Consider the following 130,314-nt stretch of genomic DNA (forward strand, 5'->3'; position numbering starts at 1 on the left):
TACCAATTCAAGTAGCCACACCCCACGTCAGGTAGCCACACCCCGTGTCAAGCAGCCATGTCATGCCAGGTAGCCAATGTCCCATGTCACATTAGCCATGTACCATCCCAAGTAGCCACCTATCGTGCCAGGTAGCCACACGCTGTTCCACAGGCCCACGCACCAGCCACCCACGGCAGCTCCGGGTGCCACTCGGGCCCACGGCAGTGCTGGCCACTGGCGTCGCCGTGCCCACGTCCCACGGGATTCCCACCCCTGCCCAGCCCTTCCCGGCAGCTCCCGGTGCCACCGGGATGGGTGACACGGGGACTGTGGCGGTACAGAGACGGCAGCGACTCGGGATGGCCTCGGGCGGGGGGTGACAAGGGTCCTGGAGGGGCCCGGCACAGCTCCAGGGGTCTCGTGTCCCCGAGTGGTGGGACATGGAGGGCCCCGGGGGGGGGTCTGGCTGGGGGGGGCTGCGCAGGTGACACCCGGGGGACATCCCGGCCGCACCCCCGGCCCGGACACAGCACCGGGGCCGCCCCCACCCGTGACTCAGGGAGGGCAGGGCCGGGCAGGGAGGGGCAGGGGCGGGAGGAAGAGGAGGAGGAGGAGGAGGAAAAGGAGGAGGAGGAGAGGAGGAGGAAGAGGAGGAGGAAGGCACCACCCCCGCCCCGCCCCGCTGCCCAGTGTGTGTCCGTCCGTCCGTCCCCGCTGCCCGTTCGCAGGGGCGGAGTGATGGGATGGTGATGGGGGGGGTCCCCACCTCGCAGGTTCCCGATACCCTTCCCGATCCCCCACCGGACCCCCCGAGCCCCTGCCCTGACACCCCCGGGCTGCTGGGGCACGGTTGAGGCCCCCCCCATCCCTCTGCCAGTTCCCTACCAGGGATTGGGGCCCCCGGGTAGCGCAACAGCCCCACACCCCTCCCTGCATGGAAACCAGGAGGGGCTCCCCCCACCAGCACCCCGACACCCTCCTGACCCCGACCTTGACCCCCACCCCAAGACCCTGCCTGACCCCCCCAGGCGTGTGGGGCACAGCTGAATCCCCCCCTCCTTCCACTCTGCCAGCCCCCCACCAGTGCTGTGGACTGGGGGCTCCCCCCGGCATCCCAGCACCCCCATTTTCCTCCTGGCAAGGGTGTTGGATGGAAATCGGGGGGACACCCACGCGGAGGGGTCACCCACCCCATCCCGCTGCGGGGCCCCGGCCCAGAGGGGTTGTCCCGAGCGTGTCCGGTCTCGGCAGCCCTCGGTGGGGAGGGGTCTGGCTGTCCCCGGGCCGGGGGGACGCAGGGACACGCTGTGCCTGTGGGACAGCGCCCAGGCCCCCCCCCCCCGAGGGGAACCTGACCCCGCCGGGGGGGCGAGGGGGGGCCGCGATGTATAAATGCCGCTCCCGGCTGCGCTGCCGGGCAGGTGCCGGCGGGCACCCACCGAGAGCCACGCGGGCACGCCGCCACCCACGGCCCCCCCCCCAGGACCCTGACCCACTTATTCCCCCCGCTCCGTGGCCCGAAAGCCGACCCGGCTCCGTTTCGGGGGTCAGTTACAGCGGCCGGGCGGTCGCGGCTCGGGTGTCGCTGCTCGGGGGGCCTCGGCACCCCCCGGCGCGGGCAGAGCCAGCCCGGCATGAAAAAGTCATGAGCAACCAAAGCTGGGGCTGTGTGCGGGAACAATAACCGGGCACCGGGCTGACACCGGAGCCGCGGGGCCGGGGGGATGGCGGCGGGAGCCGGCGCGGCATCGCCGCGGCACGGCCGGACCCCGGCACCGGGGGTCGGGGCACTTCGGGGGGCCCGCTGGTGACAGAGCCCGTCCCCGCCTGTCCCCAGGTGCCCCCAGAGGAGCGTGGCCGAGGCCGGGGGTCCCAGTGCCTGTGCCTGCCCCGGCAGGGTGGTTCCCAGGGTGGGAGTGGGGACTGTCCCCTACACCGCTGTCCCCTCCTGCCCCCCACGTCCCTGTCCCCCGCCAAGGGGCCGAACCCTCAGCTCTGTCGTGAGTTCCAGGCGGGCTCGGCCGCGAAGGAGCCCACGCCCAGGGGGTTGGCTCCGGGGGCCTGGGGTCGTCCGTGACCCCGATCCACAGCTGCAGGAGGGATTTGGGGCCACAGGACAGATGGAGGCCAAGGGCCCCAAAGCAGGATAAAAGGTTTACACTAATCAAAATGCCTGGCTAATTGGAAAAGGCGCTTAGGGGCTGGCCGGGAGGCGGCGCGGCTGGAGGTGACCCGCTGCTGAATCAGAGGGGCCGGTAACCTTAACCCGCCGGGATCGGAACGGATACGCCGGCCCGGATCGGGTTCCCACCCAAGTTTTCCACCCGCGGCTCCGCCACAGCAGGACGGGGCCGCGGCGAGGGACGGTGGCGTGGCCGGGGGCTGCCGCGGTGCCCCCTCGCCCGGGCGCCCCCGGTGCCCATCGCAGCCCGGCCGGTCTGTAATCCCACCTGCGGGTAATCGAACGGGTCGCAGCCCCCCGGGCCCCCGTCCCGCTCCGTGGGTCCGGGGCAGCGCAGCCGCCCCTGCCGCGGGCGCGCTCCGTCCGGCCCCGCCGCGACGCCCGGGCTCGGCAGCGCCGGGGAGCCCCCGCCGGCCCCCGGGGGCCGCCCCGCCTCGGCGGAAGATGCCAACGAATGGGATCCACCAGGTGCTGAAGATCCAGTTCGGGTTGATCAACTGCGAGAGCCGGTACCTGACGGCCGAGAGCTTCGGCTACAAGGTGAACGCCTCGGCGCCCAGCCTCAAGCGCAAGCAGATCTGGACGCTGGAGCAGGATGAAGCCGACAGCTCCATCGTCTTCCTCAAGAGCCACCTGGGCCGGTACCTGGGCGCCGACAAGGACGGGAAGGTGCGCTGCGAGGCGGAGCAGCCGGGCCGGGACGAAGGCTTCAGCATCATCACGCAGTCGGACGGGCGCTGGGCGCTGCAGTCGGCCCCGCACCGGCGCTTCTTCGGGGGCCGCGAGGACCGGCTGTCCTGCTTCGCCCCCAGCGTGACAGAGGGTGAGCTCTGGACCGTGCACCTGGCCATGCACCCCCAGGCCAACCTGCTGAGCGTCAGCCGCCGCCGCTACGCCCACCTGAGCGCCCACGAGGACGAGATCGCCACCGACAGCAACCTGCCCTGGGGGGTGGACGCGCTCATCACCCTCTGCTTCCAGGACAAGAAGTACAGCCTGCGCACGGCCGACGAGCGCTACCTGCGCTGCGATGGCACCTTGGTGCCCGAGCCCGGCGCTGGCACCGGCTACACCCTCGAGTTCAAGGCCGGCAAGTTGGCGTTCAAAGACTGCGACGGGAAATACCTGGCGCCCACCGGACCCACCGGCACCCTCAAATCCGGCCGCAGCTCCAAGCCGGGCAAAGATGAACTCTTTGACCTGGAGGAGAGTCACCCCCAGGTGGTGTTCACGGCGGCCAACGGCAGATATGTCTCCATCCGGCAGGGTAAGAGCTCTCCACGCCCCCAGCCCGCTCCCTGCCCACCCAGGGACCCCCGCGCACCCACAGCTCCGTGGGAGCACCCCTGGAACCCCCAGCCCGGGGCAGACCCCACAGTAGCAACCCCACAGCGCTGTGCCTGCCTTGGGGGGATCCTACAGCCACATCCTGGGGACAAGGGGGACCCCAACCTGGCTGCTGGAGAGGGACACGGGGGGTCCTGTCCGCCTGGGGGGGCTGAGGTCAGTGAGGATGGAGTGGGAGCAGCTGTGGGGTGGGCAGGGCTGGGGGGGAAGGCGTTGGTGCGTGTGTACACACGTGTGTGCATGTGCAGGGCTCTGTGGGCGTGCACAGGGCTGTGTGTGTGAACACGTGCAGGGCTGTGGGTGTGCACAGGTGTGTACGTGCACACACACACACACACACACAGGTGTGCCACGCTCCCGTGCAGCGTCCACAGGTGCACACGTGTGCCTGTGCACAGCACACACGATGCCATGTGTGCACACACGTGTGTAGAGCCAGCGGACGTGACCACAGGTGAGCAGAACCCCTTGTTCGAGACCCAAGGGACCCCACTCGCCCCCAGGTGCCCCCCAGGGACGGTGCCACCCCTGTGCCAAGCAGCTTAGTGCCGGGTGACGAGGGGGACCAGCTATAAATAGGGGTTTGTGACCAGATGGACGCGGCGGTGACAAGCTGATTAACCAGCCCAATTAGCACAATTGTTCGCAGGAGGATTTGGGGGGAGGGGGGCCGTGGGGCAGCAGAGGTGAGGGTTGGGGCGGGACAATGGCTGGAATGGGATTGGTCCCGATGGCCAGAGCAGGATCGCTGCCAATGGCCACAGCAGGATCAGTGACCATGGACGGAGTGGTTTTGGTGACAATGGCCAACAGAGTGGAACCGATACCCATGGCTGCAATAGGATGGGTGCCAGTGGCTGGAATGGGACAGTGACAGTGGGCTGGACTGGAATTGGTCCTGATGGCCCGAGTATGACTGCTGACAATGGCTGTAGTGGGATCGGTGCCTGTGGCTGGACTGGGATTGGTGACAATGGCCAGAGTGGGGTCACTCAGGATGACTGGAGTAGGACTAGTGCCAAAGTGGGATCAGCGACCGTGGCCAGACTGAGGCTGCTGCCCAGGGCCAGGACAGGACCAGTGCCAGCTGCTGGACCAGGAGTGGCGCTGATGGCTGGAGTGTGAGCAGTGCTCATGCCCAGAGCAGGACCAGCACCAACATCCACTCTCCCCCCAGGTGTGAACGTGTCAGCAAACCAGGACGAGGAACTGAACCACGAGACCTTCCAGCTGCAGATCGACCGCGACACCAACAAGTGCAGCCTCCACACCAACACCGGCAGCTACTGGACCCTGGTGGCCCACGGGGGCATCCAGGCCGTGGCCACCGAAATGTGAGTGAGGCTGCAGTGTGGGCTGGAGAGATGGTTTGGGGAGGACACAGGCACCCCCAATTCACCGTGTGTCTCTGTCACCAGCGCTGCCAACACCATGTTTGACATCGAGTGGCGCGGGCGGCGCGTGGCCCTGCGCGCCAGCAACGGCCGCTACGTCTGCACCAAGAGGAACGGGCAGCTGGCGGCCGTCAGCGACACCGTGGGTGAGTGCTGGGGGGGACAGGGGGGCCGGGGGGCTCGCCGGGGTGCTGAGGGCCGCGTGCTGCGCAGGGGAGGACGAGGAGTTCACTCTGAAGCTGATCAACCGCCCGATGCTGGTGCTGCGGGGGGAGCACGGCTTCGTCTGCTACCACCGGGGCTCCAACCTGCTCGACTCCAACCGCTCCGTCTACGACGTCTTCCACATCAGCTTCAGCGACGGCGCCTACCAGATCCAAGGTGGGCAGGGATGGGCTATGGAGGGGGTGGCCCTGGGGGTCTGTCCAGCCTGCACTGACACTGACACCCCCCGGGGCTCCCTGCAGGCCAGGGGGGCAAGTACTGGTACGTGGCGAGCAGCGGGTCGGTGTGCAGCGACGGGGACCTGTCCGAGGATTTCTTCTTCGAGTTCCGGGAGCGGGGCCGCGTGGCCATCAAAGGGAAGAACGGGCGGTACCTGCGCGGGGACCCCGCGGGGACCCTGCGCGCCGACAGCGAGTCCGTGCTGAGGGCCACGCTCTGGGAGTACTGAGCCACGGAGCCCCCCCCCTCTCCGTGGCCACCTCCGCCCACGGGCACCCGCCTGTCCCTGGCAAAGCAGGGAGCAGGGGGGTGGCAGCTGTGCCCCCGCCCCCGCGACTCATGGCATTAAAGTCACCTGGATCACACCCGGGCCAGCGCCGCCTCCTCCTTCCCATCGAGATCCAGCCCTGGTTCCCTCCCAGGAGCGCCCAGTCCCCATGAAAAAGGCTGATCCGGGGGCCAGTGGGATGCAGGGACCCCCAAGGGTGCCACACGGGATTGGGGGGGGGGGCAGCAAAGCAAAGCCACTGCAGGCAGGAGCCCGAGGGGGTTGCTCCTCTGCCAGGCAGTGGGAGACCCCCACCCCAAGAGCTGCCAGGACCCTCGGGGAGGGTGGAAAGGAACAGAGCCAGGCACGGGGTGAGCAACAGGATCGTTTTCATGGCAGACGACAGAGTTACAGACAGTGGAGAGGTGCGGGAGGGGCCGGGGCCGGACCACGCCGCACCAGCATGGAGATACGAGATCATTTATAGAAAGAACGGGGGAGCGGAGACCCCCTCCCCTGCCCAGCAGAAAACGGGGCTCCCCCGGGCACAGCACCCTGTTTGTCCTGATCCTGAAGGCGGCTCGGGGGGGCTCAGCCCGCGGCCGGCCCGGCTCGGCACGGCCACTACACTACCACGGATCCACAAGACAGCGCAGCCCCGGGGGGCTGCCCCGGCCTGGCCGGGCTGGGGGGCGGCGGGGCAGGGCTGGGCCAGCCCAGGAGCCCCCGCTCCGCCACCGGAGCCCCGAGACCCCCCCCCGGTGCTGCCGACAACACGACCACGAAACACGCACAGACACACCCCCCCGCCCAGACCGCCGCCGGCCCAGCTCCTGCTCTGCTGGGGTGGGGTGGGGGGCTCTCCCGTGGGCCCCCACCCCGGCCGGCGGGGTTCGGGGCGGGCTGGCCGCCCCCCGCTCACAGCAGGACCAGGCTGGGGTTCCGCAGCTGCCGGTAGATGCTCAGGAGCTTCTCGGCCGTGGCAGAGCCCTCAGCCCCCTCCTCACCCAGGGGCGGCTGGTCCCGGAGGGTCTGCGCCTCCTTCAGCAGCATCTGCGGGAGGGGGGGGCGGGGGTGAGGGACGGGCTGGTGGTGGGGTCCCCACGGGGAGGGGGTCGGGGGGCTCACCTCGTGGTTGGCCTGGATCTGACGCAGGTACTGCATGCGCAGGTCGGGGGGCCCCGAGCCCTGCGCCGCCTGCTCCAGCACCAGCGCCTGTGCGAGGGAGGGGGAGGGAGGGAGGGTGCTGGGGGAGCTGGCAGCATCCAGCCCCAGGGACCCCAATCCCAGGAGCCCCAGCCCCAAGGACCCCCAGCTCTGGGAGTCCCAGCCTTGGGAGCCACAGCTCCAGCAGCCCCCAGATCCTGGCAGCCCCAACCTTGGGAATTCCCAATCTCAGGGAGTCTGAGCCCTGGGGAGTCCCAGCCACAGGGAACCCCCTGAGCCCTGGGGAGCCCAAATCTCAGGGCAGCCCAAGCCCCCAACCTGGGGCCCCCAGGTCTGGGGACCCCCAGCCCCAGTGGTGCTGGTCTGTCACACCACGGTGCCACAGAAACGCTCCCCACTGCACCCAGGCTCCATTCCAGGGGGTCTGGGGTCATTTTGGGGTGCCCCTGCCCCGGGGGGGTACCTGTATGCGCCGGATGACGGCGTGGTGTGTCCTGCACATGTGGGCCAGGGACGGGCTCTCCATCAGGATCTCCACAGCCTGGATGGGACCCGCAGGGCTCAGGTCATTCATGGCCACCTGGACAGCAAGAGCAGTGTCACTGCCACCCTCGATGGCAGCGGGGGGCCAGAACCCCTCCCCACAGGCACCAGGTTGCTCAGAAGGGTCCAGACACCCCCACTCCCTCCCACTCCTCCCAGGAGCAGCTGCCCCCAGCCCGGTGCTCCCAGGTGAGCTCTGGCAGAATTAACACTGTCACTCATCACCCTGGGGACATCTGAGCTCTCAAATGCAAATCCACCTGTGCCAGGTACCTGGGGGCCCCTCAGGTGGGGTCAGGCAGGAGAGCTGGGCAGAAATCCCTGTTTTCCCTGTGCCTTTAGAGGGGAATTTTGCATGGGGTGGATTTACAACGCAAATCCAAGCGCATTTTCTAGAACCAAAGAAATGGGAAGGTGTGGAGAGGGAGGGAAATGACCACAGCCTTTGGGAAGCCCAGGACTGGGAGAATGGACTGGGAATGCTGCCTGTCCAGCCCAGAAGAGGGGGTCAGAATGGCGTGGCCATGCACCCACTCGTCTCCCTGGCTCCAGGAAGGAGCTGGCTTTGTGGGACAGGGAGCTTCCCTGCAGGCTGACCCATTCCTTGGCTCAGGGCTAACCCATTGCTTGCCTCTCGGACGAGCAGCTGGACGAGGCCACCGTCGGGTGCCACGCCACACACCGATGCCACCTCCGTGCTGCTCAGCGCCTCGGCCCCGGGGTTCTCAGCCAGCAGCCAGCGCAGGGTGGCACAGCAAAGTGGGACATCTGGGGACCAAAGGACAGAGCAGAGATGTGACACTGCTGGCAGCGTGTGCCCGAGGCAGCCCCTGAGGGGGCAGGGGTAGCACGGGCTGGACCCACCCCCCTCTCCACTGGGACATGCTGAGCTCAGTCATGCCACTGCCACGTGTGCCAAGGCTGTAGTGGGGGCACACAGCCCTCCTCGCCCAAGGGAGGGGCTGTGACAGTGCCACCCTTGCCCCAGGAGCCTCTCTGTCACTCCTGGGATCCTCCTCTCCAGGGACCCACCTGTTTCCGAGGTTTTGAGAGCGTTTTTCAGCAGCTCCGAGGACACCCGGATGGATGCTGCCGAGGGGGGCAGGTTCTCCTCTGCCAGGGTTTTCCCCTCCTCGGGTTCAGTCTGTTCCCGGGACACTTTGAGGAAGGTCTCCACAGGGTCTGAGGGGGCAGGGGGGGCGTTGGGCCCGGGGGGGCTGCTCCCGAAACGGAGACACTGGAGCATGTCAATGGTGCATTGGCTGAGGGGCAGGCAGATCCCCTCTCTGTCCGGGGACAGCAGGGGCGAGTCGTCGGGCAGGAAGTCATCCAGGTCCTCGGAGGAGTCGGAGCCGCTGCCCAAAATATCCCGTAAACTGTAGTAGAGGGCACAGGAGATGGTCAGAGGCAGGTCCAGCTTGGTGTCCGCAGCGGGGCCGAGGGGCAGCGTCAGCTCCCGCTTGTTCCCAGGGAGCAGCTGGTCAATGGGGAAGGTGAAGGTGGTGGCCGAATCCATGGATTCCTCCTCTAAGGCACAGGGGCTGGCCAGGAGCTGGACACAGAGGGTCCAGCCCTCCTCCAGGCTGTACTCGCTGCAGTTCTCCAGCAAGCAGGAGATGGTGACGGTGTCCTGGAGCAGGAGGCAGCTCCAGTTGGCAGTGACGGTGCAGGCGATGGGCTTGTGGCCCTCCTGGCTGGAGAGCAGCGCTGCGCTCACGTTCATCACCTGGTTCAGGCTGGCCAGGGCTCGGTTCCTCTGGTCCACGGCCTTCTTCAGGAAGGACACTCTGCAAGGACGATGTGACAGGGATGAAACAACGGGAGGGACGCCAGGATGCTGCCAAGCTGAGCTGCTCCTGGCATGATCCCACCACAGGAAACCCCCAGCTTCTCTGCCGTGGCAGCCACAGATCCATGTTCCCATCAGAGCTGACCCTGTGGAGCGGCTCTGGACAGCCAGACCTCAGGAATCCCCCTGTGGATGGAGGGGGGGGGGCTCACTCACAGCCCCTCCCCACACAGAGGCAGGAGGATGGAGGCATGCGCCTGCCCTGCCTGTTACTGCCGGCTTGGCACGCGTGGCAGGCGCCTGGCACCCTGCCTGTGCCACCTTCTGCTGCCATGGCTGCCGCTGCCAGCCCGCCCACAGCGCTGGGGGTGGCTGTGCCAGGGGAGGGGGCTGCCCTCAAACACTGGTTTTATATTATCGAGGTTGGGGGTGCTTCCCAGCCAGGAAAGGTAAACGCTGGAGCAGTTTTCCAAGAGAAAAGCTCGAGGAGAGATGGGGGTGTTCAGCCTGGAGAAAACAAAGGCTCCAGAGAGCCTAAAGGGGCTCCAAGGGAGCTGGAGAGGTACTTTGGACAAGGGCCTGGAGGGAAGGATAAAGAGGAACGGCTTCCCACTGCCAGAGAGCAGGGTTAGATGGGATTTTGGGAAGGAATTGTTCCCTGTGAGGGTGGGGAGGCCCTGGCACAGGGTGCCCAGAGAAGCTGTGGCTGCCCCTGAATCCCTGGGGGTGTCCAAGGCCAGGCTGGATGGGGCTTGGAGCAGCCTGGGACAGTGGAAGGTGTCCCTGCCCATGGGGGTCTCTCTTATCCAAACCGTTCTGTGATTCCATAGTTAATTACTGGCAATGACCTGCACAACCCCCAGCTTTGGTGCCACCTTTACCTCTCTGAGGTGTCCCCTATCCCCGACAGCAGCTCCTTGATCCTCCGGCCGATCTCAGCAGGGGTCAGCTCCACGTCTGGCTCCTCAGGGCTGCACAGGCCACAGGACACGAGGCGGCCCTTGGCCGACAGGGCCAAGAGCTCCGACTCCCCTGCAGGCACAGACAGGGTGGGTCAGGGGCCAGGAAGGGAGCAGGGGCTTCCTGGATGGCTGAGGTGTGGGGGGGACAGGGAGCAGGATGGCACTGCCTCCCCAAGGCAGTGGGGTATGATGGAGACAGACATGGATCACCACAGCACACCCTGCTCATGCACAGACCCCTGAGAGGGGACAGCACCCTGTGCCTGCCACTCCCCAGCCAAGGCCAGCAGCACCCAGCTGTCACACAGGGGACCTGCTGGTGGCACAGGCAGCCCCGCGGGCAGCCAGTCTAGAGGAACATTGAACACCCCCTCTTTGGAGAGAGCCCACAGCTGGCCAGTTCCTGCTATGCCAAGTTGAGGGACTGGGAACGGGCAGGGAAGAGCAGGAATCACAATGGACAGCAACAACTTACAAAACCAAGGGGGAGCCAAGAAGGATGAAAGCTGGAGCCCCACCCAACCCACACGGCGCTGCGGAGAGAGGAGAGGCAGGACCCCACCCCGCCGCCCCCAGTACCTTCCGAGGCCCGAGAGGACAAGGAAAGAGCCACGACGCTACAGATACTCAGGCTGGCCGGGGACAGCACGGGGGGCAGCACGCCGGCGCCGCTCTCCGCGTCCTCGGGGTCCGAGGAGTCGCCCGCCCAGTCCAGGTCGACGGCGGAGATGTCCGAGTGGGTGCTGTAGTACATGCGGGAGCCGCTGCCGCAGGCCGCGCACAGGATGGGCCCCCGCAGGTAATATTCCCTGAGCTCCGGCACCGTGGCCTCCTCCCGCTGATCCGCCTTCACGGCCACCATCTTCCCGTAGTGGCCCACGGCCACCACGCAGTCACAGCCGGGCTCGCCCGCGGGCGGCTCGCCGTCGCCGTCGTCGGCCGCGCGGCGCTCGGTGCGCAGCGCCCCGATGAACACGATGGGCTCCTCCAGGTGGTGCAGGATCTTGACGGGCGGCGCCGGGGTGGACACGTCGCGGCAGCCGTCGGCGGCTGGCGAGGAGCTGAGGGCTTTGAGGGGCACGGAGCAGAGCTGCCCGTCCGGGAAGCCGCACAGGATCATGGGCGACTCCAGCATGGCCACGTCGATGCCGAAGAGGAGGCTGAAGAGGGGCTCCTCCAGCACGAAGCCCCCCGAGCACCAGAGCCCCTGGGTGCCGGGCGCGGCCGCGCAGCACAGCACGGGCAGGAAGCAGGAGGGCGGCGCGTCCCCCGCGTCCCCGGGCGGGCTGCCGGGGCAGAATTCCACCTGGCTGACCTGCCGGTACGGGGGCCCGTCCTGCTCCGGGCGCGGCAGCTCGTGCAGCCGCATCCACCACTTGCCCTCGTCCTGGGCCAGCGTGATGACGAAGGTGCTGAGCAGGGTGAACATGCTCAGGCTGGCGTCGGGGAAGATGCAGGCGTCCGCTTCCACCGGGAAGACGCCGGAAGGGCCGTTGCTTTCTTGGCCGTCGCCGTCCGTCTGCTCCATTAACCTTTGGGAAAACAGGGAAGAGCTCTGAGCCAAGCCGTGGGGAGAAGCCAGCGTGTCCCTTGGCCGCCTCTTTGCCTGGCCCTGGGAAGTGAACTCCTGCAGGAGAGCTTTTAGCACCGGCAGAGATGGATCCGGAGCCTCGCGTTTCCCACGGCAGGCGGGGCAGCCCTGGGATGGGGGGGTGGGGGAGTCACCCCTGCTCACCTGCTCTGCTGCTCCAGGGACACGCAGTAGATCCCGCTGTGGGCGCACAGGATGTAGAGCTGCCGGGGCTGGGGCAGCAGCTCCACGTGCCACACCTGGTCGGGGCAGCGGAACACAGCCTGGCAGGGGGGACACAAGCAAATGTCACCTCCCGCGGCACCCGCGGGGGCGGCAGGGACAAGGTGGCTCCCTGCAGAGGGGGATCCAAAGCCATTTCCAGGGACAAACGGATGCCTGGGCAGCACCCAGCTGGGTGTTCCCGGGCGGGAGGGGTGGGAGAGGGGCTGAGGCAGCCTGTCGTTCCCGCTCCCTGAGGGGAAGGAAAACAGGGAGCAGGGTACGTGCTCTACTTTGCCGAGCGGGAGCGCAGTGTGGGAGGCAGATCCCGCTCTTACAGCGGTGGATTTCTTAGAAATGATAATCAGAACAAATTAACAAAGGCAGCAGCGTGTCAGTCAGGGCGCTGTGACAGCGGGGACAGCAGCCAGGCCTGGGGGGAGAGGGGAGACAAGCCCCTGTGCTGGGGGGAACGAGCCCGTGGAGTCTGATCTGTGTGTCCCACTGGATTGGGAGAGGGGCCAGCTGGCAGCACCCCCAAACCCCAACAGACCCCAAAGCAAAGGGTGCTGCTTGTAGGGTTTGTTTGTTGGATGCTGACGGAGGGAATCCAGGGACAGGCAACGGGGACATGTCTAGGAGGGTGTCCCGATGGGATGGGGGGGGGGCACGGTGAACCCCCCACCCCGCCAAGCCCCTCACCTTGAGCACTTTGCCCTCCTGGTCGTACACGTAGACGAACTCGGTGCCGTTGGAGAGGTAGATCTCGTTCTCGTGGCACAGCACCCGCGGCTTGCCCGCCACCAGCCCCCCCACCGGGCAGCAGAATCCGGCCAGGTAATCCACCCTGTGCCCCACCTGTGCCATGGTGCCGGCCTGGGGACGTGGGCAGGGGGCACCGAGGCTGTGAGGGGCTGAGCCGGGACCCCCGAGCGGTGGGCAGTGTGTGGTGATGCAGCCCTGCAGACCCCTGTGCCCCACAGCCCCTTCCCCCCTGAATGAGACCCTCAGCTCCAGCCCCACAAGCAGCCCCCTCCCAAGCATCAACCTCAGCCCCTCCATTCCCACCCCCATAGCCCCCAGACCCTCCTACATCACAGGGCTTGTACCCCAGACCCTCCAGACCCACCCCCGACCCCCCCACACCACAGTCCTTGTACCCCAGACCCTCCAGACCCACCCCCGAGCCCCCCACACCACAGTCCTTGTACCCCAGACCCTCCAGACCCACCCCCGACCCCCCCACCACAGTCCTTGTACCCCAGACCCTGTCCCACAGCCCCCCCCCATACTGAGACCCCTCAGGCCCCCCCAAGCTCAGCTCCACTAGCAGCCCCCACCCCAGACCCACCCCGGCTCAGCCCACAGCCCCCCACCCAAGCCCCCGCCCCTCTCCCCCCCATCCCGCCCCCCCCGAATCCCTCCCGGAGGGGCCGCGGGTACCGGGCGGGGGGCGCGGGCGGCTCCGCTTTACGGCTGCGCGGCGGCCGCCGCAATGGGCGGGGGGGAGTTTACGACAGGCCGTAAAGCGGCGCGGGGCGGGGGGCGGCTCCCGGAGGTCGGTACCGGGAGGGGAGGAGCCCCCCGCCCCAGGAGTGACCCCCCCATCCCGGCACGGGGGGAGAAAGGAGAGGCGGTGCTGGCGGCAGCGGCTTTATTGACAGAGAGAGGGGCCGGGTGCGACCCCCGAGGGGGGCAGAGACCCCCCGAGCTGCCCCTGACCCACGGGGATGGACCCCCAAAAGTCTGGCGGAGACCCCCAAGTGATGACCCTGAGACCCCCGGCTTGAGACCCCCAAGTGATGACCCTGAGACCCCCAAATGATGACCCTGAGCCCCCCACGTTTGAGACAAGTGACGACCCTGAGCCCCCCGGCTTGAGACCCCCAAGTGATGACCCTGAGCCCCCGCCTTGAGACCCCAAGTGATGACCCTGAGACCCCCAAATGATGACCCTGAGCCCCCCACGTTTGAGACCCCCAAGTGACGACCCTGAGCCCCCCGGCTTGAGACCCCCAAGTGATGGCCCAAGTGACCCTGAGACCCCCAAGTGATGACCCTGAGACCCTCAAGTGACGACCCTGAGCTCCCCGGTTTGAGACCCCCAGGTGATGACCCTAAACCCCCAAATGATGACCCTGAGCCCCCCGGCTTGAGACCCCAAGTGATGACCCTGAGACCCCCAAATGAGGACCCTGAGCCCCCCACGTTTGAGACCCCCAAGTGATGACCCTAAACCCCCAAATGATGACCCTGAGCCCCCCACGTTTGAGACCCCCAAGTGACGACCCTGAGCCCCCCGGCTTGAGACCCCAAGTGATGACCCTGAGACCCTCAAGTGACGACCCTGAGCTCCCCGGTTTGAGACCCCCAGGTGATGACCCTAAACCCCCAAATGATGACCCTGAGCCCCCCGGCTTGAGACCCCAAGTGATGACCCTGAGACCCCCAAATGAGGACCCTGAGCCCCCCACGTTTGAGACCCCCAAGTGATGACCCTAAACCCCCAAATGATGACCCTGAGCCCCCCACGTTTGAGACCCTCAAGTGACGACCCTGAGCCCCCTGGCTTGAGACCCCCAAGTGATGACCCTGAGACCCTCAAGTGACGACCCTGAGCTCCCCGGTTTGAGACCCCCAGGTGATGACCCTAAACCCCCAAATGATGACCCTGAGCCCCCCACGTTTGAGACCCCCAAGTGACGACCCTGAGCCCCCCGGCTTGAGACCCCCAAGTGATGACCCTGAGCCCCCCAAGTGATGTCCCTACGCCCCCAGCCTGAGCCTCTTCCAGCCTTTCCGAAGCCCCCCAGGTGATGCCTCTGCCGCCCCCAGCCCGAGCCCCCCAAGCCTTGCCCCCGTCCCCCCAGCCTGGCGGAGCCCCCCGGCCGCCGCCCCCGCCCCGGGCCCGGGCGAGGCTCGCTCACTGCGGGCTCCCGGGGGCCCTGCGGGGGCTCTGGGGGATCCCTGCCCGGCGCGGGGGGGCTGCAGCGCCCCGGGCCCGGCTCAGCTGCTCCACGGAGGCTTCGAGGTGGGCGAAGCGATCCGAGAGCCGGCCCAGCTGCTCCTTCAGGCCGCGGAAATCCCGGTACAGCTCGTCCAGGGCCCCCGACAGCGCCGGGATCCTGCGGGCGCCGCGCCGTGAGGGCAGGGACCCCCAGATATCCCCCGAGGGCCCCCAAATATCCCCTCCCCAGGGACCCCCGGGCCCTCACCGGCCGTAGTCGGGCAGCACGGTCTGGTGGTCCGACAGCAGCAGGTTCCGCAGCTGGGACGTGATGGCGAATTTCCAGTTGTCCAGGACCAGCGTCAGGTTGGCGCAGCCCCTCGCCGGGGGTCTCTGGGCTGGAGGGGCCGGGCTGGCTCACCACGAGCAGCCTCACCTGGGACCCCCCGCCCCGGCCCCAGCCCCAGCTGCCCGGTCAGTGCGCACGCCGCGGCGGGAAGGGGTCCCGAGGGTGGGAATTACCGTCCGCTCCATCGTCCCCCGCCGCCGGCCGCCGGCCCGGCCTGGCCGCGCAGCCCAGGGCGGCGAGCAGCAGGAGGGGCAGCAGCCGGGCCATGTCCCCGTGTCCCCACGGATTGTTGTCCCGCAGGGCCGGGCAGGGCAGGTGCCGCCTCCCCAGTCCCGCGGCCGCTCGCCGGGCTGCGCTCCCTGGCTCTGGCTCCCGCCGCTCCCGCTCCCCCTTTTCCAGGCTGGGGCTGGCACCCGGCCCGGCCGCACGCGGCTCCGGGGCTGATTGCAAACAGACCGCGGACACGAGCCCGGACACACGGTCCCGCCGGGGCATGCGGAGCGGTCCCGGCCCGTCGCGGGGATGGAGGGCAGGTGGCACGGCCCCGGGGAGCAGGGTCCCGCGGTTCCCGCTGGGAATGCGGAGCGTCCCGGCAGGTGACAAAGCACGGGAGGCGCGGTGCTGTGTCCCCCTGTTCCAGCTGGGAACACGGAGCATCCTGGTCCCATCCTGGCACAGATGACAGAGCAGAGGTGGCACCGTGCTGAGGCACGGCGTCCCCCCCATTCCCATCGGGAACACAGAGCATCCCAGCCCCGCCCGAGGTGACAGAGTGCACGAGACACAGGGTCCCCCAAATTCCACTGGGAACACAGAGTACCCCAGCCCCATCCTGGCCCAGGTGAGGGAGGCAAACACTGGAGTGCAGCGTTCCCCCATTCCGGTTGGGGACAGGTGACAGAGTGCAGGAGGCTCCGGTTTGAGGTGTTTTTATTCCACGTTACTTGCAGCCCCCGTGCCTGGGTCAGCCCAGCCCGGCCCGGGCGCTCCCAGCGCTACAGCCCCAAACCCCAGCACACCCAGGGGAAAAGCAACCGCAGCCCGGAGCCGGGCCATGGGACGAAGCCTTTGGAAAGCCCCGGCGAGGGGCAGGGGGTCCCTGCCCCACCGGGGTCTGGGCAGTGCTGTCCTGGAGCAGGACAGGCCCTCTGGACCCCTCCCACGAGGGGACACGGGGCAGTGCTGGAACTGGTGCCCCTGGGATTGAACCAGAGCCGGCAGAGCCAGGGCTGGGAGCTCCAGGATGGGCCTGGGGGTCAGAGGCCCTGGGAGAGGAGGGCTCAGCCCCTCCAGCATCCGCCTGCCCCTCTCCCCTGCCCAGCGGTGCCCGGGGCAGCCCCAGCTGGGGGCTGAAGGGAGGCTGAGGGACAAGACCCCCGAGCCCCAGCTCCGTCCAGGACACGCTCCGGAGGGATGGGAAGGCACCAACTGAAGGACTGGCTCCCAGGGCACGATGGAGGCGAGGTGGGTGCCCGAGTTACGTGGCTGCCCCGCAACCCTTCCCTGGGAGCCCAACCATGCACACTGGGGGGGACACGGCACCTCCCGGAGGTGGGAGGGGGCGCCCCTCCCGCAGCCCCCACGGGGTGCCAAAGCTCGCCAAGCAGCGCCAAGCCGCGAGCTGGCACGTGCCCACCCCGTGCTCGGTGTCCAGGGGTGCCTGTCCTGCTCTGGGAACGTCACAGCCACCTGCCCGTGCCGCCGGGGCCGGTCAGCGCCGGAGCTGTCGGGATCCAGGCACTCAGGCGGGCAGGGAACGAGAGCAAAGCTGTGGGCAGGGAGCTGCCAAAGCCTCCCTCTCCCCTTGGGTAGGAAGCGGGCACGGGCAGCTCCCTAAGCCCCCCAGCTCCCCCAGGGCAGCAGCTGAGGGTGGTGGGGGGCCAGCCCAGGCATGGGTTGAGGAAAGCGTTGGTTCTCCGGGCTGGGAGCCCCCAAAAGGGAGCGAGGAGTAACCGGGGGGCTGGAGCCACCCGTGCCTGGCTCCGCAGCCCGGGCTGGAAGCTGAAGGGAGGAGAGGGAAAGGACGGGCGCCGCGCCGGCTGCTCCGGGCAGGAGCGGGGCTAGGAACGGGGCAGGCTGCACATCTCGCAGTGGTCCGTGCCCGGCTGGTTCATGAAGGTGCAGTGCTGGCAGGGCCACATGGCCGCGGCCACGGCGTGCGACGAGCCCCCCATGGCGCCGTATTCCTGCAGTCCCGGGAGCGGGACACCCACCGTGCCTGCGGGAGAGAGCCCGGGGCAGTGCTGGGACCCCGCTGCACATCCCACCCTGCTGCCCCCTCACCAGCCCTGCCCCAGCCCTGGAAGTGCTCCAGGCCAGCTTGGATGGGGCTTGGAGCAACCTGGTCTGGTGGAAGATGGCAGAGGGGTGGGACGAGCTTCAAGATCCCTTCCGACCCAAACTATTCCAGGATCCTGTGACCAAGGAACAGCCTCCTCCCCATGAGCCTCCAGTAGCCTCTGTGGCAGCTTGGGAGCAGCTCAGCCAAGGGACACCCCACCCTGAGGGACACCCTGCCCCAGGGACTTCCCCCCTCTTACTGCAGAGCTGCTCGATGGTCGCCCACTGCTCCGATTTTTTCCAGGTCTGTGCAAGCTCCTCATTTTTAGTCCTCACGGCTTCCAGCAACAAGCTGATGCTGTCCTGGAAGTCACAGGTGGGCAATGAGCACTGGGGACCCCTCCAGTGCAAGGCAGGACCCTGAATCTGAGCGGTTCCCCCTTTCCCAACATCCTTGGGGTGCCCCAGTTTATCCCTCTGCTCCCCAGCATTCAGACAGATCCCAACACCCCAAAAGCTTTCCTCTGCTTCCAGGAGGTCTTCCCTACCCCTGTGGGCCAGTGTCGTGGCGCTGCGGGCCAGTCCCAACTTCCAGAGGTGCAATCCCTCCGTGCTGGAGCACTCCAGCCCCCAGGCCTGTTCCCATCCTGATCTCCAGCTGCCCACGGTCATCCCGGCTGCCTCGCACATGCGCAGCCTCTGGCAAACACGGCCCAGCTGGATCTCACCGGGAAAGCTCCGGCGGTGCCGCGGCAGCCGCCAGGCCCCCGGTGCCCGGCCAAGGGCAGCAGAGCTGCACAGCCAGGACCTCGCTGGCCTTGAGTTCTGGGGGGCTCTGATCTCCTTATTGTTCCCACCGAATTCCTGATTCTGAGATAATTTTTTAAAACATTTCCAGCTCTGGGAGCTGCAGCCAAGTTGGCTCTGGGATCATGTGGACAACCACCCCCCTCAGTGCTCCCAGCAGATCAGGGGCTTTGTGTTTAGAGTTTAAAAAAGCTTTTTAAACTCTTCAAACCTTCTCCCAACAGCTTGGTTGGGAAGAGCCAGCACAAGGCCTTGCACAGGGTCATGGGATGGCAGGAACGGACACCTCCACCCTCTTGAGGGACCCCTGGAGGGGCTGGGGGCCCTGGGATGGGGGGGATGGTGTGGGGACAGGACCCTCCCAGCCCCGTTACGTACCCGCAGAGGCATGACCTCGTTTGTGACCAGGAAGAGGAGCAGATGGAAATCAGAAATGATGTCTAAGAAAATGGAGGAAGTATTTTGGGACAGGTATGTGGCCAAACTGTGGAAGTCCTGGGGAGAGGGGACAGTAATGAAGAGAAGTCAGTTCCTATTTGGATCCACTAACAGATATTCCTGTCCCTCTGGATAATGTCTGCAATTGTCTGCAGGGACATTCCCAAAATCAGGTCCCTGCCTGGCTGACTGTATCCCAGCTAACAACTTCCAGGGAAAAAGATCTGTGGGCCCACAGGAGCTCCTCTTGTCCAACTCCAGCACCCACAGAGCTGATCTCAGATCCTAGAGGTGCTGAGGGGGAACCAGACAACTCCAGCCTTGTTCCTACAGAAAAGAGGGAGAAGAGGACATCCCATCCCATCCCATCCTCTGCCTTGGCCTCATGCAGGAACCGCTTTCTGTGCTTAAAGATTCCATCCAGGAAGAGAAGACAGCACTCTGGGAGCAGGAACAGACCCCAGTCTCAGCAGGTTTGTGCTGTCACCATGGGGCTGGAGCCCCCTGGCCCCTCTGGAGCTGCCTGGCAGGCACAGGGAGCCCTGATCCCATGGTGGATGTGGCAGGAGCTCAGCACCGGCCGGCAGTCGGCATTGGCATGCAGACACTGCTCCGTGCAGGAAGGACCTTGGCAGGCTGAGCTGGGAAGGGGTGACTTGAGGGCACAGCTGTCCCTCTGCAGATGTCAGTGAGCACGAGGGAGGCAGAGCCCAGCCCCAGGGAACCCAGCTCCGTCAGGAATTGCCCCTCACCTGAGTTTCACCCAGCACATCGCGGTTCTCGATGGGGAATGGGTTTTGAGAAATAGAAAAAGTGTAGACTGGATCCTTGGGGAAAGTTGTAGTAATCTAAAAAAAAAAAAAAAAAGAAAAAATTCAAGGAAGGATGATCAGAGACCAGTGGGATAAGGGAAGCAAGTCCAGATAGCTGAGAACAGCCATGGCTATGATCCCAGCTCAGCCAAACAGTGAGGCATCCTGCAGGGATCTGATGGCTTTTAATTTAATTTGAAGTGATATTCATCACCACACCCCTTGGCTCCCTTTCTAAGGAAGCTGGAGAGACATGGAGAGCATCCCTCTCTGCACAGGCCACTGCAACACAGCAATCCTGGCACAGCTGTGCCCTGTGCCAGGCAGCTGCTGCTGGAGGGAGGTCCTGGGGAGATCCTAATGCACGTCCCACCCCTCTGTTTTCATCCCAGTCACACCCCAGGTATCCCAGGAACAGGTGCCTTCACTCCTGCAGGAATTCCTGTGCTCTGGCACTGCCTATGCCAGGGGCAGCTGGACCTGAGAGGCTGCTCCAGGTGGATCTAATGGTTGTTGGCACCACCTCCAACTCCAGCAATATCATCTGGCATCCCAATTACTTGCTTTCCTGCCTTCCACGCCGTAACTTTGTTTCCCAGCCCTGGGGCTGAGCTGTGCCGTGCCTGGCAGCGGCTCTGCTCTGGCCAAGCCGTGCCAGAGAGCAAACTCCCTCCTCCAAGAAAAGGCATTTCTGGACAACCTGCTGAGTCACTCAAAGGAGATGGATCCCTAATTGCTGCTCTGAGTTTCCTCATTAGGCAGTGCCCGGGACATGGGTCCGTGGGGCTGCTGCTTCCTGGCCACGTGGCTCTGGGCCAGCTCAGAGCCCTGATAAGGCACCAGGCAGTGCTTTCCTGGAAAACAAATGTGTTCCTGGCACCACACCGACCCCACGGAGCAGGGCAGCCACCTCCCTGCTAGGAATGCTTTGCAGCAGCAGGCAGAGGAGGATCATCTGTCTCAGGAATCCCCTCCACTGGGAATTTCAGAGGTGGGTTAGGAGTTTGCTCCCCTGTGGCCATCTCCTGTGGGAAGCAAACACGTGCAGGGAATACTCACGTCTATGATGAGGTACTCGACTGGGAGCGGGCGAGCCAGCTGAGTGATCTCGTTCCCAAACTTGTCTATGTCCTGAAAGAAAAAGAGTTGGATTATTCCTGAGCATGGAAGTGGTGTGAAGCCCAAGGGATCCGGCCCTGGAGATGCTCATGCAGAATCCTGTGCTCTGGCACATCACTGAGGGTGTGGAAAAGAACCTGCATGGGTGGTGCAGGGCTGCCAAATTCCCTGCTGCTCCCTGGGGCTGGAGGCCTCTGTAACTCCAGCATCTCTGGAATCAGGATCTCTGTCTCCTTGTGAGCCAAGAGAGTGTGGAGTCACAAACCACCTGGGGCTTGTTTCCCACTACAGAGAGGCTTGGAATTATCCATGGAGTGTAAAGGTGGGATTCTTGGGGTTGTTGGACTCCATGATCCTTGTGCATCCCTTCCAACTGCAGATATCCTACAATTCCATGATTTTAAATGCCATTTAGGTGCCAGATCCATCTTCAAAAGAGGGACAGGCCACCTCTGCCTCCTGAGCCCAGGCAAACCTGCCTTTCTGCAAATCCAGGAGTGCCTCAACCAACTCTTCATCTTGGAATTGGGAATCCGGGCCCTTTCTCACACCCAGACCCTTGGAACCAGCACACCCCATGGCGTAAACTTGTTTTGCTTTGCCAGACGAAGGGAACATAAAGTTTAATTAGGCAGACAAACGGCCGGCATATGTTCATTAATCATAACCTGACAATTAGACGTGATTGATGTCAAACACGCCGAGTTCAAACGCCGCTTCGGAAATAAATCCCGGAGAACTGACACTTTTCATTAAAGATTCCGTACGAGGGGGTTGTGTTTTCTCCCTAAATCATCACTTAACGTGGCATAAATCATTCATGGAGCCCCACATAAATCATACGCCCATAATTCCCAGTCAGGGACGTTGTTCTGGACGATCCACGGGCTCTCAGTGGTGGAAGCTCAGTGGTGATCCGGAGCTGTCACCCCCCTAAAGGTGACAAAGCCCTGCTCTTCCCGTGTGGGATGGGAGCAGCATTCCATGGGCTGAGCCAGGGAGCACCATGCAGGGCTCTGCTGCCCCTGGCTGACTCCAGGACTCCCTCCCCTTTCTCCCAGCCGTGTTTTCTCCCGGAGAGCACCACTCCCCCGCTCTCCCTGGTGTTTACACAGCACAGCTATGCGGGGCAGCAGCCAGCACCATGCCTCTCCCAGTCAGACCTCGCCCCAGCAGGCTCCAGCATGCTGCTCCCCTCCAGGCACAGCCCCCCTTCCCGACCCCCTCCCCAAGCACCTCCTGTCCCCAGGAACTGTTCCCTCTGTAAGAAAATCTCCCTTCCAGTCTTTGAAGCGCCTTTGAAAGGCAATCCTGATAAGGATCTTTGCTCCTCGCACATGACAGGTTGTGGCCTCAGATCTCTCCGGCTCCGACAGGAACTGGAGGAGCTGTGGAGCCTTTTTTTGGGAGATCACAGGACCCCAGAGCCAACCTGCTTCTAGATCTCAGTGATACCACAAGAGACAGGAATCAGATCCAATCAGCTTCCCAAACACAATCCTGCCCCTGCATGAAGGGACCTGCAACAACTCACGCATAATTAGCCCATCTGGAATTTATTTTCCAATCTAATTAAGTTCTAATATGCAGAAACATTTTTCCAGCACCTGTTGGCTTTAATCTGCCCCTCTGGGGATTTCCATGTTAAATGCCTGCTTTTTCATGGCATGCTGCTGAGGCCTCCAAGACATCCACAGACTGGAACCTCGCTCCCCCCGCGCCGAGGACATGTCCTGATCCTGACAGGACAGTCCCCCCCAAACCCCAACATCCCTCTCCCACCACCACGATTATTTAATTATGTTTTAAAGGCCTTAATGAACATCAAGTTGGGATTGTTGAGAGAAAGATGCTTCTCCTGAGCTTGGCATCACCAGGACTCTCCCAGCATCCCGTTATTGCTGCAGCGTGAGACCCTCAAAGCCCAGTGGCATCAGCTCCAAAGAGGCCAGGAAGGGGTTAATGGAGCGAGGATCATTTGGTTTCAGGACAAAAATCCAGCAGCAAGGCCTGGAGGGTCTGGACAATGCATCATCCCAGTGGAGATTGCATCAAGGCTGGGATTAGAGCCTTTCAACCCACTGTTTGGAGGTAGGAGCTGCTCAGGGATGAGGGAGAACGGGAAAAGGGTGGGAACCCAGACACCTCGGCAGGATGAAAAACATCTGGGTGGCCTCAGGATTATCCACGGAGGGTGAGGGGAGCAGCCAAGTGAGGAGCCCGGGGAGCTGCCAGCCAGGAGGGAGGCTCGGGATCCGCGTCCCAGGACAGCCGTGAGCATCCCACGCTGCCACCATCCCACGCCGTGAGCATCCCGCATCCCACGCCGTTATTCCCGACCTGCTCCCTCTGCTGAAGGCACGGCGGAGCTCGGCAGCCATCTGTCCTTCCCATGTGTGAGTAAATCCCAGCTTTGCTCTTCCCTCTGCTGAATCCAGGTGCCTTCCCGGGCAGCCCTGGCCCTCGCACCGGCGGCGCGGCTGAGGCGCAGAAACGAAACGACTTCTCCAAGAGCAAGTGACAGGTCAGGGAGAGTTGAAACCCTTCCCAGGAGACTCCTGCTGAGCTAATCCAGCATCCTCCTCCCCAGAGCAGCTGGGACATTTGAGGCTAAGGCGGCTCATGAGCTGGTGGGAGGGCAGCCAGGGAAGTCCTTCCCCGTCAGTGAACACTCCCTGCAGCCTGGCTCTCCCTGGGAAGAGCATTTCCAATGCCATGGTAGGACAGCCTGCCTCAGAGGTCCTGCTGGGCTCTAATAAAAGCAGGGCCCTGGCTTGGGCTGTCCCAGGGAGGGATGGGACACGTGTCACTGGTGCCAGGCCAGGGCTCAGCCATGGCTCAGCTGCAGGAGAGCTCAGAGCACATGTAGGACTCGAGGGCAAAGGGCTCTTGCACAACACTTGTAAAGGGCTTTTGTCTTAGACCATCCCAAAGAAACTCTGGGGCAATGTTAAACCATCCCAAAGAAACGCTGGTGGCACATTAAACCATCCCAAAGAAACTCTGGGGGGATCTTTAGGCAGCTGGAAAATGCAATTCACTGCGAGGATGACAATGACATCTGTTTGTGATGAGCTGTCACAAATACCTGTGATAAGAGACAAAGCCAGCCAGCCCCCAAATCCAATTATCCAGGAGTTTTAAAGCGTCTGTAAAACATCAGGAATCTCTTCCCACAGTTGATGAAGTTAATGGTGGAGCAGTTCAGCACTGCAGAGTTCCAGTGGACTGGGAGGAGGTGACAGCTGGGATGTGGTGCAGCAGCCCAGGGAGGGATCTCTCAGCTGCACCCTGAGCACTCCCTGTGTTGAATGTCAACCCAAGGTACACTCTCAATGAAATCCAAATCAATCCAGCTGTTTCCTAAAACCAGATGGACGGAGGAGGCTGCTCAAGGACAGAAGACAGGATGGAAAATCGTGTGGAGTATTCAGCCGGGCTCACCCTCATCCAGCTCAGAAACTGGGTGAAGTGGCTGCTGCAACATCATCATCTTCACTCACAGGGTCTTTATCCCAGCCTGTGTCTGTGTCTGCACATCATGGACTCCTTCCTGAGCTCCGTGTGCTGAGCTAACCAAGCAGCACGTGCTGCTTATGCCCCGCTCCAGCTGGAACCAGTGCTGGGCCCTGATGCTTCCCAGACACCCCTGCAGGCCGGCAGGGACCCGTTTTTCCTCCTGGCTAATCTTACCTGGGGGGAGGCACCTCAGAGCAAAAGAACTTGTTCTCACAGTCCCCAAACCCCTCGAGTTCCCCACTGGAGCAGAGTTCTCCCTTCCTGAGCCAGGACAGCAACGGCTGCATGTCCAAAACCAATTCCATGGGGGTGGCTCCTCGGAGCAGCAGGCCAGGGGCCAACATAAAGGGAATGGTAAAGAAATACAGAAACCACCCAGCTGCAGGCTCAGGAAAAGCACAGGACAATGCCAGTGCCATCAGCTTTCCCATTTCCATGGAAGAAAAGCAGCCCTTTTTCCCATTCACAAGCCAGAGGTGAATCCACTGCACTGCCCTCGGACAGATCCAAGTTCCACAGATCCTGCCTCACATCTGGCTGTTCTATAAATACATCCACACTCCACAAACATCAGCCTCCTGGTCCTCATCCAATTAGAATTAATTTGTAGAGCTCCTTTCATCCTAAAGGGCTTTTCAGATGAATATTTGGATATTGTATGGGGACGCACATGGACTTTTCTCTGCACAGTCCCAAAGAAAACAGCAACTACTCCAAAGTGCAGCTTTCTCCCCAAAACTTGCTGCTGGGGGGGGGGCAGCACAGAGGGGAACCCCACATCACAGACTGGGGACAAAGGGAGAGCAAGGTACTGGACCCCAAAGATTCCACCCTCTGCCACCAGATTCCTGCTCCTCCTGGAGATCACCGGGGCTCGGACATGGCTGTTGTCACCATCCCAGGATGAGGTAGTGTCTCTGATCTCAAGCCTTGCACATTTAATGGGACCCCAAAGGTTTCCCAAGCCAGGAGTGACTAAGCTTTCCACAGATTTAAGAACATTCAAAAATAATTGAAGGATCCTAGAGCCAAATCTGCTGGAGGCTGAGGGAGAATCCCACCCGGCGGGGCCGTCCTCGAGCACTCCGTGAAAAGGGCAATCAGGGAGAGAAGCTCTGAAACACGAAATCAGCTGCAGCCCGTCCCAGTGAATCAGTGGATGATGGAAATTTCCACGGAAGGCTGGAGCCATCCATTCCCATTTTGTTTATCTCCCTGCTTTAGATTAGAGATGGGAGTGAAGCCCTTCTGGGAACACCCACCGGCTTCCTGCTGCTCCCAGCACCCCGGGTGGGCCACATGTGGGCCACAGAGCTGCGGGACCTCCTGCGAGGCTGCCCGAGCGTGGCACGGCCTGGGCTGCTCCAGAGCAGGATCAGGGCATGCAGGAGATGATCTCACCCTCTTCAGGTTCAGGGCCAACCTTTGCACACCCAGCTCTGCTCGGTTGTGATCAGCCCTGGCTTATCAGCTCCTAGGAGGAAGCTGCCTGCTCCAGAGAGAGCAGGATTCCATCTGCTCTCCCTCTCCAGCACTGGATTCAGCCCAGAGGTGTTCCCTGTTTCCAGGTGGGGTCAAGGCAAGTCTGGCACTAAGGGGTGGAAGGCTCAGAGGGAAAGCAGCACTTCCCAGTCCCACGTTCAGGGCATGCAGGAACACCCTGATCAGCTCTATTCCCATTGCTGGAGCACAGTCCCCTCATTCCACTCCTCCCAAACAAAGGCACTTTCCTTGTCCTGTGCTCCTTAAAGGACAGCGTTACCACGGGCAGCAGGAGCAGACAGGACAGGAAGGAGATAACTAACGGGGTGATGGATGGCTAATTAGCCAGCCAGAAGTGCCATTAATTAACTCCTCTGTCCCTGCTCATGGGGCACCAGGAGCCCTGGGCTGGAGCAGCAGTGCTATCGGCATCCGCAAGGAGCCTGATCCAGAGCTCCCAACTCGGCCATGCAGGCACAGGAGGGGCTGAAGGGCTCCAGGAACAACTGGCAAGAGAATAACAACATCCCATCCATCACCAACAACCCCCAAGTGCAGCAGGCAGGGACAGCAGTGACACCTCATGCCCTTCCAAGACCCCTCCTGCAGAGCTGTCTCCAGGTCTGGGCTCCTCAGCACATGGAGCTGCTGGAGTGCAGAGGAGGGGGTATTCACCTGGAGATATTTACTTGGAGAAGTCTCCAGGGAGACCTGAGAGTCCCTTCCAGTGCCTGAAGGGGCTCCAAGAAATCTGGAGAGGGACTTGGGACAAGGGGTGGAGTGACAGGACAAGGGCAATGCCTTCCCACTGCCAGAGGGCAGGGTTAGATGGGAAATTGTGAAGAAATTCTTCCCTGTAAGAGGGATGAGGCCCTGGCAGTTCACCCAGAGAAACTGTGACTGCCCCATCCCTGGAAGTGTCCAAGGCCAGGTTGGATGGGGCTTGGAGCAGCCTGGGATAGTGGAAGGTGTCCATGCCCATGGCAGGGGGTGGAACGGGATGAGCTCTAAGGTCCCTGCCAACCCAAACCATTCCACGACTCGAGGACATCGAGTATTTTGGACCCGCTCTGGATGCACATTCTCTCCCTGCTGCTCCTCAGGATCAGTGCTTGGATCCAGGAGCTGGCCAGGCCCTCAGCCCTCACCTTGTAGAAGACATCAGGCACGTACTGCTCGCTGCTGGACTCCTTGGCGTAGCCCAGCTCCGGCGCGTCCCGGCAGGGCAGCAGGCACTCGTCCCGCACCAGGGCCATGCACTGGTTCGACACCTGGTACCCCTCAAAGTGCACCTGGTTGTCAGGACCACCTGGAGGAGGACAGGATGGTTAAAGATCCCAGGATCACCGAGGTTGGAAAACAGCTCCAAGATTGATGTGTGACTGATGCGCACACTGTCACCCAGGCCAACATCCTTGGGCACCTCCAGGGGTGGGGACTCCATCTCACAACCCTTCCCCTGAAGAAATTCTTCCTGCAAATCCTGCACAGGGGTGATGTCCCTGGTGTAACTCCAACAGAAACAACGGGAAGAGCAGCACAGAAGTTGGACTCGAAGATTTTGGAGCTCTTTTCCAACCTTAACAATTCCAAGAGTCCATGCTTAAACACAAGGCTAACAGTGATGAGTACTGAGATGAAGCTGCTGGTGCTGCTGCATGGCAAGAATCTTAGGCAAGAATTCCCTCTAAACTCTGTATTTTTATAGCCACACACGTTTCCACAACTATCCCAAGAGCACAGAGCCCAGGGAGCAGCAGGGAAGCTCTGCCAGGAGCTCCAAAGAAGAGGAGCTGCCCTTTTGGGGGCTCTGACAGCACCACCCCCCACTACCCTGCAGGTATCTCCTCCTTTTCCAAACAAAACTCAGGCACGCAGCTCCTGTGGCCCTGTTTCACTCCCAAGGATCCCTGAGCTGCAGATCACCTGGTCATGCCAGGCCTGAACAGTGTTTTCTCAGCCTGTACTGGATGGTTTGGTGGAAATCTGACATGGAAAGTGGGAATTAAGAGCCTGGCTCATGGAAGGATCACATGCTTGGCGCTTTCATTTGGATAATGTAAGCAACATCAGGTCATGTGTCACTGGAATACAACTGGAAAGAGAGGAGGGAGGCAGATGGTAGGAAAACGTTACTATTTCCAAAGCTAGGAATTCAGGAGGGAATAGGAATTAATCCATGTGGAGGACTTAAAGGCAAAGTTGAGGCAAACCATCCAAATACATTTCTGCAGCACAAAAAGAGGGACTCGAGTGTTTAAATAGAACCTGCTGGGCTGATTGAACAGAGGAGAATGAAATTAGCTGGAACAGCAAAGAGGAAATATTCCTTTTCTACCCTTTGATCTGTAACCTCAATCACTCACTGCTCCAGAACAAACACTCCTAGAAATTAAACATAGGCCAGGACGGGGGAAGGCCTGAACGTAGTGTGTTTGCTCAGTAAAACACCTTGTTTTTTTTTTTTTTTTAAATAAATAAATATATAAAAAAGAGAGATACAGATCTATATTTAATGAGAGATGGATGTGTTTAGCAGTCTGGAACGTACAGGCACGGGCCTGTTAACTAAAAAAAGAACTTTTTTCACTGAAAAAAGGCCCTGGGAACCCTTACAAAGCCAGGCTCAGGGCAGGCAACGTCCCATCCCACTTTCACTTTTCACTCTGGATGTTATTTGGAAGTCATGAGGGCTTTTTCATTGTGTTAAACAGAGCCAGAACCAGCGATTCTGCTCCAGGGAAGGTTTAAATGAAGACATGTGTCATCCCGTGGAGAAGAACAGAGTGAACTGGGAACACTCCAGCCCTCCCAGCACATGCCAGTGTCCCCCCTCCCAGCCCAGCCCATCTAGAGTGCCTCTGGAGACTCCCTGAAAACAGCTAAAACCAGAGGATTTAACCATAAGCACTCTGCAGGAGCTTCTGTTTTACTCAGCCAAAAAAATGTTTCCAAACACTTTTTTTTCCCCCCCCCGACAGATTTTTTTTTTCCCTGTCAGGTTTCCCTGACAGCGACATGAGGGAGGTAAAGATCCCTCCTGAAGGAGGAACTCTGGAGTGTTGTGGTTCTGCACTGCTGCTTCCAGGCAACAGAATTTGGAGCTTAAGGACTTGAAATAAAGAGTGAGCAACAGTTGTTGCCCTGGCTGCAGGAAGAGAGTGATTTCTGGGTCAGAGAGGTGGGGCTGAGCCTCAAATAAGTCTCTTTAAACAGTTGTAGAGTAAAAACCTGGCAAATAAATAATGAGTGAGTATTGTAGAGAGGATAAAACAAAGAATGAGGAAGTATTTCAGTTGATAGAGCAAACCCCTTGTTAAATAGGACAGGTGGGGAGCAGGATGTGATTTTGGACATATTTTTCTACTGACAAGAGGTAATTCAGGTGAAGCCCAGAGGGCTGAGGCCAGTTTGTACCTGTAGCCACAACTGTGACAAACTTGGATCCAAAGTGCCCATCGGGAGAGAGGCGACAGATGTTGGGCTGCTGGTTCTGGAAGTTGCCAGCTGTGATGCACTCCTCTGCACTCAGGAAATACGTGTCCTGAGGGGAGAGCACGGACTCCAATCAGCCAAAGGACAAGGTGACGTAGCCCAGACCTATTTCCCTGAGCTGCAGCCAAGGAAAAACGACCAACACCCCAGGAAAACACGCTTTCGTGGAAAGCTGCTGCGGAGCCCGGGACAAGAATGTGACCTGTCAGCTCCCCAGCTCTGGGCTGGCTCAGGATTGTCCCACGTCGAGTCCCACCCACCTCTACACACCTTTTTTTTTTTTTTTTTTTTTTTTTGAAAAATCAAGTTTCACTTTCCAAATATGGGTATCAATGGGTTTACAAGGACAGGAAGCTGTGGAGGTCGAAGTTTGAGCCGTGTATGTGTCACAACGCCCAGCCCATGGGAACATTCTCTGAGTCACTCTGCCTCACTGGGTTTGTCCCTCACATCCCACTCCACTCCCTGGAGCTTTCTTAGCCCTAAAAAGGGCAGGGATAGATGAGATTTCGGGGAGAAATTCTTCCCTGTGAGCAGGGTGAGGCCCTGGCACAGGTGCCCAGAGAAGCTGTGGCTGCCCCTGGATCCCTGGAAATGCCCAAGGCCAGGCTGGACAGGGCTTGGAGCACCCTGGGACAGTGAAGTTATCCCTGCCCATGGTGGCACTGTATGGGCTTTAAGGTCTCTTCCCACCTGAACTACTCCATGATTTCATGAGCACCATTTCCTCAAAGCAGGAGTGTGAAGGGCTCCAGCAGCTCTACTTCCCAAACAGCTCAATCCCTAACATTTCCAAGGGTTACAGCTACTTTTCCTTCTGAAGTGCCTGGAAAACCCCTTCTCCCAAGAATTCCAGTGCCACCTGCAGCCATGGCTCAGCTCTCTGCCTGCCTCAGGAGCTGGAATTCTTTGGGAAATTGCTGGGTCACACCTGGACCTCACCTTGTTCCTGCTGTATCGAACGGTGCCTTTCCGTGTGTCTTCCGAGACCAGGTCAGTAAATATCCAGCCAACCTACAAAGAGGGATGGAGAACATTGCTTTGAGGGAAAAAGGACAAAAAAAAAGAAGGAAAGAGGAAACCAGAAGAGCTCAGACATTTTCTGCTCACAGGACACGATGTTCTTGGCTCCTCTCGGCCCTGTGCACACTGCCTGCAGGAATGGCTCTCCCAGCTGTGCTGGGCTCCTTGGAATCCCATTTCCAGGAGCAGCAGCATGCCAGCTGGCCAGCCAGGGCACCTGCAGCATTAGGTTTCACTATGGAATATTTTTTCATGGAAAGATCTGGAGGCTGCAAGAGGCCTCTGTGCCACCACCTGCTCCCACCCCCAGCATTTCCTATGGAGAGTTCGGAGGGGATCGGAGCCCGGGGCTGACAGAGCAGCTCACGTGGCCCCAGTCTGAGCCCCTCACACAATCCCAGTTTGAACCCTGCATGCACTGGTTAACAGAGAGCTCCTACTGGAGTGTGACTCGTTCCAAACTGGAGTCGGCACTGACCCCAGAGAGCACACTGCTGCTTTTTGTGGTACAAACACACCTCGGAGAGAATCCTTTCACACGCGCGTGACGTGTGTCCAAACACCTCGGGATCAATCCTTCCACAGAGCTGTCACCTGGACACACACCTAGGGATGATCCCTCTCCACCCAGCTGCCAATCCCAGCTCCCACAGCATTAACCCTTTCAAGGCAGAACTGATCCCAGCTCCCCAGAGCCCAGGCAGACCAAACCCTGCAGCCAGCACTTGCTGACGGGTTAAGTCCCACGGATTAAAAATATCTGATGGGAGAATGTGGAAATAAATAACACTCTGAGAAGTTTTGCTCCAGCCTCTGGCGAGGGGTGGGATCTTATCTGAGAGAACAAAGCCCTCCCCAGATGTTTACAGTCTGCACTGAGCCTTCTGCCAGGCGGGTTTTCTCCAGCAAGTCAAATCTTGTTTGTGTACATCCCATTCCTGGCATTCCCACCATACCAACGCTGCTCCCAAACCGGAAAACATCAGCACAGGTTGGAGGGCTGTCAGGAAATCAGGGAGTCCTGATGGGATCACTGCAGCCTGGAACTGAGGGGGACCTGCACCCCTAACCCCACACACCACTGACTCCCTGCAGCACCAAGGAGGGGAGCACAATCCAAGGGCATCCCCTGCTCCTGGAAATGGAGCATAGAGGCAACTCCAGCTCCATCTGGGCCAAATTAGCACTTGCCAGGGAGATGCTTCCAGGAATGGCTCCTGTTGGAGGGGAAAGAATGGGAAGATGGAGTTTGTGCTGCTTTGCCCCTGCTACTGCAGCCACACAGCCCTGTGAGGGGCCTGTGCTCAGGAAAACCCTCTGGATTTGGGTTTGAGACCTAAATATATACCAGCTGGTGACACTTTAGCAAGATTTAGGTAGCCTAGAGGGTCTTGGATAACCCCATGGAGCTGGAGAGAATTGCTGACCACTTCCCTGCCACACACGGACACAGGAGATCCGACACATCCTGACCTTTCTCAGGCCGAGCTTTGCCGCGATCTCATCCACAACCTCGGCTTTGGGATCCTCCAGGATCTCCAGGCTGTTCTGGGTGCCAATCTGCAGCAAAGAGACACTGGTTAGTGACACAGAATTGGGGGAAAAACCAGAGCAGCCACTGTGGGCAGTGAGGCAGAGGCTGGGAGCAGAGATCTGGTGTCACCCCAGAGACCTCCCTGTGCCACTCTGCTCTCAAGCCACACTCCCAAGGATCCATTTGTTCCTTTTCCACTGACAATCTGTTGGATTTTACTTGGCAGCCGTGCAGAAACCATGAGGAGGAAGGAAATACATGAGGAGCACTCAGCTGAGGAGTGGTGCCGTGCCCCACCTAGTGGGGACTCCGGCTGCTCCAGCCAAAGCCAAACTCAGCCTCTCCATCATTTCGTCTTCAAATCATTTAGACTTCATTCTATCTAATTAAGCTGCTTCAATTTTCCCAGAGAGCTGGTAAGGAACTGATGCAAGGGATGCAACTGGTTTTTTCCTAGCACAGAATCTGCTGGAAAACCAGGAATCCAGGAAAGATTAAAAGTGAAATCTGATGTTACAGTCACCCTGGATTTCAATCATCCCAGGGCAAAAAACAAGAAGCAAAATGGGAGTTTAAAATTCTTTCTGTGGCTGCAATGGATGGTGATGTTAATGACATAAATCATGTCCTCCTTTCCTCAGGACAGTTTTCCTTGGGGAGCTGCAGCTGGAAATACCAAACTGAAAAGGAGTTTGTGTGTTCCCTGATCCTGAGTCGGCACTGAGGGCCCTGGGTCTCACCTTTCCTCAGCACAGTTTTCCTTGTGGACCTGCAGCTGGAAATACTGTGGGAGGTTTTCCAAACGAAAAAGGCGTGTTCCCCAACTCCCTGGCTCTCACCTGGGGGGGTTCATAGATGGCCGCCACCTCCGCCCGGATTCCCAGCGGGATGTCTTTGTGCTCCGTGTACCGGCCGTACAGATATCCCAGATGTTGGTTCCCTGTCTTCCTCCAGAAGTCTAGGAAGCGATCTGCAATTGTGTGGTTCTCAAACATGATGTTGTCAACATGCCTGTATTTCTGTTTGACAAAGTTCAAGCGTCAGGCCGTCCTCCGCTGGCTCCGGTCCCTTCCCAGGACACACACCACCCTCCGGAGCTGGATCCTGCACAGCAGGGCTGGGGGAGGCTGGGGGCTCCCTCCCTCTTCCCCCTGCTCATCTCCCACCCCTCAGCACCGCTCCCTGCTCAGGCTGGGGCGTGGGATGTGCTCAGCACCCCCAGCACCTCGGGGGCTTCACTGGGACCTTCGCCCCAAGAGCCTCTGCAGGGAAAAGGACACTGAAATTTAGGAGGAAACAGCAGAACCTGAGTGGCCTTTTGGATGATCCCATGAGGAAAACCAGTGGGATTAATCAGCAGGATTCATCACCAGTGCTGCTAGCTCAGTCCTCACGCTGGGAGGAAATTCTGACCCAGGACATTTTGGAACCCATTTGGCAAGGCCTGAAGACCTGGACAGGATTGCCCTGACACCTGGAGGCTTTTTTGGAAGTCACCTTTCCCAAACCAAAAGCCAGGTCCCCTGGCAGGTGCCCAAGCTCCTCTCACCTGTCGGTTGAGGGTGATGGCGCTGGGCTGGCACTTGGTGCAGATCCCCTCGGGCCAGGGAGGGTGTCCCTCACACCCCGACTTGATCTTACAGCTGATGTTCTCCAGGGCTACAAACTTCCCTCTGGGACAGGAGGGAGGAGAAAGGGGGAGGAGAAACAGGGAATAGAAAGAAAGGCGGGGGAAGGATGAGAAGGGGGAGAAGAGAAGGAAGAGGGGGAAGAGAAACAGGGAATAGAAAGAAAGAAATAAGGATGAGAAGGGGCAGAAGGAAGAGGGTGAAGAAAAGGCTGCTGTTAGCACATTAAATGCTTTTGGAGCAATCATTTATGGAGCCTGTGGGAAGTAAGAGATCGCAGCACCACAGCAAATCCTCCTTTCATGTGCACAAGGCTTCCTGGAAAGGGAAATTCCCTTCAAGTGGAAGTCTCATGGACTTGAGCTGCATCTCTCCCAAAGAGATTTTAAAAGTCTCAATGGTACTGAGGAAGATTTCAGGGAGAAGATTACACCTCTGTGTAACTTATGTCCACCAAGTCTGAGAAACAGCCTTGGAGCTTGGTGTAATTAGGGAACTTCTTTCCTTCCATCTGGCCTTCCCTCCCATCAGGAGTATTTCCTGGAAGGAATCATATTGCCACAGGAAAAAAAAAAAAAACAGAAATAAAATGGGGACATAAAATAAAAAGACAGACTTAATTTTTCCCTCCTGCCTTTTCCTTTTAACCTCAACTTTTTAATGTGTTTTTTTCTCCCCCGTTTGCCATTCAATCCTCGTGTGCAACACTGAGATCTGTCTGTACTTTCATTTGCGTTAAAAAAACCAAAGCTCCAACCAGATTCCCTTAAACCCAGAGATTTCCTTACTTGTCTGCCCCTCCGGTCAGCTTCCTGATGTAGGCATGGAATGACATGTGCTTCACAGGAGGCTCCAGATGGTTCAAATAATCCTCATCGAAGGGCTGCCAAAAACACCACACAGAGCAGAGCCAGGTCACACACCTGTCTGATAACACCCTGATCCTTCAGCAAATGCATGTTCCACACTCAACCCCGCCAATGTGGAAGCAATCAAGGAAATTCAGGCTCATTTGCAAGGCAGCTACTACTGGGATGCAAACAGTGGAGCTTTACAACGGGGAGTTTTATGGTGGCCTCCTGCTCCAGGAGCAGATTGGCCCCACAAATCAGAATCTCAACGGCAAAAGGCTTTTTCCTTTCAATATCTAACAACAAACAACGGGCCCAGCTGTTCCAACACGGACAAGAACTCCCAGAGCACTTCCAGCAGAGGGGAAGAGCCATCCTGGCACAGCAGGATCCCCTCTGGAGGGGTGGCTGCTGCTTCGTGGCATAAATTACACAGCCCAGCACGTCTGGAGGTGTGACTAAAGCTGCTTCAACCTGGATAACCATGGAGTGGTTTGGGTTGGGAAGGGCTTTAAAGCCCATCCCATCCCACCCCCTGCCATGGGCAGGGACACCTTCCCCAATCCCAGGGTGCTCCAAGCCCCATCCAGCCTGGCCTGGGACACTTCCAGGGATCCAGGGGCAGCCACAGCTGTGCCAGGTGGTTAAACTGGGAAGTGCTGGGATCCAGGAGACAGGGGACAAAACAAGAAAATCCAGGGAAAAGTGAGGACTGTGGGAGAGCTTTTTTGAAGCACTTTCTGTTAAACTCATTACTGCAGAAAACCAGCTTTAACCAGGATCAACCCAGGGCCACAAAGACCTCGAGCTTCAGTGATCCCAGAAGCTGGGAGTGCAGCTCTGGCAGTGCAGGACAGGATTCCAGCCTGGAGCTGCCACCTCTTGGCAGGCATAATTCCTAGGAGAAGTGTTCCTACTGGGAGGAACTGGGCTGAGTCTGTAGCACCGTCCTGGGGCTCTTACCTCCAGTGGGACACAGTGCACACATTTGCCCAAGGGGCCGTGGCGACACCTGGGCAAAGAGAGAGAGAGAGAACTGGGGTTAAATCTCATTTCACCTGGAAACTGAAGGAGGAATCAATCTTATTTAAAGGCTGAAAAATCAGCCTGTAAAAGTTTCTCTGGAGTAAGTTTGGTGTGGAAGATCTACACGAGCTCTGAGCAATTTTCCACCCTACACGTGGCAGGGTGATTTTAACAAAAAGCCACCCAAAATGTTTGTCCTTTATCAGGCAGGGCAGGAACAACCAGGGAAGTGTGTGTTTATCAGGCAGATAAAGTCCTGCTGGGTAGAGTTACAGAGGGGAAAACATCTCCTTTTGTGGTGATTCCTTTAAAAAAAAACCCTAAACTATCAGCAGGTCGGTGCTGATTTCCAAAGGAAGGGCCCAGGAGAGGAGCAGTGAGGTTGGGCTGTGGAAACAATGGATGGGATCCAGTTGCAGGAGTTCTTTTAAGGATGTTTTGTGGCAGATAATGTACAGAAAGGAGAGTTAAATGCTGCAAAAGCACTCAGCATCATTCACTGGAGATTGATCCACACTCCCAAAGGCAGGAACCAGCCCAGACAACTCCTTTTATCCTCAACACCCTCCCCTGGGCCTCGGCTCCCTGCTAGGAATAACTCCATCAATTCCTCTGGAAAATGTGGGCAAGTTCAAGGCAATATTTCTTTCACAGAGTGGTGGGGCTGCCTTTTTGCTCCAGTGATGTGACATCCCATCACTTACGGTCTGCTGGGAAGGTCAGGGAGGATTCTCCACAAACTTCCTCATTGCAGCAGCACTGAGGATAAACCACGTGGAGCACAACCCCAAGGGGAAGGGCAAACCATTCTGTTTTAGCAGGAATTCCTGCCTTTTAAATTTTCCTTCCAACCCTTTCAGGAGTTTTGTTCCACAGGGTTCCAGCCCCAAGGCCACAGCCAGTGCAGACATCAGGCCAGGACCCAACTGGGTCATCAACACTGAGCCATAAAAGCCCCCTCCCAGCAGAGGATGTTTTAGCAGCACCAGAGCAGATTTTGGGTGGGTTTAACTCATTGTTGTGTTATTTTTTGCATAAAGAGAAGCTGCTTTGTTTCCCTAAGCCTCTTGCAAGGAAGAGCTTTGGGAAATTGGACTTTGGTGCATTTTTGTGAGCAAAAGGGACTCCCTGGTTTCATGGAGAGGTCAGGCAGACATGTGATGAAGGGAAGCCAGAGCAGGCAGAGACCAAGTCCCACATCCAAACCTCTGCCATTGGATACTTCCACTCCTTCCCTTCACTTCCACGTTTTCCTTTATGAGGAGTGGCTGAGTCTGAAGGCACAGAGTGCTCCTGCTTGGGACAGAAAATCCTGGAATGCTTTGGGTTGGAGGGAACTTAAAGCTCATCCCATTCCACCCCTGCCATAGGCAGGGACACCTTCCCCTACCCCAGGGTGTTCCCAACCCCATCCAGCCTGGCCTTGGGCACTGCCAGGGATCCAGGAGCAGCCACAGCTGCTCTGGCACCTGTGCCAGGGCCTGCCCTCCCTCACAGGAAGAATTTCTTCCCAATATCTCATCTACCTCTGCCCAGGAAGAATGCAGAATGTTCATTCTAATCTAGAGAATTCCAGTGCTTTAGGAGCACGAGCACCAGGGTTTCCTCCATCAGAACAATGGTTGCTGTGAGTGAGTCCTTCCTGCCAAAAACCCTGGGATTTGGGCATCTGCTTCCTCCCTGGGCTCACCAGGGCTCCACTGAACCTCCCAGGACAACAGCAGGGGCTGTTTTCCCTTGAGAATGTCCCCAGAGCACTCAGGATGGAGCCAAGGGCAGCTCCCACAGGAATTTCCTGACTGCTGGGCTGGGCTGTGACATTCCAGGCTCTGGTGAGCCCCAGCTCCATGGGCAGGGACACGACCCACCCCCACTTACAGCTGCTGGTCTCGGTTCCGGTAAATCTTCCCATCCTGCTTGATCAGGTACTGGTCAATCTCATCTTCCACCACCTGGGGGGCCCCCCCAGGCCGGGAATTTTGGGAGACAGAGGTGTCCATGGTCTCTGAGGAGGAGCCAGCTGGGCTGGAGGGATATAGGAACAGCATATCCCCGTGCCTGCAGGGTGGGAAACAGCACATGGGTAGTGGGAGCTGTGGGAGACAACAGCCAGGAAGCTGGAGGTGCTTCCCAGCAGGCAGCCAACTTCCATGGAAGAGCATGGAATGTGGCACAAATTCTAACCAGGCCACAGGTGGCACTCGGAAGCTGCTCTGTGAACCACCTCTTCCTGATTTTATTTGCAATAAATGCAAATCCTGCCAGCAGGGGACAAAGCTGAGGGAAAAATATGGAGGAGGGTGTGGGGATGAAGGAGTGAAAACAAGGATGTGGGAGAGAAAGCTGGGATGAGGTAGGGAAAGGAGGGTGAGGGAGGGAAAGCAGGCATGCGTGAGGGAAGGCAGGGATGAAAGGGTGAAAAGAGGGATACAGGAGGGCAAGGGGGGATAAGGCAGGGAAAGCTGGGGATGAGAGAGGAAAGTGGGGATGAGGCAGGGAAAGCTGGGGATGAGAGAGGAAAGTGGGGATGAGGCAGGGAAAGCTGGGGATGAGAGAGGAAAGTGGGGATGAGGCAGGGAAAGCTGGGACAAAGAGGTGAAAGCAGGGAGTAGGGAGGGAAAACTGGGATGAAACCTCCCCACAGCAAACAGGAGTGACCCAGGGAACGGCCACCGCCTCTCCCGTGTCACTGTGACCCCCATTCCAGCACAGCCACCAAGCCCCCAAAACCAGGAGTGACACTGGAAGCTGGGGACTGCTGGGATGTGACTTCTCCCATTCTGGAAGCTCCAAGCAGAGCCCCCTCTGGTGAGGACTCACTTGATCTTGAGCAGGTTGAGGGATTTGTTCTGCGCCGCCGTGATCTCCCCGGTCCTGTTGCGGTTGGTGTACACGGAAAAGCCATTATTCCTGAAGCCAAACTCCTTGGCCACCTGCAACACAGGGAGGAGGGACAAGGAGTGAGGTGTGAGCCTCCTGAAAGGCTCAGCCAGCCCCAGAGACCTTCTCCTCCAGAAACTCAGCTCAGTTCACCCCCATTCCTGAGCTCGGGATAACAAGAGATGGAAACACCTGGAAAAAGGAGCAATGGATTAAAGCAGGAGCTGCAACGACGTCACCAGAACCGTCCCTGCCTCACACAGCACAAAGGCAGAGTTTCAGCTACAGCCAGGCAAGCTCTGCACGACTGCAGGGGGAAACTTCTCCACTATCCCAGGTTTCTTGCTCCAGCTGCACCAGCACACACCTCCAAGTCATTCCCATCCTCCTGCCACCAGAATTCCACAACCCACACCTCCACCTCTGTGGATCTTCTGCCCTCAGCTCCGTTCCCACCTCCCAGCTGCTTCACTCAACCTCTTCCTGCTCTTCTGTCTGGTTTTCCCCCCTTTTCTCCTCTCTCCCATGGAATTCACTCCCACAACAGCCGCCCCTCAGTCCCCAGGCAGGTTCTCCCGGCTCAGATTAAGTCTGGTTTACTTGGAATCACTCCAACACCTCTTCCCAGCAAAAATAATTGGCACATTTAGCTCCTTGAGAACTTCATCAGTTTAAAAGTGGTGTTTAAAGAAGTTTGTCTATTTGCCAGGTTTTGCCCTAAATTCTGAAGGGAAAGGCCTTTATTTTTATTAATAAAAACAATCCCCATGCCTTTGGTCGGAGTCAGGGACAGGATCCTGCCCACAGGACAAATCTGATGAGCCACAAAGAGCTGTCACATGAGCACAGCCATGAAAAGCAGTTGTTTTTTTTTTTTGTTTGTTTGTTTTTTTTTTCCCTGTCAGCTCAGCTGTGATTTGCAGCTCTGAGAGATCCCTTTGAATGGGACCCTTTCACAGGGATCAGCTCCTGCTCCTCAGGCCACAGAATTCCGTTTTTGGGGGCAGACAAATCCCACAACACATTAACAGCAGGTTTGAGCTGCTTCCTGATCCTGAGCACAGCCAGAGTGACTTTTTCTGGTGCTTTTCCCCGGGATGTGCCACAGGAGACAGGGAAGATTCTCCAGCCCTTTATTCCTTGAGCACTTCTGGAGCAGATCCAGGTTAATTCCTGGTATGGAAGCAGCAATCTGACACCTCTCTAATTACAGCTGTCCCCCTAAACACCAAACCCGGCCCCTGGGTGAACATTCCAGCATTAAAATCCACAGCACAGCTAGGAGAGACCTGGATTTAGGGTGGGAAAATTTGCCACACTCCTCTTGCAAGCAAACCCTGCAGCAGGAAATAAACCCCAACACGTCTGTGCTGCAGCTCAGCCAGAGGACAGAGCCTTCCCCAGGTGAACAGGCAATTCCAGGTGCCTTTGTCCTGGCAGGAAGTGTTTTCCAGCCCGAGTAACCCGAGCCCTGGAAAGCAGCAGCTCAGTTCTGCACAGGCTCCAGAGGTCCTGGAAGCTCCTCTTGCCTTGGCTGAGGCTGCAGGGAGTGTCCCTGAAAAACAGCAGGATTTTCCTGGCCAGGTGGGAACGCTGTCCTGTCTGGGCCACAGCTCCAGCCCAAGCTGTGACTCACAAAGGGAAGGTTCCCACTGCTGCCATTCCCTTCCCTTCAGGAATACACGTCATGGAGCAAAGAACCCCCAGGCCGAGGGCTCCAGAGGAATCCCAGGAGGGCAGCAAAGGGACAAGAGCACAGAGCAGCTGCATCACAGCAGGGCCAGCCCCACCCCCAGAGCTCCCACCTGGCGTGCCCCCCTCCCCAGGAGCTCCTGGGCTCTCACTCCATCCCTCCCCTGCTCTCTCCAGATCCATACTGGAAACCCAGGAGGACACACAGCGCACCCAAACGATATTCCAAGCCCAAATGCAGCAGCTGAGCCAGCCTGGGGCAGCAGGTTTGACCATCCCACAGCTTCCCAGCTGCCACTTCTTTGGGAGAACCCCAGGAAGTCCTGCCCAGGAAAGTTCCCATCCCGGGAAGCCGCAACGGAGAAGCTGAGGGAGTTTTATCTTGAAATTTTGTCATTTTCCCCCTGGAACAACCCAAGCCACAGCAGTCAAAGTGTGGTTTTCCACGTGGAACGCTGCTCCTCGCTGCTGCCAGGGGGGGTTAAACGTGGATCTCCCACGGGACAGAGCCAGGAGAGCCCTGCCCCATCCCCTGGGAAGGCACTGTGCATCCCGGGGTACCTTTTTGAGGAACGTTCCCACCGTTTCTCTCTTGGTGGCCGTGATTCTCTTCACTCCCTCTGGCGACTGCACGCGGATAATCTGGGAACGAGGGAAAACCGGGTCAGGGAAGGGGGACAGAGCCCACCCTGCGCCCCCAGCCTGACGCCCCCTGCTCCTCCCTCCTGTTTCCCTCTTCCACAGGGCCTGGAAACGCCAGGAGAGCAGCTCTGGGGCAGCACCGGGTGGTGTCTGTGAGCACGGCGGGGAATCGTTCCAACGCTCCGGGCTCTGGGCACCGGCTGGCTCCAAGGAAAACACCTCTGGCCAAAGCTCTGACCTCAGAGACGGAACGAGACCTTCAGGAGGCTGGACCAGACCTTCCAAAGGGAGTTATTCACACAGGCACCGGCCCAGCTGGTGTTCCTGGGCACTGCACCGGTCGTGGCTGAGCCCCGGGAACCGGGGAGGAGGGAGAGACTCCAGCGGCGCCCGGGAAACCTGAGCTCCTGCTCGGGGGCAACAGGGCGGGGAACCCTCGGGGGACGGGCAGGGAAGGGACAAACGTAAATCCCGGTGTCCCCGGAGCGCTCAGGGTTCTAAAGGGGACGCTCAACCGCGGCTGTGTGACACGGGGACAGGCACGGGGAGGGGGCACGGCGAGCTGCCCGCGTCCCGCCGTCACCCCTTTCCACTCTCCCGACTTCCCTCCCGGGCACAAGCCCGCCGGCACGGCGCCGGGAGCCCTTCACCGGAGCCAGCAGCCCCCGAGCCCCCCGCCCGCGGCCGAGCGGCACCGCGGGGTCACGGCCCCGACCCCCGCGGGGAAAACCACGGGGAACCCACTCGGGGGGCTGCCCGGCCCCGACACCGCCGGCCCCGGCCCCCCGTCCCGGCCCCACAGGAATCTGCTGCCTCATCGCCCCTCCCCCGGCCGCACTCACAATCGTCTCGGCCATGGCGCTGCCCGCGGGCCCGGGGCTTGCCGCGCCGCACAGACACGGCCCGGTCCGGCCCGTCCCGCTCCGCTTCTCCCGGTCCCTTCCCGGCCCTTCCCGGCCCTTCCCGGCTCCTCCCGGCCCGGCCCGCCGCCTCCCGGGACCGGCCCGCCCTCGCGCCCGCCCCCCCCCGGCCCCGCGCCCCGCGCCCGCGTTCCGCCGCACCAAGGTTCCTATCCCGGCGTCACCGCCAGTCGTCCCCCCCATGCTGCCTCGGTGTCACCGCCACAATGGTCCCCCATGCTGCCTCGGTGCTACAGGCACAAGTGTCCCCCTCGCGCCGCAGCGCTCGCTCTTCAGTTCCGCGCGCAAGCGGCGCCCGCGGTGGCCTCGGGGCGGCCCCGCGGTGTTGGAGGGAGGGGTCGGGGCCACCTGTGGAGCGGGGAGGGGGGATCGGGGCCATCTGTGGGCGTGGGTGGGTAGGGGGATCGTGCCCAGCTGTGGGGCGGCACACACAGAGCCCCATTTAAGCCCGCCCGCAGCCCCTCACATGATGGGAGCGTGACGGCTCCGGGCACGAGGTAACGGCGATGGCGCTGAGCAGAGTCCGCCTGTTCCAGCCCCGCGGCGAGGGCACCCGGCTGCTGCCCCAGGTAATCCCAGGAACCCCGCTCCTCTCCCACGGGACCCCTTGCCGAGCACCCCACGTCCCCCCCACGCCTGGGTAGCAGCGCGCTGCATCCCCGGGGGTCTCCATAGGGCTGGATCTGGGGGTCCCTTAGGGTCAGAGGCTTTGGGGTGCTGCCCTGCAGAGCCCCGCCATGAGCAGGGGTGGGTCTGGGGCTAAGGCAGGCAGCGTCGGGTGGCTCCAGGAGCCTGTGACAGCGGCCGGCTGTGGGATGAGGTGCATGGGCTGGAGGAACATTTCTGGGGGGCTGGGAGTGGCTCCTCTGTCCGTGCAGGCATCCAGGCTGCTGGAGCTGCCCTACTCCTCCTTTGATGATGATGATGATGACGATGGCGATGAGGCGGCTGAGCAGGACCCCCCCAAACCGAGCCCCTTCAGCCGCTGCGTGCGCTACCTGGCCTTCCTCTGGAACCTCCTCTTCCTCCTGCTGGGGCTGCTGACCCTTGCCGTGGGGGTCTGGGGGCTGCTGACCAAGAGCCCCCTGCCCGTGGGGGAGCGCGGGGTGTCCCTGGGCTCGGACCCCATGCTGCTCTTCGTGCTGGCGGGGCTGGGGGCCAGCACCGTGTCCCTGGCTGGCTGCCTGGGCGCCTTGCGAGCCAGCCCCTGCCTGCTGCGCTTCTTCCTGGGCGCTGTGCTGGCTTTCGGGGGGCTGGAGCTGCTGGGGGGGCTCCTGCTGCTGCTGCTGCGGCGGCGGCTGCGGGACGCGCTGCGGGACCTGCTGCTGCTCTGCCTCCTGCGCTACCTGGAGGATCCCGACCTGCAGTTCCTGGTGGATGAGGTGCAGCAGGGCCTCCAGTGCTGCGGCCTCGAGTCCTACCGCGACTGGGAGAGCAACCCGTGAGTCGGGGCCAGGGGGGTGTGCTGGGGGACCCCATGCCCACCACAGGGCTGAAAAGCTTCATTTTGGGACCCCATGCCCACCATGGGGCTGGAAGTCTCCTTTGTGGGTCCCCATGCCCACAATGAGGCTGAAAACCTCCTTTTTGGGACCCCATGCCCACCACAGGGCTGAAAACCTTCATTTTGGGACCCCATGCCCACCATGGGGCTGGAAGTCTCCTTTGTGGGTCCCCATGCCCACAATGAGGCTGAAAACCTCCTTTTTGGGACCCCATGCCCACCACAGGGCTGAAAACCTTCATTTTGGGACCCCATGCCCACCATGGGGCTGGAAGTCTCCTTTGTGGGTCCCCATGCCCACAATGAGGCTGAAAACCTCCTTTTTGGGTCCCCATGCCCACAATGAGGCTGAAAACCTTCATTTTGGGACCCCATGGCCACAAGGAGGCTGAAAACCTCCTTTTTGGGTCCCCATGCCCACAAGGAGGCTGAAAACCTCCTTTTTGGGTCCCCATGCCCACAAGGAGGCTGAAAACCTTCATTTTGGGACCCCATGGCCACAAGGAGGCTGAAAACCTCCTTTTTGGGTCCCCATGCCCACAAGGAGGCTGAAAACCTTCATTTTGGGACCCCATGGCCACAAGGGGGCTGAAAACCTCCTTTTTGGGACCCCATGCCCACCACGGGGCTGAAACCCCCCGTTCCTCACGGGGTCTGTGCTGGGGACTCGCGTTGGGAGCCCCAGCACAGAGAGGGATGAGCCGGAACCCACGGCTGGTGTCCAGTTCGGTGGCTGGGGGTGGGGGTGGGAGACCCCCATCCCCGCTCCCCAAAATTGTGACCCCCCCCCCCACGTCTCCGCGTCCTTCCCACAGGTACTTCAACTGCAGCGCCCCGGGCGCGCGGGCGTGCGGCGTGCCGGCCTCCTGCTGCCGGGAGCCGCTGCAGAACGGCTCCGTGCCCAACGGCCAGTGCGGGTTCGGGGCGCTGGCGCTGGGCCCGGCGGCGGCCGGGGCCCTGCTGCACGCGGGGGGCTGCGGGGCCGCGCTGGCCGCGTGGCTACGGGGCCAGGCCGGGGCCATCGCCGCCGGGGCCGCCGCGCTGGTGCTGCTGGAGGCCGTGGGAGCGCTCATGGCGCTCGGGGTGCTCGGCGAGATCGTGGCTGTGAGGGGGGTGGCAGTGAGGGCAGAGTGGGGTCCCGAATAAACCTTGTTAAAAAAATCCTCAACCCGTCTGTTGCTGAGGGGGTGCAGGGGCAGTGCAGCTGTCTCTGGGTGGGGATTTGGGGATGTCTGGGGTGCTGGTCCAGCCCCAAATAAACCCTGTCAGAACCCATCTATGTCCTGCCCGTCCCACCCCAGGCCCTGGGGAGCCGCTTTCCCTCCTCCCCAGCCCCAAATAAACCCTGTCAGAACCCATCCGTGTCCTGCCCGTCCCACCCCAGGCCCTGGGGAGCCGCTTTCCCTCCTCCCCAGCCCACAACACTGACTCTTGTGCTCGTTAGGGTTTAATGAGCATTTTTCCAAACTGAGCCGCCCCCTCCTCCAGCGTGGGCAGGGGGGCCTCGACCTACACAGCACTACAGGGCTGGTGAGCCTGCCCGAATCCTAAATGATTCCGTACTGAGCCAGCTCGTGCAGCTCCAGGTGGCTGAAGGCTTCCCAGGGACAGATGACGGTGATGTCTGGGGAGAGAGAGGACAGAGCTTGTGGCCGTGTGACCCCTTCCCCAGCCCTGCCCTCCCCTGCTGCCAAAGGGACGGCGTTCCCATACCTGTTCCCAACCCCTCCATGCCTGGGATGTCGTCACCAAACCTGCAAGGAAAGAGGAATTGCCTGGGCCTGACCCCCAGGCAGGGCCCACCCCCACCCCAGGGCCCTTCCCCACTCACCCCTGCACCCCCTTTTTGGGGGGTTTGCTCTTGAACTGCCTCGTCTGCCTCTGCTTGAACTTGGGGGGTCCCTTGCGGGGGGTGGCAGGACCCCCGCTCACCCTCGTGGCCGATTTGACCTCCAGCTTGGGGGGCTCCAGGCTCATGGCTGTGGCGGGGGGGGGGCTGACAGCCCCGGGGCTCACGGCGTTCCCTGGAGCTCACGGTGCTCCCTGTGGATCACGGTGTCCCCTGAAGCTCACGGTGTCCCCTGTGGATCAGCGCTGCCACGGGACAGCTCCTCACCCCCGCTGCAGGGACATGAGGCCACCAGCTTCTCCTCCCAGCCAGCCCCAGGGGGGCTTTGCAGAGCCCCCTCCCCACAAGGCTGGCTCAGCCCAGCCCAGCCCAGCGTGACTCCCCAAAGGCTGAAGGGCACCCCGAGGTGCTGCTGCCACCCCACCCCAGTGTGGATGTGACACCTGGGGACCCCTCAGGGCACTGCCAGGACCCTCCCCGGCGTGCCCAGCTCTGTGTGGGGGCAGTGGGCTCCCCGGGCTGGGAAGGGGGAGCAGGGGATGGCCCCTGGCACCAGGAGTGGGAATTTTGCGGCTCTGGGATCGGCGTGGGGGATCCGGCCCTGGGAACAGGGATCCAAGCCAGGGAGGTGTTCCTGGATGCCCCTGGGTGCAGGAAAAGAGCTGCAAGCGACCCCAATTCCCCTCCCGGAGAGCCCCGACTCACAGAGTGCCGCGATTCCCGATTCCAGAGCTGCTCCCTGTGCCCGGCCCGGCTCCCTCGGTCCCAGGGGTGCTCTGGGGGGCTTTTCGGGGAGGGAGATTTATCCTGCCCGGGGGTAATAGGATTATTTACCTCCCTGCTTTCCCCGGGGGTAATCCGGTGTCCTTCCCCTGCTCTGGGGGGGGAGGAGGAGGTGTCAGGATTAGCCCTGCCCGTGCCGGTGGGCAGTGGATCCCACGTGGGGGAATCCTGCCTCCTCTCCTGGGCGATCCCATTCCCAAAATGATTCCCCCAGTGTCCCCCGGCCCCAGAGGGAGCGATGGGACCCCCATTCCAGTCTCCAGCCCAGCCTGGGTGGGGGTCCTGGACCCAGAGAGGGTCCAGCAGCCCCTGCCCGTGGCTGGTGTTGCTCCAAAGCTTCCCTAATCCAGCACTAAAGCAATTAAAAACAGCCTAATCTCGGCACACTTTAATTGAACTTCAGCCCTTGCCACTAATTGCAATTAGTTGGGCTCCAACAAATAGGATTAAAGGGATCCAGGAGTGTTTTCCATGGAGAACCACCTACTTCCTTGGCAGGCAGCAGAGCCTGGCTGTTAATTGGGGTTCATTAGTGAGTGACACTCGAGGGCTGGGTGGCTCCTTGGGGACCTCGTCCTGGGATGACGTGGAGGGGTCTGTGCGGGTCTCAACAGCTGCGAGTCCCCCAGGATGGAGGGGGGAGCTCGGGACAAGTTTCTGGGGATTTAAGATGGAGGCAGAAGAGGCACCTTGCAGGGCAGCCCGGCAGGATGTGAGTGACACCAGGGACAGGGCCAGCGTCCTTGACAGGAGGCTGCTGCTTCCCACGTGCTCCGTGCCACACGCTGCCCTCCCGAGAGCCCCCGCGGAGAGGCCCCTAAGAGGCTTTGTGCTGCCAGTGGGGAGGGGTCTGGCACGGCCAAGGTGCTGAAAATCCCCCTCAAGGTGCTTAAATTCCAGCTGGGAGCACAGCAGGAGGAGGAGGAGGGCTGGGGGGGGCCGGCCAGCCTGCCCTTGGCAGGGATTTGCCATGCTGGGGAGGGCGCAGCATCCAGCTCCCGGGAAATCCGAGGCTCAGGACAGCCCTGAGTCACCGCCTGTCCCCAAGGCCAGCTCCCTGGGAGCCAGGAGGTGACCCGGCCTCGTGTGACACCGCCGGGACGCCGCGCTCAGCACACAAGGAACCCCCACAAACAACCCAGGCCCGCATCCCGTCACCCCACGGGCGTCCCCCGCCGGGCCGGGCAGGCTCAGTCCTTCCCGGCGCGCAGCCTGATCTCCATCCTGAGGATCATCTTGATGTTCTCGTCCTCCACGTGCTGCTCCACGGCCGCCAAGGCCTGGGCTCCGCCGTCGCGGTGCCGCTCCAGCAGCTCCTCCACGTATCCCACCCAGACGCAGTTGGGGCAGCCGGTCCCGCAGCAGTGCGTGGGCGGGGGGGGCACCGGGGGGGCTGCACGAGGGTCCCCCCTGTCGCCATTAGGGGTGGCTGTCCTGCTGTCCCTTCCCGGAGCGCCCGAGGTGCCCCCGGGCTCTGTTGAGGTGTCCGAACGCTCCCGGGGGCTGCAGCTGGCGGCGGGCTGGGGGCGCGGGGTGCCCCTGGGGCTCTTTGGGGGCTGCAGGGAACCGAGACCCCCCCCCCCGATGGTGCCAGTCTGGGGGGGGCACGGCGGGGCTGCTGCACCCCCAACTCAGCCACAGGAACCCTCTGCTCCCAGTGTACCCCCAGTGCCAGCACCTCCATATCCCCCTTCCAACACCCCAATTCCTGCCCCCCACCCCATTCCCTGCTCCCAGTGTACCCCCAGTGCCAGCACCGCCACCTCCCCCTTCCAACACCCCAATTCCTGCCCCTTATCCCATTCCCTGCTCCCAGTGTACCCCCAATGCCAGCACCTCCATATCCCCCTTCCAACACCCCAATTCCTGCCCCCCACCCCATTCCCTGCTCCCAGTGTACCCCCAGTGCCAGCACCGCCACCTCCCCCTTCCAACACCCCAATTCCTGCCCCCCACCCCATTCCCTGCTCAGTGTACCCCCACTGTCAGCACCTCCATATCCCCCTTCCAACACCCCAATTCCTGCCCCCCACCCCATTCCCTGCTCAGTGTACCCCCACTGCCAGCACCTCCATATCCCCCTTCCAACACCCCAATTCCTGTCCCCCACCCCATTCCCTGCTCAGTGTACCCCCACTGTCAGCACCTCCATATCTCCCCTTCCAACACCCCAATTCCTGCCCCTTATCCCATTCCCTGCTCAGTGTACCCCCACTGTCAGCAGCTCCATATTCCCCTTCCAACACCCCAATTTCAGCCCCCCACCCCATTCCCTGCTCCCAGTGTACCCCCAGTGCCAGCACCTCCATATCTCCCAACACCCCCAATTCTGCCCTTCACCCTATTCCCTGTACCCCCCTCAGCCCCATCCCCAAGCCCCCCTTGTCCCCTCGTGTCCCCCAAGCCCCCCTCGTCCCCCGCCACCCCCGGCACCCCCGTGACGCCCCAGCACCCCCCATGTTCCCCCGTCCTCGCTCACATCTCACGCCCAGCACCTCTTGGCCCCTCCCGAGGACTGCCCCGTGTCCCGCCATGCCCAGCCCGCCGTGTCCCCGCCGTGTCCCCCCGTGTCCCCCCGGTGTCCCCCCCTGTCCCCGCTCACCCCCCGGCGCGGCCCCGCCAGGCCCCGCAGCAGCATCCGGCCGCAGCGCCCTGGCCCCGCCCCCACCCCGAGTGACAGCTCCCACAGCCAATGGCAGCCCGGCGCGCTCAGCAGGGCTGGAGTGGCGGGGAAGGTGGGACCAATAAGCAGCAGGGGGCGGGGCCAGAAGCCGGAAGTGGCGGCGGAAGGGGCGCATGAGGGGTGGCGGAGCCATGGCCCGGGGACCGGGACCGGGACGGGGACCGGGACAGAAAGCGGCCCGGGGACCGCGACAAAAACTGGGATCGGGACCGAAACAGGGACAGAGACCGGGATCGGGACCGAAACAGGGACACAGACCGGCATCGGGACCGAAACAGGGCCAGGGACCGGGACAGAAAGCGGGACCAGGACAGGGACGGAAAGCGGGACCGAGATCGGAACATGGACCGGGCGCCCCGCTGCGCAGCAGGTCAGTGCCCGCGGGTTCCAATCGGGATCGCTCCCGGTTTGGGACCTGGAGCCACGCGCGGTCTCGGGGCACGGCGGGGGTCCCGTTCTCGGCGTCTGCGTCCTGATCCCTCCCCGTGCCCGGGCCCGATGCCTGCCCGTGCTGACCCTGATGTCTCCCCATGCCTCGGTCCCGGTGTCCCGCCGTGCCTGAGTCTCAGTTTCCCACCGTGCTCAAATCCCGGCATCTTTCCGTAGCTGGATCCCGGTGTCCCGTAGTGTCGGTGTCCCGGGTCCCGCTGTCCCATCCTCCAGGCCCTGCCGCTTCCCCGGAGTCCCCTCACTGCGCTCGTTTTCCCCAGGAAGGAGAAGAAGGACAACATGAAGCCCAAGCGCCCCGAGGAGCAGGAGATCCCGTTCCGCCTGCGGGAGCTCATGCGGAGCCGCGAGGCCCTGAAGCGCCCGCACCCCGGGAAGAGGCCGGCGGCAGGTGGGACACGCAGGTGGCCCGAGCAGGTGGCCAAGGGCCTGGCCCAGGAGCCCACGGCACGGCCGGATCCTGCCGTGGGACATCCTCCTCCCTGCGGTGAGGGCCCAGCCGCGCTCTGCCGGCCGGAGGGACCCCCGTGGTGTCGCCGCTGCAGAAATGCCGCCCGTCTCTCCTAGAGAAGAAGCAGCAGCAGCAGAGGTGCAAGGGCCCCGAGGCCCCGGGGGACATCCCCGTGCCCAGGTTCCGGAGGGGCCGGGGCGAGTCCGAGCGTTCCTACATCTGCCGCATGGAGCAGGAGGTGCAGCGCGTGCTCTTCCTCGCGGAGAACCAGCTCCAGCGGGAGCCTGAGAAGGAGGCGACGGCTCCAGAGAAGTCCAAAAGGAAAAAAGAGTGAGAGCGAGGCCCTGGGCGCCAGATGGGGCCAGCCCATGCCTGTGGCCTGTCCCCTTGCCCAGTTCTGCAGGGCACGTCTGGGCGTGCAGGTGGGGGCCCGTGGGTGCCCTTTCCATGGGGATGGATGTCTGGGAACAGAGCCACAAGCCTGCTTCACCCGCCTGGGGGAAAAGCTGTGGGATTTGGGGGGCTCCTGTGGGGTGGGGGGGACTCATTGCTTGCTCCCTTCCCCCCCCCGAGCCCCAGCTGTACCGTGGCTTTTCAGGTTTCAGAAAAGGAAGCTGGAAAAAGCTCGGAAGAAAAAGGAGGAGAAGAAGGAGGACATGCTGGAGAAGAGCCTGTTGCAAGGTGAGGATGCAGTGAGGGGGGCTGAAGTGACCCCAGCCCTGGGGGGCAGCACATGGAGGGGTGGGGGAGCTGCACTGGGCACCCCGAGGGTCTCCCGCTGAGCCCAGTTCCCTTGCAGACACGGTGCCCTTCGGAGAAGTGGTGACACAGCCACCCACCATCACCTCACGGCCCAGGGGACGGGGTCCTGCCGAGCAGGTGAGCTCTGGGGACAATGCCACCCGCCCCTCGGGGACCTGGGAGGGCAGCAGTGACCTCAGTGAGCCGGTGACAGCTCCTCGGAGCGCAGTGCCGGTGTCTCGCCCTGAGCTGTCCCATCTCTGCCTGCAGGCTGGACGGAAGCAGCTCCTCCTGACGCCTCGGCTGGGCCAGAGCCAGGCGTCCCCCGTGTCCCCCGTGTCCCCCGGGATGTCGATGGCTCGCCGGCGCATCCTGGAGGAGGAGCGGGCGCGCGTCATCCGCGCCTACAGGGACATCCAGAGGCGCAAACAGCTGGAGCGGGAGCGCGCCCGGGCCGGTCCAGGCTGAGGGCTCAGGGACTCCAGAGGGACATTGTCCTCCTGCTCTTGTGTCACTGCTGAGCCCCGGGGCTTCCCACAGCTCCACGCTGCTCGGCTCAGCACTGGGGTGGGGTCCCTGCGGTGCCACGGACCTGCTTGGAGTAAAAATTCCCATGGGAGCCGGTGGTGTGAGCGTGTCTGTGCTCCCAGTCCCCGAGGGGTTCCTGAGGGACGCTGCCGTGCTGGCAGATGGCAGTCCCAGGCACGTCACTGCCACCACGGGCTCTGCTGGGGCAGGAGCCTCGTTCCTCAGCTGTGAGAGGACCCCAGTGCCTGGCCAGCTCAGCACCCGGTGGGAGGAAAGTGAGGCAGTGCCGGGGCCGTGGAGCGTGCCACGGCACTCACGTGCACGGTGTCACTGCCTTCGTTGTCACTATTGGTGACCCTGCTTGAGCCCCAGGGCTGCAGCCACACACAGCCCTGCCCTTGGCATCCCTGCCCGGCCCTGCTCACGGTGACCCCGGTGCCAGGTGTGCTGCCACGTCCCCGCCGCTGCGCCCGCACCGCCCCGGTGCCACCTGCCAGCGCCCTGCGACCACCCCCGGGCAGCCCCCGGCTCCGGGGAGGCTCCGGGGCTGCTCCCGGGCGCGGCGCGGCCGCGTCTGCCTCACCTGGCCGGACAAAGGCTCCGCTGTTCCGCGGCCCCGGCGGCACAAAGCGTTCCCTGTTGGAGCGGGGCCGCCCCGCGCTGCGGCCGGCGCTGGCGGGGCCGGTGGGATCCCGCGCTTCCGGAGGGGCTGGGCACGGCCGCGGGGCCGCTCCGCTGTGCCCTGCCTCCCCTGCGTGCGGCAGTCTTTGCACTTCGTTTTTCGGGTGGCTTCGCCGTCCCCGGGAAGGTGGAGGTGCCTTTGAGGGGGTCACGCGCTGTGCCATGCGGTGCCCGCGGCCGGTGGCAGGGAGGGCGTGCTGTGGTGACAGCGGCCCTGGTGACACCGAGTGCCTGGTGCTGCTGGGCAGTGTTCCCCGCTGCCGCTCGGCGCCAGGTAAACACAGGTGACAGGTAAACACGGAGCACAGCCAGGGGGGCACGGCCACGTCCCGCTGCCGACACCCGGCTCCCGCGGCCGTGTCCCCGGAGCCGGGAGCGTGGGCTTGTGCCAGCTAAAGGCGCGGCCGGGAGGTGGCGAGTGCCACCCTCCCGCTGTGTGTCCCTTGTGTGTCCCTTGTGCTGTGTGTCCCTTGTGCGGGCCCCGTGCAGGGCACGCGTGGCCAGCGGCAGCCCCAGCGCCGCCATCCCGGCTCCGGCTCAAGGAGAGTCGGTCACCCGCTGCCCCCACGGAGCCATTCCAGCCCTGAATAATTCATGGCACTGCTGGCCGCAGGCTTCCTGCCCGGAGGAGGAGGAATGGCTCTGGAGGGGAAGGCAATCCGAGCGGGAAAACCACCACGACCTTGGCACGTCCTCCGTGCTGTGCCACCTCCTGCCCGGCAGCCCATCTGCCCACGGGATGCCGGCCCAGCGGCCCCGGCTGGGGGATGGGGGTGCCGTGGAACCTTCCCGAAGCCCCCCCGTGCTCCCTGTCCCTCCCCTAAATAGGGGCACGGGGCTGAGCAGCCCATAGGATTGGGAACACCTGGGACCCCCCCCTCACAGGCCACCTGTGACAGCATCATAGGAAAAACCACCTTTATTGGGGTGACCTGAAAAAAATGAAACTTGACAGAGAAAGCCACAAGGAGGGCGAGGGGCCCAGCTCCCTCCCCACTCCCTGCAGGGGTCCCCGAGCCCCGAGGGGGGAAGGCACCGAGAAGGCGGCCAGAGCTGTGGGGGCCGGTCCCCAGCCCCAGCAAGGCACTGATCCCCTGAGCCCCAGCAGCAGGGAAACAGAGGCACAGGAGGAGGCAGAGCTGGGGACAGCTTGGTGTCCCATTGTGCCCTGCGGTGGGATGGGGCCAGCTCAGCTCGGGGTCCCCATGGCTGGTGGGGGTCAGTGTGGGGCCAGGGGCTCGGTGCTGAGGGTGCCCTGGGCGGGGTCCCACGGGCTCCCCAGCTTTGGAGGGTCCATGGCCTGGGGAAGGCAGTGAGGCGACAACCGGGGGCGTCCTCACGGGAACCAGTCCTTGAGGCAGGGATGAGGGGGTCCACGGCCAGGTGGGACGGGCAGGTGGGAGCGCCGGCTCTGGGGCGGTGTCCAGGCGTCCCACGGGCGGGCAGCAGCTCTGGCTGCTAGCCGGGGTGGGACTCACACGTCAGTCAGGGCGGGATGAGGCTTGGCGAGCCCTGGGGCAGCAGGACGGAGGGGCCGCGGCTGCGGGAGCTGCGTCACGGGGGCTTCACCACCGGTTCCTGCTGTACGGGGACTGCACCTGTGGCCAGAGCGGGGTGGCACCGCGGTGGCACCAGGACCACGGACGTGTACCCTGACCTACCCGGGGCGGGGGGGGGGCTCTGGGTGCTGGGCAGAGCCATCACCGTGGCGGGGCCGGACTTTGCCCCTGCTGCAGGCACCGTTCACCCACCTGGCAGCTCCGGGTGTCCCTCGGGATGCTGGAGTGCCGGGCCTGCACCGCGAAGGCGTCCTCGGCTCGGAGCGTGGAGCTGGCGCTGCCGGGCATGGGGCTGGTGGAGGCGCGGGGCAGGATCACGTCGTAGGGACCTTCGCTCTGAGGGACAGACACGGGGGTGGAAGGTCACAGCACCGGGAACACCACGGGGTCCCGGGGGTGGAAGGCTTGGAAGGTCCCCCCCCCGCGTTAGAGCAGCCATTGGGACACAGGGGTCACAGGAACACCCCACCCACACCCTGTCCCCCATGCCCGTCGCTCCTGGCAGGATGTGGCCACCCCCGGTGTCGCACTCACCGTCCCCTTGTGCATCAGAGCCATCTCGGTGGGCTGGTAGACGCTGGTCAGCAGCTGCCCGTTGTAGCCACTGTATGGGGACACCGGCTTCTTGGCTGCTGAGACACGGGGACAGTCACCATGGAGCCGCTGCCACCCCACTGGGGCTCCCTGTACCTCGTTAGGAGGTTTAACGAGCTGACTCAGCAGCTGCGTGCCTTTCCCGCGGGACACTCCTGTCCCCAGGGATAGCACCGCTGCTGCCTGGCCATGGCTTGTTATTGTAGGGTCTCTCGGGTGCAGGTGCTGCTCAGGGGGACCCTCCCTCCCCCATGGGGAGCGGACACCTGGCATGCCCGCCCACGATACCCACTGGGACTGTCACCACCCCGTGTTATTGCAGGGTCTCGTGGGCCTGGGGCGGAGGGGCAGGAGCCGCGGGCACCCCACGCCGGGGAGGGAGCTCCCTGTGGCTGCTGGGCTCAGCCCAAACTGGTACACCCAGCCCGGCCAGTTCTCGGGAGCCACAACAGCAGCAGGCGCCAGTGCCGGGCAGGTCACTGCCAGACGTCTCGTCACCCACCCACCGCTGCCATCCCCGGTGGGGACATCCCCCAGGGTCCCCAAGAGGACGGTGCCCGCCGGCAGCCCTGCCATGGGGTGAGAAGGTCCCTGGCAAACCCACCAAAGGATGGCTCATCCATGGAGAAGGCCTTGTTCTCCACGAACATGCTCTGCGACTTCTGCTCCTTGAGGATGGTCTCGTAGCCCACCCCACGTGTGGGGTAGCCGTCGTCCTCAAAGGCCTGCTCGGGGCTGCGCCGTGTCACGTGCGTCACCTCGGGGATGACGTAGAGCAGGAGGAAGGCGGCGGCGTTACAGACCAGCGCAACGGCCAGCGTGGGGTCGTCCCAGCCGGGCTTGTGGCCGGCACGCTGGTTCCCGTACAGGTACATGATGGTCCACGCCAGCCAGATGGCCACGGAGAGGCCGGTGGTGGCCAGGATGAAGGCGCCGTGCTTGCGCCAGCGGCCGTAGCGGCCGCAGAGGGTCGGCCAGGCCGCGCCGAAGGCGGCCACCAGCAGGGCCATGACGTAGATGAGGGCCATGACAAAATCAGCGTCCGCCAGCTGGCAGGGGTCCGCGGGGCCGCCCTCGTGCCGTGCCACCGTGATGATGAGCCACTCGGCGTTGATGATGACCTCCACCGAGGCGAGGGACAGGGCCACCGCCAGCGTCACCCAGCCCTGCGGGGCCCGGTTGCGCCGCGCCAGGAAGTTGAGGGCCACGGCGTGGGCCAGCAGGCAGGAGAAGCAGATGCCGAAGAGGACGCCGAAGAGGAAGCGGCGGGAGGCGCAGGTGGAGAAATCCGGCCCCACGATGAAGTCGAAGGTCAGGCAGAAAAGCCCGAAGGTGCCCAGGAGGAAGAAGACCTGCGTGGCCACCAGGCTCTTCTTCTGGTGGTCCTGCACGAAGGGCAGGCTGGCCACCAGGACGATGGTGAGCACGAAGGTTGTCACCACGCCGAGGCTGGCCGCTGCTTCCACCCCGACGCCCCAGCCCGCCGAGAGGTCGCAGAGGTTGTAGTAGAGGGAGGAGAGGTCGTGGCCGCAGCCCGGGGGCGGCGTGGGCTGCGCGGCGGCCGTGGGGAGCAGGGCCAGCAGCACGGCCGCGGTGCCCATCCTGCACCGTGGCATCCAGGGACCCTGTGGGACACAGCGGGGTCAGGGCACAGGGGCTGGAGATCAGCTCCTGGCTCAGAGCATCATCCCTGCCCGTGGTCCCCACTGGATGTGAGCAGTGGGGGGGAGCCCTGCCCTGCTGGCACAGCTGAGCTCACCCAACAGAACTCCAGACGGGACCAGGCAGCCACGTGTCCCCCACCGGCTCCTCGCCTGGAGGTTGGTGGCAGCTGAGGATGGCAGCCCCTCCGTGCCCCATATGATCCCTCCCAACGTGGGAATTCTCTGGGAATTCTCCTGATCCGTCCTCCAGTGTCAGGAGCAGCACTGTGCCTGACGGCTCCCCGGGAACACCGAATGTGGGCCCACACCAGATGGCAGAGGGGATACTGGGGGACAGGGCTGTCCCCTTGCCTTGTCCCTGAGTGCCACCACGTTCCTCTTTCCACTTCTCCTGTCCCACTTCCCTCTGGCTTTGGGCACTGGCCCAGCGCAGGTCGCATGTCCAGCCCGCTGGCACGTAGGCAGCCGCAGCCTGGCACGGCACAGCAGAGCACGGTACGGCACGGCACGGGGTCCTAAGTCCCTGTCCCCACCGTTGCCACCCCGTTCCTGCCACCTCACGGTGGGCACGGGGAAGAGGAGGCAGCGAGGAAGCCGCAGCCTCACTGCTGGGGGAGGAAACCGGGAGGAGACCCGAGCAAGGACATGCCGGGGTCAGGACCCCCGGTTCCCCGAGGGGCACCCCGAACCGGACCCCCCCAGGCCCGGGACGGGGTTCCCCAGCACCACGCTGGGACGAAGTCCCTGTGCCCGCGGGTTCCGGGAGCTCCGCCGTCTCCGGTTCCCACCGCGTCCCCCAGCCCGGCTTCCCCCCCACCTCCAGCCCGGTTCCCCCGCACCCTCCGCCCGGTTTCCCCCGCGCCCCCAGTTCTGCTCCTCCTGCAACCCCGCCCGGTCCCTCGCACCGCCCGTTGGCTTCCCCCGCTCCCCCGGCCCGGTGCGGCCGCAGCACTCCCGTCCCTCTTCCCCTGCCCCTCCGCCGGTCCCCCCCGCCCGGTCCTCCCGCACCCCCATCCCGCACCGTCCCGGTGCTTCCCGGCGCTCCCGCCAGGTCCTGGCCCCGAAACTCCGCCGGAGCCGCCCCCAAATCTCCGGCCGGAGGAGCCGCGGGGGCGGACGGCTCTCGGTCCCGGTCCCGGTCCTTTCCCGTCGGCGTTGCCGGTGCCCCCCAGTCCCGCAGGGCTCGCCCCCCACCCCGCCCCGCTCACCGGCCGCAGCCCCCGGTGCCCGGCGCTCCGCTCCCCCCGTGCCGAGCCGAGCCAGCCCCGGTGCCGCCGCACCGTGCGCCTGCCTGGCCCGGCCCCTCCCCGAGGTGCGGCTCAGCCCCGGGAGCGCGATTGGGGCCGGCCGGGACCTGCCCCGCCGCACCGGGCGGGGACACCGGGGTCCCGCACCGGCGGGCGTGCCGCACCGGGGCACGGAGGGGGCTGAGGGGGGGAAGAGCCCGCACTGGGGGCGGAACGCGGGGGAGCCCACCTGGTCATCGGTGTGATGAGTCAGTGGGGCCTCAGCCACCGGTGTGGTGGGCCTGGGGGGCTCAGCCTGGCTCTGCCGAGCGCTGCTCCCCGCGAACGACTCTCAGGGGACAAGGGATGGAGCGGGGGGGGGTGCCCCGGGGCACGGAGGGGGCTGAGGGGGGCAGAGCCTGGGCTGGGGGTGAAGCAGGGGTGAGCCCACCTGGCCATCGGTGTGATGAGCCTGGGGGTCTCAGCCCGGCCCCGCTGAGCGCTGCTCGTCAGGGAAGACCCTCAGGGGACAAGGGAAGAAGCAGCGGGGTCTGTGTCACCCACACGGGATCTCCCAGCTCCGGCGGGCTCGGGGAGGGGAGCGGAGCCTTCCCCGTGTAAGGATACTCCGGCCTGGAGGGGCCTCCCGGAGGAATGTCAGCTGATGGATAAAGCCGGAGCCCTTGGCAGGGCAGCAGGACCCAGAAAACCCCAGGAAAGCCCAGAAAAGCCCTTTCTGCAGAGGGTTGGGGACCAGGGCAGCCCCAGCCCGGGGCACTGGCAGGGTTTGGTGGTCCCTGTCCCGACGGGGGTGGCCGCGACCCTGGAGCTGGGATGGCCACCCCATTCATCCCTGAGGATGGGGAAAAGCCCTGGGAGATTTGGGGCACCCCGGGGGCCCCGCCAGCCCTGGGAGAGGTTTCCAGGCAGGCGCTGCTATTTCGGGAGGGTGAAGCAAGAGGGTGAAGGATGCAGAGGAAAGTTCAATGTGCCTCCGGCGGGGCCTGCCCCGATCCAGGCCGGGATGAAAACAATCCGGGGAGAAAGGGCAGCAGAGCCTCCAGTGGCAGGACCGGCTCCCACCGGAACCGGCGGCACCCGTGGCCGGCGCCCGCCGGAGCCCCCGGGGACAGGACGGTGTGTCCGGGCTCAGAGCTGCGGCACCGCCACCCTCCCGCCCTCTTCCTAATGATCGCTCGGCTCCGGGATGGTGTTTGGGATTGGATCATCCCTGCCCTTGCCTGCGCAGGGCAGGCGAGGGGCTCTGCAGCGGCCCTCGTGCCTCAGTTTCCCCAGGGATTTGGCTCTAGGATCGGACAGCCCTCGCTCGCCGGGAAAGGCTCAGCCTTGGATAAGCGGTGCCGGGAGCGGAGGCCGCTAGTCCTGCCGCCCCCACATCGCAGCCCGGCCTCTCCACCGGCCGCTTCCTTCCGCCGGAGGCTTTCCCGGCTGCTGACTCAGCACGAGACCCCCGTGACCCCCCGTGGGGCCACCGGCAGGCGCCCGTCCCGCCGGGGCTGCCCCGCGGCCGCACAGCGTTTGCCTTTGTGTCCCCGTCCTTGGCGGGAGATTTCCTCATCCCCTTCCCGTGGGAACCCCCCACCCCCCCCACGGCGGGTGATTTCGGCCCCCTCCCCACGGAGACCCTCGTGTTCCACCCCTTGTGGGCTCCTCCTCCCCACCGGGACCCTGCCCGCCTTTCCAGCCCCCATCGCCTGCTCCCGGCGCTGCTGTAGGTCCTACGGAAAGACCCCCCCAGGCTGTGGGGTCACTGGGGGGTGATGCCCACCATGTGCTGCCCCCGGTTTCCTCTCGGGGCGGTGGATCCCTGACCTCCCGGCACGGGCAGAGCCCGATCCCAGCTGCCGGCGCTCTGGGTGGGCTCGGAGCCGCGGTCCCAGTGGTGGAACTGGGCAGAACTGGTCCTCCCAGCGCAGAGGCCACACTGAGGGGCTGCGATGTCGCCCAGCACCGGCACCTGGACCTTGGCCAGGCTCTACCCGAAAACATCAGCACGCATTTTTTCCAGGCTTACCTTTCCTCGGGAGCCGCAGGGACGGGCGGCTGGCACGGCTGGCACGGCTGGCACGGTGGCACGGCTGGCTGAACCCCGTCTCCGCGGCGGCTCCCCTCGGGAAGGCGAGAGCCGTACCCGGAGCCGGGGGTCCCCGCTGCCCTCCCAGAGCCTCCCGCCGCTCCGGCCGGGGCTCGGAGCCGCTCCCAGCGGAGCCCCTCGCTCCGGCGGACGCCGTCAGCACATTTCCACCTCCTTTGCCAAGTAAATACGCACCGGTTGGCACAGGGGGGCCGGTGGCAATCGGGGAGGGGGGCCGGTGGCAATCCCGGAGCTCCCGCCGAGGGTTCCCGAGGCAGCCGAGCCCCCCGCCCCGCGGCCCCTCAGCCCCTGCCCGCGGTCGGGTTAATAACTAATCCCTTCCCGGTTCTGCGCTCCTCACGTGCCAGAATTAATGGAGCGAGAACCTCCCAGGTACCCCCCGCGCCACCGGGTCGGGCTTTAACCCTGTCCCCCGGTAGGGATCCGGCTTGGGATGAGGTGACATCCCCGGAGGGGTCTGTCCGCACCGGAGAATGACCCGAGGGTAGGGCGGGTCCGTGGGGGGGTCAGCCCTCCACCCTGGGGGCAAGGGCTGCGCCCCATCCCACCCCAGTGCGGGCACAGCCAGGATCGGGGGTGGGCAGGGGGTCTGGTGGGGTTTGGGGTGTCTCTGTGCCCTGCCAGGAGCCAGATGAGGTCCTGATCCCCCCCCGGGCACCCCCTGGGTCTGTCCTGCCCCGTCTCGGGAATGCGAGCGGAAAGGGTGGACGGTTTTGGGGGATTACGCTAAGGACCTTACGGGGAATTAGGGTGGCGGCAGGGCTGGTTTGGGGAGCTGGGGGTGCCAGCTCCCTGCCCCGTCAGTGCCAGCTCCGCGGTGTCCCATCCCTGCCCTCTGCCGGCAGCTGGGGACAGGCTGAGACAGCACGGCCACTCCTCCAGTGCCACACCAGTTTGGCACTGGTGTAACTGGGAGGGCAGCGCTGGGTGCACCCGATGCAGGGGGGCATTGCCCGGGGGCTGCAGGCTGGCTGCTGCTAGGGGGATGAATGGGTGGGGGCCAGGAGCTGTGACCTTACCATGTGTGCAGACCCCAGCACGGGGGACAGCAGACCCCGTGGGAGCTCCCTCCAGCGCTCCCGGGCAGCGGGGCAGGGGCACGGGGGCGGGCAGGGCAGAGGGACCCCGTGCCAGAGGGGCTGGAGCAGGGTGCCTCCGTTCCACTGCCCGCAGGGAGCCGGACCCAGGCAGAGTTTTGGTCTCAGCATGGCAGTTTATGGAGTGGCACCCGGCGGGCACCACGTCCTTGTCAGGGCTCGCAGGAGCTCACTCGTGCCCTCCACCCCTCACCACGGGCAGCCCCTGGGCTCCCCAGGACCCCCGGTGCCGCTGAGCTGGGGCGTGCCCTGGATGAGTTCCCTGGATGAGTTCCCTGGATGAGTTCCAGTGTTGTGCCAGGGGCTGAGCAGGGACAGGGCTGAGCTGCCCAGCCTGGAGTGCTGCTGCCAGGCAGGCACCACGATATCCCCAAATGAGTGTCTGGGCACAACCACCTCCTCCTGCCACCCCCACCAGCAGTAACCCTGGCTCCGTGGAGGGTGGGGGTCTCCCTGGTCCCGGTGCAATGCGTGGGGCTGGGTGGGCACCAGGGCTGCCACCTGGCTCAGAGCGCGGTGCTGCCCAGCAGCTTCAGCGGTTTCAGGGCTGGGGGTGGCAAGTGACCACTGCCACGGCGGGGGACTGGCCGGGGGTGACCCCGCAGCACCTCGCCCACCGTGCGGCGGAAGGTCTGGCTGACGAAGCAGTAGAGGAAGAAGTTGAGGGAGGTGTTGAGCATGGCCACCATGTTGGCGATGTCCAAAGCCAGGTGCACGCGCCAGTCCCTCCTGACCGAGGCCACGTAGAGGTGGCACATCGTGACGACGGTCCGGGGAGCCCAGAGCACGGCGAAGACGGTGGTGACTGCCAGCAGGAGGGCCGTGGTCTTGCCGCCCCCCGCGCGCCTCCGCCGCTTCAGCTTGCGGATGATGATGGAGTTGGTGGCCAGGAAGATGCTGCAGGGCAGGAAGTAGATGGTGACGCAGTGCAGCCACTTGAGCACCGTGTCCAGCGCCGTGGGGGGGTCGGCGTCACGCCACATGTCCAGCCACCAGTAGAAGGGGATGCCGGTGGCCAGCGCCACGGCGAAGACGGCCGCGATGATCTTGCGGGTGCGCCGCGGGTAGGACACGGCGCGGTAGCGCAGCGGGTGGCACAGGGCCACGTAGCGGTCCACGGTCAGCAGCACGGTGACCCAGGTGGACGCGTGGTTGGCCGTGAACTCCAGCACGGTGACGGTGTGGATGAAGGCGCTGGGCACTGCCCGCGCCAGGATGGCTGTCTGCAGGATGAAGCCCACGAAGACGATGAAGACCTGGGTGAGGATGTCGGAGGTGGTCAGGGCCAGCAGGTACCAGTACGACGACTTCTTGGTCCTGGTGGCCAGGCGGGACAGGGCCACGGCAGTCAGGATGTTCACTGGAGGGAGGGGAGCGATGGGTGCAGCTGAGAGCTGGGGGCTCACAGCCCCCCTCCCCCGGACCCCCAGGCCTGCCCAGGCTCCAGCTGAAGGGAGCTATAAATATCCCGGTGCCGTGGGGATTTGCTGGGCTGATTAATCTCTTCCGTGTGCCAGCCCAAGCAACGCAAATACCATCTGTCCCCGTGGCGGTGGCACCTGCCCTGGGCCGGGCAGCACAGCCGGGCGCTGGGGCCAGGTCTGAGGCTGGGGGGAGCAGGTAAACTCCCTCCACCCTGAGGACTTTTCTGTCCAGCCCCACAGCCCCCTCAGCCCCCTCACCTGGCAGCCCCAGCCCCAGCAGGACGCTGTAGTACACGATGGGGACGATGCCAACCAGGCAGGGTGACCGCTCCGGCTCTGGCTCTGGCAGTGCCCACGACACCGCCGTGCTGTTGGGCACTGGGAGCGTCATCTTCCACCACGGGCCGGCTGTGAGGAGGGACAGGGAGAGTCCTGATGGCGCCCGGGCGGGAGGTCAGCTGTCACTGGGGGCTTGGGGACAGGGACCATCGCCTGGGCGTCCCCGCTGTGGCTGGATCCCAGCTCCCTTGTCCTGTAGCATCCATGGGCAGTGGGCAGCTCCCAAATGTGCCACCGCAGGCAGACCTGGGTGCACCCATGGGAGACGATGCACCCCAAGCCCCCTGTGCCACGTCCCAGCAGAGCCCCCGCTGCCACAGCTGCTCCTTCTTTATCTCTCAGCCCCGTTTTTGTAGAAAACCGGATTAAAACATCATGTTCCTGGGCAGCTGCCAGCAGAGGGAGCCTCTGGCCCCCAGCCCGGGCTGGGTGCCACCAGACGGCTCCCGGTGGCGGCAGAGAGGACCCAGAGGTGCCGATGGGGGATCCTAGTGGTGCCAAATGTGGAGTGGCCATCTCCAGGCTGCCAGCTGGGTCCTTTTCCAGCCCCTCAGGCTGAAGCAGCGAAGCAGGAGGAGCCTGGCAGCGGCCCTGCCCGCATCTCCGCCCGTATCCGGATGCTGATCCGTATCCGCATCCCCGTCTGTGCCCCGATCCCTGCCCGATCCCTGCCCCGTCCCTCTGCCCGCTCCCCACGCCCGGGTCGTGCCCGCGCTGCCCTCGCCCATTCATAAACCAGGGCGGCTCCACCCCCTCCCGAGCTCTGCGCTCCTATTGGCTCACGGGAGCCAAGCCACACCCAATCCCCTGCGTTCTGATTGGTCAGAATCCCCCTTCCCCAAATTTGCATCCCCTGGGGACCGCCACCCCCGGTCCCAGCGCCGGGGGAGGGTGGGAGATCCCGGGAGATCCCGGGAGATCCCGGGATCGGGGGTTGTGGGGTGCGGGGGGCCCGGGGGTTTTGGGGTGCTCTTTGGGAGGGGGGGTGTCCTGGGTACGGGGTGCAAAGGGGGGTCCTGAGCCCAGGGAGGGGGTACGGGGCACCACGCTGCTCCCAGTCTGAGCCTTGCCCAAATTCCCCTCGTCCCAGACACCGCAGACACTCGATGGCTTCGGGGCCGGGGTTGGAGGGGTGGTCAGGGCTCTCTGCCGTTCCGGGACCCCCGCTGATGGATCTGCTCCCCCAGAAGTGCCCGAGGTGTGTGTGGGATGCCGGGGGTCCCACCTCCCCGACCCTGAACTCCCGGCCGGAACCCAAGCAAGATCCTGAGCGCAGCCCGAGGGAGAAGAAGGCGGGGATGGGGGAGCAGAGGGGTGCCAATTAAACTGCAAATTAGCTCCGGTTCATCAGCAGGAGGTCCCGTCCATCCACGTCCCCCGCGGAACTGAGGCATCGATCGCCTGCAGCTGCGGCGCGAGCGCCTTAACCCTTTCCCAGCCCGATCCCCTTTGTGCTGCTGGGGAGGGGGCGGGCTCGCTCTGGACCCCCTTTGCTCCCCCTGCCCGGGCTCTCACCTGGGTGGCCCCAGGGCCACCCGCCGGGCGTGCAGTGCCACCTTCCCTGGGCTCGGTGTTTCCCACGGACGTACCGCTGTCCCTGTCCCCGTCAGTGTCCGTGTGCCGCTGGTGTCCGTGTCCTCTCCGGGGTCCCCGCCAGTGTCCCTGTCCCCGCCGGCACCCGCAGCACGGCACAGCCTCCCGGGGCGCGGGACACGGGGCGGAGGGAGAGCGCCGTGGGCAGAGCCACGGGCAGAGCCGCGGGCTGGGCTGGCTGGGCACAGGGACGTCACCGGCCCTTGGCTCCCGCGGAGGCCGGGAAAGGGGTCACCTGGGCAGCTCCGAGTGACAGTGACAGAGCTCGTCCCCGCCCCAGAGCAGTAGGGACGGTGTCCGGGGGCGCAAGTGGGCAGCGGGGCCGGCGGCCGCCTCTGGGGACCCGGAGGAGCGGGTGTGCACAGGGTGTGACGTGTGGCTGTGCACACGAGCCTCAGTTTCCCCAGCAGCACAGGGAAGGGGCTGCTGTCCCCTGCCGGTCCCTGGGTCCAACTCAATCTCTCCAGGGCTCCCCCAGCCCGCGGGGGCGGTGCCCTGGCACTGCTGCCTGGCACAGGTCGCTGTGGTGAGCCAGCCCTCAGCCGCAATCTCCGGGCCAGCACAGCTGCTGCCTCACCTCACCTCACCGCAGACTGGGAGGTGTCACCCTGTCACTTGGCGACCTCCAGAACCAGCCCGATGGTCCCCCGTGTCCCCCCCATGGTCACCTCACCGCCGTGAGCAGCCCGTGAGCAACACGGGGGTCCCCGGGGCTGTGGCTGCCGCCCGGGCTGGCACGGAGCCGGCGGCGCGCCGGGCACACGCTCCCACAGGCTGTTGTTTATCAGGCCGGTGGTGAAATGAGGCGTCGGAGGACGCGCTGAGCCGTGAACCGGCTGTGCCGTGGCGGGGGCCCCGTCCCCCGCGCCCCCACGGTGCAAGGACACCCGCCCGGGCCGGGCGCTCTGCTGGCACCGCGATTTTGGGGGTCCCCTGCCCAGTAAGGGCACAGGGCTTGAGCATCGCCCACCCGCCCGACTCTGCAAGGGGCCAGGGAGCCCCAGCAGCGCGGCATGGGGGTGATCGGTGGCTTGTCCTGATTCTCCGCGCCCATGGGTCAGGGACAGATGGTGATCCCGCCCCCTCGGCAGCTGCAGCAACATCTGCCCACGCTCAACATCTGGAAACCGTGTCTAAGCCCGCGTTCAAACGGCTGTGCAGGGGACGGGGCTCCTCGGCAGGGGTAAGGGGCTGCTGTGCCCTTGCGAGCTGTGCTCCTCCTCTGTGGGATGTGTCCCCCCCGGCCTGGGGTCCTGCTCCTGTGTCCCCACCCCACGGTGCCACCGGGGCCACGGCCCAAGTGGCGTTGGCACCACTTGGCTGACACCCGCTGCCCCTACCCTGCTCGCCCAGCATCGCCCCAGCCTGCGCCCGTGGCGCTGGGGCTTTGGGGGGCCCCAGCCCCGTGGTGAAGCCCCCCCAAGAGGTGTCGGGGCGGGCGGGGGGCCAGGGAGGCCGCGCAGGGCGCACGGGCGGCCTCTTGGCCGCAAAGGCTGGGAAAAGGGCAGGCAGTTCCTGCCGGCAGCGCGGATGCCATGGTGATGGGCTGCTGCCGGCATGAATACCCATGAGCCGGGGGGGAGCGGGAGGCCACCGAGCTGTGCCCTGAATGCAAAGACCCCGGCACAAAGGGCCGCGGCCCCGCGCGGGGCTCCGGCGCGGCGGTGCCAGCAGCAGGTGCCGCACGGCGACGTCCCCGCGCCGCAGCACCCCGGGGTGCGGGGGTCACGCTGGGATGCGGGGAGGCTGGATGCCGTTCCCGTGGCAACGGCCGGTCCCACTTTCCACCAATCGATGCGGCGGCGCGGGTGCGCGGGCCGGGAGGGCGCGTGGCCTACATAAGCCCCGGGCGCGCAGCGTGCGCCGCACCCGGCAGATGCGCCTGCGACGCCATGGCCAGGCTGACGGGCACCCGGCCCGTGGCCACCCGCCGCTGGGGCTGTGCCGCCGCCTTCCTCCTCCTCCTCTTCACCGTGCAAGCCGGTAAGGGTGGCCGTGGCGGGGGATCCCCGAGCCGTGGGTACGGCCGCCCTCGCCGGGTGCCGGGGTGCGGCTCGGCGGCTGATGGAGAGCTGAGCGCGGCTCTCCGGCTGCCGTCGGGGTGCCGGGAGGGGATGGAAGTGGCTCCTGGGTGTGCTGCGCTCTCGGAGCCGGGTTGTGCTCGCTGGTGGGTGCCCGGGGAAGGGCTCGGTGCCGCTGGCAGACAAGTCCAGCACCGCGGGGTACAGGGTGCCTGCTCCCCTTCCTCATCCCCGCTCCCCTTCCTCATCCCCCGGCCTTAAGCCGGCGCTGGGAAGGGTAATCCGTCGGCAAGATGGGATTTGAGAGGCAAGATGGATTTGAGACAGACGGGGCCAAATTCCTCTTGGGGGAAGGATGCTCCGAGGAGTGGGTGGGAGTGGTGTCAGGAGGGAGAAGAGGAGAGGAAGGAAGGATCCCAGTGCCCACAGGAGCAGGGAGACCCCTGTTCCACATTCCCAGATCCCTCTCCAGTCCCTGTTGGGATACCAGCATGGACCTGAAGTGACACCAGGACAGCTGGTGTCCCCAGGCTGCTCGGGACCCCATTCCTGGCTGCGGGGCAGAGCGTGCCTGTCTCCCCACACCCACGGGCTCTCTGTCCCCCCACGTATCCATCCGGGATGTGAGGGATCAGGGCAATGCCCGGGGCTCCCTCTGCCCGCAGCGGGGACGGGATCAGGACAGGCAGACTGGGCTGAGAGCCAGTGCTGCCGGCACCCGGCCATTTCCCAGCACACCCCAGCCTGGGACATGGTGGTCTCAGCCCTTCTGCTGCAGAAAGGCAGTTTTTTGGCTCTCAGGGACACAAATGTCCCCATGTCCTTAGTTCCCCCATGCTCCCTTGGCGCCAGCAGCCCTTTGGCGCTGGGGGAGCAGAGGCAGGAGGTGCACAGCCCCCCAGCAAGCCCACCCCACCTCGGTGCCTGGCACTGGGGTGCAGCTCTGGGACGGTCCCATCTCCCTGCAGCCCAAAAAGCCGACTTTAGCGGGGACGCCACGGCGGCCACCATCAACCACTCGCTGACGCTGCTGCAGCGGCTGCAGGAGCTGCTGCAGAACGGCAACGGCAGCGACTCGGTGCTGCGGGTCCGCTCGGCCGCCTCCGACGAGCCCAAGGTGTTCCACACGCACCAGCTGCTGCTGAGCCTCCAGAGCGAGGTCTTCGAGAGCCTCCTGCGCAACCAGAGCGTCGTGACCCTGTACGAGCCGCCCGAGACCGCCGCGCTCTTCGAGAAGTTCATCAGGTGCGTGGGGACCCCGTGGGATGGGGAAGTCAGGAGGAGGCAGCTCTCCTGGGAACCACGGGAACTCCACGGGATGGGGATGCTCATAGGGATGCAGCCAAGGCAGGGGGATGTTCCCTTGGGAACCACAGGGGTCTCGTGGGATGTACATTTTGGGAGGGATGTACATTTTGGGAGGGATGTACATTTTGGGAGGGATGTACATTTTGGGAGGGATGCAGCCCAGGAGGGAGAATTCTCCCCTGGTGACCATGGACGTCCAGTGGGATGGGTATACCTGGAGGGATGCAGCCAAAGAAGGTGAATGCCCCACTAGGGACTTCATGAGATGCAGCCAGGAAAGGAGGACGCTCCCCTGGGGACCATGGAGATCTCGTGGAATGAGAGGGAAGCATCCAAGGAGGGGGGATGCTTCCCTGGGAACCCTGAGGACCCCATGGGGTGGGAATACTCAGTGGAAAGCAGCCCAGGGCAGAGGCTGCTCCCCTGGGAACCGAGCTGCCAGGGATGGATGTCCCCGATGTCACCACCTCCCGCTCTGCCCCAGGTACCTGTACTGCGGGGGGGTCTCCATCCTGCTGCACCAGGCCATCCCCATGCACCAGCTGGCCAGCAAGTACCGGGTCTGGGGGCTGCAGCGCGGCGTGGCCGAATACATGAGGACCCACCTGGCCAGCGAGTCGAGCCAGGGCCACGTGGTGGGCTGGTACCACTACGCCGTGCGCGTCGGGGACGCGGCGCTGCAGGAGAGCTGCCTCCAGTTCCTGGCCTGGAACCTGTCTGCGGTGCTGGGCAGCGCCGAGTGGGGCTCGGTGAGCGTGGAGCTGCTGCTGCTTCTGCTGGAGCGCTCCGACCTGGTGCTGCACAGCGAGCTGGAGCTCTACACCGCCGTGGAGGGCTGGCTGAGCCGCCGGCAGCCCGAGGCGCCCGTGGCCGAGCGGGTGCTGCGCGCCATCCGCTACCCCATGATCGCGCCCAGCCAGCTGTTCCGGCTGCAGGCGCAGTCGGCGGTGCTGGCGCGGCACCGCGGCGCGGTGCAGGACCTGCTCTTCCAGGCCTTCCAGTTCCACGCTGCCTCCCCGCTCCACTTCGCCAAGTACTTTGACGTCAACTGCAGCATGTTCCTGCCCCGCAACTACCTCGCGCCCAGCTGGGGCTCCCAGTGGGTCATCACCAACCCGGCGCGGGACGACCGCAGCACCAGCTTCCAGACCCAGCTGGGGCCCAGCAGCCACGACGCCGGCAAGAGGGTGACCTGGAACGTGCTGTTCTCGCCGCGCTGGCTGCCCGTCAGCCTGCGCCCCGTGTACTCGGACTCGGTGGCGGGCGCCATCCAGCCCGTGCGCATCGAGGACGGGCGCCCGCGCCTCGTCATCACCCCGGCCATGAGCAGCCCCGACTTCGCCGGCGTCAGCTTCCAGAAGACGGTGCTGGTGGGCGTGAGGCAGCAGGGCCGCGTGCTGGTCAAACACGCCTACAGCTTCCACCAGAGCTCGGACGAGGCGGCCGATTTCCTGGTGCACGCCGACCTGCAGAAGCGCACCTCCGAGTACCTCATCGACAACTCCCTGCACCTGCACATCATCATCAAGCCTGTCTACCACTCCCTCATCAAGGTGAAGAAGTAACGAGGCGCAGCTGGGTCCTGCCATGCTGGCCCCAGCAGCACGGGGGGAACGCTTGGTCCCGTAGGTAGATTGGGGTCCCCTCGCTGGGGGGCTCCAGGACTGAGCTCTGCACTGCCCACCCCCCCCCGAGTGTTCCCCTGCCACGTCCCGTCCCCATCGCTGTCCCTGGGGATGGAGGATGCTGGGAGCGCCCCAGACCCATGTAGGGGGTGCAGGAGGTGAAAGGTGCAGCCCATGGACACATCAGACCCCAATGGGTGTGGAGGTGGGGACAGGGACAGCCCATCCTTCCCGTGAGGCAGCCCCGGGGTCCCTCTGTGTGGGCAGCTGGGTCCAGCTCAGGAGCAAACGGAGCTGCCCAGTCTGGGGGTGAGGGGTCCATCAGCCTCCCCCAGTGGAGGTCATGGGGGGGGGCACCGTCCCCACTGGCAGTGACAGCTGCCCCATCCCTGTCCAGGTACCCCCACCCCTTTCCTAATAAAGCAGAAAACGAGTGTGGGACGTGTGGGGCATCTTTGGGGTGACGCTGCTCCCCAGTTCAGCTCCTTCTGAGGGAGCTCCTGGGAAGGAGAACACCCATCCAGGCATGGATGCATTTCCCTGTGGGGATGTGGGTCCCTGCCTGGGATGGGTTTAGGGGGGTGATGGCCTCTGAACCTTGTCCTGGCATCGCTCACCCACGGGTGGGTTCAGCCCCCGAGCAGAGCTTGGGGAAGGGTCCTGCCGGGGGCTCCCCCTCAGCCCACAGAGAGCCCACACAGAGCCCACAGAGAGCCACCTGTGTGATGTCCCCATCGCTGTGACAGTGCTGCTGTCAGCTCGTTAATGATTAATTAAGTGGGGGTGAGGAGTCGGGGTGGCTGCCGGTTCTACCAGCAGGGCTGTGTTTACCCAGCACTGATAAGCCAGCCCGGGGCTGCTCCTGTGGGGACAACAGGGCTCTCCTGTGCAAACGGCCCAGAGGGGACTGGGGCCCCCTGTTGCCACCAGCCATCCTGCTGTGCCCTGCTCCATGACCTGGGGACACTGAGGGACACCCTGTGCTGCCGTGGGTGCTTGGCTGTGCTCAGCCACTGGCTTTGAGTGTCCTGGGTCAAGGAAAGGACAGGAGGAGCAGGAGGATGTGACTTTCCCACCTTCTGCTCGACCTTGCTGTGACAAAAGAGGAAATGTGATGTGGGAAGCAGCGGTTTATTCACACCAAAGAAAATAAAGATGCGAAGGCCAGGGAGCAGCTGTGGGGTCAGGGGGCTGTGCAGGGTGCCCCACTTGCCACCCCAGGAGGGCAGAGAGCCCAGGAGAGCTGCCTGGCTTGGGGACAGTGGCCTCGTCCCTGCAGCAGCTCTGGCACGGAGGGGAAAGGAAGGTGCAGCTGGAGCACACTGACCTTGGCATCCTCCTACTCTTCCTCCTGGCTTTCCTCCTGTGCAGCTGCCTCACCCTCTTAATTCTGCAAGACAGAGGTTCACCCTGTCCCCTGCCCTTGCTGGGGTCCCTGCCGTGGTGGCCAGGCTGTCCCCTCCCCGTTACCTCTCCGGGGTCTTCCAGGCCCCTCCTCTGTCGCTCCGCCTTGATGTTGGAGAGGAAATCTGCTCGGGCCTGCTTGAACACCTCCTGGGGATCCTCCTGCTCCTCCGGCCGGGCCCGCAGCCGCTCCTGCTCCCGCAGCAGCCGCTCCCGATATTTGTCCTGCAGGACCTTCTCCCGCCTCGCCTCCCGCTCGAACATCTGGGGGCAGATGTGGGGCTGAGAGCCGTGGGGGTCACAGGGGACCCTGCGATGTGGCTGGGGACAGCACAGCAGAGCGTGGGGCTGGGCTGGGACCTGGCACATACTGAGGAGGTCAGGGTCTTCTCGTTCTTCCGGAGGGTGCAGAGCCCTGGGGAGATCTCCAGGAGGGAGACAGTGCCCTGCCTGGTGCCGCAGGCAACGACGCGCCCGTTGTCCTGCGAGCACAGGCTGAGCAGGGGATCGTTGGACACCTGGGGACAGGCCACAGGTGGGTGGTGACACTCGGCCCTGGGCTGATGTGTGGGTCACAGAGGTGCTGGGGACCCACCTTGAGGCTGAGGGAAGGTTCCTTCTGGTGGAAGAGGAAGTCCCAGATGTCCAGGGTCCCGTCCGACCTGGCGGTGAAGAACACGGCCGGCTTCGTGGGGCTCCAGCAGGTGTCCAGCAGGTAGGAGGTGTGGTACCTTCCAGCAGAGCCAGCCCTCAGCCACGCTGGCACAGCCCTGCCTCGGTCACCAGCCCAGAGCTGACCAGACCCCACTGCCACCCGCCCTGGGGATGATTTCTGGCTGAGTAAATGCCCTCTGACACCTACTTGGTCTCCATAATTGATGATGAATCCATGAGCTCCTCAGTCCAGATGCGAGCAGTCCAGTCACCGACTGACAGGAAGACTTTGGGGAAGAAGGGGTTCCTGGTCACCCTGTAGACAGCCCCGATGTGGCTTCTGAAGATGTTGGCGATTTTCTCGGGCGGTGTCTTGGCGTCACGGTTGCAGGAGATGATGATGCCCTGCTCTGTGCCCACCAGGAACTTGGTGGGCTGGGGGTGGGAGCAGGAGGGTGCAGCTGTCAGCAGGATGGAGACCCCATGGTGTGGGGGGCAGCGGGGGATCCCGCTGCAGCCAGAACTCTGGGACCCACCACCACGGGGTGGGGTTTAGGGACTGAAACCCTTGGGCTGGGCTCCCCCTCCTGCCCAGGTCGGGGTGTGGGTGGTGGGCACAGGGACACTCACCATGGTGGGTGCAAAGTCCAGGGAGATGGCACCCAGAGCATCCTTGAGCTGATCTTGCCTGGTGATGTCCAAGACCAGCTTCTCGCTGGGCTGCGACATCTTGCGGATGTCCCACCACAGGACCTGCGGGGACAAGGCGTGGCAGGGGCTGTGGGGACTGCTCCCAGCACAGTCAGAGGTGCTGGCAGTCCTGCAGCTGCCCCGTGCCAGCCTGGGAGACCAGGATCTTGTGCTGCTGAGGGGCAAAGCAGGCACAGGAAGCTCTTTCAGGAGCCCTCAGGAGCCCCTGGCCCCTGCCCCTGTTGCAGCCCCTCACCTGCCCGTCGGTGGAGCCTGAGAAGCACTCGGTGCCCGTTCGGGAGGGCAGCCAGTACGCTCCGTACACGGGGTCCCTGTGGCTGAACTCCACGGGGGTCATCTCCATGGGCAGCCCCCCTTTCCTGGTGTCCCAATACACTGGGAAGGAAAAGAAAAGCCCTTGCCCAGCTCCCTTCTCCTTTCTTTGTCACGTTTCCCTCAGTGTCCAAGCTGGAACAGGGAGCAGTGCTTCCCAGAGATCATCCAGGGTGGTGGGAGAGGTGGGAGCACAGAACCCATCCTGCTCATCCCCTGGATCCATCCATCCATCCATCCATCCATCCATCCATCCATCCATCCATCCATCATCCATCCATCCATCCATCCATCCATCCATCCATCCATCCATCCATCATTCATCCATCCATCCATCCATCATCCATCCATCATCCATCCATCATCCATCCATCCATCCATCCATCCATCCATCATCCATCCATCATCCATCCATCATCCATCCATCCATCCATCCATCCATCCATCCATCCATCCATCATCCATCCATCCATGGATCCATCCATCCATCCATGGATCCATCCATCCATCCATCCATCATCCATCCATCCATCCATCATCCATCCATCCATCCATCCATCATCCATCCATCCATCCATCCATCCATCATCCATCCATCATCCATCCATCCATCCATCCATCCATCCATCCATCCATCATCCATCCATCCATCCATCATCCATCCATCCATCCATCCATCATCCATCCATCATCCATCCATCCATCCATCATCCATCCATCCATCCATCCATCATCCATCCATCATCCATCCATCCATCCATCCATCCATCCATCCATCCATCCATCATCCATCCATCCATCCATCATCCATCCATCCATCATCCATCATCCATCCATCCATCCATCTATCCATCTGCTGTGAAGGGCTCCCTGGCACGGTGTCCTCCCTGCCCCAGGTGCCCGCTCAGGTGAGCACACACCTGTCCACAGGCAAATCCCAGGGCCTCCCCCGTGCTCCCGGTGATCCTGGCAGTGCAGCAGGGCTGGAGCCAGGCTGGAGCAGAATTAACCCCCTCACCTATCTGCCCGTTGTAGCAGCCTCCCAGCACGTGATGCCAGTCCTTGGAATTGTACTCCAGGGTCACCACAGGGGACGAGGGCTTGAGGGTGAGCTCCGGGGTGTAGGGTTTTTCTGCCAAGGAGGGATGAGTGAAGAGCAAAGGGTGAATGCAGCCCCCCAAAAGCAGCCCCCAGCCCACCCTGCTGTGCCCGCCCCGTTCCCTGACACAGCTGTGCAGGATGAGGTGCCCATGTCACCGGGAGCTGGCCTGGGGACAGACCCTCAGTACACAAATCTGCACTCCCACCCTTCTTCTTTGTCCTTTTCACTCCAAAGCACATCAGGTGTGAGGCAGGCTTGCACAGATCAGGGCAAAGTCTCACCCCGGGCTCCTGCTGCCTCTTTCTCCCTCCGCTGCCAATTGAATCACATCAACACAAGACCCTCATCGGAGGCTCTGCTGCCTGGCACAGCTGGGGAGCGTGGAGTGGGATTTCAGTGGTTATTTCCCAGCTCCCATTTCTCCCTGTTCCTGCACCGAGGCTCCCCGGGGTGCTGCGAGGCCTCATCCCGCTCTCTGAGACACAAAGTGCTTCCCCTATCGCCCGGTGGGCTTGGCCTTGCCCTTACCCAGATCCCAGATGTAGGAATCAAAGCTCATGTCCTTCCTGCTGTCCTGGAAGTCCAGGCTGCAATAAGCCACGGCCACGGCCCTGTTGCTGTCGGGGTGCCAGGAGAGGTGTGTGGCCATCCTCTTGGGCGTGTTGGGGTCCCTTTGGGGTGACACATCAGCCAGGACGGGTCAGTTTGCAAATCCCTGGGATGAACATCTCCCAGAGGGAATTGTGGGAACCACAAGGAAACCAATCTGCAGCCCTCAAGCCTTGAGTGCAGGAAATGATTCTCCTGAGGGGTCGGGCGGGGGGAGAAGAGTTGATGATTTCATCGTCTTTCCAGTCATACCTTTCTAAAAATCCAATTATCTTACTGGATCTGACTCCGAAACACCCCTGATGCGGAAATTAACCTTCGAGGCACCAAGAATAAGAAGGAAAATCCAAAAAGCACCGTGAGGAGATGCTCAGAGCTGAGTCTGACCCTGGTTCCCGTCCCCAAATCACCTGGGCAGGGAGCGGTGGGGCAGGGAGGGTTCAGCTGGTCTCTCCACCCACAAACTGCGCCAGGACCACCCCAAACCCACTGGAATTTAACTCTTAACGTTCTCCCATTTTCTAGGAAGGTGGTTTGACCCCGCTGAGGCTCTGGCAAGTCCCCTCCCAGCTGTGCTACCTGAGGACATTGATGGTTTTGGCTGAGGGATGCTCCTCCTCCTCCTCCTCTTCCTCCTCTTCCTCCTCAAAATACTCCTCGTAGATGTCGATGGTGTTGTTCTGCCTGATGTAGTGCTCCATCACCTGCAGGCACAGCACGGCCGTGGCTCCGGGGGGGCTCTGGGGGGGCGCAGGGTGGTCTGGGGGGGGATCAGGGCAGGCTCTTACAAAGCCGAGGCGCTGGACAGTCTTGGTGTAGGCCTCTTCCCTCTCCACCTCCTCCCGGTAGCGGGAGGTCAGCTCCGAGTTCTTGGGGTCGATGTGCTTGGGCCAGCCGCCCTCCACGTGGTTCACCCCCCGGCTGGACACCTGCGCCCGCTCCGTGTTCACCTGCACACGGAGGTCAGAGGCCCTGAGCCCAGGAGGGCTCTCCCAGCTCCTGCTCTCTCGGCTCTCCCAGCTCCTCGCCCTGGAGACGCTGGATGGGCCAGGTCCATGTTGTCCATCCCGCCATCCCTCTATCCTCCATCATCCATCATCCATCATCCATCCATCCCCCATCCATCCATCATCCATCCATCCACCATCCATCCATCATCCATCCATCCACCATCCATCCATCATCCATCCATCCATCATCCATCATCCATTCATCCATCCATCCATCATCCATCCATCCATCATCCATCCATCATCCATCCATCCATCCATCCATCCATCCATCCATCCATCCATCCATCCACCATCCATCCATCATCCATCCATCCATCCATCATCCATCCATCATCCATCCATCCATCATCCATCATCCATCCATCCATCCATCCATCCATCCATCCATCATCCATCCATCCATCCATCCATCCATCCATCATCCATCCATCCATCCATCCATCATCCATCCATCCATCCATCCATCCATCCATCATCCATCCATCCATCATCCATCCATCATCCATCCATCCATCATCCATCCATCATCCATCCATCATCCATCCATCATCCATCATCCATCCATCCATCCATCCATCCATCCATCCATCCATCATCCATCCATCATCCATCCATCCATCCATACATCCATCCATCATCCATCCATCCATCATCCATCCATCCATCATCCATCCATCATCCATCCATCATCCATCCATCATCCATCCATCCATCCATCCATCCATCATCCATCCATCATCCATCCATCCATCCATCCATCCATCCATCCATCCATCCATCCATCCATCATCCATCCATCATCCATCCATCCCTCATCCATCCATCCATCCATCCATCCATCATCCATCCATCATCCATCATCCATCATCCATCCATCCATCCATCCATCCATCCATCCATCCATCCATCCATCCATCATCCATCCATCCATCATCCATCCATCATCCATCCATCCATCATCCATCCATCATCCATCCATCCATCATCCATCCATCCATCCATCCCTCCATCCATCATCCATCCATCATCCATCCATCCATCCATCCATCCATCCATCCATCCATCCATCATCCATCCATCCATCCATCCATCCATCATCCATCCATCATCCATCCATCCATCATCCATCCATCATCCATCCATCATCCATCCATCCATCCATCCATCCATCCATCCATCCATCCATCATCCATCCATCATCCATCCATCCATCCATACATCCATCCATCATCCATCCATCCATCATCCATCCATCCATCATCCATCCATCATCCATCCATCATCCATCCATCATCCATCATCCATCCATCCATCATCCATCCATCATCCATCCATCCATCCATCCATCCATCCATCCATCCATCATCCATCCATCATCCATCCATCCATCCATCCATCCATCCATCATCCATCCATCCATCATCCATCCATCCATCCATCCATCCCTCATCCATCCATCCATCCATCCATCCATCATCCATCCATCCATCCATCCCTCCATCCATCATCCATCCATCCATCCATCCCTCCATCCATCCATCCATCCATCCATCCATCCATCCATCCATCCATCCATCCATCCATCCATCCATCCATCCATCCATCCATCCATCCATCCATCATCCATCCATCATCCATCCATCATCCATCCATCATCCATCATCCATCCATCCATCATCCATCCATCATCCATCCATCCATCCATCCATCCATCCATCCATCCATCCATCCATCCATCATCATCATCCATCCATCATCCATCCATCCATCCATCCATCCATCATCCATCCATCATCCATCCATCCATCATCCATCATCATCCATCCATCCATCCCTCCATCCATCATCCATCCATCCATCCATCCCTCCATCCATCCATCCATCCATCCATCCATCATCCATCCATCCATCCATCATCATCCATCCATCCATCCATCCCTCCATCCATCATCCATCCATCATCCATCCATCCATCCATCCATCCATCCATCCATCCATCATCCATCCCGGCGGCTCTGCCAGGGGATGTGCGAGCACTGCAGGGCCACAGGAGGAGGGCAGCCTGCCCCAGCCCACACCTGCCTGGGGGAGCCAAAAAGAGCCTAAACCCACCCCAAAACACCTGACACGCCTTGTCCCCCCGGGCCAGCTGCCCCCTGCGTGGCCGCCACGCCGGGCTGTCCCCTCCACCCGGCGAGGGGGTGTCCCCGTACCTCGTGCACGGCCATGACGGGACCCTCCTGCACCCCGAAGTCCACGGGGTCCTGGGGGATGAAGTTGTCGGCCAGGCTGGGGTCGGGCGGGATGTCCACGGTCACCTCGGCCAGCAGGTCCGAGAAGCTGCAGGGCCGCCCGAAGTCGCTGCGCTTCCGCGTGTACTCGTACTTGATCTCCATGGTGGGAGGGAATGGAAAGAACTGGGGGGGCTGGGGGGGGAGGCTCCTCCAAGGGAGCCCCAAAAAGGAGTGGGGGCCTCGGGGATGGAGAGCTCCAGAGGGGATGGAGGGCCTTGGGGAGGCCTAAAAGGAAGCAGGGGGCTCAGGGAGGAAGAGAGAGTTCCAAAGGAGAGTGGGAGCCTCTGAGAGGATCCCAAAAGGGAGTGGGGTTTTCAGGGATGGAGAGCGGGGATCTCAGGGAGCTCCGAGAAGGATGAAGATTCCCGAAAAGGAATGGGAGCCTCAAGGAGACCCAAATGTGAACAGAGACCCTGGAGAGGGAGGATGCTGAAATAGACTGAGAACCTCGGGGAACCCCAAAAGGGAATGGGGTCTCGGATGGAGGAACCCAAAAGGGAGTGTGGACCCTCTAGAGCCCCAGAAGACTGTGCGGGCCTTGGGAATGCCCCAGGAGGGAACAAGAAACTCAGGGAGTCCCAGAAGATCCCAAAGGGAACGGGAACCTCGGCAAACCCCAAATGCGAGCAGGGATCCTTGAGAGGGCCTCAGAAGGCAGCGAGAGCCTCAGGGAGCCCCACAGCGGAGCTGAGCCACGGGGACGCAGTGATGAGGCGCCCAGGGTGACAAGGGACCCCGCGGAGGCCCCGGGAGCCCGGTGGGGCCCGGTCCCGTCCCGCTCCCGGCGGGGCCTGACCGGGGACGCGTCGCCGTTGCCAGGCAACGGCTCGCCGCAAATCACGTGACATCGGCTCACGTGATACCGCCCTCCCCGCAATGGCGGCGGCGGGCGGCGTCACGTGACCGCCGCCATGTTGGGATGGTCGACTCAAAAGCGCGCCGAACACTGAATTAACCCCCAAAAAAACCGCACGGGACAGAGCAATTTAGTCCAAGTGTTTATTATCTTTTCTCCCAAAAGGGCACAAACAAATCCAGCCGGACTCCTTCGGTTAGTTCACATGCGGTTACAACAGCTCTCCTACCAGTACCGTTACATGGAAACGTTAAAAGCCAAGGAAATAAAAAAAAAAATCCCTCGGGATTTTCCCCAAGGGGAGGGATGCTAGTCACAGGGAATATGAAGAGGGGGAGTCAGGGGGATGTCCTGGCCCTGGGGGCGGCGCACCCACTGCCCTGCCCGCAGCCTTTGGGGCGTGGGTGTGCGGGGCAGGGGCTCCAAAGGGGCCTTTCCTGGGGATCCCTGTGCCAAAGGGCAGCCCCAAGGGGCCAAGTTCAGCTCCTCGCCCTGGAGATGCTGGATGAGCCAGGTCCATGTTGTCCCTTCCCGGCGGCTCCTGTCCCTCTGCCGGGGGATGTGCGAGCACTGCAGGGCCGCAGGAGGAGGGGAGCCTTGCCCCAGCCCACACCTGCCCGGGGGAGCCAAAAAGAGCCTAAACCCACCCCAAAACCCACTACAAATCCCCCCGTTTCTGGAACAGAGCCAGCACCTCCCAAATCTGGGGGGGGGGCAAAGCGAAGGGAAAGCAGCAAAAGGCCCAAAACATCCGTAACTGCTCATCCTGGGAACGCCGCGGCAGCGAGGGGCTCGGGAAGGGGCTGCCATCACTACTGGTTGGTGCTGCTTTGCTCCCGGAGCCCCTGCCCGCGCCCCCGGGGCAGCGTGGCCCGGGCTTTGCGCTCCAGAACGTTCCGGGGACAGGAGGAGCCAGCGCAGAGCCCTCCGCGCTCCGCCAGGGCAGCGGCGTGCCGAGGGGAGGGGGTGCTGGGGGGCTCCAGGCTCGCCCCCCGGCCCCGCCGTGTCTCCCAGGCCGTGCTCTCCCTCCAGGCTCTTTGGTTTCCCGGGCGGGATCTCCTCCTAGGCCGGGAAGTCGCCGCGGTGCCGGACGCGCTCATCGGTGACCGCCAGGTACGTGGCCCTCATGCTCGGGGAGTACTGGGGGAGGGGGGGGCACACGGGGGTCAGCACCCCGAAAGGCCCCGTGGGTTGTTCCCGTGAGGATCGATCCCAAATTCATCTGCCGGGTGGGCACGGGAAGGGTCGGACCCTGCTCTCAGCCCCTCTGAGGGCTGGGGGAGACAAGACCCCCCTCCCTCCTTCCCTCCCCAAGCCAAAACCCTTCCAGCCCGTCCAGCTCTGCTTTGTCCCATCCCAGGTTCGTCCCACCTTCCCAAATTCATCCCAAATCTGCCCCCGGGGGTGTGTCCGTGGGATGCCAGCGAGCCCAAGCCTCCAGCCCACCCAGGATCACATTCCTCCAGGATCTCCCAGCAGGGAGGATCATCCCGGGCAGGCATTAAGGAAGATTATTCCGAGTTTGTTATTCTGGACTCGGAAAGTCTTTCCTCAGGGATCTGAATCCTGCGTAAATTAGACTATTCAGGGCTGGGAGAAACGTTCCAATTAATCCCCCCACTCGTGTTCCCCCCCCCCCCCCCAGGAGGAGGCTCTCGCCAGCTGCCAGGTCTGTGAGATGGGATCCAAGCTTCCACCTGATGGAAAAAAATCACCCCTGGAGGAGAGTGACAGTATTCCTGCCACGGCAGCATTCCTGGAGCCATATCCTGCCTGGGAGGGGTTTCACTGCTGCAGGGATGGAGGCAGGGACCAGCATCCCAACACGTGGGAGCTGAAAATCCTCCCGGCCCTTTGTCCTCCTTCCCTGAGCTCCCTGCACCCCAAAAGCCAAGCAGGAAAAGGGGATGGAGGGAGGTGTGGAAGGGTGAGGAGGAGGGGAAGAACCTGGCTGCTGCCCCGGGATAAGGAGGGAGAAGGAAGGGGCTGAACTTACTCTTGATGGGCAACTTAGCTCCAAAATAATGGACGCAAAAAATTAAAAGAAATCACAAAAAAAAAATTAAAAAAAAAGGAAAAAAAAGAAAAAAAATAAAGAGAAGGAATAAAAAATGAAGCAGCAATACCAGACAGGGCAGGATTAATGAACAGTGAAATGGGAATGTGAAGGGAGAGACTGCGAGGAGCATCCTCTGAGAGCCAGGATGGAGAGGAAGCACAGGGAAAGGAGGGAGGGGAGGCTTATTTTGGTGTCCCCCAGCGTGTGGCTGTGCCCCCTCCCCGTGGGTGGCCGGGAACTGCGTTAGGGCCGGGCAGGAGGGACCAGGCTCTCCCGTCCCTGTCCCACCCAGCGGATGCACGGCGACCTCCCCGGGGTGTCACAAGGGTTTGGCCTGGGCCGCCCGTCGTACCGTGGGGGGAGGAGAGCCCCTGCCGATGAGGGGCACGTTCTCGTAGCGGGGGTTCCCTCCGAAGAGCGCGGCCTGGTTCCTGGGGGCACGGCGAGACCCCCGTCACCAGCAGGGCTCCCCGAGCGCCCCGGGGGCTTGGGGAGGAGTGTGTGGGGGGGGGGGGGGTCTCACATGTACTCGGAGACGGGGGCGTTGGACACGGTCTGTGCCGGGGGCTGCAGGCTGCTCTGGCTGCCCAGGCTGCTGCTGTAGCTGCAGAAGCTGCGCAGCTGCCCCCGCGGCGGGCGGTGAGCGGCGATGCGCCGCGCCTGAGGGTTGAACGGGTCCTCCTCGTCCATGTCGTCGTAGTCCCGCTCCCTGTGGGGACAAGGCGCTGGCAACTCGTGCCCCGGCTGACAAAGAAGGGTCTCTGTGCCCAGGGGGAGGGCGGGGGGCTCGGGGCACACGCACCGCCCGGCCAGCTGCCGCCAGGCGCGCGGGGCCGCGCAGATCACGGTGGAGAAGGCGGCGGCCGCCAGCAGGGAGAAGAGCCCGAGGTAGAGCAGCCCCTCCACGCCGTCGTAGCAGATCCCGATGAGGCCATCCAGGTAATCCTGGCGGGACACGGGCAGGGCAGCGCTGGTGGCGCCGCAGGGGGACCCCAGAGCCGGTCCCCGCTCAGCCCCCCCCTCACCTTGTGCAGCCCCCGGCAGTCCAGCAGGGCCGTCAGCTGGTGCAGCCTGGTCTCCGAGGAGTTGAGGAGCTGCTGGACCCCCAGCAGGTCTTTCTGTGGGAAAAAAAGGGGGTCAGGCAGCTGTGGGGAGCAGAGGGAGGGATGGGGATCCCTGCTCTCCCCTCCTGTACCTCAGCTGTGGGGAAGAGGGGCAGCGCATACTGGATGAGCCCCTGGATCTGGATCTGCATGGTGGTCAGCGAGCGCTGGAACACGGTGAGAGCCTGCAGGGGGGAGTGGGGAACAGTCACGGGCCCCCCCAGCCCCAGGCAGCACCAAAGGGGGTGCCCACCCCCCCCTGTACCTGCTGGAAGGGGCTGCTCAGGCTCTGGTCACAGTACAGGTAATAATGAACCACCTCTGCAAGAGAATGGGAATGTCAGCAGGGGCACCCTGGGGGGACAGTGGCACTGGGGGGCACCGGACCCCCAGGGGGCTTTTGGGGTCCTGCCCGTGCTCGCCTGCACCTCTCAGCCAGCCCTCACCTGCGCTGATCTCATCGTCCGTCTGGTTCATGATGAACTTGTCCGGGGCCACGCAGAAGTCGCTGGTGCCCTGCGGGGACACAGGGATGTCACTGAGGGCCGCAGCGCTCGGCACGGCCCCGGGCAGCCCTTCCCTCCCCTCCTGCCCCACTCACCACCGCGGCCGCCGTGTCCACGGCCATGGAGGCCCAGCTGAGGACCAGCATGAGCAGCCCGCAGCACAGCATCCTGCAGGGAGAGCGGGCAGCACGAGTGGGGAGCAGGGCTGGGGGTCCCCGTGAGCCCCCCTCCTCGAGGCCGTGCCCAGGGTACTCACATCACCAGGAGGCAGCGGGAGTGCTTGGCCAGCCCCAGGCAGGCCAGCAGGCAGACGGTGAGGACGAGGATGAAGAAGAGCAGGTAAGCCAACCACCTGGGTGCAGAGGAAGGCTCTGTCACACATGGCCACCTCTCCAGCCCCGCCAGGACATCCCGGGACGCTGGTGCTCACCGGTAATACTCGACATAGGCCACCTGTCCCGACAGCTCGGTGAGGTCAGCGCTGACGCCCCGCCAGGCCGGCAGCCCCTGGAGCTGCAGGACAATGCTGCCAGCCAGCTGCTGGGTGAACTTGAGGGTCTGCACGTAATCCCCCCTCGAGGCCAGGAGCTCGTTCAGCCGTGCCAGGTGCTGCTCCAGCGCTCCCTGCATCTGCAGCGTGGTGCTGGCAACCTGCGGCCGCCAGGATGGTCAGTTCCCCTGGGATGGTCATTCCCCTGGGATGGTCAGTTCCCTGGGATGGTCAGTTCCCTGGGATGGTCATTCCCCTGGGATGGTCATTTCCCCAGGATGGTCATTCCCCTGGGATGGTCAGTGTCCCAGGATGGTCATTCCCCTGGGATGGTCATTCTCCTGGGATGGTCATTCCCCTGGGATGGTCATTCCCCTGGGATGGTCATTCTCCTGGGACGGTCATTCCCCCAGGATGGTCAGTGTCCTGGGATGGTCATTCCCCTGGGATGGTCATTCTCCTGGGATGGTCATTCCCCTGGGATGGTCAGTTCCCTGGGATGGTCATTCCCCTGGGATGGTCATTCCCCCAGGACGGTCATTCCCCCAGGATGGTCATTCCCCCAGGATGGTCAGTGTCCCGGGATGGTCATTCCCCCAGGATGGTCAGCACCCACCAGCCTGGCAGAGCCCTGTGCCCCATCCCTGGAACGCTTTCTCCAGGAGAACAGCTCCACCCCAGCCTGCAGTGCCTTCAGAACAGCCCTGCCACGGCCCTGACCCGGCCCTGCCGGGCCACAAAGGTCCCATTCTGTGGGGTGACATCACCCTCCCGCCCTCGGCCAGCACAGGCACGCCGGGGCTCGGCCGGAGCAGCCGGACGTCCCTCCCTGGGGCTTCAACCAAACCCAGAACGGGGGATTGAGGCACCCTGGGGGCCTTGGCCCTACCAGGGAGTCGATGCCAGTGAGGGTCTGGTTGGCGTGGTCCAGGGCATAGAGCAGCTGGAAAACCCCGTCGTTGGTCTCGCTGTTCCCGTAGAAGCCGATGCCAACGGCCGCACTGTGGGCAGAGAGGGGACCCTGATGAGAGGGGAGGGACAAGCTCACCCTGTGGCACTGGCCGGACAGGGGACACTTCCCTGCTTTTGGGGGACAGCCCACCAACGGCAGGGCAGAGACAAAGAGTGGGACAGGGACAGCACCATGATGGGAACCTGCTCCAGAGCCAGCAGCCAGAGCTGCTCCGTGGCCACGGTGGCTTGGAAGCTCCTCCTGCCAAACCCCGAGAGATTGAGGGCGGAGGGGCTGGGCCTGGCAGATTAGGGGAATCCGCTGGAAGCGCCGTGGCTCCCATGAAACCTTCGGCTCCAGGCCCTGTGGCGAGCTCCCTGCAGCTGCCGCAGAGCTCCCCACGGAGCTGGGATGGAGCTCGGAGCTGCCTCCGAGGACAGAGGTGCCCATGGCCGTGTCCTGGCTGGGCGCGTGCCCACACGTGGCCGGTGCACACGGTGCTCGCCAAACCCAGGTACAACCCTGCTAATGGCCACCATTAGCCCTTGGACGGCCACCAACAGGCTGCTGGGGGGGTTCAAAGCCCCCGGGAGCTGCAGAGTGGCCCCCTGCTGTAGCTGGGGGTCTGGGGGAGCTCGCTGAGCTCATTAGTGCCGTTTCCCTGTCTCCCTGTCTCCCTGTTTCCCTGCGAGGCTCGCAGGCAGCCATCTCGCTCCGCCCCGGCACAGCTCCCTTTGTCTGGAGCGAGGGTCGTGGCCAGGCAGCCAAAGGAGCCCGTGGCCCATCCTGCTCCCCACCCAGGCCAGCCATGCCGGGGGACACTCGGGATGGCTGCCCTGGGGGTCCTGCCAGCCACGGCTGCCCCGAACCGAGGTGGGCTTGGAAAGCCCCCCAGAGCGGTGCCGGGTGAAGAAACGTCCCCCTTGTCTAATTGTTGTGGCTGCAATTAAGGTCGGGCACAGGGGACCTGCCTGCTGGGTCACGCTGCCGCCCGCCATCTGCTCGGGGCTGGGATTAGCGACCGGCCACGCTCCCGCCCGGGATTAGCCGGGAAGGCGGCACAGCCCTGACGGGGACGGGGCCGGGGCTGGCCCGCAGCTGGTCCCTGGGGCTGCCCCAGCAGCTGCACTGGAGGAGGCAGGGATGGAGCACATTTATTGCACAGATCCAATTAAAGAGACTCGTGACTGGAGCGCAGAGTCCCCTCAGTGACGGGGGGCAGCACCAGGTCCCTGTCCCCGTCCTCACCAGCAGATGAGCCCGGCGGTGACGGCCATCCAGGTGACACAACACGAGTGGGGCCGCTTGGTCTCGGGGTCCTGCTCCCTCTTGCAGCAGCACAGGCAGATCAGGTACACGGTGAGGAAGAGGAGGTTGAGGCCGAGGCACACGGCGGCCACCAAGCCCAGGAAAAGCAGCGACTGGAAGGAGAGCGGGGACAATCAGCAGCCGTGCCCGTGACCCGCTGGTGTGGTCGGGATGCGGCCGCGTTCCGCGCCCCACGGGACTGTCACGTGGGGGGGAAGAGGAAGAAGTGTCCCTGTCCCCGTCCCCATCCCTGTCCCCATTCCCACGCAGGCCCCCCAAGCCGCGGCGACCGAGCCGGGGGTGCAGCCGCCCCTTGCCGGGGATGTTGGGGCACCGGCAGCGCGGCGCTGTCCCCCCTCCCCATGTAGGGGTCACGGCGGGCCGTGCCCCGGGATGCCCCGCGGCGGCTCCGCTCCGGGAGCGCGGGGCAGGGGCTGGGCAGGACCGGAGGAAGCGGTGAGAACGGGAGGGGAGCGGCGGGGCCGGGGGTGCCGGTGCCGGCTGGCCCGGGGGTGGCGGGGGGGAGGCCGGGCGATGAAAGGCGCTTTGTGCGCCGTGCGATCAGAGCCGGCGCCGGGCGCCGCCGGGGGAAGCGAGCGGCGCGGGGGGCGCGGGGCGAGCGGGACCGGGCGCGGGGATAGGCGCGGGGGGGCGCGGGGGTCCCGGGCCGGTACCTGCTGGTAGTCGGGGTCCTGCGGGCGGAAGGTGCTGGGCACGGGCTGCAGGCGCGGGCCGCGGTGCGGGAGCCCGTGCAGCCAGGCCGCCCACCAGGGCGCCAGGTAATCGGCGCGGGCGGGCCCCATGTTGGGCCGGGGTCGCCGCGCTGCCGGGCGGGGGGGGGGGGGGGCGGCGGTGCCGCCACGCCGCGGGCTCTGCCCGCCCGCCCCGGACACGCCCCGGGAGCCACCCACCGGTACCGCCCGCCGGGCCCGCCCCGCGCCCCGCCCCGCCAGCGCCCGCCGGGCAGGGACGGCGCACGGCGACACCACCGCACGGCTACACCCCCGCACCGCAAACCTCCTGCTACAGGGGCACCTGCCAGCCCTGCTGGCGAGCACGCCACGCAGAGGACTCGCCGGTGGCCCTGTGTGCCAGCCCCAGCTGTCACCCCGGGGCCACCAGGAACAATGGTGGCTTCCAGGTCTGGTGACTCGCCGGTGCCCACAGGTACCAGAAGTGGCCCCCGCGCCCCCCTGCCAGGAGCAGCACCAGCCCCAGGACCCCCAGAGTGGCTCCAGGGCCAGGAAACGCAAGCTGTGAAACACCAAACGTGACAACCGGGAACAGTTTTTTATTTATTTTAACAAACACAGAAAATCCAACAGGTACCCAGCTGATCCCGGCTCATTTCAGCTCCTTCACGGCCAGACCTGGGGAGGAGAGAGAGGACATGGACTTGCGGGGGGGCTCAGGCATGGAAGGGGTGCCTGGAGCCCTCCAGCCCCACGGGAACACCAAGCAGTGACCCAGTTCCAGGGAGCCTTCCACAGGGAAGGGGCTCCTCAATCCCAGCCACCCAAGAGATTCCCGGGATACCTGGGGGCAGGGACTGCTTCAGCTTCTCAGCCTTCTCCTTGTCGGTGATGACCAGCGTGTAGAGGTACCGGCTGCAGCGCACCTTGAACTTCACATTGTCCTTGTTCTTCTTGATCTTGACGGCTGTGGGGTGGAGGGGACAGCAGGGACACCCCAGTGTCACCCCTGGGAAACCCAACCCGCTGCCTGCCCCGTGCAGAAACCTCCAGCTCCCTCCAGAGTGAGGACGGGGAGGAAAAAGCTCCGTGAGGGCTCTCCCAGTGCCCAACTCTCCCTTCTCGCAGGATCCCTGAGGGAATCCAAACAAGAGGGAGAAGAGGTAAAACTCTTCCCGTGTTGCTGAACAGTGAGACAAATTATGCTCAATTATCCTCATTTCGTGGTGGCAACAACAATCTCCCGCTGAGGGCGATGAATCAATCACCTGTGGTGGCAGAACTCCAGCGCCCCACACGGCACCACCCCACAGAGCAGGGCGATATTTGGGAATTGCTGCCGGGGAGCTGCACGTGGGGCCTGGCCGAGGTGGGAATGCACGGCTGGGAACAGCATTCCCCGGGAAACCCCCGCTGGAGCCCCACAGGAGGGACCTCGGTCACCGAGCCACAGCCGCACCTGGGAGCCCCGAACCCGCGGCATTCCCAAGGCAGGGAGCTCCTCAGTGTCCACGGGGAACGGAGCACCACCCCGGTCCTGCCCGGAGCACCCCCGGTCGTGCCCGGAGCACCCCCCGGTCCTGCCCGGAGCACCCCCCGGTCGTGCCCGGAGCACCCCCCGGTCGTACCCGGAGCACCCCCCGGTCCTGCCCGGAGCACCCCCCGGTCGTACCCGGAGCATCCCCCGGTCCTGCCCGGAGCACCCCCCGGTCGTGCCCGGAGCAACCCCCGGTCCTGCCCGGAGCACCCCCCGGTCCTGCCCGGAGCACCCCCCGGTCCTGCCCGGAGCACCCCCCGGTCGTGCCCGGAGCACCCCCCGCTCCTGCCCGGAGCCCCCCACTCACACTTGGCGTCCTTCCGCCGCGCCGTCAGCAAGAAATCCTTGATCTCCTCAATCTTGCGAGGCTGCGGAGCCAAACAACAACCTCGTGCAATCACGGAACGCTTCCCGTCCGAAGGGACCCCAAAGCTCATCCGTGCCACGGGCAGGGCCGGCCCGGGAGCCCGGAGCTCGTTCCGCAGCCGCAGGGCCGCCCTGCTCGCCCACCCCCCGTTCTGCACCGCAGAGACCCCCACAGCCACCCCTCCCTCACTCCAGGGCCCCCCTTCCCTCCCCTCCCTTCCCCTCGCAGCCTCACCATGGTCCCAGCTCGGCTCCGCCAGCTCCAACCTGCGGCATAAACGGACCAAGATGGTGTCAGCGCAGCCCCCCGCCATCGCGTCCCCCGACCCCGCCATCGGGTCTCCCCGCGCCCCCTCCTCCCCCCCGGGCCGCCCCGGGGCCGCCCGGTGCCGCGAGGCCGCGGATGGCGGCGGATCCTCCCGGGCCCCCCCCCCCCCCGGTTCCCCCCGGCCGCCATCGCTCACCCGCAGCCTCCGCGAACAAACCGGAAATGAACGCGGCACTTCCGCAACCGGGGCTTTATTTCCTACGGCGCGGGCGGCGGCCAAAAAGCGTCGGATGGCGGCGGCGGGAGGTGCGATGAGGCGGCGGGGGCTCGGCCCCGGTGCGGGCTCGGCCCCGGTGCGGGCCCGGCCCCGGTGCGGGCGGCGGGAGCGGCTGCGGGGGGAATTTTGGGCACGCCCAGCCTCGCAGGGCCGGGCACGGCGAGCGGGGCGGGCCGCTGGCAGTTTTCCCGATCTCTCGGGGGGGCGGTCGGTGCGAGGCTCCGCGGAGCCCCGGGAGCAGCCGGCGCTCCGTTAAGCCGGGCTGGGCTGTAATGGAGCGGTTCTGCCACAAGAGAGAGCTTCGATCCCGCGGAAAGCCCCGAAGCCGTGCAAACCACCCCAAAACGGCGGGCAGAAACCCTGGGGATGGGTGGCGAGGAGCCAGAGCCCCATCCTGTCCCTGTCCCTGTCCCCATCCCCGTCCTGCCGAGCCCCCCGTGGGGCTGGGCCGGCTTTTGGGGGTGCTGGACGGGGTCACAACCCCCCCAGGAGCTCCCAGTATCACCGCAAGCCCATTTGCTGGGGTGAGACCCGCAGCTCCCAGCTGGGTTTGGGCTGGGACCCTTCTCCCCCGCCACCAAACGAGCTTTTAAATAGTTTGATTTATTCAGCTCCTCTCCGATGGGCTGATCTACCCCGCTGCCTTTTAATTGCTCCCGAACTCGGGCGGTTTTTTCATGTTTTAAGAAATGCTGAATGGTGTAATTAAACCCCTGGCGGCGTAAATCAGCGGCGCGGGAGGACGACAGCCCCGAATTAAAGCTTTTGGCATAACAATAAAACTAAAGTGGCGTGGAGAGCGCCCGATCTGGCACCAGCGCTGAATGCTGCCGCCGAGGGGGGAGCTGAGGCACCGGCCAGGCACCCCAAAAATCCCCGGGGTTTTTGTGGGATCACGGAATGATTGGGGCTGGGAGGGACCTTAAGGCTCACCCTGCTGCGCTCCCTGCCCCATCCCTGGCAGTGTCCGTGGGGTTGGGCGTTTTGGAGCAGCCTGGGATTGTGGAAGGGGTGGAATGGGATGAGTTTAGGGTCTCTTCCCACCCGGACCGTTCCGTGACCCCTTCATTTGTGCCGTTAATGAAGAGGGGAAGTAACGCCGCTCCCGGTGAGGACCCTGAGGGCCACCAGCGCTCTGAGCCGCTGACCCTCCGGGTGGGACATTCCAACCGGCTCCTTGTCCATCCACAACCCCCCCGTTTGTGTCCCAAAACGCACCTTGGCAGGGGAAGGGGCTGCAGCCTGTCCCCCCTCCCCTGCACCCCAGGGGCCAGCGTCATTCCCCCCCCACCCATCCGCAGGGAAAAGCATAATTTTTCCTTTATTAATAATATTTAAAGCCGAGTGGGTGCCTAAATCAACAAAAATAATTCATGAGAGTCGTTAGCTCCTCAAAGCCGGGCTCTTTTTACGACCGACTTTAAATTAAAAAAAAAAAAAAAAAAAAAAAAAAAATTAAAAAAAGCCCACCACGTTCGGAATCCGCAGCTTTTCTAAGACATCAAATGCGTTCCCTGCCGCCTCCCCCCACCCCGGCCCGGCTCCGCCGCCGGAGGAAATTCAATTAACGGCCTTAACTCACCCTCCGACTGCCAGATTGAGATTAAAAAATCCTTCGCGTTCTGCTGGGGAAGCGCCGCGAAGGGGTCGATCCTCGTGGTTTGGGGGTGCCCTGAAGCCCCTTGCTGGGGGGTTTGTGAGGTCAGTGGGGACCTTCCTCCTCCTCCTCCTCCTCCTCTTCTCCAGCAGCTCCATAGGGAGTCCTTGGAGCCACGTGGAGGAAGAACGAGATTCCAAAGGCACCCCAAGGCATGGCATCGTTCCGGGCACCCCTCCCGGGAGCTGCGGGTGCCACCTGCGCCCTCGGGGACCTGGTGGCACCATGGGGGAGCTGGTGGCACAGGCTCGGCTCCCTCCCCAGAGCCCTTGTGCTGCCACAGGACCCGCTCTGTCCCTTGGGGACCTCAGGGACCCCCGGCAGCCCCCGCGGGGGCTGATCGTTAAAAACAGAATAAAAAGCCGACGGGATTTTTTTTAATTTTTTTTTTTTTTTTTTGGGGTCACGGTTCTGCTCCATCCCTGGATGCTGCACCGGGCAGAGCCGGATGCTGGAGGGGGGAGGAAACTCCAGCACCCATGGAGCTAATTATCCGTAATTAGCCTGTCTTTAACGAGGCTGCAAACAAGGAGAACCTCGGCAGGGCATTGGTGGGACAGTGAGGGGGGGGTCCCTGTGGCAGCTCCGGTGCCCCCCACCCAGCCAGGTCACACGGAGAGCCGGGGAAGGAGGGGAAGGCCAGGCTGGATCATCCCTTGGAGCACCCTGGGACAGTGGGAGGTGTCCCTGCCCACGGCAAAGGTGGAACTGGATGGGCTTTAAGGTCCTTCCAAGCCAAACCATTCCATGGATCTTCGGCCACCCTCAGTTTCGGGGTCCCACAGCAGGCCTGAGCACGGGAGGTCCCGTGATTCTGGGATTCTGTGATTCTGTGATTCTGTGATTTTGTGATTCTGGAATTCTGGGATTTTGTGATTCTGGGATTCTGTGATTCTGTGATTTTGTGATTCTGGAATTCTGTGATTCTGGGATTCCGGGATTCTGGGATTCTGTGCTCAGATCTTGGTGCAGGCTCATCCATCAGCCCGGCTCGCCCCGAGCAGCCGCAGCTGCACGGGCAATTTGTGGCTCAAACCAGCCCATCTGGGGGCTCCGTGGCGTTTTCCTGTCCCTTCCCCCTTTGTTCCGTGTTTGTGGAGGACAAAGGCTGAGGGGGGGAACGGGGGCAGAGCTGAATCCCAAGAAACAAAGCGCCTGTTTTCATGGAAATGCCCTGGAAATGAGGCAACAAATTTGGGGAAGGGGGAGCACAGGGCTGGGGGGAAGTTGAGTTTGGTGTTGGCACCGTGGCGTGGCCAGAGCAGGGAGAAGAAGGATAACTGGGCTGGAAGTTTTCCTGCAGGCATCGGGCACTGTTGGAAGCTCTGGAATACAGAAATATTTTTGATTTAGGGATGGGCTGGGCTGGATCCTGCCCGGGCAGAGCATCCAGACGGGAGCCAGGAGCAGCATTCGGGTGGGGAGCGGCCCCTGCTTTGCCTCCAGTTGTTTTGGGGGCTGTGAGAAGCTGGAGCCGGGGGGTGGCACCCCAGTGTCCCCCGCTGTCCCCCTCAGAGGGGATCTGCTCTGCCTGGGGGCGCAGGCCAGCTTGTGGGGTGCTGCGTGTCCCTCACGTGTCCCCCCGATGTCCCCAAACCCACCGGGGGTCACCAGTAGTGACCCAGCGATGACACCTGACACATCCAGGACCTGACGGGATGCAGGGAGACCCCCACCCACCTCGGGGCTGCCATGGGTGGGCAGTGCCAGGCGGGCACAGACCAGGCTCCGGTGGGTGCTGGCACCACGGCACCCAGAGCGGGCGGTGGGTGACACGGATGGGTGACACCCGTGGTGGCACTGCCGGGCGAGGACAGAGCAGCTCCCTGCCACCCCTCTCGGCTCCAGCCGAGTTTGGTCTCATCCTGCGGAGGAAGATTATGGAAATTTTCCTCCCCCCCTTACGCATAATTTTCCGACCGGGCTGCAGCAGCGGCGGTGGGAGAGGCTGGGTGATGGGAATGTCATCTGCGATCCCATTATCTCCTCCTGCCTCCCTGCTTTCTTGTGCCTTGTGAAACCTTCATCAAAACCTGTCGATCTAATTAGGACAATTACAGCGCGCGGACAGCTGAAACCCGCCCAGAGCCGCAGCGGCGAGAGGGGACACCAGGGCTTGGGGGCGGCGTTTGAGGGGTTTTTTTGGGATTACTTTGGCTCCGCAGGGGGATGGATGGGATGTGGGGGGGAGAGGCTCCCAGCCCCATGTGCTGCTTCCCGGAGTTGCTTTTGGGCTGCGCGGCCCCACGAGTGACCTCACGGCTGTGTCCTGCCAGGGCAGGCGGAGCGTGCTGGTGACACCGCTGTGTCCCCACCTGTCACCAGCTGCAGGGGTGTCAGCGCCTGGCTGGGGGCAGCTGCCCCCCCTGCCCCGTGGGCACACGCTGTCCCCCATCCCCGGGGGTGCCTCTCGGGCCCGTGCTCCGCGGCTCCCGGATCCTCATTGGTATTCCGCGGGCGCGCCGTGGCAGCTGGCGGGATGGCAGCGCAGTGACAGCGGTGACAGGTAACCGCGGGTTGGCAGCCGGGCCGCAGCCCCGCCGCGCTCCGGACGCGGCTCCAGGCCGGGATGTGCCGGGGAGGACCGGGAGGGCCCCGGGGGCGGTGGGAGCTGCTCCAGGCGTGCCCGCCCCGGGTGCTGGGGATGCTCCAGCAGCCACGGGCGCAGCGAGGGCAGAGCTCTGCTGTGTCCCCACGGTGGAATAAGGCACGGGAGGATGAGGAGAGAGCGCCGGGGGTGGCTCTCCCAGGATCCAGACCCCTGAGCTGTGCCGTGGGCGCAGCGATGTCACCCTGGGGATGCTCCACGGGGACAGCGGCAGCGAGGGCACGGCTCCACCGGGATCCACATCCGTGTCCCCGCGCTGGGATGTGCCACGGGGGGACAGCGACGGCCCCCGGGGATGCGCCAGGCCCCTGAGCTCGGCTGTGGGTGCAGCGATGCTCAGGCCGGGGCGCTGGGGATGCTCCGAGCAGGGAATTGGGGAGCAGCCCCTCGTGCCGCACCAAGACGGGGACAAAAAGCCGGGCGGGGACATTCGGTGACCCTGCAACCATCCCGGGGGGGGGCGGAGGGGGAGGGACACGGCGGGCAGAGCCGGCTGCACGGGCAATTAAGGGAAGTGCCAATTGTCAGCGCCGGTGATTAACGCTGCTCCAAATCCGCATGAATATTAACGGCCGACACGGCCCAGGCTCCCGCGCCATGAATTCTGGATGAATCTTAAGATAAATCGTTTGGATAACTTAGCGGCAGCTGTACTCCCTCGCCACCCACTGCCTCCCAAAATCAGCTCACGTCAGGCGAGAGGAGCCAGCGCGGACCGGGAATCGCTGCTCGGGGCTGGGGTGTTGGGGTCCGAGGGGAGAGCGGCGTGCCCAGGGCTCCCCAGAGGCGAGGCCAGAGGCTGCGCGGCTCTGGCGCCTTCCCAGGAGCTGGTGACAAATCCTGTCACTCGCCACACCGGTGTTGCCTTTGCTGGGAGATATTTGCTTTGCCTCGGGGGCTCCTTCCCGGAGGGATGCCATTTGTCACCGGCGTTATGGATGCAGCGCGTCCCCTCTCCTGACACCGCACGCCCATTCGCAGGAGCACATCCCGCTCCTCCAGCCCTGCCTCGAGCATCTCCAGGCACGGGTGCAGAGATCCATCTTCCCGGCGGGGACCTGCCACGGCCGCGGCCCCGCCGGCCCCGCTCCCCATTGGCATTCAGCCGCCGCGGGCTCCCGGTCCGAGCGCGGCGGAGCCGCCGCCGCGTCCTCGGGGGCCGCGGCCTTGATTGCATCCTTGTGCTTCCATAAATCAGCCCGGGGAGCCCGGCGGCGCGAGGGGGGAATGGCAATGGCACAGGCGGGGGACGAGCACAGCCGTGTCGCTGGGGTGGGACACAGGGACCCTTCTGCCGTTGGGATGGGACACAGGAACCAGCATCACCCTGTCCTTGGGGTGGGATGCAGGGACAAGCATCACCCTGTCACTGGGGTGGGACACAGGGACCAGGATCACTCTGTCACTGGGGTGGGACACAGGGACCAGGATCACTCTGTCACTGGGGTGGGATTCAGGGATCACTCTGTCACTGGGGTGGGATGCAGGGATTACTCTGTCACTGGGATGGGACACAGGGACCACTCTGTCACTGGGATGGGACACAGGGACCACCCTGTCACTGGGATGGGATTCAGGGATCACTCTGTCACTGGGATGGGATGCAGGGATCACTCTGTCACTGGGGTGGGACACAGGGACCATTCTGTCACTGGGATGGGATGCACGCTGGCATGCCAGGAGCTTTCCCAGGAGAAGAACAGCTTCTCCCATCCAGCACCTACAGCCCAAGGCACCTTTGTGTCCAGGGATGGTGCTGGAGCTGGCACCTGCCCCCGATGCCCTCTGGATCCCCAGGTTTGAGTTGTCTCAAGAGGTTTCGCTTGGGAGGGATCTGCTGCCTCCTCCTCCTCCTCCTCCTCCTCCCCCCTCCCATCCATGGCTCTGCAGAATCCTGTCACAGCCCCTGCGTGACCTGCCGTGGCACCGTGCCCGTGGAAAGCTGCAAACCCGACCCTCAGCTGCCAAAACACCGTCAGAAAAATCAGGAAATCAGGTGCAAATGGCAAGAGGAGATTAACGGGAGAGGAGCGATTGAATCAGGGGCCATTAACAGATTAAATCATTACACGGAGTCAGATCAGCACGCAAATAATGTGAATAATAAACGTGGCTCAGGGGCAGCAGCTCCTGCTTCCCGTTTATCTCAACCAGAAGGCGAGGGCTGGTGCCGGCCACCACCCACGTGCTGCAGGGACAGAGGACACTTGGAAGAGCTCTGGGGTTGGGGACAATGACACCAGATGTGCCAGTGTGACCCTGCCCCTTTCTGCGGGTCCCTTTTGGGGCCCACCAGCATCCTGCTCACCCCAATGAGGTCTTGCAGCCCCCACAGCCCCAGCAGCCCTGCAGGGACCACCCTCTCCTCATCCAGCCCTTCCTTCTCCTCCGAATCTCCTTCCCAGCTGTATTTCCTTCCCTCTGGAGAAGGGGAGCAGCCACGTCCCTGCTCTGCTCCAAAAGGTTTAAAGGCAGGGCAGACACATCAATAAAAGGCTCCAAACAATGGGAAAATGTCTTTTCTCCCCAGCTTAATTTCATTCCCGTCACCAAAAACCCCGAGGAGTTGGAAACAAAGCCTGAGCAGCCTCTGCATGGGCACGGGGAGGGGGTCGAGCCCTCCCTGGGCTGCCACAGGGTTAATTCACGTCTCAGCACCGTCACATTTATTCTGCTGGCGAATCCTTTCTTCCCTAAATTCCTGCTTGCCCAGGAAGGCTGGAGAAAGTCTGAGCTGCTGCGACAACACCTGGGAGCGAGTATTATTATGTGGTGTGACAAGGTTTGATGAATTCCTGTGTGCCTGGGGGAAGGGACTAAGTAGGTGAATGAAGTGCGAATATTCTCCGTGACAATCAATAGCCTCGATTGAGCCGTCTCGGCAGATGTGACATTGGGATTTCACTTCCTTGGACGGACTAACGGGATTTATGTCCTCGGGAAGTGGGAGCAGCAGGGAGTGAAAGGCTGCAAGTGGCTGGCACGGCCTGGGCACAGGGTTGGGGTGGGGTGATGGGTTTGGGGATGATGGATTTGGGGTGATGGATTGGGAATGATGGGTTTGGGGATGATGGGTTTGGGATGATGGGTTTGGGGTGATGGATTGGGAATGATGGGTTTGGGGTCATTGGGTGGGGTTATGGAGATGGGGTGGTGGATTTGGGGTGATGGATTGGGGATGATGGGTTTGGGGATGATGGGTTTGGGGATGATGGGTTTGGGATGATGGGTTTGAGGTCATTGTGGTGGATTTCGGGTGATGGATTTGGGGTCATTGGTTGGGGTTATGGAGATGGGATGGTGGATTTGGGGTGATGGGTTTGGGATGGTGGATTTGGGGTGATGGATTGGGGATGATGAGTTTGGGGTCATTGGTTGGGGTTATGGAGATGGGGTGATGGATTTGGGGTGATGGATTTGGGGTCATTGGTTGGGGGTTACGATGATGGGGTGATGGATTTGGGGTGATGGATTGGGGATGATCGGTTTGGGGTTATGGAGCTGGGATGATGGGATGGGATGAAGAATTGGGGTCGTGGGTCAGAGTTATGGAATGAGGGTGACGGGCTGGGATGAATGATTGGGGTCGTGGGTCAGGGTTACGGAGCTGGGGTGACAGATCTGGGGTGACGTGTTTGGGGGGGGCAGTCGGTTGGGATCACGGTTTGGGGTGCTGGAGCTGATGGCACAGCCCTTGCAGGGAGGCCTTTTCCCGGGTGAGGGGAGTGCCCGGGCCACACTGTGGAATTTCAGCTGCTGAAAGGGAAAGCGGAAGCTGGAGCGGGGGCACCCCACAACCACAGCCTGGCGTGGGGGCACCCATTTACCACCAGATCCCACCCTACCACCCCCATGGATCCCCCCAGGACCCCTGGCCGTCATTCCCTCAGTGCCACCCACCCCATGCCAGCCCCCCACATCCCCACACCCGCCGTGGCTCCGGGATTCCCGTCACATCCCCGCAGCCCCGGAGCTGCTGCCTCATGCCCGCCACGGCCATTTGTTTGTGCTGGTTTCAGGCAGACTGATGGTTTTAATGGCACATAATCATTTTTCAGGAGTCATTTGATGCCACTAATCATGGCTGTGATCCGGCACGCCGGGATGTGTAATGACAACGCTGAACAGGAAAAATGGCACTCGGATCCTCCGCTCTTCCCGCTCTAATCTATATTTTACCACATCTTTCTACCTAATGATACTTATAACTGTTAATAAATGACTACTTAGGCACTTCCTTTTTTTTTTTTTTTTTTAAATTTTTTTTTTTTTTTTGGTGGCAGTGGGCAATAAAATAATTCTGGGTTAAAATATCAGAATGGGAAAAGGAAGTGAGGGGTCAAGTGTTTGCCTGCTCATTGGGAGGAGCTCACGTGGTGGGAAGTTCGGGGAGGATTTCGCTGCTCAGAACTTTACGGCCTCTGGGTTAAAATAACAACTGTTAAAAAAAGAAAAAAAAAGTAAAAGAAACAGTTTTTAAATGAAATTTCCTCACTGCAGGAAGAGGATCCTCCTGGCACAGTGCCCAACATCTTCAGGATGAATTATCGTGCCATTCCTCACACTCCAACTCATTTCATCGTAAAATTAAAGAGAATCTGGCAATTAAAAAAAAAAAAAAGAAATTCTTAACATGAGCTGCTAAAAGCCAGGGATCACAGCCAGGGAATGAACTTGAATGAAGCATTGGGAGTGCCCTTCCCTTCCCTTCCCTTCCCTTCCCTTCCCTTCCCTTCCCTTCCCTTCCCTTCCCTTCCTTCCCTTCCCTTCCCTTCCCTTCCCTTCCCTTCCCTTCCCTTCCCTTCCCTTCCCTTCCCTTCCCTTCCCTTCCCTTCCCTTCCCTTCCCTTCCCTTCCCTTCCCTTCCCTTCCCTTCCCTTCCCTTCCCTTCCCTTCCCTTCCCTTCCCTTCCCTTCCCTTCCCTTCCCTTCCCTTCCCTTTTTATTCCTCTTATTCTTTTTCCTCTTTTCCCTCTTTTTCCCCCCATCCTTTCCCTCTCTTTTCTCCTTCCTTTTCCTCTTTCTTTCCCCTCCTCTTCCTCTCTTTTTTCCTCCCTCTCTCCCTCCTCGGAAGCAGCAAATCACTTTGATGGTGGCAGGGGCGAGGTCCTTTGCCACTGCGAGGAGTCACCCCTGTATCCATCATCCTTAATTAATTACAGTGTAAATGACTCATGGGTTCCTCCCTCATTATTCACAGCCCCCAGTACTCAGGGGAAGGATTCCCTGGGATGAGGATTCCCCACCTGGATGCTCAGGGGGATCCCAGGCACAGCCCAGCCTTGGGGACCATCTGTCCTGGTGATCCCAGATCTCTGGGACAGGCTGGACGGGGCTTGGAGCAGCCTGGGGCAGTGGGAGATATCCCTGCCCAACACAGGGGTGGAATGGGATAAGCTTTAAAGCCTCTCCCAACCCAAAACATCCCATAATTCCAGGATCCCACCATCCATCACCCATCTTGCTCCATCAGCAGAGGCAGCGTCCAGGTGAGGGGATGACCCGTGGGACCCCCTGGAGCTCATTCCCGGCCCTTCTCCCCCTCCTCCTGCCCTGCTTTTGCCCTCAGAGCTCCCAGGGAGGCTTTTCCTGCTGTAAAGGAACAGCTCAAAGTGCTCCTGCTCCGCTGTCCTGGTGCTTGGATCATCCCATCAGTCCCGGAGCAGGGCCGGAGGTGGCAGGAGCCAGGCAGGCTCGGGGGGGAGGCGAGGGATCCTTGGTGGTGCAGGAGAGATGATCCAGCCTCAGCATCCTGCCTGGGCTGGGAAAACCTCCCCAAAGCCGCCCAGGGGCTGGATCCCAGCCTGGATCCCTGCTGGCCTCGAGGCAGGGCTCTGGTGACACGTCCTGGCATCCCGGTGGCACTGCCAGGTCCTCTCCCAAAACACACGGCTCTCACCCAGCATGAGTGGGAAATCCCCTTTGGTTTTCCCTCCTTTTCCCCCGTAGAGGCAATTTGGCCATCAAAGTTGTCACCGTTCTGCACATCCCAGATATCCCACAGCTGAAACCTGGGGTGTGCCAGGATTGTGCCAGGATTGTGCCAGGATTGTGCCAGGATTGTACCAGTGTTCCCCAGGATTGTGCCAAGGTTGTGCCAGGATTGTGCCAGGATTGTCCCAACATTGTGCCAGGATTGTCCCAGGGTTGCCCCAGGATTGTGCCAGGATTGTTCCAAGGTTGTGTCAGGATTGTCCCAGGATTGTGCCAGGGTTGTTCCAGGATTGTTCCAAGGTTGTGCCAGGATTGTCCCAGGAATGTTCCAGGGTTTTGCCAGGATTGTTCCAAGGTTGTCCCAGGATTGTGCCAAGGTTGTGCCAGGATTGTCCCAGGATTGTCCCAGGATTGTCCCAGGGTTGCCCCAGGATTGTCCCGGAGTTGTCCCAGGATTGTCCCAGGGTTGTCCCAGGATTGTTCCAGGGTTGTGCCAGGATTGTGCCAGGATTGTGCCAGAATTGTCCCAGGGTTGCCCCAGGGTTGTGCCAGAATTGTCCCAGCATTGTCCCAGGGTTGTGCCAGGATTGTGCCAGGATTGTGCCAGGATTGTGCCAGGATTGTGCCAGGGTTGTGTCAGGATTGTCCCAGGATTGTTCCAGGATTGTCCCAGGATTGTCCCAGGATTGTCCCAGGGTTGCCCCAGGATTGTCCCGGAGTTGTCCCAGGATTTTCCCAGGGTTGTGCCAGGGTTGTGCCAGGGCTGTCCCCGGAGCCAGGGGCTGGCAGCTGGCCCGGCCCCAGCGCCTCCCGGCTGTCAGCTCAGGAACATCCCCATGGATCGGGGCCGGTCGGGGCTGTGTGGCCACCTCGGTGCCCGGCTGGGCTCTCGGCCATCACGCCGGGCTCGCCACCTGCTCCGCGCTGCAAACACGTGGGGACAAAGCCAGTGTCACTTGTGCTCGTCCTCCAGGATGGTTTAATGTCCCTTGAAGAGCTGGCATGTGGCTCTGTGTCCCCCTGCACCCCATCCTTCCCCTGGGCCCTCTGGGGACGTGTCGCTGTCCCCACTGCTGGCAGCATCGGGGCTCTGCTGGAAAACGTATTTTAATTCTTTAAAAAGAAGGCACGGAATATTTTCAGCTCTTTTCAGGGGGATTTTTGGTGTTATTTAAAAAAAAAAAACTCTGTAGCAGGTTTCTCTTCCCTGGGAAGGTGGCAAGAGGTGTCGTCACCAGGGGGATGGGGACAGGGACATGTAGGACCCCATCAGTGACCAGAGACAGGAGGGTGGCAGTAACTCCAGCCCTAATAAATCACAGTGACACCATTACATGGGGCCACGTCACATCTCAGCAGCCACCTAATTAAAAACTGGAATAAAACAGGGCAAGAAAATAACTTAATTTGGGTGTCTCTGCATTGCTCATCTGGGGACGGTTCTCTGTGGGGGGAGGGTTTGTTTGATCCTAATTAGGCTCCAGATTGGAACAGGGATGGGGACGGGTGGCTGTCCTGGTGACCTGGGACACTGTGACCCTGCAGAGGGGGGCTGCTGGTCCCAGGGGTATTTTTTTTTTCCACTCCTTCTTTTATTTTTAAGCCAACCTTCAAACTGGACCCAAAGCAGCCGTTTATAGCCCTGCCAGGACCTTGGGGTGTCACCAGCAGGTTTTTGGGGAGTGGGATTCTCACAGCTCTGGATGAACTGGGTGGAGCTGGCACAGGGGCGTTGAGGGACGGGGTTTGGGAATGGTGTGGCACAGAACTTGGGGACATCATGGCACAGTGGCACACAGGGCTTGGGGCATCTTTGATCACAGGACTTGGGAACCTCACAGGACAGGGCTCAGGGACATGAGGGCGCAGGACTTGGATTAAAACACAAATTCCTGCCTGGCTTTGCTGGTTCTCATCCCAACTTGTTCTACAATTTCCCAGTGAGGGGAAAAATTTCCATAATGGGCCCCTGGGGAATGGCTGGAACAGGAACCCAAACTTCCCTGATCAGCCCCTTCTGCCACAATTCCCTGCTGCTTTACTTGTCCCAAGGAAAATTAAACCATCAATGGGATCGGGGAGCCCCAGTGCCTCCCCCCCTCCCTGGATCTCCCTGTGCCACCCCCGTAATTTTTCCTAATTGCCCGGGAAGGGGAGGGTAAAGGCACCTGGCCCCCCTCAAGGGGGAATGTGGGATCTCTCTCTGGAGGAGCAGGGAAGGGAGATGGGAAGTGCCAGCCTCTCTCCAGTGAGGAGATCACAAACCCTTTCATGTGGCGCTGTGGAAAGGGAATGAAAGTCTCCCGGATTATTCCAGGGAGACAATCCAGCCCTGCCCTCCTGATCCCCGTTTTGTGATAAAGCTTTTTTTTTTTTTTGGGGGGGGGGCGGCTTTGGAGAGGAGAATTCCAGGGATATGGGCACAGCTGCCCGCTGCTGGCTGCTGCTTCTGCCGAGGGATGTGGAATTCCTGGCATGTCCCCAGTTGTCCCGGCGTCTCCTGGCATGACACAGCATTTCCCAGCTTCTCTGGGCATCTCCTGGCACATCCCAGCACGTCCCAGCATCCCTGGGCATCTCACGTCCCAGCATGTCCCAGATTCTCCCAGCACGTCCCAGGGGTCCCAGGGCTGTTCCCGGTGCTGCCCGGGCAGGTCCCAGGGCTCCCCCAGTTCTCCCTTCCCAGTGGTTTAGTTTGGGGGTGCAGGGAGTGTGGCTCCTTCTGGGATGGCACTGGCGGCACTCCGAGCACTCAGTGCCATCCTCAGCCCCTGTGGCCACGGCTGCTGATCCCAGCCAGCAGCTGCGGAAAATCTCCAGGAATTGTCCTCAGAGCTGGGTGATTTTCTGCTGGTTTGGAGCGGAGCCACGAGCCTGGGATGGGAGGCGCTGGGATGAGTGACTTTCCGTGCGGATCATTCCCTAATTAAACCACATCCCGAGCGGCTGCGTGTGAGCTGGGAGCGCCGGGAAGGCGACAGCTTCCCGGGATGTGGGATGTGCCCCCGCCAGCCCCCCATGGCCCCTGCCAAGCCTGGAGCTGGTCCAGTCTCACTGGTGGAAAACTGGAATCCAGCTGCCACGGCCGTGTGAGGAGGAGGCAGGGACAGAGCAGAGCCAGCCCCGACCCTTCCACAGCTGGAAAATCCCCTCGAGTTTCCATCTTTGCTGTTCAAACCAGTCCCTGCCTGCAGGAGCATCATCGGCTGCTCCGGGCCGTGTGGGTCCACCCTGGAAATGGGTGGATGCTCAGGGAGAGGGATGAGTCCCTCCAAGCACCCGGAGGGTGGGGGAGCTTTATCAGCCCTGCTCCTTCCTGGGAGGCGAAGATGTGGCTGCCAGCCCCCGGTGTCCCCATCCCTGTCCCACCCCAAAGCCCTGGGAATCTCAGACCCCCACAGGAGTCTCCCCTTCCCACCCACCCCTTCCCAGGGGGCCACGGCACGACCCCAGCGCTGCAGGGACACGTCCCTGCTGGGGACACCACCGGGCCACCGCATCCCTCCATCGTGATGTCCCCAGGGGTGGGGACGGGGGTCAGGTGAGGGACACGGCGTCCCTGGGCTCACGGAGCATCGCTGGCAGCCGCTGGCGCCGAGCCGGGCGCACGGAGGAAGGGGCTGCAGCAGAGGGGAGGAATATTTTTAGCTTTCTCATTAACCGAGTCCTTTCAAATTAGCCTTCCATTAACCTCAAAGCGCAATGAAAGCGCTGCAAAGCGAGCGTGGGATTTTTTCCCCTTCCCTTTCAGGGCTTAAGGCTCCTGCGGAATATCAAGGTTTTCCTGATTAGCGTCGCATCTGCCTTGAAGCTCTAATGAAGGGAAGTTGTGTCAGGGGCGACTTTTGGGAAGAGCTGGGCTGGTGACAGTGGGGTTGAGGCAACCCAAACCCTGCCAGCGAGGATCCATCGGGATTCTGCAGGCACTGGCACCTCCATGCCCATCCTGGAGGTGCCCGAGGTCAGGGAGATCCATCAAACAAGGGAGAATCACCCCAAGGGGGCTCGGAGCTGCCCAGGTGCTTCCCTGTTGGCAGCGGCTCTCCCCACGCCCCCCCCCACTGGGATTTTCCCTGGGTTTTGGGGCTGCCTGTGGCTGGTTTGGGGTTGAACATTCATCCAGGGGCTGGGAGAGCTGGTGTGAAACCCCTCTGGCTCCAGTTTTGGCGTCCTCCAGTGTGTTCTTGGGTGGGATGGGATGGAGGTGAGGGCAGGGAGATGGAGGTGGAGGGATGGAGAGGAATGAGGATATGGAGAAGGAGACAGTGGAGATGTGGGTGGAGGAAGGAAGGAGACAGAGGAGGGATGGAGCAGAGCCCGAGACAGGATTGGTTCCAGGTGCAGCAGCTCCTGGTCCTGTTCCCTGCCATGTGTGAGGATGCTCCGGGCTCAGGGGACCCTCCCCAGCTCCGAGCCCACCTACGGAGCCAGACCAGGAACCCACGGCCCTGGGATGCTCCTGCCCAGCCCCTTGGGATGCCCCAAATCCCCCCAGTCCCCGGGCACTGCGGGACCCAGCACATCCTGAGCCGCCTCCACGGCCGCGTGTGCAGCACTCGCACACCCAGGGCTGATTTCCATTAAGTGGAAAACAGAAATAAGGGGAACATCAAAGCGAAATTGGAAAGACAGAAGAAATAAAAAAAAAAAAAAAAAAAAGAAAAGGGAAAAAAAAAAAAAAACCAAACTGGGGCGGAGGAACGGGAGACGGAGGAGAAGAAAGGGAAGGAGCCGCTCCGCGCCGGCGCCCGTCCTGCAAATTGGAAGAGCTGCACGGAGGTGTCCACAGGCGACCCTGCCAAATCAATTGATTTCATCTCTGGGCACAGAGGCCTTTTTTTATTTCACACCAATTTTCACGGGCAGCGTCGGATAAAAATGGCAGAGACGCCGGGAAGGGGGAGTGGCGGGGGGGGGGGGGGGAGGAGAAAAGTGGGGGGGACAGGAGGGACAGGCTGGTGACAAAAAGAGGCTGAGGGGAGGGAAATTCTGCTGCCAGGGCCTGCCTGGGGATGATCCCCTGCTGTCCCCCGCTGCCCCACACGTGTCCAGTCCTTCCCCACCTCCCCCTGGGGACCCAGAGCTGGGCATTCGTGCCCCCTCCCCACCTGGGACACGGGAATGAGGGTGAAGCCCCGAATCCCGGCAGTTTTCCCGAGGTGTGGTGGGAGCATCCCTGCTCCTCTCTCTCCCGCACGCAGCTGGAGACTCAGGCAGAGAAAAATACCCGCTGACATCAAGGTTATGTAGTCCTGGGCTGACAAGATGGATTATCTCCCGCAATCCATCATTTCCCTGGCTCCTATTGCAGCTTTCCTTTTGCTCTTTCTCTTCCCCCTTTTTTTCTTTCCTCTCCCTTTATTTTTTTTTTTTTTTTTATGAGCAGAAAACGTTTTTAGCAACCGTAATAGCCACGGCTGGAGGCAGGAACGGGAATCCATCATTTATTTGGCGGGGTTGGATAATAAGTAAGCTCAGGCCTAAATCCCATGACCTTGAGAATTAAATAATAACAATAATAACACTAATGAAATCTCACGGAACTTCCCACTCACAGCAGCCCCGTTCCCGCCCTGGCAGGTGGAAAAGGGCTTGGGATTATTTTTCCAGTAATGAGGGTTGCGAGAGCTCCCATGGAAACGCTGCGGATGAAGGGATGGGGGCTTTGTCCTCCCTCCCTCCCCCTGCCCTTCCCCAGCCCCCTCGGGTGGCACTGCCAGCAGCAGGGAGGCTCCGGGGATGGGGGCAGTGAGACATTTCCCTCTGGAGGTGTTTTGCCTTGACATTTCCCAAAGAAAATTCCCTGGCTCCTTGTCGCACGCTGGCATTTTGCTTTGAAATCCAGGATCTCCAACCTGCGACTGGAGACTGGGAATCAGAACGTTTTCCCTGCCTTGATGCCGCTCCCTTGCACTGCTGCTGCACCCCCCCAGTTCCCCTTTTCCTGCCCTGTCCCCAAGGATTGGGGTCTCGGGGCAATGCAGGGGCAGCCCCCAAGGACTGGCCTCGCTGATCCTCAGGGATCCCTTCCCTCTGGAGCTGCTCCGTGCTGCTGTTTGCAGCCTTGTGGCACCTTCAGGGAACAGCGAGGCCAGAGCCCGAGCAGCAGCGTGGAAAATGGAGAGGGAAAGTCCCCACCGCTTAAAGATGGGAATAATTCCCTCAGTGCCGCTCCCCGCAGCTCTGGGGGAGCGCAGGAGTGGCAGGGCTTGGTGGCAGGGGTGGCACATCCCCCCGGAGCGTGCCGGTGCCCCCAGGGCAGGGAGATGGAAAGGTGAGGGTAATTCCCATCCTCCCCGCGCTGCCCAGACCCCAGCCCGGCTCAGGAGCACGCTGGAGGGGCTGCGATGGGGACAGGAGGGTGAGTGGCACAAGGGTGGCATGGTGGCACCACAGGGGTGGCAGTGGCAGGGTGTGAGCTCTGGGACCGTGCGCTGGCGAGACCCAGGATGAGCTCCAGGGAACTTTGGCGGAGGAAAACGTGAATTCCGGGAATGCAGGAGCTCCCTCCCTGCAGCGGGAGCAGTGGTGGAGCACAGCCGCTGCCAGCGGGGTTATTCCATCTGGTCCCCTCAGGGTGTTCAGGGTGTCACATCAGCCCCGTGGCCCCCCAGCCTTGCCGGGGACCCCCGGCATTCCAGGGACCCGCAGCTGCTGCCGGGGGTGGCTGGAAAATGAAAAATTAAGCAGGGCCTTTGCACGAGGCTCTGCCGGAGCCCCGGCATGGATGTGCAGCCACCGAGGCTCTGGGGGCTGTGGGGAGGACGTGCACCCCAGCTTTGGGGCAGGATATCCCCACCTTGGGGCTCAGCATCCCGTCCTGGCTTGGAGAGGGACTCAGAGCCCTGGAGCAGGGCTGGGGTGCCCCAGGAGACCCCCCAGAAGATTCCTCCAGATCCAGAGGTTCCTCTCTCTGCAGCGGGAGTTCTGGCGCTTGTGGCAGCGTGGGGAGCGGTGGGAGTGATTCACTGCAGGTTTTGGGGCGCTGGGCCCCACTGGGACGATGGCTCTGTCCTTGCCCGGGCCCGGCAGAGCCTCGAACGCTCCCCGTCAATAATTCCCAGCTCCGGAGCGTTGTCACCCGGTCGGGGGTTGCAATTACAGCGAGCCCCGGGGCTGGAGGCGTCGCCTCGCTCGGCTGCGCCGGCGGAGCCGCGGTGTCAGCCGGGCTCGGGGAGCGGGGCCAGGAGCACACGCACCCGTCCTCTGCGGGGACCCGGGCTTAATTAATCTTCTGTCGAGCAGAGAAGTGGGAATGGTCCCGGAGGAAGCCGGGGAGATGATTGTGCTGGAGTGAGACAAAAGAGAACAGTTAGACTGTGACAGCTGATATTAAAATGACTACAACTCACTTCACCCCCCAGTCAATGCATTATATTCCTTATAAATAATGGGATACTCCAGGTTAACTGTCTGTTGCTGCATTCCAATTGTTGATATTTAATTAGCTCTAAAATTAAAGTGTTCTTTTATTGCCCTGTCGTTAGAGCTGCCTTGTTTCTAATTGATTGAGATTAAAGCGCCGGGGGCGCGGCGCTGGGGGCAGGTGTGGTGACACCGCGTGACACCGGGAGGTGTGACAGGAGCAGAGCTCTGGGACACGTCCCCAGGCCGTGGGGAGCCTGGGCTGGGCCCTGTCCCCAGAGAGGGAGGGGGACACTCTTTCCCCCAGCCCCTTCCCCACTGCATCCGTGGGGGACCTGGAGCCATTCCCGGGGCTGGAGTTCTCACTGGGATCATCCCGAATTAACGAGCATCCCTTTTCCCTGGCTCTCGGTGTAAATCCGCGCTGACAGCGGGCTCAGAATCCTCCACACCTCGTTGCCTTCATTGAAAATCACCCCAAAAACGAATCCTGGAGCACTCCAAGGAGGAATGAGGCACCAGAGCCGCAGCCTGCTCTGCCGGGCACCGCAGTGCCCAAGGGCCAGGGCAGGAGCTGCTTCCTGCACCTCAGAAATGGGAGGGGTCAGGAGCCCTCTGGTCACCTTGGGATGAAGCTTCAGAGGCCGAGCTGGGCACCAGGCACTGCCACAAAGCCCCACCAGCTCCCTCAGAGCCCAAACGGCTCTTCAAAACCCTGCTGCATAATTTAACTGGAGCGATTTCAAGCAGGAATGTGGGAAATCCTCCCCCCCACGCTGCGGGAGAACGTTCCCGGCTCCCCAGAACCCCAAATTCCCCTCTGGAGCAGGGACCTCTTGTTGCTCCATCCATCCACCCATCACGGCTGTGGGACGTGAGGGGTTTTTTTTTTGGCAGGGCCGTGCTCCAAACCCGAGGAAAAGCCAAGTGGAATGTTGGCTGCGGGTGCTCCTGGCCCCGCTCCCGCCTCGTCCCGGTGCGGGGACCGCGGGATGCGGAATTTCGCGGTGCCTCTTTCATGTCAGAGCAGCGCCGAAGCGCTTGGGAGAGTTAATAATAGAATAGCGGCGGATTAAACAATGAATAATGGAGGAGGGTAATAGAGAGAATAAATAATATATTTACAGACTCGCAGTCCTGCTCCCCGCCGTGGGGCTGGCAGGGATGTCCCCGTGGCACAGCAGGTGCCACGTCGGGGCTCGGTGCAGCTTGGCAAAGCCAAACTTCGCCGGAGGGTGCCAGTCCCCACGCTGGGTGACACGGGGACGTTACAGGGCAGCGGCTCCCCGAGCGATGCTCCCGACCAGGGCTTGCAGGCAGAAATCCTCTGGCTGAGCCGTCTTTTCACGCTCCCTGGCTCCTGACGAACTCGATCTTGCTTGGCTGTAATCCCCAAACGCTTTAATGGGGGTTTGTTTTCCCAGCAATGCATGCAGTGACAAGGACGGCTGGCACGGGCTCGGTGCCGGGGGACAGCAGGGTGACACGGGGGGTCCCTCGGCTGGCAGCGGGCTGGCGGCAGCGCGGGGCAGCTGTGGGGTGCTGGAGGATGGTGATTCCCGGGATCTGCTCCCGGGCACGCTCCGCTCGCTCCCCAGCTGCTCCCGTGCGCCGGCCGCCAGCTGCTGCGGGGTGTCGGCGATGGTTGTGGCTCTCGCCGTGGCACAGGGCTGGCGTGGGGGGCCCTAATGAGCAGCCCGGGCTGTGCCGGGGGCTGGCACTGCTGGGGTCCCCCGGAGCATCCCCGGTGAGGGTCACGGTCCCCGCGCGGGGCGCAGGTGGCAGGCGGCAGCGGGACGGTGATGATGGATGGGGCTCGGCCGGTGGCAGCGCCGGTGACACCGAGGGCTCCGGCTGATTTATCACTCACCCAGATGGGCCTGGAGGTTGGGAGGCTGGATGGGAGCCAGAGGGAGGGAGAGATTTCCTTGGGAGAGGGTGTGAACCAGGGCGCTGCACTGGGCACCCCAAAATATCCGGGGGGCTCTCATGGAGGGGCTCCTTGTGCCCAGGGCTGAAACCGCTCTGAGTCCGGGCTCTGGCAAAGGGCTTTGCCCCCTCAAATACCCCCGGGGTGGGCTCTGCCCGCCCTGAGCAGACCCCTGCCTGTGTGTCCCCGCGTGTCCTTCCCTGGCTCCGTGTCATTAATTCACCTGTCACAGGCTAACGTGCACTTGGGATAATATTGCTGTGGCCATTCGAGCGCGGGGACAACGAGGCACAGCGCCGGTGCCACCCGCAACGGCGTCATCCCCACCTCTCCTGCGGTGCCACAGGCGTGTCCTCCCCTCCGTCACCTCCCGGGACAGGTGTCCCCAGCCCCCTCTGCCGCGGGTACCTGGGAGAGGAGGGAAAAACACTGGGAGCCCTTAAAATAACACCCAACTGTTTAAGGATGGGAGATCCGTACTAAATCTCAGGGAAAAGGAGCAATTATCCTGTCAGGGAAGGTGATATAATTTTGGAGAGCTGGTTCTGCAGCTGTAATTTTTTCCCAACCATTTCTCCCCCAGAGGGATTTAGTGGCCAATTATCCACCAGGGAGAGGGATGGTGCTGGCTGCCAGCTCCGGGTGCCATGTGCCATGTGCCATGTGCCATGTGCCGTGTCCTGTGTGCCAGGTGCTGCTCTGGAGAGGCTGCCCAGTGCCAGGATGCAGCGTGCTGGCACTGCTGTGGCTGCTGGCACTGCTTTGGGTGCTGCCTCTGTTCTGGGGACTGGTCGTGGATTGCATGCTGGCACTGGTTTGGGCACTGTCACTGGTTTGGGCACTGCTGTGAGTACTGGTGCTGGTTCTGTCACTGCTGTAGGGACTGGTTTGGGCACTGGCAGTGGTCTGGGCACTGTCACTGGTTTGGGCACTGATGTAGGTGCTGGTGCTGGTGCTGGCACTGGTTCTGGCACTGCTGTGGGTGCTGGTTTGGGCACTGGCAGTGCTGTGGGTGCTGGTTTGGGCACTGGCACTGGTTCTGGCACTGCTGTGGGTGCTGGTTTGGGCACTGGCAGTGCTGTGGGTGCTGGTTTGGGCACTGGCACTGGTTCTGGCACTGCTGTGGGTGCTGGTTTGGGCACTGGCAGTGCTGTGGGTGCTGGTTTGGGCACTGGCACTGGTTCTGGCACTGCTGTGGGTGCTGGTTTGGGCACTGGCAGTGCTGTGGGTGCTGGTTTGGGCACTGGCACTGGTCTGGCCACTGGCACTGGCTCTGGCACTGCTGTGGGTACCGGTGCTGGCACCGGCACGGGCAGGGGTCAGGAGGGCGAGCGCTCCCACCCGCTGGGCTGCCGGGGAACGTAATTAAGTGCGAAGTTGTCATTTTTTTAATGAAGTGTCAGCGCTGGAGTTTATAATTGCTAATGAGCCCGAATAATAATTAGCTGGGTTTTAATGAGGGCGATGATCACTGGGAGGGAAAGAGCGGCGCTTTGGCCTCGTTCCCTGCCACGCTCCCGTGTCCAGCAGCCGGGGTCACCCATCCCCAGCGCTGGCTGTGGCCCTGTCACCTCTGTGCCATCCCTCAGAGCAGGGCCACGATGTCACGGTGCCACGCTGGGGGTCACAATCCCAGGAAGTGCTGTGGGAATTCCTGGATGCCGAGAATGTCTCTGCACAGTCTGCTGTCACTCAGGAGCACTGTGGCACCGGGGACCTCCAGGACGAGTCTCTGCACTCCGGGTGTCCCCACAGCCCTGGCACATGTCCCCACAGCCTGGCAGAGGGTGCCATGGGGAGATGCCACCACTGTGCCTCATGTGGCTCTCCAGGCAGGCAGAGGGGACCAGGACACTCCTGTCCCACTGAGGGCCACACTGTGGTGATGTCTGTGAGCACCCGGGTGCAAAGGGGACGTGGAGGGTTGGCCACCCAACCTGTCCCTGCCTGGGGACACCTGGGTGCTGTGTGACCCCAAAGTGTGGGTGCAGCTGCTCCTGGGTGCTGATGCTCCCAGCTCATCCCCATCCCATCCCCGGGGAGCGAGATGAGAACGGGATCAGAGGGCGAAAATCAGCCAGCTAATTAGGCAATTGCAGGTGATCCCCGTTAATTAGAGAAAGAGAGAGGTGTGAAAGGATGGAGCTGTGGATGCTGAGCTGGTTATCCCAAATGTGGAGTCTGGGATTGCCGAGCCTCCAACCACCCCGGCTCCCGCTGAGCACCCGATCCTCGCTCTGGAAAATCTCTCTAATTGCAGCAGAAACCTTGAGAGCCACCAATGACTGCAGCCAAAGGTTCATAAAGCAGGAAGCAAATCTGGGAGACAGCTGTGATATTGCTTCAAAGAAAATTAAAAAAAAAAAAAAAAAAAAAAGAAAAAAGAAAAAAAAAAGGGGGGGAAAGAGCAGGGATGGGAACAGGTAAAGGCAGCTGGACAGCTCCACGCTCCGTGTTTTTTATGGAGATAAATAATTCATTTTATGGAGATAAATAGTGGCACCCCCAGCACGGAGCTGCACGGTGCCAGTGCCGTTGTTTCCTCTGGATGCTGCTGGATTCCCAGGAAAAGTGTGCAGGATGTGCCCTGGGATGGGTTTGCTGCTGGTGAAGGAGCATGTCCCCATGCCGAGGCCAGCTCCGCTGCTGGGGTCCCCAGAGCACTGCTCAGCCCCAGAGCTGCCACCCCACCCTGGCAAACGGTGTCACCACGCCACGGATGTCACCCCTGCTCCACCCCGCGGAGTGGGAGGAACCCGCCCCGCTCCAGACAGGCCCATTAACCCAGCGCAGGCTGTTATTTCTCAGAGGTGTAATTAAATTTAATTGTCAATTACGGAGTGACAATGCGGGAGCGGCACAAGCCCGCCCATCCCCCGCAGCAGGGAGCGGATCCAGCGCCGGGACCCCCCCCGTGCCCCCAATCCCTGATCCCCCAAGAACCAGGAGCTGCGGCTCTTCACGCTGCTCTGGTTTCTGCTCCCTCACAAGAGCTGAAATCTGACCTTTTTTAATATACAGGGCTGCGATTCCGGAGCCGGGAGCAGCTCTGGGAAGGAAAGGTGGGAGAGTGAGATGGAAACGGGGGAAGCATCGGAGTCTCCAGACTGATGGGTGGTGTTGAGGTGCCCACCGAGGGCTGGGCTGAGCCGGTGGCAGGGATGCTCAGAGAGCATCTGGGGGAATTCAGGAGCCTGTCCTGGTGTCTGCGGGATGAAGGACGGGAGGCAGAGATGGAAAAGTGCCCGTTTAAAAATCAATGGAAGTGTCACGCGCTGGGAGCGGGGCTGTGCCTGGAAATTGCAGCCGCGCGCGGCGCCGTCGCCGAGGCCCCGATAATTGTGCTTTTCTTCTCTTCCTTTCTTTCCCTTTCTCCCGCTGCGCTGCAATAATTGGGAGCTGTCGCCCGGCTCATCCGCTCGGCTCCGGGCGGCAGCGCTGCAATTATCCAGCGGCTCTGGAACGACGCCTTCAACAGCCACACACACGGCACACGCTGCCCCCGTGCCATCCCCTCTGTCCCTGTGCCCATCCCCAGGACAGCCACATCCTCGTCCTCATTGCCATCCCATCCCCATCTCATCCCACTCCAAACCCATTCCCATCTAATCCCACCCACGTCCCATCGCATCCAAACCCTGTCCCATCCCCACATTATCTTCACCCCAACCCCGTGTCTTCCTGTCTCCATCCTACCCCTGTTCCCATCCCCATCCCAACCCTGTCCCATCCCCACACTCTCTTCATCCCAACCCCCTGCCCTTTCCCATTCCTATCTCCATCCTACCCCTGTTCCCATCCCCATCCCACCTCCTTCCTCATTCCCATCTCCTCTTCATGCCATTCCCATCACCACCTCATCCCATCCTTATCCCATCTCCATCCCCAGCCCGGGACACGGCGCAGCAGCTGGAGTGAATCCCAGCTCCGGGCTGCACCACCGAGGCCACAGGTCCCATCCTGACCTACTTTCCCAAGCAAATCCCCCTCCGTCAGCGTTCCAGAGCCAGCTCCTGCCTGGGAGCCCCGTGTGGGGCCGTGACTCCCGGGGAGCTTCCTGACAAACGCTCACAATAACGTAATTATGGGAGAACTAATAAATGTGTCAGTCCTGCAGGCAGGAATTCCCTGGGAGCAGGGAGCTGTGTCGCCGTGGCTGCAGGCACTCCCCGTGCACGGAATTAACTGGGAAAAGCTCTCCCCAGCCCTGAGTTTGTGCATTATTGATGAACCTCTCAGGGCAGCCGTGACTTATGGGCTCTCCTGCTTCACTTTTCCCTTGGATTGGTGGGATCCGTGGCTGGCTATGGCACGATGGAGGAGAGATGGCTTTTCCATGGTGGAATGCCAAGGAACAGCCGGGTCTCCCACCTGCAGGCCCCTGCCTGCATCATTGGTGGGCTTAGGACAGGTGTGGGGACAGGGACAGGGGTGGCTTCCCAATGAAACCCCCATCCCCAAGGTCCTTGGCTTGGCTGTGCTCCCACACAGCCCCGGCAGCCGAGGGATCTGCGTTCCCCAAAGGATTTTCTTAATTAGGAGACTTGACAACCACGCTGGCTCCTCACCCACTCAGCCCCGCGCTTCAAAGCTCTGCCCACCCCCTGCCACTGCACTGAGGGGACACCGTGGTGGCACCAGCACCGCGCTGAGGCAGGGACAGGGACCCCGTCCCCAGCCCCAGGGTGGGGCTGAGCTGGGAGAAGGGTCTGGAGGTACTCCTGGGATTTGTTTCCCTCTTGAGGGAATCCCTCTGAGGGGATTGAGAGCTTTGGTGTGGGTTTAGGATCCTCCCGAGAGGGGAACGCGCTGTCACCTTCCACCTCACGCCCAGGGTGGGAGCTCCTGCTCGGTGGCCTCGTGCCAACGTCCTCCCTGGCACGTCTGGGCAGGATTGGTTTGATCCTGGGCTGCCCATGGGGTCGGGGCTGGACATGGTGGCCATATCTGTGCCGTATCTGTGCCATATCTGTGCCATATCGGTGCCATAGCCACCACACCTGTGCCATAGCCACCCTACCCGTGCCATAGCCACCCTACCCCTGCCATAGCCACCACACCTGTGCCATAGCCACCCTACCCCTGCCATAGCCACCACACCTGTGCCATAGCCACCACACCTGTGCCATAGCCACCACACCTGTGCCATAGCTGCCGTACCCACCCCCCTGAAGCAGGAGCACGTAGGCACAGGCGCATTCCCACGGCGAGGAATTGATCCCCGCTGTTCCGTTTATGAGGTGGCGTAATCCCACGGACTTGTCTCCGTAATATCCCAAACTAAATAATTTATTCTTGCCAAAAATCCAATAAAGAGCTCAGGCCTCCTCCATCGGCAGATAAAGCCCAGATTAACGGGGCTGCCGAGATCAAAAAAAAAAAAAAAAAAAAAAAAAAAAAGAAAAAAAGAAAAAAAGAAAGAAACAAGGAGGAAACTCTGGGAAAATGAGCGCGGGATGGAGAGGAGACTCCTGCCACCTTCTCCTTTCCCAAGGCTGCTGCAGCTCAGGGTTTTATTACAAAAAGCCACCTAAGTATTACAGACTAATCCCTAAATCCCAGCCTAGTAAAATATGGAATGGATTTTGTAAATTGTGCCCTTTACAAAGCTGATTGAACTTTTTTTTTTCCCTTTTCTTCTCTTTCCCCCTCCTCTCCCAGGGGATCTTTTTTCTTCTTGGGGACCAAGATGGCTTTTGGTGTCCAGGTCCTGGTCCAGGCTTCTGCAGCCCGAGCCACCTGGTCCCAGTTTGGGGCTGCTGGATGGTGGGAGCAATGTTGCATTGGGCCTGGATTATGGTGGGGATGATCCATTGGGATGGGGTGGGATGGGATGGGAAAAGAGGTGTGATAAGGGATGGGGAAAGGAAAAGGGAAGGGAAAGGGGGTGGGAATGGAGATAAGGATGGGAAAATGAAAAGGGATGGGGATCTGGGATGTGCCAATGGCCCTGTGGCTGGACCTACTCATCACCTGTGTTGTCACTTGCTCCGTTCCCTGCTCCATCCCCTCTGCCCGCTGGCATCCACCTGCACTGAGGCAGGGACGTGCCTGGGAGCACCAAGCCCTGTGGAAAATCCCCTCCTCCTCCTCTTGGTCTGATTTTAGGACTTTTTGAACCGCTGGAGTTCCCCGAGGTGATGTGGGGCTGGTGGGGGACACAGAGGTCCCCGTGGGGGCTGCCGGGTGCTGGTCAGGACAAGGGCACCCCATTCCTGGGCTGCATCCAGGACCTGGGGGAGCTGCTGGGGTCACACAGGGACCGTGTTGTCCTTGGCTCCTCCTCGGAGCCTTGGCTGCCTGTCCAGGCAATAAATCCGGGTGTCAGCCGTGGTGGGTCAGTCTGTCACCTCGGCATGGCTGTGACTGCAGAGTGTCACCAGCCCACACAGCGCCTGCCCGAGCGCCCTCAGGCTCCTCAGCATGCTGGGATGGTCCCTGGGGCTGTGGGACCTGGAACTGGGATTCCCTTTGGGATGAGCCCAGCATCACAGACCCTGTTTGTGCACGGCATGGGGATAAATTTGGGCACTGCTTTCCTTCCTCCAGCATTATTTCCTGTTTGGGTTTCTTTTGTTTTGTTTTTTTTTTTTTTTTTTTTTAATATTAAAGCAAGATGTTGCTGGAAAAATGTTCTCCCTTCCCTGTTTTTCCATCAAATTATTTTGCAGAGGAACATCTGGCAGCAGCTCACAATTGGGCTGCTCCCGCCTGTCGTGGCGGCGGTGCCGGTTCCCCACAGCGGCCGGGGCAGCTGGCAAATGCCACCTGCCACCACGGTGCCCATCATCCCGTGCCACCGGGTGACACAGGGGGCAGCAGGGACGGGGCGCTGTCAGCATCGTAGCAAAAGGGGAGCTGGGGAGAGGAGAAACATCTGCCACGTCTTTCCTTTGACTCCGTTCCACCCCGAGCTGCTGTTTCCTCTGGTTTGAGGGTAACGCAGAGACCTGGGATCAGATCCCAGCTCTGAGCCGAGCTCAGCCCGCGGCAGCTGGAGCCAAGGCCGGATCCCTGCGTGGGCTGGGATCCTGAGCAGGATTTGGGAGCGTTTTGGGGGTGATTGTGCATTGAATCCCCCCGCCGCAGCCGAGCCTGGGCTGAGCTCTCGCTGCTCCTTGCTGAGGGGCAGCCTCAATTTTCCCCAAAACCAAACGGCACAGCCGGGAGCCATCCATCTCTTCCTTCCCTGCCACAACCCATCCCGGCGATGCAACACCGGAATTACTGCTCGGAGCCCGTGCTGGAGGATGTTAGGTGGTAACCATGGCAACGGCCAGGTTTCTCTTTCCTTGCCCTTGCCAATCACCTTGAGATGTCACCACGTCCTGGCCACCGACCGCGCACCTCGCGTCCCCCCACGCAGAGGTCCCTGAGCTGTCCTGGTGTGTGTGGCAGCGCTGGGGAATCCCCACCGCGGTCCAAGGGCGGGATTCAGGCATCCAGCACCCCCCTCGCTGTGGGGGTGGAAGGAGGAGGGACCCCCACCCGGCCCCGCCGCCGTGTCCCCGCGCTGGCAGCGTCCCTTCCCCGCAGCCCCGGCGGAAGGAGCCCGGCGAGGCGCTCCAAGCAACATCTGCAAGTGCTTATCCCCGCAGCCGGCCTGGCCCTTCCCGAAATAGCTCTCCGGGATGGCTGCCCATGCCAGCACTGATGTAATTTGCTTTTATTTCCCTCCCGTCTGCTCCTTCCCTGCCGAGCCGCGGTTCCTGTCAGGCACGCTCCGCGCCGGGGCTCTGCTGCCGCAAGCCCCGCACAGCCGGGGCACTCCCGGTGCCACGGAGGGGCTGGGGGAGGCCCCGGTGCTCTGGTGGATGTGATGCCATTGGAAGCTTCTCATTTCCCTCACCAGAGCTGGGACGAGTCTTATTTCTGCAGTGCGGGGTGAAATCAGGGAAATCCGGGTTGTCAGTGGGGGTTGGTGCAAGTGGGGAGGGGGGTTGGAGGACAGCGGGCCCCAAGGAGAATCCTGATGTTCCCACAGCTCCAGCTGTGCCTCCACCGCTCCAGGAGCCCTGCAGAGGGGTGATTCCCTGGTTCTTGTCCCTGGGACTGCAGGGTTCACCCGCAGGGTGTCACTGGGATGGGCACCCCGGCCCTGGGCAGCTCCAGGGCTGGAGATGCTTTTGCTCCGCAGCTCCCGGCCCCTCTCCATGCGCGGGGGGTTTGACTTGGCCACTTCCATGCAAGCAGAGACAGCCGGGCGCTGATCCAGCGTGGAGCCGGCCAGCTGGCGGCCTCTCCTCGCCTGGCTCCGGCACTCCCTGGCTCCGGCTCCGGCACAGACCTCGGGAGCAACGTGTCCGTGCAGCTCCCGCCAGCGCAGCTCCATCCGTCCCGTCCCGTCCCGTCCCGTCCCGTCCCGTCCCGTCCCGTCCCGTCCCGTCCCTCCCCGCCGCCACCGCGGGGTCCCAGCCTGGCGTCCGGCCTCTCCCTTTCACCAGAGTCATGGAGGAACAGGAATCCCGGGCAAAAATCCATGGAGAAAATACCGTGCCCCCACCGTGCCCTCGGTCCCCTCTGGGCATGGGCGGTGTCCTTGTCCCCTCGGCTCCCGCGGCCTGTGCCCGCTGCCACCGCGCCCTCCCCCCTTGCAGGAACACATGGAACCAAGTCCTCAAATAATTGCTTCATTACGGGCTAATTACTGCAATTAGCTGAGCAGAGCTCGTGCAAGGCGAGGCACGTCCCTCCAGCCCCCAGCCCGTGGAGGTGGCACGGACGGACCTGTGGGTGCTCCACCTGGATCAGGGGGTTCCAGTTTGGCACCCTCAGGGTGCTCAGTCCCCTGGGGACTCTGGCAGGAGCCCAGGGCTGGGTGTGTGGGTCTGTGGCCATCCAGAGCTGCCTTGGCCATCCCCAGCACCGGCGGTTTGCCATGGGATGGGCACGTGCCAATGTCCTGTGGCAATCCACGGTGCTGGTCCCGGGCTGCAGGTGAGGTCGGTGACATCCAGCACCAAGGGATTGCTGTTCCCTCATGGCCTTTAATGGCTTTTGCCATCTGCCTGGCTCCTGGCACTGCTGAGCAGGAGCAAGGCCAGGCTCAACTTCAATCCCTCCCCAGAGATGGGGAGCAGAGGCAGCTCCAGCTCTGGGCACTCCAGAGGTGCTGGGGTGGTTCTTGCACCACTCAGCACTGCCACCACCCAGGGCCACTGCAGGACATGGGGTGCAGCGGGCACAGAGCTGATTGTCCCCATCTATCCCCCAAAATGGGGAAGCTGTGACAAGCAGGATGCACAGAGCCCCCATCCTCCAGTGTGACCCTGGTGTTGTCACTGCTCTGGTGCCACTGTGAGACCTGGCAGTGCCAGGACAGCCGTGTCCCGTGCCAGCAGTTGTGCTCAGCTCTGCTGTCATTGTCACGGCTGCGCTTATGAATAAATGAAGTGCGAGCAAAGCGTCTGCCTAATGGCACGGTGACAAATGTGTACCAAAACCAGAGGGAAAAGGGAACGATTTGAGGAATTCAATTATTTAACAGAAGCTTGTTACTGCCATTGCACTGGGGACCTTCCTCCAGCACGGCCCTGGCTCTGGTGGGGGGTGGCAGGGAGTGTCCTGGGGTGCTGTGGGGGGTGTTGGGGGCCACAGCCCCCTGGAGTTGGGGACACACAGGATGGGGAGTCTGCAGGGGCTGGTGGCAGTGGGAGGGATTCATTTGCACCTCGGGAGATGCAGATGGACTCGGACTCTCTCGTGCTCTGACTCATTGCTGAGGCTGGACACGGCCCAGGGTCTCATCCTGCTCGGTCAGGACCTCGTGGATCCAGCCCTGGTGACGCCACAGTCCAATGTCACATGAGATGGGGACTCACAGAGAGGGACTGGCACTTAAAATGGATTTAGATCAGCCCCACTGTCCCCAGTGCCCAGGGATGTGTGTCCCCACGGCCTGGCCATGGTCACGTGAGCGTGGCACAGAGGACAAGGGGCACCAGCTGCCTGCCCCTGCTGCCTCGAGCTGGGGGCTGGGAGGGTCCATTCCTCCCTTTTGAGGTCATGGAGACCTCGAGCTCCGTCCTGCACGGCAGCCAGCGCTCCCTCCCCGGGGCTGTGGGGCTGTGCCATGTCCTCGTGCCAGGAGCCGAGGCCAGCACGGATCAGTGCCCACGTCCCTCCCCCGGCAGCCGGCGGTGAGGGATCCTGGCAGGGGACGGGAGCGTGTGGATATGGGCAGGCTCTGGCAGGGGCCGTGGGCTCAGGGGCAGCTCCCCGTGCCCGCCCCGCCACTGCCTGGGGAACAGCTCGCTCCGAGCTCCATATGCTGGAGGAGATGAGCTTTATCCACCTCCAGCCTCCTCTGGCGGCAGCCCAGGCTCCGGCTGGAGCAGGGATACCGGGGTCTGGCACAGCATCCCCTCCATCTCTCCTTTCCCTCCCTGCAGCTCCGTGGGGCGGGAGCAGACCCGGCTGAGCCCCCGTGGGGACACCGGCGTCCTCTGCTTGATCCCTCAAGCACAAAATCCGACAGGAGCGTGGCCCGTGCCGAGCACCACCCACCGCCAAACCTGCCCAGGGCCGTGCCACCCCGCGGTGACAGCCACCGCCCTTCCCGGCCCCCAGGGGAAGCATCTGGGGCCTTTCTGCCAAAGGAGCTCCCGGCGCCGCTGCCCCAGCGCTGCCAGCAGCCGGGATGCTCTCTGGAATTCTCGGCCCTGGCGGCAGCCAGAAGGAAGCTGCTGTTTGCCAGGGAGGCAGAGCCTGGCAGCGCCGCGGGGCTGCAGCCAGTGCCAAGCCGCGGAGCTGTGCCGGGGAACGAGCCCCGGCTCGTCCGCAGGGCCGGGGAGAGCCGCGGCTTTGCCCACCCTGCGGAGGAGCAGCATTGGTGCGGGGATGTGCGTGCCTGGGCACCCCCTTTTCCAGCACGAAGTGCCCCGTGGGTTAGGGGCCAGCTGGGAGCCCCTCCGTCCCAACCCTCCCTCCTCGGGGTCCCTGCGGAGCCGCAGCCAGCGGGTGGCTGCTTGGAGAGGAGAAAAATCGCGGCATCAATCCCAGCGGGAGCAGGGGCGGTGATTTAGGGGACCGGTCACCGCCGGAGCTGCTGATGAGCTGCGAATCGAGGGGAGAGAAATCAGGCTGTGACACAAAGTGGCATCTGCTCGCACGGAGTCACCCGCCCCGGGGAGGGGATAAATCCCGCTCGGCACGTTCCTGCTCTCCGGAGAGATGGATTTGGAAGGGAGGCAGAGGCTTGGGTGTGAGTTACTGGCTGAGGAGCACTGGTGCCAGCTGGCAGGATGATGGCACTCCAGTCTGGGACATCAGGGATGACGGGACTCTGCTGTGAGACCCTAGGGGTGACAGGATTCCATCACAGGACCTCGGGGTGCTGCTCTCCAGCGTGGAACCCCAGAGATTCCAGGCGTCCAGTGTGAGATCTTTGCTGCACACAGTCCCTCCTCTTCCTCCCAGCCCTTCCAGCTTCTTTAACTCTCATTTCCAGACAGCCCAAGATGAGGAAGGAGGAGGAAAAGGAGACTCCACAGCCAGGGGTTTTGTTCCTGCGCATCTCTTCCCTGGGTGCCAGATGGGCAGAAGGAAATTATCCATAATTCTTTATCTGGAAGTGCTACAGTGGGGCAGAGTCACCTTCTCCCGGCGATTCCAGCCCCAGGGTGGGGTGCTGGGAAAGGAAAGGGGGGTACCCCCACTGCCAGGCCCCCCACGTCCAGTGCTCTGCCTCAGCAGTGGGGTCCCAACCAGGGGCCCTCCTCCATCCCCTCTCTCCCAAGCCTCCCCTGTCTCTCACCTCCCCGAGCCCGACAAATGATTTACAGGGAGATGATGTACGACTTGCTTGCTCATCTAAGTTTTCCTTTAAATGAGGTTTTTTTTTTGGAGCAGCCTCACAAATCGATCCCCTGTCACCCATGCTCCGCTCCTGCCGTGGGTAACGGCAGGGAAATGGATCCCTGGGTTCCTGGGAGGGGCGGGGGCTCTGTCCAGAGCCTCTGTGTGCACGTGTGCCAGGGCTTGTGGCACACGTGGCTGCACATCAGCATTTCGGAGCGTGCACCCTGGCTCGGGCTGTATATCTGGGTGTGCAGAGCTTTATGACAACTGAAATGGAAAAGACAATTGGATGTCAAAACCTATCCCAGGAACCCATTTATACCCACTGACTTTTATGGGATTCCCACTGATTGATTCAAGCACCATAAAACTTCCCACAGCAGCTCCCAGCCCTCCCAGCCTCGGTTCTGTAGGGATGGCATTGACTCCTCTGCCTGTATCCAGCATTCCTGGGGGTGCAGCTTCTTCCCAGCTCCTTGTGGGAGAAGTTCCAGGTGAGGGATGTGGCCACCTTGCCATCCATCCTTCTGCTGGAGCATCAGGCAGGATGGGGCTGGAGGCCATGGCTGAATCCTGCACATTTTTTCTTGGGAAAATCCCTCCTAAGCCTCAGTTTTTCATTCCCAGTCGTTTTTCCTCGTTGCAGAGGTGAACTTCACACTCCACGGACGGTCTCCAAGTGACAGCCCTCCAAGGCAGGAGCTGGGATTCTCCTCGCTGTCCCCAGCGGGACAATCCATCGCCCTGCACGGGTGCCACGTGTGCCATGGGCACTTGGTGGCTCCAGGAAGCCAAAATTCCATGTGGACACAATTCATCACCCCCAAAGCCTGGCGAGGCTCTGGAATCCTCCAGAGAATGGGACAGGATGCTCTGCTCAGCCAAATCCTAATCAGAATCTCCCAATCCCACATTTTTTTCCCTTTATCTCCCCAAATCCTAAGCAGACTCCAGAAATGAAGCACTTCTGGATAGAAAGGAGTGGAATATTTCCAGTTGGAAGGGACCCACATGGATCACCTCCTCACAGTCCCCCAAACTGGCCCGAGCAGAGGATGTCCAGGGAACCCGTGCCAAGCAAGGCCTTCCCTGAGCTCCCAAAAATAAAATATTTCCATGTCAGAAAGCTTTAAAAAAGGAAACGGGAACCATAATGGAAAAGATGAGGAGTGAGGAGAAGAAATTGGAATGTTAAACGGAGGAAAAGCAGTGAAAGGAGGGTTCTGGTGGGGGAAGGAGCAGGAAGGATGGGGGGATGTCCCCAGGGAGGGCACGGCAGGGGGCTGGAGCAGGTCACCAGTGCCACCAGGAGCCATCGGTGGGCGCAGAGCTCGGCACAGCCCACGGGGCTCCAGCGGCCCCCGCGTGTCCCGGGGGAAGGTGACAGGGCGCCCTTCCCCAGCACCCCCGGGGCCCTTGGCACGGGTGCGAGCGGCTCAGGCGCCCTCCAGCGCTCTCCTTCCCATGGCTGAGCGCGCTGACCTTTCTTTCCCGGCGCTTCCCGGCTTTCCTGGCGGCTGCTGGATGCGCTGGGAGCCGGGGGGAGGCGGCAGCCCCGGCCCCTTCCCCCTCCCCAGCGCTCAGCAGCACCTCCTCACATGGAAACCTCCGGGTGTGCGCGGAGAGCTCGGACACAATCAGGACACCGGAATTGCAGCACAGGGACAGGCCGTGGGTGGCTGGCAGAGTGTCCCCAGTGCCTGTGACAGCACGGAGTGATGGTGGCAGGTGGGGGTGACAGGCAGAGCCTGGTCCTCCCAGTCCCTGGAGGGGACGGGGGCACAGCCGGGAGTTCCACGATTTGGGCTGGGAAGGTTTGGTGCAGGTTCCTGCCGCAATTCCAGGGAGGGGTGAGGCAGGGCTGGGCGTGGGGGGCAGCTCTTGCATTGCCATGGCACTGCCACTGTCACACAGCTGCGCTTTGTGGCACCGTTGTGGCACCATTGCAGTGCCATTGTGTCACCGTTGCACTGCTGTGTTGCCACTGTCGTGTCACTGTTGCGTCACCGTTGCATTGCTGTGACATTGTGGTTGTGTTGCTATTGTCGTGTCACTGTTGTGTCACCACTGCCCTGCCATTGTGTCACTGTTGTGTCACTGTTGCACTGCCATTGTGTCACCGTTGCATTGCCGTGACATTGTTGTTGTGTCACCATTTTGTTGCCATTGTGTCACCGTTCTGTCACCACAGCATTACCGTGACATTGTTGTGTCACCACTGCACTGCCATTGTGTCACTGTTGTGTCACCGTTGCATTGCTGTGACATTGTGGTTGTGTTGCCATTGTCGTGTCACTGTTGTGTCACCACTGCACTGCCATTGTGTCACCCTTGTGTCACTGTTGCATTGCCATTGTGTCACCATTGCATTACCATGACATTGTCATGTCACCACTGCACTGCCATTGTGTCACCCTTGTGTCACCGTTGCATTGCCATGACATTGCGGTTGTGTCACCATTTTGTTGCCATTGTGTCACCATTGCACTGCCATTGTGTCACTGTTGTGTCACCACTGCATTATCATCGTGTCACCGTTGCATTGCCATGACATTGTTGTTGTGTCACCATTTTGTGGCCATTGTGTCACCATTGCACTGCTGTGTTGCCATTGTTGTGTCACCATTGTGTCACCATTGCATTACCATGACATTCTCGTGTCACCATTTTGTTGCCATTGTGTCACCGCTGTGTCACCATTGCATTACCATGACATTGTTGTGTCACCATTTTGTTGCCATTGTGTCACCGCTGTGTCACCATTGCATTACCATGACATTGTTGTGTCACCATTTTGTTGCCATTGTGTCACCCTTGTGTCACCATTGCATTGCCATGACATTGCGGTTGTGTCACCATTTTGTGGCCATTGTGTCACCATTGTGTCACCGTTGCATTGCCATGACATTGCGGTTGTGTCACCATTTTGTGGCCATTGTGTCACCGTTGCATTGCCATGACATTGCGGTTGTGTCACCATTTTGTGGCCATTGTGTCACCATTGCATTGCCATGACACTGCGGTTGTGTCACCATTTTGTGGCCATTGTGTCACCGTTGCATTGCCATGACATTGCGGTTGTGTCACCATTTTGTGGCCATTGTGTCACCGTTGCACTGCGACACCATCCCTGGAGCACCATCACCGCATGTCCCTCCCTCTCCCGTCCCTTTCCCCTCCCTCTCCCATCCCACCACCCTGCCCACCCTGCTTTGTCCCAGTGTCCCCACCCCGATGTCACCTCCCGCTGGCTTTTCCCGCTCCCTGCGGGGCTGCTCCGCCCCGACCCCGAGCTCGGGAAGCCGAGGGCAGCCCGGGGCAGGGCTGAGCTCCCGGTACGGCGTGTCCCGGGAAGGGCAGGCACACACCGCCCCCTGCTCCCGCCTGTTCCCACCCCTCGGATAAAAGCTCTGCTCCTGGAAGAAAGGATTTCAGAACCCGCTGTGCCTGTGTGGATAGAAACTCATTTGTTTAATAGGCAGCAGTTTGGCTTTGTCATGTTCATTTAGTTTTTAATGACGCACAGTTGTGCCAATATTGATTTTAGCTTATAGAGACTCAAAAAATTTACTATCTGGCATTATCTGAAATGTAGCTGTTTCATCCAGAGGGCAGCAAGATGGATCTTTCCCAGCCTCGCTCCCAGCAAGGTGGTCACACCAACCAGTTGGGAAGGGCTCTGTGTCATGCCTGTCCCCATCTCACCCATGGTACAGCCAGGCTGGACCTTATCCAGGGAAACTGAGGCACCAGTGTGTTCCCCCAAGTCCTGCCTGCGAGGTTGTGCTGGGGATTTGCTCCAGCTGTCGGGTCTTTCCCCCTGTATCCCACAGGGACGTTTGTTGAGGGAAGGAATGTGCTGGGAGAGCAGGCCCAGGGCTCAGACCTGCCCCTTCACCCCCCACCCAAACTCATCCTTCGCCGATGGTTAACGAGCCAGGAGCCCTCAGGGCCGACCAGAGACAGCAAATCCCACCCACGGCCCCTTGCAAGCAGAATTCCCCGGTGGGAGCCAGCCAGAATCCATCTCCTGAGGTAACACAGGGCCACGTTCGGGGTGTGGGGACCCCAGCAACACCCGGGGGGAGCAGAGCCGAGCTGGCTGGGACGGCAAATGCAGCAGGGTGGGTGGGCTCGGCACGGGGAGGGGCTGGGCAGGGACCCTCCCCTCCCCTCCTGCCCGGGTGCCCCCACAGCCCGGCCCCAACCCAATTATGGGATAATTCACTTTGAGGTTTGGCCGCTGCTGACGGGATTGATCGAGGAGGTGGTAATTACATCTCCCTAAAAGGCCCCTGGGGCTTTGTGGGACCACAAGCAGGGAAGGGAAAGGCTGATTTTTATGGGGGGACAGGCTTGGGGAGCCCACCAGAGCCACGTGTCCCCCTCACCATGTCCTCACTTGTGCCCACCCCCCTGCCAGGCAGGGATCTCTCGCCTCAGCCTGAGCTCGGTGTCATCCATTATGCAGGTCTGTAAATATATTATTTACTATTTCCTCTATTTTTACTCATTATTTATCACCTGCGGGCAGGGCTGGAGCCCCCAGCCAGGATCCTGCCCCGCTGTCAGGAACAGGGCTCCCCCCTTCCCTTGGCAGCAGAGGAGGGAGTTGCGAGGTGGTGGGCTGGGGGCTGGGCACACCTGAGGGAGTTTCAGCTGCAGCTGGGTTAAATCTCCTCCCTGAGCACACCTGAAGGAGTTTCAGCTGGGTTAAATCTCCTCCCTGAGCACACCTGAAGGAGTTTCAGCTGGGTTAAATCTCCTCCCTGAGCACACCTGAAGGAGTTTCAGCTGGGTTAAATCTCCTCCCTGAGCACACCTGAAGGAGTTTCAGCTGGGTTAAATCTCCTCCCTGAGCACACCTGAAGGAGTTTCAGCTGGGTTAAATCTCCTCCCTGAGCACACCTGAAGGAGTTTCAGCTGGGTTAAATCTCCTCCCTGAGCACACCTGAAGGAGTTTCAGCTGGGTTAAATCTCCTGCCCCAATGCAGAGCAGAGTTGGGATGTGGGCTCAGTGCAGCTGCTCTGGGATGCCCACCCTGTGCCAGGCAAGGACATACTGGAGCTGGCCCTTTCCAGGAGGGATGAGCCATGAGCAATGCCCACTGGGGACTGGTAAGGTGGGTTTTGGGCTCTGTTGCTTTTGTAGGGTTCTGCTGGCAGGAACCCCAAATTATGGGGTGTGAGAAGTGCCCAGGGCTGCTGTGGGCACCCACAGATGTGGGGGTGCTTCAGGTGGTGATGGTAAGGTCAGGGGTGCTGGGAGAGTGAGAGCACACATGAAATCTCTTAAAAACTGATCTGGTGTCCCCCCCCCGCAGTCTTTTTGGGTCTGGATTTTTCAAAAAAAAACCCACTTCTCTGAGCTTTGGGTGTGGGAATGAGGGATGGGGTCACTACAGACACTCTGGCTGAGGGGAGTGGGTTTGGGGGGGCTCTGGCACCCCCAGCCTGGCCCTGGCTGCTGTGGGAGGGTCATCAGTGAGCACCTGAAAAACCTCAGCTTCGGGAAGCACGTGAGTGAGTGAGAGTCTTGGATTCAGCCCCCAGCAAACCTGGCTGGTCCCCAGCTGCTGTTCCCAAGGAACGCTCCGGAGGTGGCCTTTAAATGTTAAGAAATCATGTTAAAATGAGCCAGGGCCTTAGTTTAAATTTTTAATCTCCTGATTTAAAAACTCAGCCCTGAGGTCTGGGCTGTGGGTGGGGGCTGGTGCTGCTGAGTGGGTGTCTCTGTGCTGGTGGTCCTGGGGTGTGGGGTCAGCTCTGAAATGGGGGCTGCACCTTTGCCCTCCTGCTGCTGAGTGGAGCCAGCTTTTCCCATGGCTCATCCTGGGGCTTCTCTCGACCCTTTCCAGCCCACAGGAAAAGGAAAACTTGGCTTTGCAGGGCAGTGGAGGAGCACTGGGGGCTGGCGGGGGGTCCTGGATCTATGGTTCCAGTATTAGAAATGTTCCTGCAGCCTCAAAGGTGCTCTGGAGGAGGATTCACCGATGTGAGTCGAGGAAGGGAGGGTGTGGAGCAGCAGGAATGGTGCTTGCCCCACCCTCAGCCCCTCTCACACGGGGGTCCAGGTGGGAACTCCCAGATCCTGCTCGGTATGGGGGGGAAAGGCCCCCTCCGGTGGGAGCAGCTCTTGCCACGCTGCCCTGAGCTCCTCGGGAGCTGCCTGGGAGGAGGAAGAAAGCTTTGCCTGGAGCAAAGGCTCCTGCTCTGCCCACCTCCCCCCCGGAGGGGTGAGGAGCTGTCCTGGGGTGCTCAACTGGGGGTTCAGAGCAGAAGGAACCTCAATGCCAGCACCGGGGTGGGTTTGGGAGTCTGTCGTGGTGCTGTGTGTGCCAAACCCTCGTGTTTGAAGGGGAACCAGGGCTGGTTTGGCTTTGTGGGGTTTCCATGGTCCCCACATCCCCCCTTTGTGGATTAGCTGGGTGCAGAGAGGTGGCAGCCAGGGCCAGGTCTCCCTGCAGAGTCTCTGTCTCTTTGTGGCTTGTTCCCAAAGCTCTCCAAGGAGAGCTCAGCCGTCCTGCCCCCAGTGCTGGTGGTGCTGCTCTGCTCTCTGCCTGCTCAGAGCCCCCTCAGCACTGAGCAGGGCCTTGAAGGAAGATCTTAATTGGGCTGAGATGCCCCAAACAGCTGATGCTGGGAGACAGCCCCAGGGCTGGGAAGAGGAGCAGCCCTGGCAGGAAGGAGAGGGCAGGGCGCGCTCCTGGTGCTGTTCCTATCCTCGGTATTTTTTTTAACTCATAAAAGATTTAAGATGTTTCTGTTCTGAGCCGGTTTGGAGGCTCCTTGCATAGCACCCGAGGGCAGTGTGGAGCCCTGTTTGATGCCCTTCAAGGAGAGGCAGCTTCAGCCCTGCCAAAAACGGGGCGTTTGCCTGCGTGTGGCCTTCCAGGGCCGGGGAGGGCCCTCAGGGCCCAGGGAATGAGGTGGTTGTGACTCAGCCCAAGCTGCAGCTCTGGGGAGAAGGGACCTGTCCTAAGCCCAGGTTTGAAGAGAGCAGTTAAATGATTGCAGAGGCTGCTCTGGCCTGCAGCGCTACCCTGGATTGACTCTTCCAGCAGAGCTGATGCTTCTGGAGAAAAAAAAGCCCCTTTCAATCTTAATTACAAAACCAAGAAGGTGCTAGGGAGCCTCGCTGCAGCCGGAGTTTCCCCCCCTGTTAGAAACGTGCACGTTATTGCTGGTCTGGATCCTTCTGGCTTCTCCTCCTGCCTGTGGGAGCTTGTTACCCTGCTGTCCGTGAGGCTGCCGAGCCTCCCGGATCCAATTTCTCTTCCCTGCGCCGGTGCTGACAGCCCGTGGTTACATCCATCTCCTCTCCCCTTTGATAGCGGAGAAGGACTGAGCTCCTGGAGTCTCTCACTCACAGGCAGAGCTTCCCGACCTCTCCTTGCGCTTCCCCGCCCGTCCCCGGCGCGGGGAGCGTGGACGCTGCTCTGCTCCAGGAACGGGGACGCTGCTGGGAGTCAGTGCCTGCTCTGAGAAAGACGAGGGATGCTGAGGACAGCTGAAGCTCTTGGCTGTTGTCCTGCAGCCTCTGGATAGTGCTGATGGTCCCCAAAGCTCCTGACAGCCCAGCAAAGACTTCCTACATTTCAAACAAAGCCTTGATCTTTTTTTGGAACTTGCCTTGGTTTCAGACAAGAGTTTTTAATTCAAGCCCAGCGCCGTATTTTGGGTTTGACTTTGATGCGCCCTCTTACAAGCAGGAGGCAAAATAACAGCGTTCACATCCGCAAATAGCCCCGGGGCGGGCTCCTGCTGCCCGCGGCCGGCGGCTCCGCGGGGCCGGCCCCTCCTTGGCCGGGGCTCGGGGACGCGCAGCTGCCGGTGCGGCCTGGAGAGCCCCGTGCAGGGGTCAGCGATCGAGAGAGGAGCTCAAAACCCCCTTTTAGAGACAGGCAGGAGTCCTGTGATGTGGCTCGCGGTGGTCTGTAGGGATGTGCTGTCACGATTCCTGCTGTAATTATGAGTGGTGCTGCCCCAAATTGTAGGCTAAGTTGGGATTCTCAGTAATGTTGGTGGAGGAGGGGGCCAAAACTCCTGGGAGGTGGAGAAATGCCCTGTGTGGGGCAGGGGTGACCCAGCAGCACGAGGAGGACACCCGGGCATCACCTGGAATGTCCTCAGGGACACGGGTGGGTGGCAATGTGGGGCCACCGCTGCCCTCTCTGATCCCTGGGATGTGCCAGCAGCTCCAGGCTCTTCCACACGCTCCTGGAGACAGGTGTGGTGTTACCTGCTGGAACTTGCTCCTGCTTGGAGGGGTTTGGGCAGAGAAGAGCTGGCACAGAGCAGGCGAGACCGGGAGGGGGATGTGCTCTGGTGGGAACACTGATGCGAGATCCAGACTCAATCAGTCTGGGTGACCGTGGGGAACCAGGTACCTGTGCAAGTGGGTAATAAACTACTCACAGCTCAGCAAGATTAATGGTAATAACCATAAATCAGTGCTGGCACCAGGGTCAGACCTGGATTTATGGCCCTGGAGACAGGAATTCCTGTTCTTCATGGAACAAAGCCCCGATCCTGCAGGGGCCTGGGAGCGTGCTGAGTGTTATTGTGGCTGCAGCGTGTGTGGAGGTGCCTGGGGAACGGGTCTGAACCCCCGATGGGGGCTGAGCTCAGCCCTGGCAGGGCAGCCTCTCCCTTTGCTTGCTCCAGCCGGCAGTGGGAAACACCTCCCTGAGGGGTGAGCCAGGATTGCTGCCTCCCACAGCACATTGATCCCGTCATCTCGGTTGAGAATGCCAGCCACGGAGCTGATTAATGCTGGGGTGGGCAAGAGCTGGGTTATTGTTCAGTCTCTCTTCAAGAGGTCGATGGGAAATTTGGCAGTAGCTTTCCAAATATGCAACGTGCACACAGGCGTTGTCCCCCCCAAGGGCTGTGCAGGATTTCCACGTGAGTGTTACATTGCAGTGGAAATGCACACCGGGGCCGGGCATTGTCACACGCAGTTCTATCAACGCCTGTGGGAGAGTGCTCCCTCTGTCCCTGCCCTGGTGTGACCCGGCACTGCCGGGGCTGGCTCCAGGCTAATCTGCTCATGCTTTCGTTTCACCCTGATCCTTGCAGGTCCCTTGGCTCAGAGGTGCCGTGTGTGCTCAGGAGGCTGATCCAGAATTCCGGATGGATATTTCCTCCTGTGCAGATGGTGCAGGTCCTTGGGTGTTAATGCTCCGTAGCAGCCGTGACTGAGCTGCTTTCCCCCACCTAATGCAAGGCACTGTGCTAGCAGAAAGCACAGACATCTTTGAAGGATGTGTGATCCTGTTGGGAGCTCTGGGCTTGAGGAATTGCAGGATCAGGCCTGATGAGGTGGTGTGTTGTCAGGGAGGTGCTGCTGTGTCATCTCTGGGGTTAAAGGTTTTGTTGTTTTTTTTGGGGGGGAGGTTGTTTTTGAGAACCCTAAAACGATTGCTCTGGTAATCCTGTGTCATTGAGCTCTGCCTTAGAGCTACCTGAGGGACGTGCTGTGTCCCCTTCGCAGGGGTCGAGCGCTGATGCTCTGAGCGCTGTCGGAGGGGCTGGGGCAGCGAGGGGTGGGTTAGGGTGGGAGCAGCAGACAGGAGCCGCTGCCTCCATAGCGGGGGCGCACCGGCAGCGCGGGGCACCCGCACGAACCGGGGGCGGCCGGTGGGGACGCGCCCGCTCCCTCCGCGGCCGCTGGGTAGCGCTCGGGGCCGCGCCGTCTCCCCGCCTCCCCGGCTCGTGCTGCCCCCGGCTCCGCCGAGCCCCGCCGCCGCCGCTCACTCCGCCGCCGCACAGCGAAGGAGGAGCAGCAGCGGCCGGAGCGCCGAAAGGGGTCGGCGCGGCGCCGCCAGCCCGCCCGCCGCGCACCGCCGGCGGCTCCGAGCGGGACCCCGCGCCGCCGCCCGCCGCTGCCGCGCTTTCCCCCGTTCCCCGCTGGGGACGAACCCTCTCTCTGTCGCCCGGAGCCGCCTAGGAGGGGATGTCCCTGGGCATGAGCTGAGCGCTGGGGAGGGGCCACCCCCCGCCCCCAAACTTTTCGCTCGGCCCCGGAGCGGCGGGGACCCGGCCCCCATGGAGCCCGGGCGGGCAGGAGGGGCCGGGGGCGCGGCGCCCTGCGCTTCCCGTCCCCTTCCCTGACGCGGGGCGCAGCGCTCGGGGAGGGGCTCGGCTGCCGGCTCCGCTCCGGATTTGGTGGTCCCGGCTCCGCACGTCCCTGGGGAAGCTGCCGATGGTGGGGAGCTGCCTGCGGACCGCCCCCAGCCCCACGAGGAGCCCTTCACCCCGGCGCTTTCGCCTCCCCCCGAGCAGCGCTGCTGCGGGGATCCCTGCGCCGGAGCCGCCCGGATTATAAAGTCGGGGAAGTTCTCCCTCCGCAACCCCCCCAGCTTGTCTCGGCAGAGCCATGGCCCGGCTCCGGAGCTGGGGGCTGCTCTGCTTCGCCGTGCTCGCCCTGCCCGGCCCCCCGGGAGCCGGCGCCCAAGGTAAGGGGATGCGGGGGGCGGCGGGAGATGGGGGGACCCCGGGCTGCACCCCTCAACCAAGCCTATTGCTACCCCGGGCTGGGAGATCGGTGTGCCAGCCGGGGGATGGGAGCGAGGCGGCTCTGGAGCTCCTACCGGGGGAAGAGCAGCATCCGTGATATTCGCAAAGCCTCCCCCGGAGCCAGGGCTCGGGGCCCGCCGGTGCTGGGTACAGCGCGGTGTCCGTGGTGGTTCAGGGGGACGAGCAGCATGGCTCTGCTCTGCCTCCCCCTTCCCCGTAACTGCCCTCAGGCTGGGAATGGGGGGAACGTGTTGCTCTGAGCATGAGGTAGAGTCTGTGCTAGACCACCTTCGTGAGAGTGAGCAACCCCGAGGGGTAAGCGTCGCCCATTCCCCCCCTCCACGGGTACCCCCGTTGTACCACAAAACCCGGGGTGCGAGTTCGGGGGATTCCCGGGGAGCAGCTCATACCCTGATGTTGGTCCTCTCGACTTCCAGCCGCCGGTACGAACTGGCAGGGGGCTGGTGGGTTCTGCACCCCCTGTGGGTGCCTGGGGCTCCCACTGCACCCCAACAACCCCTGGGGGCTGCAGGGCAGGGTGAACCCCCCTCTGCTCCTCGCCCTTTGGGCTCGGGCACAGCACAGGCTGCTTTTGGCTGCTCCGCTAGCCCACAGGGATATAAAAATAATTTGTGGCCCTTCGGGGTGCAGCTGGGGTTCAGAGGGGCCGGGAGGACCCTGTGGTCTCCTTCCTGGCTGTCAAGGTCCCTGCGGGCCCGGAGAGGAGGCTCCCGGCTGGCAGGGCTGCAGCGTGGCTGCCTCCGTCCCTGCGCTTGGACTGAGCAGATCCAGACGGGAAATGGGGGGGGCACAGCTGAGCGCAGCGCCGGGGGTCCTCACCCACGACATTTCTTGCCCTTGTTTGTGGCAGCAAGTGGAGCCAGAAGTCCCTGAGCGCTCCCGTGCTCCCGCTCCCCCTGAGCCTCCCCCAGCACTGCTATAATTTCTCAGTAATTAAGTTCAGAACATAACATCTAAAGCGGCAGTATATTATCCGGGCAGGCCCTGTGTGGGGAGCTCTGAAGGTCTCTTTGATTGATTCACTCCCTTGCCGAGTTTCTCTTCTCCTGGCTGGCGTCTCTGGCTGGCGGGTCCCCTGCGAGCCGTTTGTTCCCTGCCTGCGGGACGGGCTCCTGGGGTGACCCAACCTCCTTCCATTTACCCGTGGGGCTCCAGGGTCTCGCTGTGGGGTGGAAGATGTGGGGCTGCCTGTGCCCCAGCGCTCTGGAGGGGTGGGGAAGGGGCTTTGCTCCGCTCTCCTGGCGCGGGAGCCGAGCTTTGCAGCCCTGGCTCTCTGCGGCGTGTGCCGTGTCCTCGCGGGCGCTGTGACATTGCTCGGTGCCCGGCCCCGGCGTGGCAGCGGCCACCAGCGAGCTGGACGTGCTGGAGGGATCGTTCCCAGAGCCTGGCACGTGCCCGCCTCCCCTGCCGCGGGTGGCACTGGGGACGTGCCAGCAGGGTCACCTCCCGGCTGCGGTGCCCGTGGGGTGCCGGTGCTCTCCGCTGCATCCCGCTGGGATGGACAGGAGCGGGGACTGGAGCTGGGAACAGCCCGGCACGGGGCTCCAGGCTCCGGTTTGTCCCACTGCAGTGGGGCAGGCAGAGCTGGCAGTGAGGGGCAGCAGCGCTTTGTGCCAGGGCTATTGATTCTGGCAGCCAAGGGAAACGGGATCAATCGGGAAGAGAAGGAGGAGGCGACGGCGCGAGACCTCCCCGGCCAGGGCGCAGGGGCTGCCCGGGCACGGGGGGAGGCACTTTCATACCTGTGCTTGGTAAAAAAAAAAAGGCCCCTTGCTGCCCGTGAGAGAGAGGATGGAAGTTTAATTACAGCCCGTCTGTGCTGTGTAATTATTAATTACCCGTGGCAAAAAATAACTTATTGATTAGGGGCCTCGCGCTAATTACCCGGAGCCCAATGCGGAGCTGGGGGAAGGCTCAGCCGGCAGCGCTGCCCGGGCGGGAGCTGTCGCAGTGCGACCTGTGCCGGGCCCGGGGGCTGTGCCAGGGCTGGGGGCACGGGCAGCCCACCCCTCCATCACCCCTTTGGCTGATGAACAAGGTTCTAAAGGGATCCCCAAGAGCTGGGGGTCCCCAGCCCCCTCCCTCTCACTCTGTGTAGATTTTCTGACACCCAGAGATGCAGTTTCCTCACATCCAGTGCTGGGGGCACAGCCTGGGACCCCCGGTGCTGGCACAGCACCTCTAATGGGATTGAGGAGGCTGCTGCCAGTCCCAGGAGGGATTTGGGCAGCTTAAGGTTCCAGACGGGATTTGGGGCAGGGGCCTGCCACGGGCAGCTTCCACCAAAGAGGCTTATTAGAGGTGGCAGCAGGGGAGTTCCAGCATCTTCTGTCCCTGTGTGTGGAGCCTGGGCACGTCTGCACACACGGTGCCCCGTGGGGCTGGGCAGGAGGGGGGCAAGGATGAGCCCCTGCCCTTCCT

General features: G+C 62.1%; 15 protein-coding genes across 19 annotated transcripts in view; 5 read left to right on the top strand and 10 right to left on the bottom strand.

The window, feature by feature from the left end:
- The first annotated feature begins 2,558 nt into the window (after positions 1-2,558).
- Positions 2,559-5,714, top strand: FSCN2 (fascin actin-bundling protein 2, retinal). Its single transcript, XM_053960324.1, has 5 exons — positions 2,559-3,431; positions 4,689-4,845; positions 4,930-5,051; positions 5,119-5,286; positions 5,373-5,714. The coding sequence occupies exons 1-5, from the start codon at positions 2,609-2,611 to the stop codon at positions 5,576-5,578; spliced, it is 1,476 nt and encodes a 491-aa protein (XP_053816299.1). The 5' UTR covers positions 2,559-2,608; the 3' UTR covers positions 5,579-5,714.
- A 275-nt stretch (positions 5,715-5,989) lies between these two features.
- On the bottom strand, positions 5,990-13,384 carry FAAP100 (FA core complex associated protein 100). 2 transcript variants are annotated; one of them, XM_053960655.1, is made up of 10 exons: positions 13,314-13,384; positions 12,573-12,746; positions 11,814-11,932; positions 10,658-11,610; positions 9,998-10,148; positions 8,360-9,114; positions 7,959-8,095; positions 7,248-7,364; positions 6,746-6,832; positions 5,990-6,670 (listed from the first exon to the last, which is right to left on the bottom strand). In XM_053960655.1, exons 2-10 carry the CDS (start codon positions 12,735-12,737, stop codon positions 6,536-6,538), a joined length of 2,619 nt encoding a protein of 872 aa, XP_053816630.1. In that variant the 5' UTR covers positions 12,738-12,746; positions 13,314-13,384; the 3' UTR covers positions 5,990-6,535. The 2 variants fall into 2 exon arrangements, with proteins under 2 accessions (XP_053816630.1, XP_053816629.1); XM_053960654.1 differs by lacking the exon at positions 13,314-13,384 and having other exon boundaries at positions 12,573-12,837.
- A 1,292-nt stretch (positions 13,385-14,676) lies between these two features.
- LOC128797705 (uncharacterized) lies at positions 14,677-15,676 on the bottom strand. Its single transcript, XM_053960497.1, has 3 exons — positions 15,340-15,676; positions 15,086-15,215; positions 14,677-14,995 (listed from the first exon to the last, which is right to left on the bottom strand). The coding sequence occupies exons 1-3, from the start codon at positions 15,659-15,661 to the stop codon at positions 14,794-14,796; spliced, it is 654 nt and encodes a 217-aa protein (XP_053816472.1). The 5' UTR covers positions 15,662-15,676; the 3' UTR covers positions 14,677-14,793.
- A 403-nt stretch (positions 15,677-16,079) lies between these two features.
- On the bottom strand, positions 16,080-41,388 carry NPLOC4 (NPL4 homolog, ubiquitin recognition factor). Its single transcript, XM_053960308.1, has 17 exons — positions 41,237-41,388; positions 40,314-40,394; positions 38,001-38,113; positions 37,059-37,238; positions 35,118-35,166; positions 34,092-34,186; positions 33,225-33,348; positions 32,515-32,694; positions 31,615-31,701; positions 30,061-30,132; positions 29,041-29,167; positions 26,772-26,932; positions 20,563-20,634; positions 19,444-19,539; positions 18,632-18,748; positions 17,707-17,809; positions 16,080-17,384 (listed from the first exon to the last, which is right to left on the bottom strand). Exons 1-17 carry the CDS (start codon positions 41,249-41,251, stop codon positions 17,227-17,229), a joined length of 1,830 nt encoding a protein of 609 aa, XP_053816283.1. The 5' UTR covers positions 41,252-41,388; the 3' UTR covers positions 16,080-17,226.
- A 330-nt stretch (positions 41,389-41,718) lies between these two features.
- On the top strand, positions 41,719-43,964 carry TSPAN10 (tetraspanin 10). The gene is made up of 3 exons (XM_053960728.1): positions 41,719-41,883; positions 42,193-42,755; positions 43,634-43,964. The coding sequence occupies exons 1-3, from the start codon at positions 41,821-41,823 to the stop codon at positions 43,962-43,964; spliced, it is 957 nt and encodes a 318-aa protein (XP_053816703.1). The 5' UTR covers positions 41,719-41,820.
- Positions 43,965-44,247: 283 nt separating this feature from the next.
- On the bottom strand, positions 44,248-46,021 carry PDE6G (phosphodiesterase 6G). Its single transcript, XM_053960658.1, has 5 exons — positions 45,938-46,021; positions 45,373-45,474; positions 44,650-44,861; positions 44,532-44,572; positions 44,248-44,442 (listed from the first exon to the last, which is right to left on the bottom strand). The coding sequence occupies exons 3-5, from the start codon at positions 44,793-44,795 to the stop codon at positions 44,366-44,368; spliced, it is 264 nt and encodes an 87-aa protein (XP_053816633.1). The 5' UTR covers positions 44,796-44,861; positions 45,373-45,474; positions 45,938-46,021; the 3' UTR covers positions 44,248-44,365.
- OXLD1 (oxidoreductase like domain containing 1) lies at positions 45,824-48,118 on the bottom strand. The gene is made up of 2 exons (XM_053960657.1): positions 48,053-48,118; positions 45,824-47,006 (listed from the first exon to the last, which is right to left on the bottom strand). The coding sequence occupies exons 1-2, from the start codon at positions 48,086-48,088 to the stop codon at positions 46,641-46,643; spliced, it is 402 nt and encodes a 133-aa protein (XP_053816632.1). The 5' UTR covers positions 48,089-48,118; the 3' UTR covers positions 45,824-46,640.
- Positions 48,119-48,227: 109 nt separating this feature from the next.
- CCDC137 (coiled-coil domain containing 137) lies at positions 48,228-50,391 on the top strand. The gene is made up of 6 exons (XM_053960347.1): positions 48,228-48,503; positions 48,844-48,971; positions 49,148-49,361; positions 49,630-49,712; positions 49,831-49,910; positions 50,043-50,391. The coding sequence occupies exons 1-6, from the start codon at positions 48,247-48,249 to the stop codon at positions 50,238-50,240; spliced, it is 960 nt and encodes a 319-aa protein (XP_053816322.1). The 5' UTR covers positions 48,228-48,246; the 3' UTR covers positions 50,241-50,391.
- A 1,901-nt stretch (positions 50,392-52,292) lies between these two features.
- Positions 52,293-58,271, bottom strand: GPRC5C (G protein-coupled receptor class C group 5 member C). 3 transcript variants are annotated; one of them, XM_053960624.1, is made up of 5 exons: positions 58,060-58,271; positions 53,739-54,759; positions 53,075-53,172; positions 52,733-52,876; positions 52,293-52,579 (listed from the first exon to the last, which is right to left on the bottom strand). In XM_053960624.1, the coding sequence occupies exons 2-5, from the start codon at positions 54,748-54,750 to the stop codon at positions 52,547-52,549; spliced, it is 1,287 nt and encodes a 428-aa protein (XP_053816599.1). In that variant the 5' UTR covers positions 54,751-54,759; positions 58,060-58,271; the 3' UTR covers positions 52,293-52,546. The 3 variants fall into 3 exon arrangements, with proteins under 3 accessions (XP_053816599.1, XP_053816598.1, XP_053816597.1); XM_053960623.1 differs by having other exon boundaries at positions 53,075-53,169; positions 58,060-58,141; XM_053960622.1 differs by lacking the exon at positions 58,060-58,271 and adding an exon at positions 56,007-56,065.
- Positions 58,272-59,297: 1,026 nt separating this feature from the next.
- GPR142 (G protein-coupled receptor 142) lies at positions 59,298-62,766 on the bottom strand. Its single transcript, XM_053960625.1, has 3 exons — positions 62,590-62,766; positions 60,920-61,069; positions 59,298-60,597 (listed from the first exon to the last, which is right to left on the bottom strand). Exons 2-3 carry the CDS (start codon positions 61,050-61,052, stop codon positions 59,744-59,746), a joined length of 987 nt encoding a protein of 328 aa, XP_053816600.1. The 5' UTR covers positions 61,053-61,069; positions 62,590-62,766; the 3' UTR covers positions 59,298-59,743.
- Positions 62,767-64,279: 1,513 nt separating this feature from the next.
- Positions 64,280-67,988, top strand: BTBD17 (BTB domain containing 17). The gene is made up of 3 exons (XM_053960620.1): positions 64,280-64,576; positions 65,583-65,859; positions 66,407-67,988. The coding sequence occupies exons 1-3, from the start codon at positions 64,486-64,488 to the stop codon at positions 67,485-67,487; spliced, it is 1,449 nt and encodes a 482-aa protein (XP_053816595.1). The 5' UTR covers positions 64,280-64,485; the 3' UTR covers positions 67,488-67,988.
- Positions 67,989-68,662: 674 nt separating this feature from the next.
- DNAI2 (dynein axonemal intermediate chain 2) lies at positions 68,663-76,470 on the bottom strand. Of its 2 annotated transcripts, none has more exons than XM_053960327.1 (12): positions 75,566-76,470; positions 73,128-73,289; positions 72,919-73,043; positions 72,259-72,401; positions 71,647-71,760; positions 70,552-70,691; positions 70,236-70,358; positions 69,814-70,040; positions 69,547-69,613; positions 69,323-69,469; positions 69,018-69,215; positions 68,663-68,937 (listed from the first exon to the last, which is right to left on the bottom strand). In XM_053960327.1, the coding sequence occupies exons 1-12, from the start codon at positions 75,746-75,748 to the stop codon at positions 68,932-68,934; spliced, it is 1,635 nt and encodes a 544-aa protein (XP_053816302.1). In that variant the 5' UTR covers positions 75,749-76,470; the 3' UTR covers positions 68,663-68,931. The 2 variants fall into 2 exon arrangements, with proteins under 2 accessions (XP_053816302.1, XP_053816301.1); XM_053960326.1 differs by having other exon boundaries at positions 69,547-69,682.
- Positions 76,471-76,631: 161 nt separating this feature from the next.
- Positions 76,632-83,746, bottom strand: TTYH2 (tweety family member 2). Its single transcript, XM_053960434.1, has 14 exons — positions 83,595-83,746; positions 82,861-83,033; positions 81,550-81,661; positions 80,601-80,821; positions 80,427-80,522; positions 80,266-80,338; positions 80,111-80,180; positions 79,930-79,985; positions 79,757-79,849; positions 79,587-79,679; positions 79,364-79,506; positions 79,085-79,270; positions 78,914-78,992; positions 76,632-77,642 (listed from the first exon to the last, which is right to left on the bottom strand). Exons 1-14 carry the CDS (start codon positions 83,721-83,723, stop codon positions 77,565-77,567), a joined length of 1,602 nt encoding a protein of 533 aa, XP_053816409.1. The 5' UTR covers positions 83,724-83,746; the 3' UTR covers positions 76,632-77,564.
- A 445-nt stretch (positions 83,747-84,191) lies between these two features.
- On the bottom strand, positions 84,192-86,070 carry RPL38 (ribosomal protein L38). Its single transcript, XM_053960435.1, has 5 exons — positions 85,980-86,070; positions 85,751-85,782; positions 85,457-85,517; positions 84,457-84,579; positions 84,192-84,290 (listed from the first exon to the last, which is right to left on the bottom strand). Exons 2-5 carry the CDS (start codon positions 85,751-85,753, stop codon positions 84,265-84,267), a joined length of 213 nt encoding a protein of 70 aa, XP_053816410.1. The 5' UTR covers positions 85,754-85,782; positions 85,980-86,070; the 3' UTR covers positions 84,192-84,264.
- Positions 86,071-127,425: 41,355 nt separating this feature from the next.
- SDK2 (sidekick cell adhesion molecule 2) overlaps positions 127,426-130,314 on the top strand; it is a 46,828-nt gene continuing 43,939 nt past the window's right edge. Inside the window, exon 1 of the mRNA XM_053960438.1 lies at positions 127,426-127,811. Within this exon, the coding sequence (XP_053816413.1) occupies positions 127,733-127,811 (79 nt within the window). The 5' untranslated portion in view covers positions 127,426-127,732. The remainder of the gene's footprint in view (positions 127,812-130,314) is intronic.

This window comes from Vidua chalybeata, chromosome 19 (assembly GCF_026979565.1).
Source record: "Vidua chalybeata isolate OUT-0048 chromosome 19, bVidCha1 merged haplotype, whole genome shotgun sequence".
NCBI classification, from domain to species: domain Eukaryota; kingdom Metazoa; phylum Chordata; class Aves; order Passeriformes; family Viduidae; genus Vidua; species Vidua chalybeata.

What these genes read in the sequence shown, in the direction of transcription:
- FAAP100 (XM_053960655.1), bottom strand. Translation starts at nt 12,737, where the DNA reads ATGGCACAGGTGGGGCACAGGGTGGATTACCTGGCCGGATTCTGCTGC. An exon ending in ATAGGGGACACCTCAGAGAG is followed by an intron (nt 9,115 to 9,997) that starts GTAAAGGTGGCA and finishes TCGTCCTTGCAG; the next exon opens with AGTGTCCTTCCTGAAGAAGG. An exon ending in TCCAGCTGCTCGTCCGAGAG is followed by an intron (nt 7,365 to 7,958) that starts GCAAGCAATGGG and finishes CTTGCTGTCCAG; the next exon opens with GTGGCCATGAATGACCTGAG.
- OXLD1 (XM_053960657.1), bottom strand. Translation starts at nt 48,088, where the DNA reads ATGCTGCTGCGGGGCCTGGCGGGGCCGCGCCGGGGG. An exon ending in TGGCGGGGCCGCGCCGGGGG is followed by an intron (nt 47,007 to 48,052) that starts GTGAGCGGGGAC and finishes GGTTCCCTGCAG; the next exon opens with CCCCCAAAGAGCCCCAGGGG.
- RPL38 (XM_053960435.1), bottom strand. An exon ending in GCGGCGGAAGGACGCCAAGT is followed by an intron (nt 84,580 to 85,456) that starts GTGAGTGGGGGG and finishes TCCACCCCACAG; the next exon opens with CCGTCAAGATCAAGAAGAAC. An exon ending in GAAGCAGTCCCTGCCCCCAG is followed by an intron (nt 84,291 to 84,456) that starts GTATCCCGGGAA and finishes TCTCCTCCCCAG; the next exon opens with GTCTGGCCGTGAAGGAGCTG.
- TSPAN10 (XM_053960728.1), top strand. Translation starts at nt 41,821, where the DNA reads ATGGCGCTGAGCAGAGTCCGCCTGTTCCAGCCCCGCGGCGAGGGCACC. An exon ending in GCACCCGGCTGCTGCCCCAG is followed by an intron (nt 41,884 to 42,192) that starts GTAATCCCAGGA and finishes CTGTCCGTGCAG; the next exon opens with GCATCCAGGCTGCTGGAGCT. An exon ending in CGCGACTGGGAGAGCAACCC is followed by an intron (nt 42,756 to 43,633) that starts GTGAGTCGGGGC and finishes TCCTTCCCACAG; the next exon opens with GTACTTCAACTGCAGCGCCC.
- DNAI2 (XM_053960326.1), bottom strand. Translation starts at nt 75,748, where the DNA reads ATGGAGATCAAGTACGAGTACACGCGGAAGCGCAGCGACTTCGGGCGG. An exon ending in CTGCTACAACGGGCAGATAG is followed by an intron (nt 70,692 to 71,646) that starts GTGAGGGGGTTA and finishes TTTCCTTCCCAG; the next exon opens with TGTATTGGGACACCAGGAAA. An exon ending in TGGACTTTGCACCCACCATG is followed by an intron (nt 70,041 to 70,235) that starts GTGAGTGTCCCT and finishes TCCCACCCCCAG; the next exon opens with CCCACCAAGTTCCTGGTGGG.
- NPLOC4 (XM_053960308.1), bottom strand. An exon ending in CCATCACCCTCAACCGACAG is followed by an intron (nt 32,695 to 33,224) that starts GTGAGAGGAGCT and finishes TTTGTCAAACAG; the next exon opens with AAATACAGGCATGTTGACAA. An exon ending in TTCGATACAGCAGGAACAAG is followed by an intron (nt 29,168 to 30,060) that starts GTGAGGTCCAGG and finishes CTCTCCCCTCAG; the next exon opens with GACACGTATTTCCTGAGTGC.
- GPR142 (XM_053960625.1), bottom strand. Translation starts at nt 61,052, where the DNA reads ATGACGCTCCCAGTGCCCAACAGCACGGCGGTGTCGTGGGCACTGCCA. An exon ending in GCTGGGGCTGGGGCTGCCAG is followed by an intron (nt 60,598 to 60,919) that starts GTGAGGGGGCTG and finishes CCCTCCCTCCAG; the next exon opens with TGAACATCCTGACTGCCGTG.
- PDE6G (XM_053960658.1), bottom strand. Translation starts at nt 44,795, where the DNA reads ATGAGCCTGGAGCCCCCCAAGCTGGAGGTCAAATCGGCCACGAGGGTG. An exon ending in CCCAAAAAGGGGGTGCAGGG is followed by an intron (nt 44,573 to 44,649) that starts GTGAGTGGGGAA and finishes CTTTCCTTGCAG; the next exon opens with GTTTGGTGACGACATCCCAG. An exon ending in CATGGAGGGGTTGGGAACAG is followed by an intron (nt 44,443 to 44,531) that starts GTATGGGAACGC and finishes CTCTCTCCCCAG; the next exon opens with ACATCACCGTCATCTGTCCC.
- CCDC137 (XM_053960347.1), top strand. Translation starts at nt 48,247, where the DNA reads ATGAGGGGTGGCGGAGCCATGGCCCGGGGACCGGGACCGGGACGGGGA. An exon ending in CGGGAAGAGGCCGGCGGCAG is followed by an intron (nt 48,972 to 49,147) that starts GTGGGACACGCA and finishes CGTCTCTCCTAG; the next exon opens with AGAAGAAGCAGCAGCAGCAG. An exon ending in AAGTCCAAAAGGAAAAAAGA is followed by an intron (nt 49,362 to 49,629) that starts GTGAGAGCGAGG and finishes GTGGCTTTTCAG; the next exon opens with GTTTCAGAAAAGGAAGCTGG.
- FSCN2 (XM_053960324.1), top strand. Translation starts at nt 2,609, where the DNA reads ATGCCAACGAATGGGATCCACCAGGTGCTGAAGATCCAGTTCGGGTTG. An exon ending in ATATGTCTCCATCCGGCAGG is followed by an intron (nt 3,432 to 4,688) that starts GTAAGAGCTCTC and finishes CTCTCCCCCCAG; the next exon opens with GTGTGAACGTGTCAGCAAAC. An exon ending in CAGGCCGTGGCCACCGAAAT is followed by an intron (nt 4,846 to 4,929) that starts GTGAGTGAGGCT and finishes CTCTGTCACCAG; the next exon opens with CGCTGCCAACACCATGTTTG.
- TTYH2 (XM_053960434.1), bottom strand. Translation starts at nt 83,723, where the DNA reads ATGGGGCCCGCCCGCGCCGATTACCTGGCGCCCTGGTGGGCGGCCTGG. An exon ending in ACCGCCGGGCTCATCTGCTG is followed by an intron (nt 81,662 to 82,860) that starts GTGAGGACGGGG and finishes CTCTGCCCACAG; the next exon opens with TGCGGCCGTTGGCATCGGCT. An exon ending in TGGACACGGCGGCCGCGGTG is followed by an intron (nt 80,181 to 80,265) that starts GTGAGTGGGGCA and finishes GTGTCCCCGCAG; the next exon opens with GGCACCAGCGACTTCTGCGT.
- LOC128797705 (XM_053960497.1), bottom strand. Translation starts at nt 15,661, where the DNA reads ATGCCCCGGCGGGACCGTGTGTCCGGGCTCGTGTCCGCGGTCTGTTTG. An exon ending in GGGGGACGATGGAGCGGACG is followed by an intron (nt 15,216 to 15,339) that starts GTAATTCCCACC and finishes CGGCCCCTCCAG; the next exon opens with CCCAGAGACCCCCGGCGAGG. An exon ending in GTGCTGCCCGACTACGGCCG is followed by an intron (nt 14,996 to 15,085) that starts GTGAGGGCCCGG and finishes CGGCGCCCGCAG; the next exon opens with GATCCCGGCGCTGTCGGGGG.
- BTBD17 (XM_053960620.1), top strand. Translation starts at nt 64,486, where the DNA reads ATGGCCAGGCTGACGGGCACCCGGCCCGTGGCCACCCGCCGCTGGGGC. An exon ending in CCTCTTCACCGTGCAAGCCG is followed by an intron (nt 64,577 to 65,582) that starts GTAAGGGTGGCC and finishes ATCTCCCTGCAG; the next exon opens with CCCAAAAAGCCGACTTTAGC. An exon ending in CTCTTCGAGAAGTTCATCAG is followed by an intron (nt 65,860 to 66,406) that starts GTGCGTGGGGAC and finishes GCTCTGCCCCAG; the next exon opens with GTACCTGTACTGCGGGGGGG.
- GPRC5C (XM_053960624.1), bottom strand. Translation starts at nt 54,750, where the DNA reads ATGCCACGGTGCAGGATGGGCACCGCGGCCGTGCTGCTGGCCCTGCTC. An exon ending in CATGGATGAGCCATCCTTTG is followed by an intron (nt 53,173 to 53,738) that starts GTGGGTTTGCCA and finishes CCCGTGTCTCAG; the next exon opens with CAGCCAAGAAGCCGGTGTCC. An exon ending in GGGACACCCGGAGCTGCCAG is followed by an intron (nt 52,580 to 52,732) that starts GTGGGTGAACGG and finishes CTCTGGCCACAG; the next exon opens with GTGCAGTCCCCGTACAGCAG.